The 144,179-nt window shown below is 45.2% G+C and overlaps 1 protein-coding gene across 3 annotated transcripts; it reads left to right on the top strand.

Annotated features, from left to right (window-relative positions):
• The first annotated feature begins 45,779 nt into the window (after positions 1-45,779).
• MFHAS1 (multifunctional ROCO family signaling regulator 1) lies at positions 45,780-140,778 on the top strand. 3 transcript variants are annotated; one of them, XR_008792827.1, is made up of 4 exons: positions 45,781-48,913; positions 127,788-127,914; positions 133,855-133,965; positions 137,740-137,867. XR_008792827.1 is itself a non-coding variant. In XM_056116687.1 (3 exons), exons 1-3 carry the CDS (start codon positions 45,934-45,936, stop codon positions 137,771-137,773), a joined length of 3,141 nt encoding a protein of 1,046 aa, XP_055972662.1. In that variant the 5' UTR covers positions 45,782-45,933; the 3' UTR covers positions 137,774-137,899. The 3 variants fall into 3 exon arrangements, 2 of the variants coding, with proteins under 2 accessions (XP_055972661.1, XP_055972662.1); XM_056116687.1 differs by lacking the exon at positions 133,855-133,965 and having other exon boundaries at positions 45,782-48,913; positions 137,740-137,899; XM_056116686.1 differs by lacking the exons at positions 127,788-127,914; positions 133,855-133,965 and having other exon boundaries at positions 45,780-48,913; positions 137,740-140,778.
• Positions 140,779-144,179: the final 3,401 nt, after the last annotated feature.

The raw sequence follows: 144,179 nt of genomic DNA, 5'->3' as shown, positions 1-144,179 counted from the left end.
TATTTTCCTGTATATAATATATTCGAACCATGGTTACTCATGGGAAAGTAAAACCACAGATATTGTTATTTTGTCCAACAGCAACAGGCACTAAATACTTTCTAGCTGTATCCAATAAGAAATGGAGATCCTCTATCCCCGCATTCTAAGCACACATTTGAGATTTATCTTTATAGGATTGCTTGACTTACAGAACAAATTAAATTGGGGACTGGGATAGGCTGCTGGCTTTCAGCCCACCAGGACCTCTTGAGATGGTGGTGGGTAAGCTTTTTCTGGACCGTATGAGGAAGAGGTTGAAAGATGATGGGAGAGTTATCAAGAAATGAGAACAGAATTGGTTCAGTGAAGTCATAAAGTCTGCAAGAGCCCTGGCTTCAAAAAAAGAGGTATCAGAAAACCAAAGAGAAAAATTACTTGGCACCTAAAACTGGTGATTGACCATGAAGGAAACAAAGCCTGGTCCTGGGAAACATAAATAAAAGTTGAGGAAGCAGAAAAGAACACCTGCAACCCTGGCCTTTGAACTGGCTCTTGGTTTCCTTAAATTTTCTGAGCCCAAGGGAAAAGACAAAGTTCTGAAGGGGCAGGGATGGGGATGGGGTAGGTGATCAGGTTGCACTTAAAAGAGTTTTAGATCACAGATGCTAGAAACGAGAGAAGCTGGGAGACTTTGTAAGGTTTGCTCAGACCCAATGGCAATGACCCAAGTGGCGATCAGCTACTGAGATAGCAACACTCCGGAATCAAAAATCACTTTTGCCTGCCAGCATGGGAGTTACCCACCTGGTGACAGGAAGCCAGCAGACTGCATCCATGCTTCCTCACATCCATTCCCTACAGATAACTGGCCAGACCAAGCACTGGTCTTTGTTCTGTTTTCCCTTTTTCCTGCCAAAGACAACTTAACCCCCCTACTCCCACCCCCACCACCACCACCAGTCTTTCCCGGGGGTGGCTCTACCCCAGTCTTGCCAGGGGCTGGAGGCAGGGGGCAGTGATTTCTGGCTGGAAGCACACCTCTCTATTTCTCCATTTTATAATAAACTCCTGTTCCTTCACTTTTACTCATCCCTTTCCCTGTCTGTGATGAACAGGGTTCTCAAATCTATCAGGCTTAATATTCCACATTTTCATTTTTGTGAATGATCTAGAAATGGAATCTTGGAAATGAGCATAAAATTTGAGAATGAGCATAAAAAATGAGAACACTCATGAATAAGGGGGATGGGGAGATAGTGCAAGTGGTAGAGAACATGCTTGGGGTCCATATCCATGGAGCACTGAAGGGTGTCGCTGGTAGTTCCAGCACCACTGGATGTGGCCCCTATTAGAAAATGAACAAAGGGCACTATTAAAACTATTATTAAAAAATAAAACTATTATTCAGAGATTATTAATTTTGGATCTGTTCTTTCTTGTCCTTGTACTTTCAGTCTGTTCATGATTTCTAGAGATTTTCTCTAATCACAAACAAACTGATTTATGTCTTTAAGCCAGTTTAAGGGGATGCCTTTATCTATTAATCAATTAAGGCTACAAAAAGAACTTCACTTCTAAAGCCTCGAGTCCTTGATCTGGTGACTTTTTTTCCTTTTGTATTAAGTGTTGCATAGCTTCCTAATCACAATGGTTAACTGTCTTTCCTCACATTGCCCCTTCTTTTCAAGCCTCATATTTGAGATTTTGCTATTGTTGAGCTGGGGAAAAGATGTTCAGGGTAATCTCACTATAAATTAAAGAAATGAGCCTTGAAATCTGGAGCACATTCCTGAAACACTCTCAATTTTTGGCCAAACCTGTCCAGTAGGATTTTCTCCCCAGGCTAAGAGCAAGGCAGAGTGTTGACAATCCAGGGGGAAATGTGAGAAGAGAAGAAGAAAAACAGAAGAGGGACAGCCATCCAGGAGCAGAAGACTGGTGCTTTGTTCTCTCTCACTGCTCCAGGCAGGGGCAGCTTCCAAGAAGAGATACTCATCTTGTCCACCCGTGATCCACATAGCTCCTCACAATGCACCAATTCAACAACTGCTTTCTTAGGATGATCGTATTTCAGTTCTGTTATTATGGAGAGCATCCCTCCCTCTGGAAAGGATCAACATGTATAAATACGTTAAGTAGCAATGAATAGGTATGTTGTGTCTACTGGAACAAACACAAAATTTTCTCAAAAGGTGAACTAGAAATCATACAATTGAAAGAAAAGGTATCCAAGATCTTTCACCCACCTCTATGTCTTAGGGAAGGAAAAAGTCAACTGTGTGTTTTCTGTGGTCCTAATTTGACTGTTTCTGTCACTGTCACTGTCACTGTCCTCCCGCTGTTCATCAATTTGCTCGAGCAGGCCCAGTAACGTCTCCATTGTAGACTTTGTTGTTACTGTGTTTGGCATATCGAATATGTCACGGGTAGCTTGCCAGGCTCTGCCGTGCAGGCAAGATACTCTCGGTAGCTTGCCGGGCTCTCTGAGAGGGGTGGAGGAATCAAACTCGGGTCAGCCATGTTGGCTGTGTGCAAGGCAAACATTCTAAATAAAGACCAGAGTTCAGTTGACAGTGGGGTCCTGTCCTGTCACTGTTCTGTCCTCCTGTTGTTCATCGATTTTCTTGAGCGGGCCTAGTAACGTCTCCATCACGAGACTTTGTTGTTACTGTGTTTGGCATATTGAATACGTCACGAAAGCTTGCCAGACTTTGCTGCACGGGTGCGATACTCTCGGTAGCTTCCTGGGCTCTCCAAGAGGGGCGGAGGAATCAAACTTGGGTTGGCCATGTTGGCCGCTTGTAAGGCAAATGCCCTACCTGCTGAGCTATCACTCCAACAATGGGGTAATGAAGTTTAATGTTAGCGGGTGTTCACCTGCCTAGATATCTTCTGTAACTCTGCATCTCTGTATTTTTTTTTTTGTAACAAAGGTCTGTAGGGGTTGGAGACATAGTATAAGGGATTTTTCTTTGCATCCCACTGACCCTGGTTCAACTGTAATACATACAGTCATCCAAGCACTGCTGGGAATCATTTCTGAATGCAGAGCAAGGAACAGTCCTTGACACTGCCAGGGATGACTTTAAACCCAGAATTAAAAAATGGTCTCCAAAATAATATAAATGCCAAGTATGAAACAGGCATCATATATGATCTTATGATGGTCAACCTTGGTAACACTGGGCAGTTGAGATAAGTTGAGCTTTTCTTCTTCTGCCATCCCAAAGTACTATTTCCTGCTCCTTTAGCATTTCCTTCTTCCCCAGTCCCATAATCCCTCATGACTCCCCAATAAGTTTTTAAAAAGCAAATAAAAAGATCACCCAGTGACTCAGGCCACACTGCTGCCTAGCCTGGCCTCATCCATCTGAGAACCCAAGACCCTGATAATTTCACTACACCCACTTGTCCCACCATATGACTTTCTCCATCCTGAGAGTACATCTCTCTCATTCACTGTCAGAAAATTCATTGTTCCTTTTTATATCAGACTCAGTTGCTTTGCAACCACCACAAGTAGGAAAGGAATTCAGGGGCACATAGTGGATTGCCATGCACTCAGACGATTGCATCTCATGCATTCAAGACCTCTGGGAGTGACAGAGGTCAGCAAGAGCTGCGGGCCTGACTCTTGCACAGATCCAGCTATTGATTGTCTTAGAGAGAGGAGGCAGACAGAATTCATGGTGATTGCTAAACAGGGCATATGCTAGGAAGAAGATGAACTGAACGTCATAATAGAAAATAATAACTGACAAAGGGAATGGTCAGAATTCATTCATCTAAAGTGTGAGAGCATCTACTAAGATAGTCATTATTTTTTCCCCATAAACAGAATTTTTCATTCCCCCCCCATGCTCTTTTAAATTCCTCAGAGTAGGGCTGGAGATAAAGTTTGAGGGCATAGACACTTGGCTTCTGCCCCCAGTCAGGAACTACACACCACGGAGTTCTGAAGTCTAGTCTGCTGGAGATAAAACATTCCAGGAGCTCCAGGGCAATCATAGGCCCATATCCTGCCAACGGTGGTGCTGACTGACTTCATACTGAGGCCTACCCTCTCTTCAAGCTGTCGGCCCTTTCTAGTCTCATCCTCTGAACTCCGGCAGATTGCCGTGCTTTATGGAGCTATAAGGCACATGGAGACTTCTATTGGGAGCAATAAATCAGATGCCAGAATCAGTTTGCATCTATAAATGATCAAATTGTCCCATCTCATCTTTGGAACAAAAGCCCAGGAAAGATTATTTCTCAAATTTTTGGGGATTATGAGCAGCTACCCTTGAGCCCCGTCTTGCATGTATGGAACCAAGATCTCCGAGACACGGATGGAGATAGCTCTAGTGCACTTTGCTTTTTGTTTGCTTTTGGTTTGGGGGCCACACTTGGTGGTGCTCAGGACTTACTCCTGGCTTTGTGCTCCTGGTAATGATCAGGGGACCACATATGAAGCTGTCACTCAGATCAACCCTGGTATACTCAAGAATCTTTTTTCTTCAAGTGTGTTCCCCATGGCATCACTTGGGATTATATAAGAAATGTCAAATTGGCTGCATAGAGGACAGAAGTTAAGGCACTTGCCTTGTATCCCACTAATGCTAGTTTGAATCCCTGGCACTGTATACAATCCCCTGAGCACCATTGGGGATCACTCCTAAGCACAGAGCCAGAAATAGCCCCTGCCAGAGATCCCCCCTCCTCCTACTCTGCTCCTTTCCCAAACCCAAACAAACAATAACAACAGAAAGAAATGTTTATGTTCACTTGGTTGGAGAGATGATACAGGGAGGTAAGTCAGTTGCCTCACATGTGGCTGTGAGGGCCCTGATTCTGGTTCGAATCATCAGCACCTCGTATGGTTCCCGAGCATGGCCAGGATTGCTCTGAGCACTGCTAGTTGTGGCCCAACCTCCCTCCTCCGACCTTCCCCCACACCCCAAAAAACTCCCTCCCAGGTCTTATCCTGTACTTTCTGAACCTGAACTTCCAGATAAATAGGGCTTAGAGACACAGAACACACAGTCTGCATTAGGGAAGTGTTTCTAAGTACACAGTAATGTTAAGGGCATTCATGTTGTCGAACAAGCCATCCCCAGACTGTATTCTGTCTTCACAAAACTGAAACTCTATACCTCTAAAAAGAACCTCTCATTCCTTTGCATACCTCCCCAACAGCATCTGACAACCACCACAACTGTGCATTTTAATACGATTCCCAGGTGGCTTTTATGTGCATCAAAGATTGAAAAGCGTAGCCCTAAGTATGAGAAGCATGGGTAGTAAAATCAGGAGCTAAAATCAGAATGCCCTGCCACAGAGACAGGGTGGGATGGGGGGGATGGGGGTGGGAGGGATACTGGGATCCGTGGTGGTGGGAAATGAGCACTGGTGGAGGGATGGGTATTTGATCATTGTATAATTGAAACACAAGCACAAAAATGTGTAAGTCTGCAACTGTACCTCATGATGTCTCACTATTAAAAATTTTTGTAATTAAAAAAAAACTAAAAAAAAAATAAAATCAGGAGTCATAGTGAGTTTGCTGAGGCACCCCATGTTCTTGGCCAAGAACAGTGGCTATCAGTTGACTGAGCAAAGGTAAATCTCTCTGGAATATTCTAATGTGTGCTCAGGTTTGAGAACCTCATTGCACCCTTGCTCTATATAAAGATCGTCTGGGAAGTTTCAAGTTCTTTGGAGTAGGGTGCTTTGAACCACCCCCAGCAGTGCTCAGGGGTTATTCCTGGCTCTTTACTCAGGAACCAGTCTTTTTGGTGCTTGGGAGACCATATGGAATGCCAGGGATTGAACCAGGATTGGCCACATGCAAGACAACTGCGCTACCCATTGTACTACAACTGACCAACCCACTGTATCACCGGCCCCAAGTTTCAATTTCTTGACCGAGCCTCGAAATGAAGCAAGTGACACTAGATCTCAGGAGGTAGGTCCCAGACCCCTGCTACATTTTTCAAAGCTGTCCCAGTGATTCTGAGAGTTTAGCCAGACTTTAAAACCACTCATCTGCGGGGAGAAAGGAGGCTGGTAGAATGGAGAGAATTCTAGGACAGTCCTGGGTATCAGAGGGGAATCAGGTTTCAGGAACGGCCTCAGAAACAGTGTTGTCTTTATATCTGCTCATACCCTGGTATGATTGCCCTGAGAAATTTTATTTATTTATTTATTTAGTTTTGTTTTTCAGGCCACATCTGCAGTGCTCAGTGCTTACTCCTGGCCTGTGGTTCACTCCTTGTGGACTCAGGAGACAATATAGCATGCCAAGGATTAAACCCAGGTCAGCCTGTCCTCAGGTCACCTTAATGCCCACATCTCCCTCCAGTTTAGAGCAAGACCTAACAACCAACCAATTAAAAACTGCTCTGGGGGTTCTATGGAATGGCAGAGTTATGAAAAAATACAGCAGTTACTACTCCATACACCAACTACTTCACAGAACCAGAGCCCCATCCTCTCATTTAATGTTTCTGTAATATATATGAGGCCTGCACTGTGATTATCACCAGTTTCTGGGTGAGAAAAATAGAGGCGCTGCTAAATTAGGTGACTTACTGGAAGTCATTGAGACAGGATTTGAATCTCGCTTTGTCTGGGAAGGATGCCCAGGCTCCTTCTACTCTGGAGATTGGCTTTCGGTAGGCCAGAAATCTGGGCCAAGAGTGAATGCAGGGATGCTTTTAGAATCAGAGCAGTGTCTTTTGTGCTCGGAAGAGTGTTCCCTTCCAACGCTCTCCAGTCTCACCATTCATAGCACACAAGTCTCTGTGGGAGGGTTAGAAAATTAGCCTTGTGAGCGTCAACGAGGCTATACCTTTCTGAAAGTAACAAGGGGTTTGTTGTTGGTGGTAGCCGGTGGTTTTGGAGTCACACCTAGCAGTGTTCAGAGCTTACTGCAGGTTTTGCACTCAGGGGTCACGCCTGGTGGGCCCAGGGAGACCAAATGGGATGCAAGCCGGGTCAGTCTCATGCAAAACAAGATCCTACTCCCTATACTTCAGCCTGTAACAAAGATGTTTGAAAGAGTAACTTGTTAACCCAAATGGATCTGTATAGATAAAAATGCATGAGAGATTCATGGGAGTGTATGTGCTGTTGGTGAGGAGTTGAGAGATTGCCTCTGTGAAAATAATTTTAAAAATTATTTTTGAGCCACACCCAGTGATGCTCAGGAGTCACTCTGGGATATGCACTCAGGAATTATTCCAGGTGGTGCCCTGAGGATCATGAACCCAGGTCAGGTGCATGAAAGGCAAGTGCCCTGTACTATTGCTCCAGACCCTGTGATAAGACTTGAAATTTAGGAACTTTTCCTGAGTCATCAGTCTCCATTCTTATTTGCTTAAAGATGAGCTGCCATAAAGCAAACTGAAGTACAAACATGGTTTAATATACAACTCCCATTTTTTGGTCTCCAAGTTTCCTTTTCCCACTAAATCGCTTCTCTAAGTCAAAAAGACACCTCAGTGGGCTGAGTGCATGATTTGCCTGTGGGAGACTTGGGTTCCATCCCTGGGGAGGGACCCCAAAGCACAGAACTTGGAGTAGCCCCAGAGCACTGCTGGTATTGTCACTTTTGCCCCCCAAATAACTAAATAAACAAATAGACAAAGTCCCCTCACCCCCTTCCCTCTACTTTATGTCAGAGATTGAAAATGAGATTATTAGGCTGGGCATGTAGCTCCACTATAGATCACTTGCTGTATACCCAAAAACATTTTTTTAAAGAAATAAAATAAGGTTATTAGAATTACAGGTAAACGAGCTGGAGCAATAGTACAGAGGGGAGGGCATTTACCTTGTGTGCAACCAACCTATGTTCAATCCCTAATATCCCTTATGGTCCCCTGAGCCTTGCCAGAAGTGATCCCTGAGCTCAGAGCTAGGAGTAAGATCTGAGCATACCTGTGTGGTAAGAGAGGAAGGAAGGAAGGAAGGAAGGAAGGAAGGAAGGAAGGAAGGAAGGAAGGAAGGCAGGAAGGAAGGAAGGAAAGGGAGGCAGGGAGGGAGGAAGGAAGTAGGGAAGGAAGGAGAGAAGCAAGGAAAATATTTCATATTGACTGTGCCCCTATTTGCCAGATGCTGTGCTCAATATGCAAGAAATCAAAATAAAACGTGTGCCTCCAAAAAACCCAGTCTCATTTGTGGCTCTATTTTGGGTGAAGAAAAAATTAACAATAGTTGGAAGAGAAAGTTTTCTGAGTCTTTGTTGTTAGTTCTTTGGGAGGACAGCAACCCCCAGTGATGCTTGAGAGATCATGTGGTACTGGGGATGGGATCAAACTCTGGTCTCCGCATGAAAAGCAAGTTGCTCCAGCACTTTCTCTGTTCCTTTATCTGTATCTTCAAGGATGGCAGGTATTAAGAGTTTAAGGTGCTAACAAGTAGAAACAAACTTCTAGGCAGAGAACCAGAGAGGAGCACTTAAAGACTAACAGCAATTTGTTATGTATCGGGTGGGGGGAATGGTTGTTCATGGAGCGATAGCACAGTGGGTAGGGCATTTGCCTTGCACGCGGCTGACCCGGGTTTGATTCATCCGTCCCTCTCGGAGAGCCTTGCAAGCTACCTAGAGTATTCCATCCTCATGGCAGAGCCTGACAAGCTCCCCATGGCGTATTTGATATGCTTAAAACAATAACAAGTCTCACAATGGGAGATATTACTGATGCCGACTGGAGCAAATCCATGAACAATGGGAGGACAGTGCTACAGTGCTACCTGCAGTGCTTGGGTGGACATGTGATGTTGGGGACCAAAGTGCAAGGTAAGCACCTTAGCTCTATCGGACTATTTCTCTAGCCCTCACAGCGCATTATTTCCCAGGGAGCAAAGGCGTTTGGGAAGAACCAGTAAGAGGCAGGGTGGCCCAATAGGCAGGATCCTGAAAGTATGGTTGTGAGAGGAGTTAGCAGGTATTCCCAGGCCAGGGGTTTCAGGGTGTTCAGAGGAAGGGAGGCTGTGGGAAGGGACGCACAGGGATTCGCTTGTCCAAGCTCCTGTCCCAGCACTTTGCAGAAATCGCCCCTCCACTCTGGGGTTCTTGAAATAACCACATGCAGATATAAACAAACAGCTGCCAGAATTTCAATTTGCAAGGAACATTAATCCCGTAACAAGCGGTAGAAGGATTGCAGTTTATTTTTCCAAAGTAATCATGCATTAAGTTTGAGTACATTAAAGTGTTTTCGCTCTGTAGAGCGCTCGGCTGGCTGTTCTGGAGGCGCTGATAATGCCCACGAAGCCCGCGGTACTGCAGCACTGAGCATGCGCTGCCTTTGCCAAGCCCAGAGCTCATCTCTCCACAGGAGCTAAATCCCAGCTCAGCGTCTTCCAGCAAGCCCAGCTCTGCCAAACATGCTTCCCGGCATCGCTGGATGGATTGTGGAGCTTCCTGGCAGTCTCCCTGGGACCACGAGGTCGGGGTGGCCTGATTTCTATTTCCCAAACACAGTCAAGCACAGGGCTTTGTTTGGTTTTGTTTCCAGTCTTTTGGGAGGAGGTGGAGAGGAGCATACCAAGCGATGCTCATGGGTTCTGGGAGGCAATCCCAGTGATACTCAGCCAACTGGGACAGCAGTTCAAGGCTAGGGCCCAAAGAGGCAGTGCTTAGGGGCTGCTCTTAGCTCTAACTAGACTTGAGGGTTGTCCCCAGTGGTGCTCCGTGCTTGGGGCATCGCTGGTGCTAGGAACTGAACAGGGGCTGCCTGTATACAAAGCATGCACTTACCCTGTCATGTTAGCAATCTGATTCTTAACTGCTGTTATATACAAAGTAGGAATCACCCCTCTCACTCACATTTTCAACACACACACACACACACACACACACACACACACTATGCAAGAGCAATAACATAACACTTGAGAGGTATTTCTAAATTATTTGATCCTCAGAAGATTACCGTGTAACTGGGTATGACCCTTTCTCCCCCTAGAATCGTGGTATATTTTACCTGAGCCAGATCTGAGGTTCATTTTGGAATTTTTGAAGAAAACTACTGTCCAAACAGGATCTGATGAGTGAGAGGCACTGACTGCCAAAGCCGTAAATCAAATCTAACTCCTAGTTAGACTTTCCTGTGATCCCTTCCCTAAATCCCCACCTCAAGCCATTTGTAAAAAGAGATAGCTGGAAAAGCAAAGTGAGCAATGAAGAACTAATTATTTAGTAATCACACTGGTCTTGATTAATGTAAAGTTCTCTGAAACATCTTATAAAGAATCTACGAAGTCACTTTGGTTTGGTCAGACATTTCTTTGACTCCACAGCCATTCCTTCTAAAATGATTCAGAAGAAAACAAAATTTCAAGCCAAAAGAAAAATCTTTCTAAGCAGAGGGAATTCTTGCCAGTCCTTGAGGCATCTAAAAAGGGTATCAAAAATAGATGCTAAGAATATTGACAATTCAGAAGTCTGCATATACCTTATGAATACTAAGATAAATTTCCAGACAGATCTATTTTGGGATTTCATCTATATTTAGCACATAATCTATTTCTGTGTTGTTGTTTATTATTTTTCTCTCAAGCAGTGCACGGGGGCCCAGGGGCTGGTACACTGCTAAGGGCCCAGACATCTGGAGCTGCCCTGGCCACATCTGCTGGTGCCTGGGATCATACTTGGGGTTTCCAAGTGCTGAACATGCACTCCAGTTCTCTAAAATCTCTCTCTGGCTCCCTCCCTGACCTGAACCTAAAATCAGTGAAACCCATTTTACCAAAATTACTTTGATCTGAATGTACACCAACCAGAACAAAAAGTTACCCAGAGCCTCTGAGGGGAAAACTTTCATGCCATAAAAAGCAGTTTTCTTGGGTTTGGAGCAATAGCACAGCGGGTAGGGCGTTTGCCTTGCATGTGGCTGACCTGGGTTCAATTCCCAGCATCCCATATGGTTCCCTGAGCAGTGCCAGGAGTAATCCTGAGTGCATGAGCCAACAGTAACCCCTGAGCATTGCCAGGTGTGACCTAAAAAAGCAAAACAAACAAACAAACCCCCCCCCCCCAAAACCCAGGTCTCTTGTAAGTAGAGGATAGGAAAACTAAAAAGAGTTACCAGAACCTCTGTGTTTCTGTCTTTTTTTTAAATAATAGGAAGCAAATGGATTTTTTTCTATTGTAATAACACCAACTGTTCATACAAAGCCAAAGAAAGTTGGTTTCTCCTCCCCCTCATTGTTGTTAATATCCTGCATGATTTTTTAAAATTTACTTTTTAATTTATTTATTAGTGAAACACCATGAGGTACAGTTGTAGACTTAAAAACTTTCGTGCTTGGATTTCAGTTATACAACGATCAAGAACCATCACCTCACCAATGCCCATTCTCTACCACCAATGATCCTAGTAGCCCTCCCACCCTCATCCCCAACCCCTCCCACCCCACCCACCCCATCTCTGTGGCAGGGCATTCCCTTTTGCTCACTCTGTCCTTCAGGGTCTTGTAGTTTGCAATAGAGGTATTGAGTGGCCATAGTGTTCAGTCTATAGTCTACTTTCAGCACGCATCTCGCATCCCAAGCGAGTCCTTCGAACATACTTTATTTGGTGTTCCCTTCTCTATCTGAGCTGCCTTTCCCCCCCAGCATATACTGTCGGCTTCCAAGCCCTGGAGCAGACATACTGGTACTTATCTCAACTATTCTTGGGTGTTCTACTCCCATTCTGTTACTTTATATTCCCCAGATGAGTGCAGTCTTTCTATGTTTGTCCCTCTCTTTCTGGCTCATTTCATTTAGCATGATACTTTCTGTGTAGAACTGCTTGTATGTAAATTTCATGACTTCATGCATTTCAGTCTTAAGCCTGCCACACTCCCCAGAAAGGACTTTGAGCCACTGATAGACATGTTTTAAGATAAGAGAAAAAGTATCTATTTGCCTTTTGAAAAGTATAATGATATGGCTTTGCACATGCTGACTTGGTACTAGTAGTATTAGTACTAGGATTAGATATTATATTTTTATTCACACACATTGTGGTACATCATCATTAACTAGATAGTTACACCACCAACTGCCCCTGGCACCATGTAATCCCATCAATGGCCAAGGTCCAGAGACTATAAAACCAAGCTCCCAGAAGAGAACAATGCAGAGTCTCCTGTCCCTGCGCCTGGTTGTCTTCACAGGGGCCCCTTGGAGGGGGGTGGGTTGAGTTTTTCTCCCCACCCCAGCAGAGCTCCAATAGCTAAAGACCTCTGGAACCCAGCCACAGCCATGCTCAAGACCACTCTCCACATGTTCTCATGAGCCTCACACATAAAGGAACTGGCAGAGGAACACAGGTGTGCGGGACCCGGGGCTGAGATCTCCAAGCCTGCTCAGATTGGGACTGGGCCTCCTCCACCCAGATCCCCCATCTTCCAGTAACTAGACAGTTACACCCACCAACTGCCCCCCCCACCCCCCGGCTCCATGTAATTCCATCAACGGCCAAAATCCAGAGACTATAAAACCAAGATCCTGGATTGCAGCTGTGTGACCTCTTATTGTCTAGTTCTTGCTCTCGGAGAACCTGGCAAGCTACTGAGAGTATCCTGCCCGCATGACAGAGTCTGGCAAGTTCCCTGTGGCATATTCGATATGCTAAAACCCAGTAATAATGATGGGTCTCATTCCCCTGACCCTGAAAGAGCCTCCAATGTGGCACTTGCTAAAATCTCAGGGCTAGGATGAATGGAGACATTACCAGTGCCTGCTCAAGGAAATCAATGAACAACAGGATGACAGTGATACAGTGATATCTCTCCAATGGACTGGAGCTATAGCACAGCGGGTAGGGCATTTGCCTTGCATGTGGCTGACCTGAGTTTGATTTCTTGGTCCCTCTCGGAGAGCCTGGCAAGCTACCACAAGTATCCTGCCCACACGGAGAGCCTGGCAATCTCCCTGTGGGGTATTTGTTATGCCAAAAACAGTAACAACAAGTCTCACAATGGAGACGTTACTGGTCCCCTCTCGAGCAAATCGATGAACAATGGGAGGACAGATCACAGATCAGATCACAGATCATCCTGTTATTCGTCGATTGTCTCGAGCAGGCCCCAGTAACGTCTCCTTCATCCTAGCCCTGAGATTATATTCAAGGCTCTTTAGGAGAATGAGACCCATCATTGTTACTGGTATTTGGCATATTGGGTACGACACAGGGAGTTTGCCAGACTCTGCCGTGTGGGAAGGTTACATTCGGGAGCCTGCCAGTTTGTCAAAGTAGGAATGAGATGTCATAATAAAATGTCTTTTTTTTTATGGGAGGACAGTGACAGTGAAATCATTAACTAATATTTTGGAGTGTCTTTGCACTAAAAAGAGAAGTATTATCTAAAGAATGTCTTAACTGTGGTCTCTACCGAGTTGCTGCCCTTCTAGAGATTCATCTTAAGGAAACATTTTAGAAGGGTACAATGCTAATCTTGTAAAGGTGTTTATAATACAATTTATGATAGCAAAAAGCAAGAGTAAGCAACAATTAAACCATGGTTAAATAAACTGAGATAACAATTAGAATACTATGTAATCATTAAAATTACACATAGAAAAGCACCTAAGAAATGATTTGATGTATCTCCTTCATAATTATCTATTCTAAGGATGGCAAACTGCTTTTCTATTGTATTCTCTCACCTTCTTTTTACAACTACATGTGAAATAGAAGCAATTTTCTCCATGGGATGAAACAAAACAGACTGGTGGAACTAAAGTGATTTGTCTGGGTCACTCATGAAATATTCAGTACTTTGACCACAATGATTTAAAAACCAAGGCACAAAGATCAGGGATGGAGAGACCACAGCAAATTACAAAAATTGCTCCATAAAAACCTAATGTTTTTTCTCTACGGGCATGTGGGTCTATCTGCTTTTGTGAAAAACTCCTTTACACACTAAGATGATCCTAGTCATCCTACGTTTTCCAACTTTCTTGCTAAACATCAGAATCCTGGAATTACCTCTGATTCAGAGTCTCTGTGCTCTTATACAAATGTACGAATGTACAATGACTGCATGAATGGCCAGGAAGAATCCCCAAGGTGCTCCTGCAATGTCTTCCCAATTTCAGCACAACCCTGTGCAAGAAAGCCCACTCCTCACTCAACCCTGCCTGAGCCTTCACTTATTTGCTAAGTAAAGTCCTTTATCTCCTAAAATCAAGGCCACGAGCCTGTTCTTTGTGCTTGGAGATCCTAGAGTTGGCAAAGGGACCTGAAAGATGTGATAAGATTTGCTCTTCCTCCTGCTCCTCTTTTATTTATTTTTTTGGCCACACCCATCAGTGCCCAGGGATGACTCCTGGCTCTCTATTCAGGGATCACTCCTGGCTCTCTATTTAGGGATCACTCCTGGCAGGGCTCAAGAGATCGTCGGAGGTCCTGGGAATCAAACCCAGTTCAGCCATGTGCATGTGAATGCCCTGCCCTCTGTACTATTTTGCCAGCCCCCCAGATAGTGTTGATGACTCTACTTTGAGAAGCACTGTTCTCACAAGAGTCTTTGGCTTCAGCCCCTTTCCTCTCCTCTGTTCAAGATTAAGCTTTCTGAAAGAAATCACCTTCTATTTTATCTGTCCTTTCTCTGAAGTGTCCTAATCTCAATACCTGACACTCCCCTAGAATTGTCCTTTCAGATGTCCCTTTGTGTGTGTGTGTGTGGGGGGGGGGCAGGTAATACAGCCCTGTGCCTGCAGTTTTGTATGTCTTTGTGTGGCCTATGGACTTATCTACCTTTTCCTTCTGTTTTATCTCTTCATATCCCATGTGTAGTCTTAATCCTAAACACACTTATATTTTCACGCGTGTAATCCCCAGGTCAGTCCTTGCCAAAGACAGATGGGACTTGAGGATAAACTATTAGACAGCCCTTCATCACAGAGTCTTCTCTATTCCCAAGATTTTCCTGAAGAGTTAAGTTCAGTTGCCTATAAGGGGGTTACATGTGTGGTAGTACACCCTCTGTTTTCTTTTTCACCCTATTTCTTGGGCTTACCTTCAAATAAACTGTTGCATCACTTTCTTTTTCTGGTCACAGAAAAAGAAAACAACCAAAGAGAGAGGAAGGAGGTGAATATTTCCGTTTAAAATCAGGAATGACAATAATGAAAAATTACAATTCAAAATTAAGATCATCCTTTTTAAGGGGGCAGTTGACATTGGATCATAACTCTATGGTATTCGGTGGGATCGGAAGCTGAGGAGTTCATATGCATTGCTGGACATTGAACTAGGGTTGGCTGCATGCAAGGTAAGTGCCTTAACCCCTGTGCTATCTCTCTGGTCTAAGATAATGATTTTAAATGGAGTAAGCCATCTTTGTGAAAGTATGTTAAGTTTGTGACTTAGACTAACCTATGAGTTTAATCTGTTCTTGATTTTGGGATCCATCACGATTAACCAGGAGACTACAATTAAACGGCCAGTATCTCTGTACAACACCTAGAATATCATCTCAGCTCAGGCCTCAAATGAGAAAACAGGCAGAGATAATATTATAATTATGTGGCTGAACAGCATCAATTATAAAAGCATGTATGGGTTATGAAACTTCTTTTTAGGGAGAGCAATAGTAAGAGGTAATTTCAAGTCTAGCTTCACTCTTAACATAAGTTTTATTTGATTCTACAGTCCATACCATAAATGTCTGAGAGAACTTGAAAAACACCCACATGAGACAACACAATGGAGATTTGTTAGAATATATGTTGCCAAAGCCTTCTTCCTTTTAAGGGTCATTCTTCCACTTAAAAAATATATGGCTTTCTCTCTCTTTTTCTCTCTCTCACTTTCTCTCTCTCCTCTCTCTCTTGTTCACACACATTTCTCTAAATAAATTTCTTTAAATAATGTTATTTTACTTGTGAGCCAAAGGAAAGTATAGCAGAGAAGGCACTTGTATTGCTTGTGGCCAAACTGAGTTTGATTCCTAGCACCATGTATGGTCCGTTGAACCAGAATTGATCCCTGTGCACAGAGTCAGGAATAAACCCTGAACACTGCTGAATGTGGCCCAAAAGAAAAAAAAAAGGTATAGTTCAACCAATGTGAGGACTCCTAGCAAGCACCAGTCAGTATTTACTCTTGACATACTCATCGTATACTGTAGTTTATTCTTCTGTTTGTGCGTGCATGTCATACAGTATCCACAACACATTTTTGCTTCCTCTAATCGTCTCCCATTAGAACACTGGAACCCCAGAAAATATTCAAGCACTGCTAACACTCTGTGTGCAAATCTATGCAAAATACATTGATGGTAAAATACAAATACAATACTTTTCATTTTCATTTTTCTTAGGTGGACAGTGGCTGGGTGATGACTACATTTATAGTCACCACACACACTCATCACTATTGTCACTTTCCTGAACCCTGTTTCTTTTTTTCCAAATGAAACTGTGTCTATTAAATAATTGTTCCTCATTCCATCCCTACTCCTTGCAACTGCCACACTCCTTTCTGCCTCTGCATTTGAGCCCCTTAGGTAACTCACTTAAGTGCAATCATCTAAGACTTGCCTTGTATTTTGTTGTCTTTAAGCATTGTGTCTTCAAGAGTCATCCATGATTTAGGCTGTATCAGAAGTCTCTTCCTTTTCAGGGTTGGAAGCGATTCAATTTAATGAATAGCTGGCCTACATTTTATCTATCTATTCAGTTGTTGGTGGACACTTGAATTCTATCTTTCCCTTATTGGGAATAAGATTTTTATGAACATTGGTGTTCAAATATTGAGTCCATGCACACTTGTTTTCTAATAGATATATTTTTGAGAGATCAGAACTCAAAAGTCTTTATAAATAAATCAGACTTTAAACTTTTATGATTTTTGAAATATATAAAATAGGGCTAGAGCCATAGCACAGCGGTAGGGCGTTCGCCTTACAAGCGGCCAACATGGCCAACCTGAGTTCGATTCCTCCACCCCTCTCGGAGAGCCCGGCAAGCTACCGAGAGTATTCGATATGCCAAACACAGTAACAACAAAGTCTCCAACGGAGACGTTACTGGGCCTGCTCGAGCAAATTGATGATCAACGGGAGGGCCTTTACCTTTACCTTTACCTTTACCTATAAAATAGGTATTAATCAGCACACAAAGGAGATGAAGGCACATCCAAATGACAGGATATGATTGTCACGATCACTGTAATATATTCTGCTTTTCTCCTCTTATGGATATTTGCCTTTAATTTCCCTAAACTAAATATAAACATGACAGCTTGGGAAACCTAGTTAAAGTGCTCTGAGAATGATATTAAACTGTACTGAAATTTATTTTATTTAATACTGATTTAAACTCTTCAGGCTTATCCTGTATAAATAAGCTCCTTTTTTTTTAAACCTACAAGCAAACAAGAAAATCTATTTATGAATTCACATAGCTGCTACCCTGGCATCTAGAAACTTCAAGACACAGTTTGTGTTTTGTTCCTAACATGAGATATTGTTAGTTTTTTTCACAACCAGAGGTGCTTTTTATGAACAGATCGAGCACTTGCATCCCGTCAGAGGGTGAGATAAGACCAAAAAAAACAAAAACAAAAACAAAAACAAAACAGATGGCCATTTGCACATCAGCCCACAAAATCCCAAAGGTGGCTTTTATTTGAAAACCAACAAATGACATGTTTATTAGAGTAAGTATGTAACTCTGGCAAGCTTTTGAATTGTAAACTGCTGGCACTACAGCTATCAGCTGGGACTGTTGCTAGGTAACCACTTCGAAATGGACACCTAGCAACTATTAACTGTCATCTTCCATTCCTGCTCTATCATCTCTGAACATTATCATTCCTAAACCCAGTGTAATGTCAAAAGTCTAGAGGAGGGGATTGGGGGGGAGGAGTAGTCAGGGTAGAGAAGTAGGTGGAGAGAACAAGAGGGAGATTGTAGACTATTAATGCCCGTTTATGGAAATACTTCACAAAAACACAACAGTGATATCTATGAGTGGTTGTTTTCTTAATGTTCTCTTTGTTTCAGATAATCAGTTACCGTTTCTCAAGAAACATGGCACTGGTTTTATTTTGTGCTGCTTTACACTTTTAAAGTTTACATTTGGGATTGCTCCCAAAGTTTAGTAAATGATATAATTATAATTTTACTATAAAGAAAACAAAAGCTAAATTTATACCGGGGTTTGGTTCATTTGAAAATTCTTTTGTGAAGATGATGAGTTAATAGAAATTACAGTACAGATTAATTACTATTCCATGAACATCATATTCTTTTTGTAAGAGTCCCTTTTATGCACCACTTTCATTTCCTAGAATTAGATGTTTAAGAATAGTTAATGCAAAAATAATTAGGTGGTAAGAAAAATATCTTAGAAACAGAATTTAATCATGAAAAGTTATTTTTTGAGTAATTAAGGGATTAGTGGAGATGGAACAGTCAGAAAGAAAAGATACAAATCAAATTTATTTAGTGGGATTAGAGTAACTTGTGACAAAAAATTCAAAATAGGAGTGCATTCATCAGAGATATTGTCCTGCAATTCTCTTGTTTTGTGATGGCCCTGTCTGCTTTTAGTATTAGGATATTCGCCTCACAGAAACTGTTTGGAAGTGTTTCTGTTTCTTCAATTCCTGGAATTAAATTTCCAGGATTGGGATAAGAACCTCTTTAAAGGTTTGAAAGAAATCACTAGTGAATCCAACTGGGCCAGGGCTTTTTTTTTTTTTAATTACTATTTCTAATAGCAATCGGTCTGTTCAGGTATTCCAAGTCCTCTTGGGCCAGCTTTGGGAGTTTATAGGAGTCCAGGATTTATCCATTTCTTCGAGGTTCTCTTGTTTCGTGGCATAAAGATGATCAAAGTAATCACTGATTATCCTTTGAATTTCTGCGGTTTCTGTTGTGATTTCCTCGTTTTCATTTCTGATTCTGTTTATTAAGGTTCTCTCTCTTTCTTTCTTTGTGAGTCCTGCTAGTAATTTATCAATCTTGTTCATTTTCTCAAAATAAGCTCTTGTTTTCATTGATCTTTTGGATTCCATGTCGTTAATTTCTCCTCTCAGTTTTATTATTTCTTTCCTCCTACCTGATTTGGGCTCCTTTTGTTGGTCATTTTCCAAGATCTTAAGCTGTATTCTTTCTCATTTGTTTTCAGGAATCTTTTGATTTCCTCTCTAATCCACTTGTTGTTCAGTCATAAGTTGTTTAATTCCAGGTGTGTAATTTAAATTTCTGTTTCTGTGTGTGATTCACTTATATTTTCAGTGCATCATGGTCTGAAAAGATCGTTGATACAATTTCTATCCTCTTAATTTTAATGAGGTATGTTTTGTGGCTGAGCATGTGTTCTATCTTGGAGAATGTCCCATGTGCATTTGAGAAGAATGTGTATTCAGATTTTGGGGGATGAAGTGTTCTATATATCTACTAAACTCCTGTCTTCCGTTTCTTCCCTCAGATAAAGTATGATCTTGCTGAGCTTGAGTTTGATCAATCTATGGAGAGGCAAAAAAGTGGTGTTGAAATCTCAAACTAGTATTGTTTTGCTATTGATGCCTTTCATCAAGTCTATGAGCAGTTATTTTAAGTATTTTGCCCTCACTAGGTGCATATACATTTAGGAGTGTGAGTTCTTCCTGATGTACAGATCCTTTGATCATTTAGAAACGACCTTCACTGTCTCTTATAACCTTCTTCAGTCTGAAATCTATGTAGTCTGATACCAGTATGGCCACCCTAGCTTTTTTAAGGTAGTTGTTTCCTTTAGAATTGTTTTCCATCCTTTGACTTTGAGTCTGTGTTTATTCTTCTGACTGTTCAGATGGTTTTTTTTTTTTGGTGCATTTAGCCCATTGACATTGAGAGAGATTATTGTTAAGGGTTTTCCCCCCATGTTTCTGTTACTACTACTGTTTTTTGTGTTTGGGGGCTTGTATCATCTTGAACTAGCCATTTAGTTTTTCCTGCAGTCATGGTGTTAGTCTATGAAATTCCTGAGTTGTTTGTCTGTTCCACAAATTTCTGACATGTTCATGCTACTGCTTCAGGGGATTTAAAATATGTTTTCTGAACAAAACCAGTCAGCTTCTTTTTAAAGCAACTTGAACGTTGAACAAATATGGAGCTGCACTCAGGGAAGGGCTGACATGCAAGCTGACGTTGAAAATGACTCAGTTCTCAGAGAACAGAGATGCCGAGGACTGCCCTATTTGTTACACCACTATACTTGCTCTCAGTGTGATTCAAAAGCCAAACTGTTTTTATGGGCAACACCCAAAAAGCCAGATCAAACAGGACAAATGAAGGGTGTATTTAAGAGTGTTGAATGAAGACACCGGTTTTGTTGCTTACAAGAACCTAACCCAAAGACAAGCCCAACAGTCAGGCAAAAAGTAGGAGGATATCAGCACTTAAGAAGAGCTTCTATAGTCAGGTGATAAGAACACTGGAGGCACCAGTCAAAGAAGGGAGGGGGGAATCGGTGAAAAGGGGTTATAAAAGCCCCAATGAGAACTGTAGGATAAACCATGGATGAGACAAGGTTTCGGGTTCTTGATTTTTAGATAACTGAGTTTATTTGATTTGACAGTTTTGTTTCTGTTTTGAGGCCACACCCAGCAGTGCTCAGGACTCACTCCTGGTGCTGTACTCAGGAATCACTCCTGGCTGACAGGGCAACCAAATGTGGTGCTGGGAATCAAACCAGGATGACTGCATGCAAGGCAAGCGCCTTACCCGCTGTACTAATGGCTATGCCCTCTGCATGTATGTGTTTCATTTTGCTGTTTTTTTTAAAATATTGAATCACTGTGAGATATGGTTATAAAGCTATTGATGATTGAATTTCAGTCATATGATGTTCCAATACCTATCCCTTCACCAGTGTATATTTTCCTCCACCAATGTCCTCAGTTTCCCTCCTGCCCACCGCTATCTCCCAGTCTGGCTCTATGGCAGACAATTTTCTTCTCTTTTTTCCTTCCTTTCTTTTTCTTTAAGGCAAGGTGGATATTGTTATTGAAGGGTTATCATGCATATCACTTATCCAGTTCTTGTACACAGTGATCATTTCCACTGTCCCTTCTTTGTCCTAACTACACTCCCCTTCCCTAAATCCCCCCTGGCAATGTTCCTACCATAAATAGTCCTCCTGATTTTCAATTAACTGATTGGTTAATTTGGGGAAGAGGGGATATTTCTGGGGACTCTCAGCTACTCTGGCTGGAGAGTCAATGATAGGTCCCAAGGATGTGGTGTGGCTTAGGCCTTACCATACCAAGGGTTACCAGGGCCACCCCAGCAGTACCTGGAAGTCTTCAAGACTGCACCCAGTAGTACATGGGAGACCACGTTTTGGTGGGGATTAAACCCAGGTTCAATTCACATCATTCCATGATTTTTTAAAAAGTCGTTTTACTTTGTTGTTGTTGTTCATTCTTTCTTCATTTGTGTCTCTTTCTCTACCTTGTCTTTGTTAATCCCTCACATTTAAACACACAAAGCAAATAGTGAAGGACCAAGTGTTAGACCTTGAGAGAAAACAAATGGAAACCACATAAGAGAATGACTCTGTGGTTTATCAAAAGAGGTTCCTGGGCTGTTCAAAGCAAGGACGAATGTGCAACAATAGGGCTCTGTTTTATGTTAAGGTGTAAATCCTGGAATGAGTACAGCACTCAGGCATGAAAACTATTCATTAATCAGCCCGAGAGAGTGGTAGACGGTGAAAGCACAGCAACAGCAACTTTGAAATAAAAGCAGCCACTTTCTGAGTAACATTTATGTAAGAGGCCCTGGGTCAAATCCCTGAGATCAAGTGGGTGTGGCCCCCAAAGCTTCCAAACACCTCTCGGACCACAACGAACTCTATGGTGGAGCCATTTCCCAAGAGCATTTCCATCTTGGTGCACTTAAGACTTTTACTTTAAAGAACCACAATGCAGGGGCCAGAGCAATAGTATAAGGGATAGGGCTCTTGCCTTACATGTTGCTGATTGGGGTTCTATCCCTGCAGCCTATTTGGTCCACTGAGCACTGCCAGGATTGATCCCTGAATGTGGAGCCAGGAATAAGTCCTGAGCATCACCAGGCATGACCCCAAGAACAAACAAACAAAACCCCAAACAAATCCATCCCAAAACCACAATGCCAAGGTCTTCCCAAATCAAACAAATTACAATCTCTGGGAATGCAACACAGAGATCAGAGTTTGAAAAATTTCTAGATGATTCCAAATGTGGTCAAATATGACAGTGATTATTTCTATATTTAAAATAATTTTCTTGCTGAAATATTGCATTATGGGAACTTTTTAAATATTCTGAATATTGGCATCATATTGTTTTTAGTGATTTTGCAGAATTAAAAACAAAACTAGACTTCAAGAATATCGATTACAGATATAACTTGGAGAGGATCCTCATGTTTGTAATTTGGAGGTTTGTGCATATAATTTATTTTAAAAGTAAAGGAATGGCAAGTATCAACAAAAAGAATTGGTAAATTACTTTTGGGTTATTTTTATGATAGAAATAAACCTCTTGATTTGTGAAGTTTGTTTGTCAATCTCTATTATTGGACATCTATTAGGTAAGTATCTAGCAATAGATAACCAGTAATAGAGATTGAAGAACACATACTTGAAAGAACATTAATAGTAGTAATTGAATCACCTGCTACAACTATTCCATTTGTTTTACCTAAAGGACTTTCAAATTTGGAAATAATAACTTTTAAATGAATTGTTACTGTGTCTGGCATATCGAATACTCTCGGTAGCTTAAGTTTTCCTATCTGTAAAATGGAGTACTAGTATTTCTTTTATGGAGGTCGTAGAAAAATCATTTATTTATGTATTTATTTTTGCCATACTTGTCAGTGTTCAGGGGACCATATGTTGTCCTGGGGATTGAACCTGGGTTAACTGCGACTGTATGCAAAGCAAGCGCCCTACCCACTCTACTATTTCTACTATTTCTCTGACCGTAGTAGAAGAATTAATTTTCATGAGGCACCTTAAAGATGAAAAATATATGTCATTAAATTCAATTAGTGTGCCCATGAAGGTTGCTGAAGATATAACTGAAACTCTTTGTTTTAATTACAAGTTAAATTCTTTAACTATGTGTTTATTTTCTACTCTGTGTCCATTATGCATGTATCTGATGATGTTTTATAAGACAAAGGTTCATAGTTCATCATAGGAATTCCAACAATGGAGTCTTGGACAGTTTTTTCCTGCTGAAATATTCATTAAGACTCATTGTTTTCTAGTTAAGAAGACAAATTTTGTTCTCAAAAACCATAACTTTAGAGATTATATAAATAAATTAACTCTCAGTTTGAATAAAATTGAGTTTGTGTTAGTGTTCTGTCAGACTCTATGGTGATAGAGTCATTTTCTAATTTGGCAAAGTCATGTAATAGAAAATTGTGATGCCTCACACTAATGATCTTGGATTGAAGCACCAAGGGAATAATTTCTATTACCTCTATGACCCCAGACAAGACATTCAATTATTCACTAGACTGAAGGATTACTCAGAAGATAATTTAAATTGCCTTCTAGAAGTTTATATATTGAAGAATATATAATGGCAATGGAAAATTAAAAATTTGTAATCCAAAATAATAAAAATGTTTTTAAAAACACTTATTCTTTAAGGTGAGCAAAATATATACAGGTAATTAAACGGTGGAGTTAGGTATTTTTGGTTAAAAATAGCCTTTAAAGGACCAGATAAATAAAATACTACAGCAGGTAAGGTGTTTTCCTTGCATACGGCTGACAGGAGTTTGATCCTGGCACCTCACATGGCTCCCCCAAGTCTCATTAGAAGTGAACTCTGGGTACAGAGCCATGATCACTTCTGGGTGTGGTTCAAAAAATCTATTATTTATTTGATTTATGAAAAATAAGCAGCAATACATGTTGATAGCCTTGCTTCCATCACCTTTCTTTCTTTTTTGGGGTGGCCACACCTGGTGGAGCTCAGGGGTTATGTTGGATAGCATTGGTTTGTCCTTGCTCCTCCCGCAGGAGCTTAGATTTAGAGTTAGTCCCACCACAGTGCTCCTGAGGCACACCCAATTCCATCAGGCACTCCTAATTCTATGTTGCTTTTCTCTTTCCTTTATGTGCTTTGAATAGACAATGTCCTTTCTGTATAGACACAGGAAGACAATTGATACTATGCTTTTGTAACATGGAAGTTAATTGACTCTGAATAATATTTACTCCTGGGTATCCATCATATTTACTTGACTTAAGCCTCAATTGTCCTAACATCCCCAAAAGGAGGGTCATGGCGAGGGATTGTATGAACCCAGGGCAAGCCATAAGCTACCCTAGCATTGAAAAGGGACAAATTAAGCACCATAAGAAGTATATTAAGTTAAGAGCACGGTCATGGAATAAACTCTGTCATGACCCAAAAAGAAGTAATTGAATAAGGATCCTTCTGGGATTAGGAAAGACTAACCTGAAATGAGTTCTATAGTCTGGGGTATATAGTGAGATGTTCCCAGAAAGAGCCAACCTTTCAGCTTAATATATCTCTTACTATGTTCATACAAAATAACTAGAAATATTAGTAAGAAGTAAATTTAATGTGCTTGTTTAAATGGATTACTAGCTAAGGAAAGAGTAAAAACAATATGTCCTTACATAAAATGCTGCTCTTGAGTGGATCTCCTAGTAATCTAGAGTGCTGAACCTCCAGAGGAAATGTTGTCCTTGGGTTATTCTACTAGAAGAAGTTCCCAGAAGGAAGGGAATTTTACAGTTTATTGTTATGATAATGTTCAACCACACCTATGTGTACTCCCACCCTTCACAAGTTCTATATAACTACACTGTGAAACAAAAATAAATGCTCACTGACTACTAACCAGCCTGTGACCTTGTTCCTTCCTTCATCTATTGTTTGTTGGCAGGCCCTGGGAGGCGATATTTGGGATACTTGGCCACTGATGAGCTCAGAGTGATGAGCTCACAGTGATAAACTCGCACTGATGGCCCTGATGAGCTCCCACACATGAGCTCGCAGGGTTACTCCTGGCTCTGTACTCAGGATTTATTGCTGACCTCATTCTTAAAAAAATAAAAATATAAGCAACTGGCCAAATAAATCTGTTTAATTCATTTTCAAGTGACAGTTATCATATAATTTTAATCTACAAACATTTCATATTATACCTCCAAAATATAGTCTAAAGAAAACCTCACAACTGAACAGTATTTCCTCACTAATCATTAAGATCTAGTCAGTGTTTAAATTTCCCTTGTTTCATAATTTTTCCAATAGATTTTTAAAAGATCATTGTAAAGACTACAATAGCATGCAATTTACCATTTAAGCAATTTTCATTTCTGTGCTTGGAGATCCAGATCCTCCATATTCCAGTAGGCAGGTGTCACACCCACCAACTGGCCCCCTGGTGCCGTGTAATCCCATCAGCGGCCAAGACCCAGAGACTATAAAACCCAGCTCCCAGAAGCGCGTGGCCGCATTCGTGGTCGCACAACATCTTGTTATCTCATTCTTACTTTGGACAAAATGGCAGGCTACCAAATGTAACCTGCCCACATGGCAGAGTCTGGCAAACTCCCCGTGGTGTATCCAATATGCCTAATACCAGTAACAATGATGGGTCTCATTCTCCTAACCCTGAAAGAGCCTTTAATATGGCACTTTTAAAAAAAATCTCAGGGCTAGGACGAAAAAGACGTTACTGGGGCCTGCTCGAGGCAATCGACAAACAAAAGGATGGTTGTGATCGTGCTTGGAGTGGAAGGGGCAAGATACATGACGAACTGGAAACTGAGCTCTGTCCTCTACTGCCACCCCCTGAAACTATTATATGAAGTGGCCATTTTAACAGCTTTCAAACATGCACCTTACTATGCAAACATAATGTCCACTTTCTTTTTACCCCAGAACTTCTTTATCTTCCTGAATTGACATTTCATACCTCCGAAACCAATGAACTCCCAACTCCTGCCTCTACTTCCCTCACTTACACCTTCTATCATCTGACTTCTATAAATTCCACTTGTATTTCTGCAAATGTGGCTGCACTAGACATCTCTTATGAATGGAATTCTGCAATATTTTCCCTTTGCGTCTGATTTCTGTCACTATAAAGTCTTCAAGTTCCACAGATTGCAGTCTATGGCAGAATTTCCTTCCTTTAAAAGCCCAAACAATTATTTCAATGTTAGTATCTACCACATTTTGTTAATCCAATTTTCTTTTACTTCTTTTTAATTGTTTTTATTTTGGTCTTTGTTTGCAAATTCGCTGAACTTTTGCAGGGCAGATTGGGGAGGGAGTTTGTAAATCTGCAAATGAAAGACAGGGTAGTGATATTTTTCTCAGTCTAAATAGAGGAAGTCTCAAATGGTGGAATTAAACCCTTTGTAAGAGCTTTATGGTGCTTTAAGTTTACCAGTTTCAAAATAAAAACTCTGCTCTGTGCCTTGCAGGGCCCAACTGTTCTTTGGTTTGGGGGAATTTGGAGTGAGTCACCTGGTGATGCTACATTGTAGGGAAATATGGAAGTTGGCTTCCATATGTTGGGCTTGTCTGGTCGGGAAAGAGAACAGTGTTCAGGCATGCAGATTCAGGGTCCCCAGCACCACACTGCCGGTGTTCCTTTCCAGGCAGAATTTCCCAACGTTCTGGGTGCAAATGAGAAGAGCATCAAGATGTCTGAACTGCGTCACTTCGAAGTCACTTCCGATGAAGCTTCTTACAAGAGCAAGTATGACAGATGTCGATGTGGATTTCGCATTACTGAGGTCAAGCAGGAAATGAATATGCAAAGATTCTAAATTGATTAGGTAGCCATTTGTCTATTGATGGCGTTAGGGTCTTGGGATTATAGTCTTCTGAATTTTCTCAACTCTTTTCCAATGAACTCTTCAAAAATATTTTTGCTAAGGTGAACAAAAAACCCATATAATTAAGAAGTGAATAATAACATTCTTAATATATTTTCATTCAATATGATTTTGAGGGGACCTCATTTTGCAGTGCTTAGACTCAGGGATCTCTCCTGGAGGTTCTCAGATGTGGTGGTGGGGATTGAACTGGAGTTGACTACATGCAAAAGAAGTGCCTTAACCCTTGTAGTATCTCTCTGGCCTCAAATTCAATAATATTTTAACTAGATTAACTGAAATGGAAAATAGTATCTCATTTCTTATAATTATAAAATTTCCATCATTGACATGTAATCAATATCAGATATAGAATGATTATACAATATCAATATGTATTATATTAATTAATAACACAACATGGTATAATATATACAATAACATACAATAGTTGACTAATTTGCATTTATCTGTATGCATGTAAATTCTTTCCCTAGAAAAATTTCTTATAGATGAGAGAAGGATTCATATATATTCAAATTGGAGCTTGATCCTACCAGTTTGAAGATTGAGTGACCCTAATATGGAAAAAATTAGAAATCTCTAGCCAGACAAGAATGTTATTAAAAATCTGCATAGATGGGGAATTATAGAATTGTTCTTATTATTAATCACTGTCACTGTCCTCCCATTGTTCATCGATTTGCTCAAGTGGGCCCAGTAACGTCTCCATTGTGACAATTGTTACTGTGTTTGGCATATCGAATATGTCACAAGTAGTTTGCCAGGCTTTGCCATGTAGGCGAGATACTCTTGGTAGCTGGCCGGACTCTCTGAGAGGGGCGGGGGAATCGAACTCAGGTCGGCCATGTTGACCACTTGCAAGGCACACGCCCTACCCGCTGTGCTATCGCTCAGCGATATTATTAATATTGAATGGAATTTAAGCATTTTATCATTTAATACACCTGGACTCTGCGATTGTAAATCAAAATCATGAGAGCTGAGGATCTCCTCGAGAAAAATACACGTAAATTTTGCTTATAATTCCTCAAGTTCACCAATGTTCTGATGCCCATAGTTAGACTCCAAGTTAAACATTGATGTATTTTGTCTTCTTTTTATGTTGGTGGAATTGAGAGTCGCAATAACTTTGTGATTCACACACACAGCTACAGAGTTAAGTAGGGTGGAGAATTCACTCTGGTTACTTTTAACTATCACTTGATCATGAAACGTCCAAGTCAGAGTTCATCTTAGATAATGAATGTGAAAGTTCACATTGGCCTCCAGTTTGCCCTGACTGTTCACCTGGCAGCATAGTCATATGAATGTGATTGAGCACATTGAGCACAGCACCCCTTTAAAGGCCAATGGAGGCAAATTCAAGCTTGATACAGGTCTCCTAGCTCAGTCTTCCATTCCCTGTTCTCCTTTGGGAACTTTGATCTCCTTATTTGCTGTTGACTTTGTTGGGTTTGGGGAAGGTAGAAGAGAGGCTACCAAGTGGTGCTCAGGAGGTCTTCTGACAATTCTTAGTCAACTGAGAGAGCTATTCACTACAGGTCCAGAGAATGTGGTTCTACTCAGGTCCTATAGTCCTAGGCATTACCAATCCACACCCAGAGGTGCTTAGGGCCTCTGGGGCTATACCTGGGGATGCCCAGTGGGCCTTATGTGGTGCTGGGGAACAAACCAAACTTGGAAACAGCATAGTGTGTACCTTAACCTCTGTATTCTGCAGTGTCTGCTGTTGACTTTGGCCTTTCACATGTTTGCCAAAGCCTGAAATAACCAGCTCAGCATTTCAAGGAGGACAAGGTAGAGAAATGTGGTGCCAAAAGGGGGAGTAGGCAAAAATTTACCAAGCAGGATTTAAATTAAGAAAAAGCATATTTTTCAGAATTTATTTACTTAGTTTTCTTCAATAATCAGAGCAAGATTTCTGGAACTGTTCTGAATTGTAATACCAAGCAATTGTATTCCTGACGTTGTTGAAATATGTCTAATTCTGTCCCTTCCCCCAATTTTATGAGTCTTGTGTAATTAAGTTGGAGGAAGTACACATGCTGTATTGGGGCTGTGTGAAGGCTAGGAAGAAAAGGAGGATTTACTTGTGAATATATTTGTTCTCAAATCACAAGTTGAAAATAGAGCAAATAGAGCATATGCTTTCTGTGATTGCCTGAATACACTGAATACACTTTTGGGTATGACTTTGCTTTAAAAGGTACTTATTCTTATGGTAAAGATAATGCCTCTTTTAGAAAATTTGTAAATAAAAAGTAAGAAAATTAAGTATTTGTAATTCTGTCAAGGAGAGACACAACTACAGAGAATTTGATGTTTAAGCTTTCTTGTTAGGGTACATAGATGCACACAAACACATAAACTTATGTACACGTTTTCATATATATATACATAAACATATAAGTGTTTATATATTTTTACACAAATGTAATCATGTCCTTTATGTGAAGAATTGTATCTTTACCTCTTCAACTGCTACTTCAACATAGTATTCTTAAGTTATTAACTTTTCTTAGAAAACAATTTGTAACATCAACATTTATTTGTTACTATACTCTTAGAATTAGGGGTGTTGACAATTTCCCCCGTGCATATTCTTGTAAATGAATATTTGAGAACATTGCTATTTCTGTAGAACAGTTTTCTGAACCTCAATATTTCCTTAGGCTCCTACTGCATATTATTTTAAAACTTTACAGAAAGTTATACAATACAGCTGTTTTACTTGAAAGGGTGCTTTCCATTACTCTCTTCAGTGTTTAAACTTGAAAGGGTCCTTTCCCGTACTCTCTTCAGTGTTTAAAATTTGATGCCAAATGAATTGACATACTAATACAGTATATTAGTTCAATTTGCATTATTTTAATTGTTTTTAAATTTAAATTTAATTTAATTTTAATTGATCTTTTGTTCATATATTTATTATCCGTTTGTATTTCTTTTCATGTAAACTGCTTTCTTGGCCTCTTTTTCTATTAGGGAGTCATCATCTGCAATATGATTTGAGCCAATTTCTTACATGTTTTGAATACAAACTCATATGTATTGAAAATATTTCCCCATAATTTTCTTTAGTGACCATTTTTCTTCAAATTTAATTTAACCTGCACTGACAGAAAAAAAAAAGCCTGTGTACTTAAGCTGATTTAATTGGGCCGCTTAGTGTGTATGCGTGTGTGTGTGTGTGTGTGTGTGTGTGTGTGTGTGTGTGTGTGTTGCTGGGACAGGCCATACCGCTTTTATCTTCTGGGGTGATGTAAAAGGGCACACATGGAAGGTTTTCTTCAGAGAGAACAAAGCTGGATTTTGGAGTCAACAGCCTCAGTACCTTTAGTGACTTCTAAATATTCCCATTCAAACTGCCAAAATCATACGTCTTCTCAATAAACACGTTAATTTTAGTTTCAAAAATGACTACAGTTCAGAATCTGGTAGTATTGATTAGTGCCTTTTTGGGTGCTTTTATTTATTAAATTTTTTTCGGCGGGATGTGTGGGACTACACCCAGAGGTGCTGGCTGTAAAGGGGGACTACTCCCCACTTCTTATTTGGGGACATTGTAATGGTGAGGATTGATTTCTTTGCCTTCTGTTTGCAAAGCATGGACCCAAGCCTTTCTGATATTTCCTAAGCTCTAGATGCTTTTATATCAGTGCTCCTTACATTGTGCAACATTATCCTCTTAGACTTCACCACCGACCCCCCGCCCCCAATCCTCACCCCCACAATGGGATTGTAGGCTCAGGTACAATTGGGAGACACTTCCTGCTTTTTCTGTTTGCACACTTAAAGAAGATAGATTTCTGGGTGGGGTCGGGGGATGCTAAGTAATGTTTTTTTTTTTTTCCTGAAAAGGGGGCAATAGGCCAGGTTGTAGGATAACATTGCTTTGTTCTTTCTCCCTTGCCACAAGGAGCTTAGGTTTATTGGGTCACACCCATCCCAGTGCTCCTGGGTCACTCCTTTCTTTTGTTTATTTGTAACCACTTTTCTATGCTCTCTTCCCCAAACAGTTAATCAGCTTATTCCCCTAATCAGTTTCTGTTAATTTGTTAGGTCAGATCTTTCTAGGACACTGAACTTGTAAGTTAATATTGCCTTTCTCCTCTCCTTATGTCTTTTGAATAGTTTACCTTAAAGCAATGTCCTTTTGTATAGACACAAGAAGAAATTAATATTATGCTTTTGTAACATGGGATTTAATTGGCTTCGAATATTATTCATTCTCAGGCATCTGCTTTCTCAACTTAAGCCTCAGTTGCCCTTACTTACTAGCGCCCCCCAAAGCAGGGTCCCAATGAGGGACTGGATGAAACCAGGGCAAGTGGTAAGCTATGTGCTACCCTGGCATCGATATGGGCCTGGTCAAAGTGCCACAATTCTTTTTTTTTTTTTTTTAAGTGCCACAGTTCTTAACTATAAGTTAAGAGCTTGATCATGGACAAATGCTGTCATGATCCAAAAGTAACGACGAGACTAGGACCCTGCTAGGGATAGGAAATACTAATCTGGCCTGAGCACTATAGTCTGAGGTCAAGATGACCCCAGGAGAGCAATTACATAGGCTTAATGCATCTCCTACTGTGTCCATACAAAATGATTAATATTATGAACACTTATATGTCTGTTGGACAAGGAGAGGAGAAACACACCTATGGGATTCTGCCCTTGGGTGGGTCATCCTGCTGAAAGAGAATCTGTCCTAGAAGCAGCATCCCCTGAGGGAAAGAACTTTAACCCTATTGATTGAGACCACACCTATATGTAAGCCCAGCCTCCTCATGGTTTTAGGGTTTAACTAGATTGTTAAGAGTGGGCTGGGGAATCAGGATCCAGAACCAGAAATAGGAGAAAGGGGTTCCAGATTGGGGGCCAGGAGAGAAGGAGAGAGAGAGAGAGAGAGGAGTGAATGGGGATGAGAATGGAATAAACAGCATCTGATCAATCAACTGGCTTCGCCTTCACTTCCTCCACCCTCCCCATGGCCCAGGTCAACCTGCCCCCCACCCCCCAAACCCACGAGGCTAAGGGAAGAGCCGTCGGGGTCACCCCTAGCCACCCTCAGAGATTTTATACACCAGGTGAGTTTGGGAACCTTTGTTTTGGACAGCCTTTGAGCAGCATTGGAGAGCCAGCTATAATTGGAGAGATTTCTATACCTTGCCTGGAGTCTTTGCTTTTTTTTTTTTTTTTTTTTGGCCACATCCAGCAGTGCTTAGAACTTACTCCTGGCTCTGTGCTTAGGGATCACTCCTGGTTGTGCTTGGGGGACCATACAGAGTGCCAGGAATTGACTGAACCTGGATTGGTCTTGTGCAAGGCCCTACCTGCTATACTATCACTCTGGACTCAGATTCTTTGCTCTGTCTGCTATTGGTAAGAACCTTGGCCTGCAGCCTCCTCCTCCCTTTCTCGTGGCCTCCTTGCTTGTCATTTAAGGGTTGCCAGATCAGCACACCCTTAACTTGCTCTCCTTTAAGTCCAGGGCTACTCTTCTCACTCCAGCAGTGTCATCGAGCTCTTTGATCAAGGCCCATAACTGGCAAATGCACTTCCAAATTAGTCTTTCCTTACTATGAATTTCCCTCAGCAATTCAAGGGTGCTCTGGAAAAGATGATGAATTTGGCCAAAGTTTTTAAAGCAGGGGATGTTCTACAGACTCCAGAAGACTAGGCAGAAAACTAAAATGTTGGATATCTCAGACATGCATGCACTGAACCTTCTCTTCTCTCTCTGTCTCTCTCTGTCTCTCTATCTCTCTCTGTCCCTCTGTCTCTCTCTCTGCATTTATTTCATAATTTCATAGATGCTGTTTTCTTTCTTGGGTGACTTTTCTACCCTCCCAACATCCTCTTAAAGCTTGAAGATGGCCCTTTGGTGGCTCCAAGAGCTCCAAAGACTTAAAAATAAACAATCTATCTCCTTTAAAAACATCATTTGCAAGAAAGTGCACACAGTCATTCCTTGGATGACTGTACATTGCTTTCTTGTCTCCTGCAGGCAATGTGCTTTTTATGAATTGAAGATTGTGGGCACCCTGCATCCAAGCGTAGCAGTGCCATCAGTACCTTTTTCTAACCACTCAAGTGAGTGTGAGTAAATTTTATCAATAAAGTTCTTTATAATTAAGGTATGAACACTACCGGGACTCCGAACCAGGCTGTTTTCACTCATGGTGCCTCAGAGTGCGGTGGGTGAGAGACCTCCCCACCCCAAGGGACCCAGCTCCAGCAGTCAACCTCCCAACCGCTGCCAAGCTCCAGGTTGCTTTCCGGACACATCATAAGACACTTCCTACCTATTTTCCATAATTACCACACCATATTTGATGGGGTTCAGACATTAAGTAACTATATATATATATATATATATATATATATATATATATTAGAGAGCCTAGCAAGCTACCAAGAGTATCCCGACTGCATGGGCAGAGCCTGGCAAGCTATCCGTGGTGTATTTGATATGCCAAAAACAGTAATGATAGGTCTCATTCCGATGATCCTGAAAGAGTCTCCAATGCTTGGGAAAGACTAGTAAGGAGAGGCTGCTAAAATCTCAGGGCGGGGACAAATAAAGACGTTACTGGTGCCCACTCGAGTAAATCGATGAACAACGGAATGACAGTGATACAGTGATACAGTGGTGTACACTGCTATTTATAAAGATAACATTATTACAGACTTAACAGAGTACTGTATAGTGTACGCATATCCTTTATATGCACTAGGAAACCAAAAATTCCTCACTTTACTACAATATGTGCCTTACCGCAGTGGTCTAAAGCCAAACCCTTTCTCTGAGATGCATTAACATAGAAGAAAAACGCCTCGGTGTCTAGTCCTAGTTAAATTCAGTTGTTTTGCAAAGACCAAACTTCAACAACAATCATGGTAAGCAGTAGGGTATGAGATTATGTCACATGCAGCCAGGCAGCAAAATATGCCACTCTCGAACACCCTGCAATGGCTGAAGAAGTGTACAAGGGGCCACCTCCAGGTTTACTTTGATTCAACACCACTTGGATTATTTTGTGCTCTAGGCACAGGGAATGCAGCAAATGCTTGGAGAGGCTTTCCTGGATCTCCCCTCATTTGCCTAATGACAGATTCTCCAAAGGGAACTCAGTTCTGGTAGATCCCCTCCTGAGAGTTACATCAGCCAGGAAGGACTGTCCTTGTCGCCAAAGAGGACACAAGAGACACCCTTTGTCACAAATGATCATTTCTCTTATCTATTCCATAGTCCCACTCAACTTTCCTAAAATGATTTCCTCTCCACTCATAGGCCTATTTTCTCCTCCCTTTCTCCATTTAGATGCTGTTCAAGCCACTGAAGGGAACGACTCATTTTTCTTTTCCTTTTCAAAAAAATTTAGGGTGGGGAGGGGTATCAATACCTGCCAGTGCACAGGGACCATGTCTGGCTCAGTGCTCAGTGGACTGTATGGTGCCAGGGATTGGACCCAGGGTTTTTGCATGCAACACATATGTTTGAGCTTTTTGGACCCTCTCCTCCACTGAGTTACTCATTTTCCCTGGGTATCTCCTACATATACATGCGCATACATCTGGTCATGGTCATGGTCCTCCCTTTGTTCATGGATTTGCTCGAGTGGGTCCAGTCACATCTCCATCATGAGACTTGTTGTTACTGTGTTTGGCATATCGAATAAGTCACGGGTAGCTTTCCAGGCTCTGCCGTATGGGCGAGATACTCTCGGTAGCTTGCCGGGCTCTCCGAGAGGGGCGGAGGAATTGAACTCGGGTCAGCCATGTTGGTCGCTTGTAGGGCAAACGCCCTACCGCTGTGCTATCGCTCCAGCCCACGCATACATCAATAAATGTTTATTTGCTTTTCTTTTGTGAATCTTTTATTGCAGAGGTCTCAGAAAGGTAGAGGGAAAATAATTTTTTTCTTTCCTACAAACACAAAATTCTAATATAAAGCTCCAAATATTTTTTTCCATATAACCTTGGGGGTTATTTCCATTTAACTAGTACGGTGTTAAACTTATTTTTAAAAACTTATTTAGTGATTACAGAGAGAGTCTAGGGGTTAAGGTGCTTGTCTTACATTCAGCTGACCTTGTTTCAAATTCTCAGCACCATACGGTACCCCAACCATCACTGGAACAGCCCAGTAAACACCCAAATGCACTGGTGGTCCCCAGCACTACAAGGGCCAGGCCAGAGCTTACCACTGCTAGGGGGTCCCAATAATCAATAAAGAAATAATATTTTTATTTAGAAAGTCAAATTTAAAAAATAAATTTAATATTTTGTACTAGAACAAACCCAAACTCTGCATATAGTCACTTAATACTCTGTTTTAAACATGTAAATTCCAGAGCTGGAGAGGAGTACAGGTGTCAATATGCTTGCCTTGACAGAGCTGACTTGAGTGCCACGGTGGCCAGTCGGGTCAGCCAATTAGGTACCTGGGGAACCATGCCATGCCAGCAATCAAACCCAGGTCTCCAGCATGAATCCTGCCCACTGATCTATCTTTCTTGTTCTGTCAAATTGTTTTAAATACCTGAAGATATTGTATTTATCAAAAAATGGTATCAATAGTGGGGAAATCATTTTAGGAAAGTTGAATGGGACTGTGGAATAGATGGGAGAGAGGATTGTTTGTGACAAAGAGTGTCTGCCATGTCCTCTTTGGTGACAAGGACAGTGCTTCCTGGCTGATGTAACTCAGGAGGGGATTTACTAGAACTGAGTGACTTTTGGAATCTTAAGTAGGGAACAAGAGCACAAAACTAAGGAGTTTGCTCAATTCTCAACAAATCTACACTAAGAATTTTGAAATGACAGTCAATTTTAACTTGATGAGGACAACAGTGTTTACAGATTGTCTTAATCAAGAGTTGGACAACAGCTGTGCCCAGAGAGAGTACGGTAGGTTATGGCTCTTACCCTGGACATGGTCAGTCTGAGTTTGACCCCTCCCAAGGCCTATCACAAGTGGTTCATGAACACAGATCCAACAGTAATTCCTGAGCACTGCTGGACAGTGCCCCCAAACAAACAAACAAACAAACAAACAAACCCCAAAATGACAACACAAAATAGTGGAAAAAAATTTTTTTTTCACTTTTTGATGAATAAGACGGAAATAGGCACCTTCTTGGATTCCCATCCTGATACCCGCAAGCACTCCACACAAGGCCTTACTTAAATATTTGTTATTTAATTTGGATTAGACTCACTTTGAGGCTTATTTTCATGGCATTATTTCAAGGCATCTCATCATTTCATAGGCCAAAGGAGAGTATGTAGGGACTCAGGTTTCACTGTGCTTTTCTACAGAAAATAAAAGAGAAACTTTTATTCTACTTAGTAATAAAGTACCAGGTAAAACCAGAAACAATCCCTTTGGCTTTTTCATCTTTTAATAAATAAATGCAGAACTTCATGATAGCAATTACCTGACGGACATTTAGTTCTTTGGTAGCATTCCACATTTCAATGCTACAAAATGCTGTGGGACCCTGGGCCGTCGCTGTGTCCAACCATTTGAGAAATGCAGTGTTTCAAAAGGAGAATGCAATGGCCTACTGCATTTTTTTGAAAGCTAGCATGTAGTTTGTTTGTTTTTAAACATGGGACATATAGGTTCAAACAATGCAGAGGGAGAAAGATGGAGGGGGGGTCTTAAATAATTGGTCTTGCTGTCACTGAATCTCAGGAACAAATTTTTCATTTCAGACTAAGAGGAATTAAAACTCATCCATCTGGGCTGCAGTCAGCTGGGTACTGCACATGGCACTGGAGGAAGAGGCAGGAGGCTGGATGGCCCTGGGGACTTGGTTAGGTCACAGAGAGGCCAGGTCCCCCAAAGCAGTGCTTAGTCCACCTTTTGCAAAAATGGGCCTGAGGGGAGCTGCCATCCAGCCAGTACCTCAGTGTCCGCTCAAAAGGCAGTCAATGGGTCTTTCTCTTGGTTCCCCTTCCAGCCACTCTCTCCTCCTGGCCAGGCCTCATCCAAAGTGCCAAATGGGCCATAGTTAGCTACATTTGTCATAGCTATTTCACAGATGGTTTCTATTTTTCTTTCATAGGAATGATTTTCTTTTCTTTCTGAGAGGGGCCAATATGAAGAAGGGGATTGAGACTAGTGTGGGACAGAGGGACCCGGGGGGGTTTAGGGCTTCTGCTACTTATGGACCCCCAAGGCAAGTTCTAGTAGATCTAGGTGACATTGCCTCACAGCCTGGATTCTGCAGAATTTCTTCAGCTGCAAGTACTTGCAGCAGATGCTAAAAATACATTGCAGTTTATTTTCCTCAGTAGGGAGCATATGTGTTCCCGCTTGACCTGGAAACACAGCGATATCTGATGTTAAATGTAACGCTGCCCATTCCAAGATAAATCTGTTTTCTGTAGAGCGAGTGGAAGAAGACAGAACAGATATGTTGGCAGAACCTTGCCTTTGTTTGGGAAGAGATTCAAGACTCCATATCTGGAGTACAGTTTTTCTTTTCTTTTTTCTTTTTCAGTGGAGGTGCAGGGGGAGGTCAAGGTTGATGGTCCTGGTGGGGTGCTCCAGGTACTTTGGAGTTGCAGGTACTGAAAGTGGGGCTCCTGCATGCAAAGCATGCACCCCAGCACTTTGGGCCTTCTTCCTGGCCCCCTGAACACATTTTATATGCTCCCTGTAGGCAGTCAAATGGTTAACATCAGTGGTGCTGATGTGAACTGGTTTATGCTCAAATCACATGATCTGTACTTTGCTTTCTGAAGCATCATTACATTGTAGGAAACGGGGATCAGGAAAGTTTAATTTCTTTTATCCAAACAAAAAACTGTCAGATCCTTTGTACCTAATTGCAACTTGATTTCTTATTTCTTCCATTTTCTCATTTTTTTTCCCCCTGTAAAAAGACAGAATCTAAAATGCCCTGTAACTGAAGTACAGATTTTATGGATCTAGCATCAAGTCCCCTTGAAAACAAACATATGAACCAAGTGCAACTTATCTGAAGTTGGCACAGAAATTCTGTTTCCTGCTCTAACATTTAATAACAGATGTTCAGTCCAGTCCTTGTAGCTCGGGGATACTGTTTGCTTAGAGCCCGGGATTGCCTAACTGTGGTAAGGGCAAAGTTTAATTCTACCCTGAGTGTCAGCCCTCCTCGGCTGGCTGTCGGTAGAACTTGCATACAGTTTAAATGATGTAGTTTGCTCAGTGAACCTAGACACGCTCTGCTCTCACCCACCTTTCCCGCCCTCTCCCCCGGAGAAAGATGATGGTGGCTAACTTATGAGTGCGGCCTCTGTCTGGTTTTCAGTCTGGATTCTGCCATTCACTTGTTGCTTCCATATTTTCCCTCCACTTGTAAAAAGACATAAATAAGGGAATCTATGATGCAAGATAAAATAAAATACTGCACAAAGAACCCCTGCTTGGTGCAGAGAAAATTTTCAATGAGTGCTAGCTGTTATCACTGGGGATTATCCTCAGCTAGCTCAGTATGAGACTGCAGATGAGAAGACCTTGAACATGTCCTTTGGCTAAACTGTCTTGTGTCAACTCCTGTGGCTTTATTTCTAAGTTTTGAAACAAGGAGAAACCTTTTTTAGACACACATATCTTCCTTTACTGTTTCCTGTAATTTTCCTGCTTCTCTTTCAACAAAACCATGAAGAGTGTGGCTTGGCCAAAATCATAGAGGTGATATTTTTCTCTTATTTATCTTTATCTTTAGTTATTAGGAGTGTGCATTTTTTGATCTTATCATTTATTGAAAGCAAAATAGCAGCTAGACCTTTGATGATAAGAAAACAGAAATATGAAGAACACTTTTCCTCTTTTCCGAGTCTTCTTTCCTCCCTCCCTCCCTCCCTCCCTCCCTCCCTCCCTCCCTTCCTTCCTTCCTTCCTTCCTTCCTTCCTTCCTTCCTTCCTTCTCCCTCTCCTTCCTTTCCCCCCACACCCCCTCCCACTGTCCCAGACCAGGGCTTATTCAGGATACTTGTTCAGGGATTACTCCTGGCAGTGCTCAGAGACCATATTAGTGCTGGAGATCAAGCCAGGGTTAGTCACATGCATGGCAAATGCTAACCTGTGTACTACCTCTCTGGCTCCCTTTTTGGTGATGAAGGTAACTTCAATCTATATTCCAGACTTACAGGAGAAAATTAAGTGATTTTCTCATGAAATGCAAGCCAGCTCTGAGTCTTATTTGTACAGAAAGCTTAACGGCTCATTTTTCCTTTCAAGACTATATAGTTTTCATACTCCAAAGTTAGTCACAACCTCGAACTCTTGAGTATTCTCTCTGATAAGCTAGAGAAAAATGACTAAGGAAATGAAATCAGAACTATTTAGAAATCTGAAAATGCCCAAGATTGTAAAAGTTATGGCTTTCTGAGGAGCTTTGATTTTTCACCTCCTGAAGAAGAGCAAGACAGTTCTTTAGATTAAAAATACAACAGAAGAAGAAGAAGAAGAAGAAGAAGAAGAAGAAGAAGAAGAAGAAGAAGAAGAAGAAGAGGCAGAAGAGGCAGAAGAAGAGGCGGAGGAGGAGGAGGAGGAGGAGGAGGAGAGTGTCTGTCAGAAGCAGACTAGGGGTGGGGAATGGAAGGAGGAAAATTGGGGACATTGGTAATGGGAAATGCACACTGGTGAAAAGACAGGTATTAAACATTGTTTGATTGAAGTCAAATAAATCATAAACAACTTTGTAACTGTTTATCTCATAGTGATTTAATTTTTAAAAAGTTGTTGTTTTTTGCAGACCACAACACCCAAAAGGAAAGAGAGAACACAAGGGATTGCCCTGCCACAGAGGCAGGGGGGGATGGGGGCATGGGGGTGGGGGGGATATTATCCATGGTGGTGGAAAATGGGCACTGGTGGAGGGATGGGTATCTGATCATTGTATAATCGAAACCCAAGCACAAAAATAAAAAAAAATACAACAGAAGTTCAAGAGGGTGAATAAGTTGTAGTAGCTCTCAGGGATAGCCCTGGTTTGAAAGGCAACTGATTGCCTGAAATAAAAACTTAATTAAGTATTTTTTTTTTTTTTGCTTTTTGGGTCACACCCAGCGATGCTCAGGGGTTACTCCTGGCTCATGCACTCAGGAACTGCTCCTGGCGGTGCTTAGGGGACCATATGGGGTGCTGGGAATCAAACCTGTGTCAGCCATGTTGGCTGCATGCAAGGCAAACACCCTACCCGCTGTGCTATCGTTCCAGCCCCAACTTAATTAAGTTTTGACAAAATAAAACTCAGTGAATGGAAGTTCGAATTTGAATCCTTGGTACCACATATGGTCCCCTGGGCACTGTCAGGTGTGGCTCACCACTATATCCCCCCAACCCCATATAAATAGGTAATTTTTTTTAAATAAAAAAAAACTCAGTGGTAAGGGAACTGACATGAGTTTCCAAACAATGCATCTTTAACAAAAAAGACTGATGTAAATATAAACAAAAAATGCTTGGAAGTATAAATAGAGACAGTGTTAAGCCTAAATATGGTCCTAAGCAATTTCTGTTCAGCTTGCCTATGTCATTTTACTGGTTCTCTTGGTAGCACTTAATATAACTGCAAACAAGTCCTAGAAGGAAATAATTAGCCTTTATAGAATGCTTTCTGAAAACCTTTAGGTGACAGCACCTATTCTGCAGTCCAAGAAAAGAGAATTCCCAAAGAAGCTCCTTTCCATTCTTAGTGATGAGAAGCTGAGGGAGGCAAACACGTGAATGGACCCTTCAGTGAGCAATGCCGAGGGCACGGTGGGAATGGAAACCTGATTCCTGAGTCTAGGAGGGAATGAGTGGAGAGGAACCAGATTTTGCCTTTACCACTAATGCAATATATCTGACAGGGAGAGGAAGTCAAGAAATAAACCAGGAGCCAGGAGGTTAACAAGGTCAAGAGAAACATTTGTCAAGATGGAGGAAAGTCAAGTATGTGGGAGACAGAACAAAAGAAGCCAAAGATCGGGGGTCGGGAGGGTGGGAGATAGCTGACAAGGCTGGAGCACATGCTTTGCATGCAGGGGCACTGCTTTCAATCCCTGGGTATAAGAAATCCAAGTACTGAGACGGGCGTAAGCCTCCCGGGGCAACACCAGGCATGGCCCCAAGCATGGTATGGTAGGGAGCTACCCCCACCCTGAAAGAAAGAAAACAGGGATGGAAGCTTATTTGGAGTTTGTTGTTGGTCTTCATGAGGGGCAGAAGCCCAATCTTTCTGCTGCCTGTGCCTTTTAGACTACATCAATGTCATTTAAAGGAATATACTACTGCCAAGAGCCTAATTAGCCAATTACATCTTTATTATTTTAAATTGTTAAAAAAATTTAAATAACATTTAAAAAATATTAAGGCATTGTAATTTACATAGTTACTCATAGTTGAGTTTCAGGTGTACAATGTTCCCACACCATCCCCACCACCAGTGCCAGCTACCCACTATGTTCCCAGGTTCCCCCCTACCCCCAGCCTGCCCCCTTGACAAATACATTCTTAAGTTTGGTTGCTGGAGTTTGGTTCTCAAGCTTGCACTATTGCTGGTCCTATAGTTTAGATTTATACATATACCACGTCTCTACACTACCAATGTGCCTGAGGTTTTTGTCCCCTGCCTTCATCTTCATTTTTGTGGGGGGTCACACCCGGTGAGGCACAGGGGTTACTCCTGGCTCTGCACTCAGGAATTACCCCTGGAAATGCTCAGGGGTCCATACGGGATGCTGGGAATCAAACCCAGGTCGGCCGCATGCAAGGCAAACACCTTACCAGTTGTGTTATCGCTCCAGCCACTACATCTTCCTTTTTAATGAAAAACCTTTGTGTGTGTGTGTGTGTGTGTGTGTGTGTGTGTGTGTGTGGTATTAGTGATTATACACAGGCCTCCTGCATGCAAGGCATGTGTTCTACCAGTCACAGCCAGTTCCTAGTCACATCTTTACAGGTGCTTACAGGTCCAAACCTGGTGTTATACGTACCTGAGGGCTCTCCCAGGCCCCTGAGAGGATTTGAGCCCTAGCAGAGGTGGCACTCTGGGAGAAAAGTCAATTACACAGCAGCTGCTACAATAGAAACAGTGTACAAGTGAGGAAACCAGGACAAAATGTAAAAGTTTGGGAAAGTACATCAATTAGGTCCTGGGCAATAGCCAAAGAGCCCAGGCAAGAAAACTTGGAATGATCAAAGATTAGGGATTGCTTTCCCTAAGCTATGATGATGGTGTTCTGCTCCTGGGAAAGACCTAACTGCATTGCGCCTGGTGGCAGAATCCATATGGAGGACCATGTCCCCTATACCTACAGAGTTAAATGTGTGACATCAGGCTAACAACTGCGGTGAGCCCACATTTGCTCTCACCTACACTGGGCTTTCTCTAGCAAAGTCTAAAGCTTCTAAAATCAGCTTTGGGTATATATTTTAGCTCCTGAATGGCCAGTAAGACTGCTTTGATAGGGTGGGCATTCAGGGTCCTTCCTTTCAAGCATTCTAGAAGGCCAAAAGAGCATGTATGCATGGCCACCAGGCCCCTCACTCCTTTAGAAACTTTACCACAAGGGTGTGTGTGAGGGAGGGTGCCTGGCCACAATTTCTTTTTCTGGAATTTTATTTGTCCTTTGACATTCTAGTTATTAGCATAACAACTTTCCTTCTTTCTTAAAAACAAAACAAAACAGAAACAACAACAAAAACTTAAGAACGACTTTGGGTCACACTGCTGGAGCACAGGGCTTAGTTCTCTGCTCAGTGTCAGGCAAGTGCTGCACCCACCACGCTATCTTTTTGGCCACCTTAAAAAATTTTACAAACATTTATTGCACACTCATTATAGGTAACTGCCAAATTCTCAGAATCCAAAGCTTAGCAACACAACACTTTTAAGGAGTACAAGGATAAACCAGAGAAAGACAGCACCGAAGTTAAGAACTTGTTTTGCATATAGCTGACCCGAGCTATATTTTGGACACCACATAGGGTTGCTTTGAGCAATGCCAGGAGTGATCCCTGAAACTTTGGTGTGGCCCAAGAGCTGAAAGAAGATGAGAGAGAGAGAGAGAGAGAGAGAGAGAGAGAGAGAGAGAGAGAGAGAGAGAGAGAGAGAAAGGGAGGGAGGGAAGGAGAGAGGGAGAGAGGGAGGGAGAAAGGGAGGGAGGAAAGAAAAAAGGAAGGAGAAAAAATAGAGAAAAAAATTAAAAGGAGACAAAAAGTAGGAGAAACAGTATTTGGGGTAAGAAAAAAGTGAAAAAAAGATGATGCTGGTGAGGGCTTAGGGATAGTTATTTATTGCATAAACAAACTTCAGAAGTTTGGATCTACTTGCAATTTTTTTTTTTACCTCACCTATCCTTCCTGATTCACCACATCTGCCTCTATTTCTATTTTATCCCTTTGTGTTTGTAGCTCTTTTAATTCCCTTGCCTCTATTCCACCCATTTTTTTACCCTCTCTATAACTCAACATTTCTGGGGAGCATTTTAGCAAAACTACCTTTACAACAAGGCAAATGCAAAACTTTCACAAGAACCCTTTGAAAGAACTCAAGTTCAAAGAACCAGGTTTCTGCCTAGGAGACTCAGTGCCACCTCTGAGTGAGAGGCCCTTGGGGGCTATTCTCTGGGTAGCTCTCTCTATCTTTAGATCCATGGATAGAGCAAATTGCAGGTGGCCTCATGGAAAAGAGGTCTTCAAAGACAGTGAAAGTAAAAGCATTATTTTTCTGATGATTCCTAAAGGAGGAGTGGTTTGGCCCAGGTAATTTAGATCCAAAGAGGTTGTCAGCTAAAGGTCAGGACTTCAGGGTAGTTACAAAGGTCAGCAGGGAGAAGGCACCCTTTCTTTCCCTGGGTTAAATCCAGTTTGTGTTATAAGGCCCTGAAGGGTGGAGAATTTGGGGTCTGACTTAAGAACACCAGGAAGGTGACGAGCTCGGGAAATAACACTTCATGAGAAGTTAGTGTACCTAACTGCTCTTACCTGGATGGTTAACTGTGAAGATACTCATCGGTGAGCCTGAATCAGTGATATTCAACACCCTAAGTAAGACACATGTGTCTGGGTTGCTTGAACCAATTGGCTATGAACAGCCACAGTGGTGGGTCAGGGTCTTGGCTTCCCATACTGAGTCTGAGGACTGACATCCTGAGACTAGTGAGTTGGAAGGCCATAGATAGCTTAGCAGAGACAGCTCAGGAGGCTCAGGCAGCTGGAGTGCTTGCTTCGAGGGCAGGAGCCCAGACTCCATCCCTGTACCATGTGTTTCCCTCAGCAGGAGTGGGAACCCTTGAGTCATTTGATCTTCCTTCTGGGAAAACACAAATCAGCTCTCTCTGTGCCCAAATTTCCTTGGAGGTGCATGTCTCTGGCACTCCTCTGGGGGTATGGGAGACCCCATGTTGGAGGTTTTGTTTTCTGGGCCACGCCCAGTGGAGCTTAGGGCTTACTCTTGGCTATATGTTCAGGCATCACTCCAGGCAGGCTCCGGGGACCATATGGGGTGTGGGAGATGGAACCTGGGCCAGCCATATTATTACTCCGGGCTCAGGTTTCTCATTTTGCTAACCATCTCTGTAGATGAGTTACTGAGACTTTCAGTTGCTCTCTTTAAAGAGACAAATTCCTCCCCCTCAAACCACAGCTCCAAAAATGGGTCCCCTGAAGAACAGTCACATCCTGGGTCCAGGGAGAGTCGCACTGAGTTTTGATGTATGTGACCTACGAAGTGCAGTTTGGTGTCTCTGAAACGAACGGCTTCTTTATTGACCAATTTGGAGTCCATGATAGAGGTGGTATCCCTAGACAATTTCTAGGTTTGGACAAAATCTGAAGCATGGCTTTACTTAGTACTTACATGATCTCAAAAGCAAGCAAAACACTTGCCCAGAGAGGAAAAGGAAAACCTTAAAACGGAACACTGGACTGTGGATTGCGCCTGAACAGCCTTCTCCGGCTTCTACAGCATTCAAACGACTAGCAGGAGGGGACATGTAATTTGTTGTGGGGAGAAATGGGATAAGCAGACCTCGCACCTTGCGCTTCCACCATGCACCCTCCCCCCAACACACACACACACACACACACACACACACACACACACACACACACACACACACCCCACTAATCAGGAAGGCTCTGAAGAGCAGGCTCATAGCCTTCCCCAGGGGAGCTGAGAACAGCCACAGCAGGTCTGACACCAAATAAACCTCGATAAATATTTACCATATGAATGAATGGTTGCCCGCTCTCCTCCTCCTTTTGTTTAGCCACACGTAGATTTTCAACTCCTACGAGGAACCCAGGTCCCCGACTCCCGCCAGTTCCATTCTAGTGTGGGTGCGGTGTGAAAGGGATGGAGGGGCGGGATGGGGTCGGGATGGGGTGGGGTGAGCAAGAATGGGGCGGGGGGGAGAAGGACAAGAATGAGTAAGGACGCCAGTGCCGAGAAGAAATAGAAATCCCGCGGGCCGCGGGGCCAACAAAGAGCCAGCGAACCCGGCCGGGAGAGCCCCGGACCCCGCGATCGGCAGCCGGCCGCACGGGCTCCAGGCGCGCCTCGCTCCCCGGGGGCGCCCCCCGACACCCCGCACGGGCGCCGGCCCGCGGCTCCCACCCCGGGGCGGGGCCGGGGACACGCGGCGCCTCCTTCGGTCACGTGGGGGGCGGCTGGCTGGCTCCCAGCTCGCGCCCGAGCCCCGGGGACGCGGAGAGCCGCGGCGGCCGGCCGCGCACCATGCCCAGCGCCCACCCGCGCCCGGAGCTCGCCGGCGCGATCAGGCTGCGGGCCGCGGGGCCGCGGCGGCGGGGCTAGCGGGGCGGAGGCGGCGGCGCGGCGGGCGGAGCCGGAGGAGGAGGCGGCGGCCCCGCGGCCCGCGGCGCGCCCATGGCCCGGGAGGAAGGAGAACGCGCGCGGCGCTGCCCGCCGGCCGCCGCCTGCCCCCGCGCCGCGCGCTCGGCGCCCCCCGGAGCCGCCCGCGTCGCGCCCGGCCCCCGGCTGCGCTAGGCCCCCGGAGCGCGGAGCCCGGCGCGGCATGTAGCTGCGGGCCCGAGCCCGCGTGCGGGTGTCGGCCGGGCGCCCCGCCATGGCGGGGAGGGACCGCGGGGACCTGAAGACCGTGCGGCTGTGGCGGGACGCCGCCCTGCGCGCCAGGAAGCTGCGGGGCAACCTGCGCCAGCTGACGCTCAGCGCGGCCGGGGGCTGCCCGGGCTCCCCCGACGCCGCGCCCCGGCTGGTGCTGCCCGCCAACCTCGGGGACGTGGAGGTGCTCAACCTGGGCAACAACGGCCTGGAAGAGGTGCCCGAGGGGCTGGGGTCGGCGCTGGGCAGCCTGCGCGTCCTGGTCCTGCGCCGCAACCGCTTCGGCCGGCTGCCCCCGCCCGTGGCCGAGCTGGGCCACCACCTCACCGAGCTGGACGTGAGCCACAATCGGCTGAAGGCCCTGGGCGCCGAGGTGGTGAGCGCCCTGCGCGAGCTGCGCAAGCTCAACCTCAGCCACAACCAGCTGCCCGGCCTGCCCTCGCAGCTGGGCGCCCTGGCCCACCTGGAGGAGCTGGACGTCAGCTTCAACCGCCTGGCGCACCTGCCCGACTCGCTGGCCGGCCTCTCCCGGCTGCGCACCCTCGACGTGGACCACAACCAGCTGACGGCTTTCCCCCGGCAGCTGCTGCGGCTCGCCGCCCTGGAGGAGCTGGACGTGTCCAGTAACCGGCTGCGGGGCCTACCTGAGGATATCAGTGCCCTGAGTGCCCTCAAGATCCTCTGGCTCAGTGGGGCTGAGCTTGGCACCCTGCCCAGCGGCTTCTGCGAGCTGGCCAGCCTGGAGAGCCTCATGCTGGACAACAACGGGCTGCAGGCCCTACCCGCGCAGTTCAGCCGTCTGCAGCGGCTCAAGATGCTCAACCTGTCCTCCAACCTTTTCGAGGAGTTCCCCGAGGCCCTGCTGCCGCTGGCCGGCCTGGAGGAGCTCTACCTGAGCCGCAACCAGCTCACCTCCGTGCCGTCCCTCATCTCGGGGCTGGGTCGCCTGCTCACCCTGTGGCTGGATAATAACCGCATCCGCTACCTGCCGGACTCCATCGTGGAGCTGACGGGCCTGGAGGAGCTGGTGCTGCAGGGGAATCAGATCGCCGTGCTGCCAGACAACTTTGGCCAGCTCTCGCGCGTGGGCCTGTGGAAGATCAAGGACAATCCGCTGATCCAGCCCCCCTACGAGGTCTGTATGAAGGGGATCCCCTACATCGCCGCCTACCAGAAGGAGCTGGCTCATTCACAGCCCGCGGTGCAGCCGCGGCTCAAGCTGCTTCTGATGGGCCACAAGGCTGCCGGGAAGACTTTGCTCCGGCACTGTCTCACGGAGGAGCGGGTGGAGAGGAACCCTGGAGTTGAGGACAAGGACAAGAGCTACCCGGCTTCCCTGACCACCGCCAGCAAAGGCATCGAGGTGACCAGCTGGACTGCCGATGCTTCCCGGGGCCTGCGCTTCATCGTGTATGACTTGGCTGGCGATGAGAGTTACGAGGTCATCCAGCCCTTCTTCCTCTCCCCCGGGGCCCTTTATGTCCTGGTGGTGAACTTGGCCACCTATGAACCCCGGCGCTTTCCCACCACCGTGGGGTCTTTCTTACATCGGGTGGGGGCCCGTGTGCCGCACGCTGTGGTGTGCATTGTGGGCACACACGCGGACCTCTGCGGGGAGCGGGAGCTGGAGGAGAAGTGCTTGGACATTCACCGCCAGATCGCCCTGCAGGAGAAGCACGACGCCGAGGGGCTGAGCCGGCTGGCCCAGGTGGTGGACGAGGCTCTGGCTCGGGACTTCGAGCTGCGCTCCGCCAGTCCCCACGCCGCCTACTACGGCGTTTCCGACAAGAACCTGCGGAGGCGCAAGGCCCACTTCCAGTACCTGCTCAACCACCGGCTGCAGATCCTCTCCCCCGTGCTGCCGGTCAGCTGCAGGGACCCCCGTCAGTTGCAGCGCCTCCGCGACAAGTTGCTCTCGGTGGCCGAGCACCGCGAGATCTTCCCCAACCTACACCGGGTGCTGCCTCGCTCCTGGCAGGTGCTGGAGGAACTGCACTTCCAGCCCCCCCAGGCGCAGCGGCTGTGGCTGAGCTGGTGGGACTCGGCGCGCCTGGGCCTGCAGGCGGGTCTGACGGAGGACCGCTTGCAGAGCGCGCTGTCCTACCTCCACGAGAGCGGCAAGCTGCTCTACTTTGAGGACAGCCCCGCCCTCAAGGAGCACGTCTTCCATAACCTCTCCCGCCTCATTGACATCCTCAATGTCTTCTTCCAGAGGGATGCTTCCTTGCTGCTGCACAAGCTGCTCCTGGGGGCCAGCGGCGAGGGCGAGGGTGAGGGCGAGAACTTCCCGCCACTGCCACTGCCTGCCCCCAGCCAGGACCTGCTCCGCACCACCCAGCTCCATCACTACGTGGAAGGCTTTCTGCTTCATGGGCTCTTGCCAGCCCACGTCATCCGAATGCTGCTTAAGCCTCACGTCCAGGCCCAGCAGGACCTGCAGCTGCTGCTGGAGCTGCTGGAGAAGATGGGACTGTGTTACTGCCTCAATAAACCCAAGGGCAAGCCTTTGAATGGCTCCACGGCCTGGTACAAGTTCCCCTGCTATGTCCAGAATGAGGTGCCCCATGCGGAGGCCTGGATTAACGGGACCAATCTTGCTGGGCAGTCTTTTGTGGCTGAGCAGTTACAGATCGAATATAGTTTTCCCTTTACGTTTCCTCCTGGGTTGTTTGCACGCTACAGCGTCCAGATCAACAGCCACGTGGTGCACAGGTCAGACGGTAAACTTCAGATCTTTGCCTACCGCGGCAAAGTTCCAGTGGTGGTGAGCTACAGACCTGCCAAGGGGGTTCTGCAGCCAGACACTCTGTCCATTGCCAGCCATGCCTCGTTACCAAATATATGGACAGCGTGGCAAGCCATCACCCCGCTGGTGGAGGAACTGAATGTGCTGCTTCAGGAGTGGCCTGGACTGCACTATACTGTGCATATTCTCTGTTCTAAGTGCCTTAAGAGAGGGTCGCCCAATCCACACGCTTTCCCAGGTAAGTGGAGGGAGCAAGGTGGTTCTTTTGAGTTGTCTTTAAAGATGCTTTTTCTCTTGGGGAGGCATGCTTGCTGATGTCCCCATATCATGGTCTCCTGATGGAAAGACTCACTTTCAGAGTGGGTTTCACCTCCAAACAGTTGGGATCTTCTTTTCTCTCATCACGAGTTAGCTTGCCTTTTGTGGAAAGGACATTTCACAGGAACAGAGATGGGTGGCGCCTGCCATTCCTTCCATCCTAAACCTTGGGGAATGCTTGTTTGGGCCACTCAGCGGACAGGCGGCTCAGTGTTTGAAATATCTGTGGTCATTTTTTTTTTAAATTTTTGTTTAAACTCAGAGCAGCAGCAGCAGCAGCCTGAGCAGGCTCACTTTTTCTAAGAAACTCCAGAGAAGAGCATTTTTGTCCCTGGGGTGGATGATGGATCTAGGAAACACACACTTTTCAGTCTGACTCAACTCTGCACTGGGATCGGTTTCACCCAGCACACAAGGGTAGGAAAGATAGCTTACTGCCTACTGATGTCTGAGGGGGCTTTCCTGCGGTATTTCCCGGCATTTTTTTTGTGCTTTACAGACATCTTAAGAGTTGGTTTTGGGGAAGCATTAGAGAAAGGGGCTTTTGGAACTACTTGGGAAGAGATGGAAAGGATACAAAGTGACAAGAGTGGCTCTTTGATAAATTGAATTCCAGGACTTGTGGGGGTTTGTTGAGCCTGGTACACTGATTCTTTCTTTTTTTTTCCTTTTGGGTCACACCCAGCCATGCACAGGGGTTACTCCTGGCTCATGCATTCAGGAATTACTCCTGGTAGTGCTCTGGGGACCATATGGGATTTTGGAAATTGGACCTGGGTCGGCCGTGTGCAAGGCAAATGCCCTACCTGCTGTTCTATTGCTCCAGCCTGTACACTGTTTCTTTAGTTGAGAACATGTCTATTCTCTAACCTGACTCTATATTATTTATTTTACTCTCTTTTTCTGACACTTTAGTTGAGAACATGTCTATTTCTCCAACCATGTAGTTCTATCCCAAGTGCTGGCTTTCAGGGCGCCAACCTGGACAACCACATTTCCGGTCCCCTAAGGACAAATCTCTGATGGCATCATTGCCACTTTCTCCCCTGGTGCCCACCCCTTGCCACACAGGGGATAAAGAAATGGAAGATGTCTGCCACTGTAATCTTTGCTAATCTGAATGGGTGTGTTAGAGTATCAGGAAGGAATTGGACACCAATACTTCCGAAAGTAACCTCTTACCATTGCCCTAGATCTCGGCCGAGTTGGTTTCTTTGGCTTGGAAAAAAGCCATCATATTTAGTTACCAGTCACCTGAGCCAACCATTCTGTATTGACTCTCTGGTATTTTGTTGAGTCCCTCACTAGACTCTGCAGTTTGTTTTATTTTTGTTATTGCATTTTAGTCATGAAAGCAAAATGCTTTCTTATTCCCTGAATTGAAACAAGTGGCTGAGGGTTACATGTTCCTAGGGTAGTCAGCGGGGACTACCCAGTGTCAGTTCTTATTCTGAAGATGGAGCATCGACAAAACTGATATTTGTAAAAACAAAGGGGAAAGACACAGGTTATTAACCACGGAGATGTCTGTGCAGAGGAATTCCAAGAAATTTGACCAACAGTGAGACTGGAATTTCCTTCTCTCCCACAACGTTAGCTCTTTATTTATTTATTTTCGCTTTTAACACTCATAAATTTTGCAAGCAAGATCCCAGGAGATGCAGGAGCAAGCCCAGTCTCTCGTTATTGTTTTGCCTGTTTGAAAGGAGGCACACCTGCATGGCAGTCTGGGCCCCAAAGAAGAAAGGATTTCAGCAGAAACAATCCATTGTTTAAAAATGTAAAATTTGTCTATTAAACAGAAAGGACCCGTTTTGTATATTGCTTTTTCATATAGAGTTTCTTAATAAAGTTTTTTCCATAGAGTGTTTCTGATTTCAGGTCAGAGAGATAGGTTGCCTTTCTTGTTTTTGTTGTTTGTTTGTTTTTTTTTGTGGGGGTTGTATTTCTCCCCAAAGCAGCAAAGAGTTGTGCATAAGAGTCCTGGACAAGTCATGATGGTGTATTTATTACACTAAGAGAATAGAAAGAAAAGTCATTCTCCCCGCCCCCAGTTTTCTGATAGCTATCGTTTTTGGTATTTGCCAAAATTCTACCCACTGAATGATTTGGGACGCGATAAATTAATAAAAAATCTAGAGGGTGATGTAGGGATAGTATTATGACGTTGGGTATTCAATTATAGGGTGTACATTTAAAAATGTTTGACGCGTTGGAGAGATAATACTGCACATAGGGTGCTTGCCTTGCTCGTCGCTGACCTGATTTAAACCCCCAGCACCAAATATGATTCCCTGAGCCTACCAGACCAGGAACGATCCTGAGTGCAGATCCAGGAGGGAGCCCTGAACACAGCCACGTGTGGCCTCAAAACAACATTTACAACAGTCCTTTTATTATTAAATAAATTTTAATTCATCAGAAACCATTGAATCTGTTGGTAACCTTTTGTCTTTTTTTAGGTGTTTACTTTGCTTTTTAGGGATATTAAAAAGCTGATTACTTTTTGTTGAAGTCTCAAGCTCCATGAACGATAACAATTTTATGTATAATTGCAAAAAGCTGAATTTTTAATTTTTTCAATATTCAGATGTTCAAATGAGCATAGAAATCAGGACCACGTCTCCCGACTTAACACAGAAGAAACCCAAAGTAACATCATTGGCTTACATTTGTATGTGTATGTGGAAGCCTGTTTGAAACTCTTTTGTGCCAGTAGGGATTTTGGACCTGATCTGCAAGCATGGAGTTGATCCAGGAAAGTGTAATGCTTGATTCTTTTTTATTATTTGGGTTTACAAAGGAACTGGAATGTTTTGTGGAGTCCTTAGCCGATAACTACTTAGTTTCCAAAAGTCCTTGTAAAAAGTGATGTACTCCTACTGCCGACCTGTTGGTCTAATTTCAGATGGATGTGTTGGGTAGGCTTTGAAAACTCAGAGAAGCCTCCATGGCAGGCGGATCATTTGCCTGCATCTTGCAGATACTGACCCACTGATGAGCCCAGGGCTGCTAGCTTTCCCTTCCTTCCCTTCTCCTTTCCTTCTTCCTTGGTTGTCTGTTCTTGTTCTGGAGTTAAGTTTCTGCTTTCAGGGTGTTTATGTAAGCCTCTGTTACTCCCCGCCAATGTAACCATCTAGCCCAGAGAAGCTGACCAAACCTGACCATCTGTGGTGTACTGAGTAAAAGTGGGGTCTGCACCCAGAGTCTAGTGACTCTCCATAGAAGTGACTTGAAGGAGCGTAGCGTGTTTTCAGGTTGGAAGAGTGTGTCCTAGTGAGCAGTACTGGGCTGAAGGCATTTTTACTGTGACCTTCCAAATCATTTATTTTTTTTCCAGAAAAAAAACGAGAAAGCAACCTAAAGCAATAGTCAGGGATTGGCCTGTGGTCTCCTTATATTTGGACTCTCATAATCATGGTGACCTCCCACACCTCCCAAGCCCTGTGCTTTTGCCCAAGTTCAGTTTCTTGCGGATTTTGCCAGGTTTTGATGGTATCTCTTTCACTGTTTTAACTCTTGGACTAGGATTCACACTTTCTTCCTCTGAGTAAGAGACACACCAGAGGCTTTGGAACTTCTTTTAGCATCTCTCAGATGTTTGTTGAACAATTGTTTGGTGTTTCTGAGCAAGCGCTTTCTTCCTTTGTCCTGAAGTGGCTCTGTCAGACTCCCAGGTGGTTCTGTCTTGTCATCTCGCTTTGTTCTCTGTCCCCCGCACATGCTCCTGTCGGGCTCCCATTGTGCATGAGTTCCTGCCCTTTCCCATGAATGAGCCCTTCATCCCGACCACTGAAGCAGAGCAAAATTCTTGCCTTGTTATATCTGTTTTAGAGTTCCTGGAATTTGAGCATGCCCTAGTTATCTAAATTGGTCATTGTTTATTTTTTTTAAAATTTTTACCAATATCCTTTTTAGTTTGCTATGTTAATGTCGATATACCTCTAATATTGGCTCTTGCTTTTTTTTTCTGGACAGTCGCTTTGAACTCTCATGTTTTGTTTCACATAAACATCAAAAACTGACTCATGCTATTTAAGAAAGAAAGACTTTGCTTCATGAAATTCAAGGATGAGAAAAGCCTTTGGAGCTTTCAAATTATTTTAAGTGTTACGTGTCTCTTCTATAAGCTCTACAGTATACTCTGAAGTCCATCCATATGCAGGTTGTTTGGAATTTCTATTTGTGGAAGTGGGGGTATTTCCAAGCCTGGTTCAGAGGATCTGGGGGCCACTCCTGGCTGGGCTCAGCCAATCTGGCCAGATGATTCAATATTCAGGCTCCCCAATGTCGCTCTGCTCATATCCAGTTGTGCTAGGGGCCGCCAGGGATACATCCCGCGATCATTGGGTAGCTGAGCATGCTGGGAATCAAACTTAGGTTCTTATGATGGAAATAGCAGACATCTTTGACCCTCGAGCCAGCTCTCTGCCTCTAGGATTTCTTAGAGAAGTCTTTTTTATTTGTTGACAGATGTTTTCTGCCCTACCTGCTGCCTGCCCTTCTTTCTTACATTACAGCACACCTCATTTGCCAATTCTAGTTCTCACTCATTGACTTCACCTTCACACCTGTAACACGTACAGCCTGTACTTTGCAGGGTTGTGTTGGAGTTCAGAGGGAGAGAATGGGTGGTGGAGAATATTCCCTTGCCTTGAGATGGACAGGATGTGAAAGTTCTGCTCCATTAAGAGGCAGCACAGGAACCTGGGTGCTGGCATGCATTTCAGGGTCCTTTTCCAACCTCAGCCCAGGGACTTGAATTTCTCCAGGGTGATCTGTTGTGACTCAGAACCCCACCATCCACTCCCAGGGGCTTCTTTGATGAACTGACTAAGGGCAGGCACTGGCCTTGTTTCTCACTGTCTCTTCTCCAGCAACTTGGAACTTCAGTATCTGGGAGGGATTGGATGCAAAATACTGCACACCAGTGCGGTGCTAGACCCAACCAGGCCTCCGCTTCCCCGAATTCAGCAGTTCTCACTGTAAAATCAGTTAAGGGGCAGGGCAGATGGCCCAAAAGACTTGAGTACTCACTTTGCATGCTAGAGTGCTGGATTTAGTCCCGGACACTACATGATTTTCCCAAGCTCCACCCTGAGCAATTTTTTTTTCTTTTTGGGTCATACCTGTCGATCAGGGGTTACTCCTGGCTTTGCACTCAGGAATTAGTCCTGGCAGTGCTTGGAATACCATATGGGATGCTGGGAATCAAACCAGGGTCCTCCGTGTGCAAGGCAAACACCCTCCCTGCTGTCCTATTGCTCTAGCCCCAAATACCCTGAGCAACTCATGAGCACTAGCCGGAAGTAGCTCCTTCCCTAGTACCACCAGGTGGAACACTTCCTGCACCCTCCCTCCCCCCGCACCTTCTTTAAAACCAAACAGGGGCTTGCGAGATGGTTCAAAGGGCTGGCATGTGCGCTGTGCATGAAGGAGCTCTGGGTCAATTCCCAGCACTGCATGATTCCCCAGCAACCCTCCGACACCCAGCCAGGAGTATCCCCTGAGCACTGCTGGGTGTGGCCCTCAAACCAAGCCACACAACCGGACAGAGAGAACCATTTACGGGGTGGCTGTCAGGCTGGCCACCTTCCTCCGGGACCTGGTGTGTCCTCCCTGCAGGGCATCGGGGAGCCTGGATCCGTCTGTGGTTTGTACATCTTCTCAGCATGCTGACATCAGTGTTCCTGGGAGAAGGGGCTCAGTGCAGATGTGTTTATTTGGCAGGGAGTAGTGGGGCCAACCGTGCCACACTCAGCTGTGCTCAGAGCTCAGCCGGCTCTGTGCTGAGGCATCACTCCTGGCAGTGCCGAGGATCGGGCAAGGCAAATGCTTTACCTTCTGTAGCTTCTCTCTGTGTTCAGGTCAGCTCTTTTTTTTTTCCCATTTTTGAGATTTTTAATTTCTACTTTTTTGTTAATCACTGTGAGCTACAGTTACAACACTTTCATGTTTGAGTTTTAGTTATACAATGATCGAACACCCATCCCTCCACCAGTGTAGATTTTCCACCACCAATGTCCCTAGTATCCCCTACCCCACCCCTGCCACCCCTTCTTCCCCTTCCCTGCTTCTATGGCAGACAGTATCCCTCTTAGTCTCTCTCTACTTTTGGGCCTTACAGATACCGAGAGGCCATCATGTTTGGTCCTTTATCTACTTTCAGCACACATCTCCAATCCCGAGCGATCCCTCCAACCATCATTGACTTAGTGATTCTTCTTTATCTCAGCTGCTTCTCCCCCAGCTTGTAAGGCAGGCTTCCATCTGTGAAGCAATCTTCCTGACCCTTGTCTCTGCTGTTAGTCTCATATTATGATATGGGTCTTAGTCTCATATTATGATAAAATATGAGATATGTACAATATTAATATAAGATGTACAATATTAATATAAGAAGATGTACATATTAATATAAAATATTTCAGAGCACTGAAAATATAAGATCAGTTTGAGACTGTTCATGTTCCTAGAACGAACAGACGCCATTGGGCTACGCTAGCATGCGACAGGGACAAATGGAGATGTTACTGGTGCCCGCTTGAGCAAATTGATGATTAACGGGAAGTCAAGTGATCAAGTCATATACTTCAGAAATGAGTTCAGTTATTCGATGTCTGTCCCTCTCTTTCTGACTCATTTCACTTAGCATAATACTCTTCATGACCATCCACTTATAAGCAAATTTCACGACTTCATCTTTTCTAACAGATATCAGCTCTTTTTAAAAAATTTACAGTGTCACGATGTTTCTTCATTGATGCCTTGGCAAACAACTTTTGGAGAATTATTTATGATGCCCTCTAAGTTGAAATACCTTCCACCCCCTGATCTCAACAGGCATCCCACACCCCATAATTCCCATAGCTCTTCCTAACTGACCCCAACCCCCATGACATTGGCCTCTAGATGCAGGAAAGAAGAGAAAGATGGTGGGCCTGGGAGTTGACAGGGCTGGGAGCAGATACTGCCCAGCGCAGGAGGGGACCTGCTCGCCTGCTTTCTGTGCCCTTGCTGCAGTAGCTCTGCATGGAGTCTCGTTGCTGGTGTGAGTTCGGAGCAGTGCCCGCTGCCTGCGGAGTGTCCGAGTGATGCCCTGCACACCTTAGGCATGGCAGAACCACTCCCAGACCCCACTACAACAGGACTCACTTTTTTGCAGAGAGGAAGGAGGAAAAAATTCAGTTATTTTTCTTTTGAAACTGAATGCTTGCAAATATTTTCTCAGGTTCCCTACATTAACATCATCTCTGAGCTGAAAATAAAAAAATACAATGATTTGTATTTTGAGTAAGAAAACCATTGGCAAATTCTTTGTTCTTCTGCTGTAGGTTCGCTGAAGGCAAAGAATACTGAAGGAGGAGGCAGCTCAGGAGAAAGGGGCTGCAGGGGGGGCCTGAGGAAGGACAGAGGCGCTGGGGTCCTGTGGTAGTCTTCTGAGCAGGAAGCAACTTCCTGCTCTAGGCAGACGGCCCCAGCAGCCCACTGGCCCAGCTGTTTCCTTGCCTTTGCAAATCTGTGTGCAGGGCACTCGGAAGAGGGGCAGGAGGCAGGATTGCTCCTCCGAGGTTCCTGTTTGGCATGTGTTCTTCTGCTTTTTGGGCCCAGTGATCGCATGAGTCAAGCTGATCCTGTTACTGCTTCTTCCTCCATTTCTTCATTTTAGCAGTTGACGTTCACCTGGTAAAACATGACATCATTTCATGTCACCCCCCCACATCCCCCACTCTTTTTTTTTCCCCCACGCCCGGCTGTGGCTTACCCCTAGCTCTGTGTCAGGGATTGCTCCTGGTGGGGCTCATCAGACTGTATGTGGTACTAGGGATAAAACTGGGGTCCATTGTGTGCAAGGCAACTGTCTCATCCCCTGTACTATCTCTCTGGCCCCAAACAAACCATTATTAAGTGAGCAATTCTGTGGGATTTAGTACATGCAGACTGGTCATTTCGGGTGTCTTTTGATGCAACGGACAGTTGAGATGTGGCTTTCTTTTATTAGGTGAATGAACTGCAGAGGGATGTACATTTTTTTTTAATTATTACTAGGGTTGAGTTCAGGGTGTCATACATACAAGACAAGTGTCTACCAGGGAGGCTTTTGCAGGGCTTTTTTTTGTGGCAGCTTTCTTTCCTTCTGATTTTAGGAAGGGCAGACTAGGCCTGGGGATCTCAATGAACATGGCTTTGATCATCCTTTCAGTGTGGCTGAGAAAACAAAACAGTGGCTTTAGGGCCTTTTGTCTATTTGGTCACATATGTGGTTTGTTTGGTTTTGGCCACACCCACCAGTGCTCAGGTCTTATCTCTGGCTGTGAGCTCATGGATCATTCCTGGCGGTCCTGGGGTACCATATGGGGTGCTGGGGATTGAACCCAGGTCAGCTGCATGGAAGGCAAACACCTTCTTCTCTGTACTTTCTTTCTGACCCTTGACCCCAGCATTGTGATTTTAATGGAGGACTGGCTCATAATAACACAGGAAAAAAATTGCAAATGAGTTCCCTGTAGTTACTACCTCTGCACAGTTCATTTCTGCCCAGATACTTTAAGTAGAGCGTTTAGGAGGTTTGGCAAGGCCATTGGCAGCTGAGGACTAAGAAGAGGGGGTTGCATTGATAGGAAATTAGGTCATTGCTGGATTAGACAGACAAGTGAACCATAAGTCTAGAAGGTGGATTTTGTCACCAGTCACTGCTAGATACAGAAGTCTGTGTTGAAGATATATTGAGTCATCTTAGAGTACAAAAGAGTTTTGGCCATGGGAAGCTGTTGGGATTTTGATATCATTGATTCTTGCACATAAGGAATGTGACCACCTATGAAGAAATGCGTTTGCTTGTTTGAACCATTATTGAAGAACACTGGTTTTTGAGTTGTTTCTCTTTTGTTTGGGGGCCACACCCTAGTTGTATGTGGGAGAGTTTACTCCTGGTGATGCTCAGGGAACTATCAGTTGCCACAGAATCAAACTGGGGTCTCTTGTGTGCAAAATACATGCTTGAGCTTCTCCAACTATTTTCCTGGCCTGGGCTTTCAGGAAAAAAAAATAAAAGGCGTTCTGGGTAAAACTGGCTTTACAACTCTGAATTAGCTTGGTATAGATGGGTAGGTGGAAAGTAATGCCCACGTCTTTACTTTTAGCTGGCTCAGTTTGAATCATTTGTTTGCAAGAAATCTTGAGAGGAGCCTTAAAAAGGAAGGGCATTGTAGCTGAGGATTCCTTCAAGCTTCTAAAACTTTCTTTGATCAGGCAAATGAAATGCTTCCTCTCCAAACATCTTTACGCTTCTCAGAGTCATTTGTGGACTTGCTTCCATTTGAGAGAGATTGAAGTCCCTGGTCAGTTTTGAACACCAAAGATCTTATTAACATAGACTCCAGAAACTGTCATAATGAGAATATATGGCCGCTAATTACAGATTTCCTTACCAAATGAGGGTGGCTTTGTTGCAGCGGTTTTCTGTTGCTGGCATAGTAAATTGGAAGAGGATTAAAGAGTTAAATGTTCTTAGATCCTCCCCACTCCTAAAATGCACCATATGATCTTGTCATTGCGTTAGTGCTGTGTCACAGCAGGAGGGAATGGGAGAAGGGGGAGTAGTAGAATAAGCCTCTTCTCCTTCTTGTCTTTCTTTTCTTTTGAAAAGATGGAGTTAAAATATTGTTGAGAGGAGAAATGTAAAATCAGAAAAATGACATTTGTCCTAGTTGTTGGTGGTTGACTTACCAACATTCTTCTTTCAATAGGTTCTTTTTATCATGCCAAGGTTATGGTATTCAGCATCACTCCAGTCTTCTTAGGGATGTTGAGCTGGGGGCTGGCTAGGAATTAGGAACATGAGACATCGTTCTCAGCATATTGTAGAGATAGTGCTAAATGCTGACCAAGGGGAGTCTTCCTTCTCCTCCCAGCAGACCTCCAGACCACATTGTTGCTGTCGTTTTGCAGGTGGAGAAACAAGGTTTAGAAGGTAGATGAGCTCCCCAGAGTTAGAACTTTCATGTACACACACACACACACACACACACACACACACACACACACCCTCATACGCCCTCATTGCTGGCTCAGGGTCTCCTGGCCCGTGGGTCTTGTCCACCTATAGAATCAGGTTCCGTGTGAAGGCAAGATAGGGTTCTCTGAGGGAGTTCCTGAGGGACCACAATGTGGCTGAGTGTTAGAGGGTGATGTCTAGGTCATAACCCAGTTACCTACTTAAAGGGGAAGTGCAGAGTCCCGCATGCCATGGCCACGCCTGGCGCAGGTGTGGATGGATGCATGGAAGTGTTTCACCTGGAGTAGTTTGAATAAGGCAGTGGCTTCTTTATATACGTTGCTTTTAGAGACTGGTGGGAATTTGTCTCGTGCCGTGGCTGATGACCACTAAAGTTCTAGAAGCAGTTCCAGTCCACAGCTGATGCCTTTTCTCTCAGCAGGGCTCTCTGAGATGCAGGAAGGGATTTTTGACTGGGAGGATGGAAGGGTCTTATCAAATGATTCGATCTTGCTCCTAGTCAAGGACTGTCGGACCTCAGAGCCATCTATGATCTGCCCTGTTGAGCTTCTGTATGTCTGACATCTGGGAGACAAAGTGTGGGCTTGTCCATCAGCAAGATCCCTGTGATATGCCTGGGAATATCCATTTTCTTTGCTCTAAATTGTGCCACACCAGATCCTGCAGTCAGGTAGATTTGGCTGTGACTCAGCGAACCTTTCATGGCAGACCTTCTCTGTGCTCTTTGGGGCCACCCTAGGCTTCCCGAAGACACTGCATTTGTTTCTCTCACGCTCCTGGAAGGCTATCATCTGCTTTTCATTGTGAGGAGACTGCTTCTCACACTAGCAGCATTTTCCTGTGTTCTTATACCATCACCTATCTTCTCTCATCTCTCAGTTTATTGAAGAAATACTTCTTTACATTTTAATTGAAATTCCAGAATGTGCCAGCTGTTTTACATTTTTGCTTGATATGCTGTTTGCCTTTACTTGATAGTGAGTTAAAGCACTTGGGGTTTTGTGTTGCACTTTAAAGTTGAAATTGAAGTTGAAGTGTTATCATACTACCTTTAGTGGCGAGGTCTTAAGGTGCATCTCTTAGTTCTAGCTCCTTTCCTGCCTCTTATGTGATTTGGGAGATCATAACCATTTCTGTTCTCTAGGGAGGACCTTTAGGATTGAGGTCATATATGTCATATCGGTAGAATGTTTGACAAATAGCCTAAGATAATAGATATTTGTATTGTAGCTGCAATTACTTATTCAGGAAAACCCCAAAGTTTAAAAATACATTTATAAATGGATAAAAAGCCTTCTTTTTTAATTGAGGGAGAGTGATGCCATGTAGGGCTGGAGCGATAGCACAGCGGGTAGGGTGTTTGCCTTACAAGCGGCCAACATGGCTGACCTGAGTTTGATTCTTTTGTCCCTCCTCGAGAGCCAGCAAGCTGCCGAGAGTATCTCGCCTGGCAAGCTCCTCATGGTGTATTCGATAATGCCAAACACAGTAACAGTTGTCACAATGGAGACATTACTGGGCCCGCTCGAGAAAATCGATGAACAACTGGAGGAGAGTGACAGTGACAGTGTCTATTTTCAGTAGATCTATTGAAAATGCCCTTTCCCCTCTTTACTGAAGTATATGCAGAAAGGGGAAAAAAAGGAACTCTTGATGATAGGTCATGTTGTAAGTACATCATAACTACACCTGCTCTATTTCTTATCAGCTTCTCTCTTTACATTGGCGTTTATTGAAATCATACTGTGTAAGCAATGTCAATACTGCTTTTCACACTTAAGCCATTATGCCTGTGGGTTCATGTCATTTGTTTCTACAGAATAATTGTCAGTGCTTATGTAACAGTCCATCAAGGGGATCTTACCTTTATTTAACCTTGTATTACCTTTATTTAACCATTGGCACTTAAGTTGCTTGAGTTTTTGTGAGGACTGTTTCTGTCATGATGGTCTATCTTTCCTTTCTTTCTTTCTTTCTTTCTTTCTTTCTTTCTTTCTTTCTTTCTTTCTTTCTTTCATTGAATCACCATGAGATATAGTTACAAAGCTTTCATGTTTGGGTTTCAGTCATACAATGATCAAACACCCATCCCTCCACCAGTGTACGTTTTCCAACACCAGTGTCCCCAGTATTCCTCCTCCCCTCCATTCCACTCCCCCCCAGCCTCGATGGCGGACAATTTCCCTCTTTCTCTCTACTTTTGGAATTATGGTTTGCAATATAGATACCGGGAGGCCATCATGTCTGGTCCTTTATCTACTTGATGATAGTGTTTCTTTATAAAAACTCTTCATTGTTCGGGCAATAAACCTAAAGTGAAATCACTTGAGTCAAAGGCAAAGAATATCCAAGTGCTTGTGTTGCATTCCACTGGGGGCAGGAGGGCAGGAGTCATTCTTCTATCTGCAGGGGGTGCAGAATTGACTTCTGTTTCCCCACTTTGGCATCATGTTGAACACACACACTCATCCTGAAAGCAAGATCTCTTTGTTCAAGTTTTTAGAGAACATAAATACGTTCCTCTCTGAATATTGCCTCATTGTGTTACTTCTTTATTATTATTATTATTGGTTTTTTGATTTTGGTCCACACCCAAAAGTAGTCAGGGTTTACTCCTACTCTTCACTCAGAAATTACTTCTGATGGTGCTCAGGGGACCATATGGGATGCCGGGGATCGAGCCTGGGTCAGTTGTGTGCAAAGCAAGTGCCCTAACCAATGTACAATTGCTCTTGTCCTAGCTTCTTTATTTTTCAATTGTAGTATAATTGTATTACAACATTATGGGCTGGAGCGATAGTACAGCGGTAGGGCGTTTGCCTTACAAACGGCCAACATGGCCGACCCGAGTTCGATTCCTCCGCCCCTCTCGGAGAGCCCGGCAAGCTACTGAGAGTATTCGATATGCCAAACACAGTAACAACAAAGTCTTCAATGGAGACGTTACTGGGCCCGCTCGAGCAAATCGACAATCAACGGGAGGGCCTTTACCTTTACCTTACCTTTACAACATTATATTTGTTTCAGGTATATAACATGCTGATTTGGTATTTATTGTATTGGTAGTTATGATAAGTACCAAATATTTGGTATTTATTGTATTTGATATATTTATATTTATTATATTGGTTCTTTTGTGATTTTTATAATGGTATCTATGGTACTTTAGCTTTATGTGTAATTATAGTAATTTCTTAATTTAGTAATTTATAGTAATTTCTTATAGTAATTTCTTGTAATCACAGTATATATTATATTTTCAGGATAATAGCCTTTTCTTCTTGGTTTGGTGGGGGTGGGTGGACCACATCCATCAATGCTCAGGACTTACTCCTGGCTCTGTTCTCAGGGAACTATATGTGGTACTGGGATCAAACCTGGTTTGGCTACATGCAACGCAAGTGCTTTATCTGTTGTACTATTCTCTCCAGCCCTGACACTGGCCTTTTTACAATTATTATTATAGTTTACACGGCGCCAGGGGGCCAGGTGGTGGGTGTGACCCCCGCCTACTGGAATTTGGAGGATCTGGGTGGAAGATGCTCGACTCCAATTCGAGTAGGCTTGGAGGTCTCGGCCCCGGAACCCGCGTGGCTTTGTCCCTCTGCCAGTACCTTCAGGTGTGCGGAGAGTGGTCTCAGCATGGTGGTGGCTGGTCCTGGAGGTCTCCGGCTGCCGTAGCCCTGGCCGGGGCGGGGAGGAAAGCTCAACCCGCTCCCCTCCAAGGGACTCCGGGAAGGAACACCGAGGCGCGGGGGCAGAGACTTGGCCGTGTAATCCCATCAGCGGCCAAGACTCAGAGACTATAAAATCCAGATCCCGGAACCGCGCGGCCGCATTCGCGGCCGCGCGACATCTTATTATCTCATTCCTAATTTGGACAAACTTGCAGGCTGTCGAATGTAGCCTGCCCACAGGGCAGAGTCTGGCAAACTCCCCGTGGCCTACCAAATATGCCAAATACCAGTAACAATGATGGGTCTCATTCTCCTAAAGAGCCCTGAATATAATCTCAGGGCTAGGATGAATGAGACGTTACTGGGGCCTGCTCGAGGCAATCGACGATTAACAGGATGATGAAATGAAAAAAAATGAAAATTATAGTTAAACATTTGTTTTCTTTTTTGATATTAAAAAAAGCCTTAGTTTTGAAATTTTCAATTTTATTTGATATGTTATTGATGACTTCCTTTGTGATCAATAAAATACTGTTATTTTAAATACAGAGATGTACAGAAGGAATTTCCAAGTGAGTCTATGCTGGTAATAAAAAGTGTTAGCAGCATATGGATAGTATTCAAAGGAAACTCCCACCCATTTGATTGTCTCCTTCCTAAGACCTGTCTCCCCTGTGAAACGTATCTTGTGATTTCATTCAAAGAAAAGAAAACGCATATCCACACATTTAAATATTTTTACCTGAAAGAGATCATGCTATACTCATGTTTTTATCTTCCTTGAAGTCACTTAAAATATATTTTGAAAATGTTTACATATGCGTAGTTATTAAAACCTATTGTATGCATATACATATGCATATTCATACAACATATGATCTCACACACATAGAGCAGGAACATGATATACCAATGGGTGTACTGTTTAGTCTTATGTAAACATAGCTTTGATTATTTTCTTTGTTTTGTTTTGGTTTTGGACCACACCCAGCGGTGCTCAGGGGTTACTTCTGGCTCTGCACTCAGGAATTACCCTGGGCAGTGCACAGGGAACCATATGAGATGCTGGGAATTGAACCCAGGTAAGCCACATGCAAGGCAAGCACCCTATCCACTCTACTATGTCTCTAGCCCCTCTTTAATTTTCTTTTTTGGGGCTAGGAGGACACATCCAGTGATGCTTAGGGGTTACTGTCAGCTCAGTGTTCTGGGTCACTCCTGGCAGTGTTCAGGGCACGCTGTGGCACTGAGAATCAAACCCAGGCCTCCCGCATATAAAACGTGCACTCTGGCCCTTGGAGCTCTCTCTCTAGCCCCATTTTGAGTCTTTATATAGATTCTTAGGCTCAGCTCTTCTCTCCCTTTTAGAAGCACTCCCTATAATTTCTTCTTTGAGTGCTGATAATCCCTCTTGGTACTCTGAACACGTGGAGGTACAATTAGGAGACAAATCTTTGAGTCAAAATGGTGGTACTTAGAAAGGGACTTGGGAATTATAAAAGCTTAACTTTGTGATTTAAACTAAGGATAATCTTCTTGACGGGCTTTTGTGATGCATATTGGAACCATTGTTTTCAATGTAATTATGCATTTCAGAGCTTCATTCACTCATGATAATGTGCTGTAATGTTTAGACATAGCAATAATTGCAAATCTTACATGCCTACAAATAAATATCCCACTGATCATAATAATACAGTGGCAGCAGAGTAATGCTATGGTCATGTGAGAAATTAATGAAATACAATTGATAATGAACTGTATCATGGATTCAGGGCATTGAGTCTGCCTTCTGACATTGGAAGGAAATCTCACCCGTGAGTGCCCTTTTCCTTTTTGTCCTGTAACCAACCCCCAGACTTCCACACTGTTGTATTTTCTACACCTGAGCCTGGTTTAGCCAGAGGAAATGGACCTGTGACATTTTTTTTATCATATTTTTTATTAGTGAAACACAATGAAGTACACTTATAGACTTATAAATTTTTGTGCTTGGGTTTCAGTTATACAATGATCAAGTACCCATCCCTCCACCTGTGACATTTTGCTTCAAGAGTTCCTGCTGGTAAGGTAGCAGCTCTCGAAGCAAAAGGGGTAACCCTACACTGTTTGCGTGTGTCTACACTAGCTGACTAATGCGTTTGATCTGTAGAAACAATAACCAGTTAGTATAGTTGTTTTATAGTTGTTGCAGTTAAGTTCTTGCATTCAAGCAGTACTTAATTGTACATCTTGGTTCAAGCTAATGAAATCTCTGGTTAGTGTCTGACCTTTTGGTCTTCCGAATCCTCTCATCTACCACCCGTCTGCAGTTGTGGGAACCTTGGAGAAGAGAGCCTGCCACATCGTCCCAGCAAGTTGTTCACCATGAATATCTTCCAGGATCTCATGTTTTTGTCTTAGTTTTGGAGCCGCATTTGGCTTTGTGCTCAGGAATCATTCCTGGTGGAGCTCAGGGGACCCTGTGTAATGCCAGGGATTGAGCTCTAATTGGCCACATGCAAGACAAAGGCATTATCTTCTATCTTATTGCTCTGGCTCCAATGACAGGTGTTCTTTTGAATTTATTTCTATTGTTTACTTCCCTGACTCAACTGTGTTTGCCTGTCTCTTTTCCCAAGAAAAACTCTCATGTACTTGTTCGGTTCCAACACCAAACAACTTGCTTCATAACAGGTCAGGGCTTTTGTTTTCTGCAGGGGGGAGGATGAAGTGTCTTAGTCTGTTCTCTCTGATCACCTCAGGAATATGCCTTCAGGGCTGCTGTGTGTGGCTTTTCTGTATCCGCTGAGCACATCACATCTGTGCCCATCGAATGGGTGGCTGTGTGTGATGGGTGCCGGCAGCATTCAAAGCTCAGCCAAGTAGCAGGATTGATTGCATCTGCTTAATACCAGACTGAAAATTCTTTTTTTTTTCTTTTTGGGTCACACCCGGCAATGCACAGGGGTTACTCCTGGCTCTGCACTCAGGAATTATTCCTGGCAGTGCTCAGGGAAGGCTGGAAATTTAACCTGGGTTGGCTGCGTGCAAGGCAAACGCCCTACCTGCTGTGCTATTGCTCTAGCCCACAGACTGAAAGTTCTTTTGCTGCACCTCCCACCTTCCCCCAAACGATAAACAACAACCACCAAAAAAAAAAAAAATAGGTGACTTTCCTGCCTGGAGTTAAAAAGCTGCTTCCCTCCCACCAGGCCCAGATGTGCTGCGGGAAAGCTGGGCAGTCAAGTTACTGATTTATTGATTTATTGGGCCATTTGTGATGCCACCAGTGGGGGGGCGCGGGGTGGGGGGGTGGATTTCCACTGAAACCAAGCCTGCTGTCAACCAGGAGGAAGAAGGAGGTGTGAGAAGGTTGTGCATTGCTCTTTGTTAGGAAAGATTTCTGGTTCTGTCGCAGAGGGCAAATATTGGCTTTTGGAAAAGCTGGTGTGTGGAGACTTTGCTGACATCCAAGCCAAAAACACACGTGCGCTCACCTCGGAGGATAAGGACACACGTGCCTCGCGGAGAATTTTCTGATGCTTCACGTTAGGAAGCTGAGCTGTTTGGAGGATGATTGACTTGCCACGACCTCCTCCTCCTCTAACTGAGCTTGTTCCTGCCAGGGAATGGATCTTCCCCAAAAGGATCCTGCCTAGCTCTAGACAGTGTCCTATAGAGCTGGCCCTCAGACAAGTGTCCCCTTGGTGCCGGCTAAAGGTGAAGCTGTCTCGGGCTCTCTTGCTATCCACTAAACTGCTGTCAAAGAAAGAAGTCTTACACTCGGGCATGGGGACACTTTTTTCTGCCATGTGACATTAGGCTATTTATAATGTTACAGGGGTGTGGTGGGGGTGGGGGGTGGTGGTTATTGCATACAATACCCAGACAGGCTCTGGTAGCCAATGAGAAATATCTTTGTCCCATCGTGTACCAGGGCCAGACTCTGTGGTTCTGTGGCTTTATACTGTCCACAGGACTAGATAATCCCTACCCCCCTGATCTTTCAAAGTCAGTGAATTAGGGAGGAAAGAAATCGTAAGTCGCTGGGAAGCCTCCCCTGCCCCAGCCTCCATTTCTTCCTCAGTAAATAAGATGATGTTATTTCATAGTTCCTGAGTGCCTGCTTCCATCCTCATAGCCTCCTTCAAGGATGCTTTGTGAGAATTCAGTGAATTGGTGGATATCGCCTACCCAGAGTAGGTCTTGCCATCTACTTAGTGCCCAGAAAAGTCAACTGGGAAGTCTTTGATCTCTGCTGAGTACATGAGCAACTGACTGGAAGACAAAGGAAGTTGGAGTGTGTTCCCTGGCTGGTCCCCAGCTGTGTGTGACAGCACTGAGACTGTCTGCCTTCAGAATCACTGTTCTCAGCCACACTGCACCCCTGTCTCTCAGTAAGACAGCTTTCTGCCTGCCTAGCAGGGTGCTTGCATGAAAAACAGTCATGGACGTGAAAGATCTGGGTGATCAGCCTGGTTGTTACAGACTCAGGTTCACAGATATCTGCGGTCTGTGGCATCAGGCAGGTGGTGGAGAGGCAGCAAGACAAGGCCCTGGTTCAAGAGTTTTGTGAGAAATCTCGGTCAGTCAGAGGTTCAGAGACTAGTCAGGTAGGAGGAATGTAGAAACACGGAGGATCCTGGCTCTCTCTTGGTACAGTGGCAAAGAAGACCTTTTCATGGTGTTTTTTTGTTGGGTTAATGATCAAAACATCTAGCATACCTCAGAGTGAATAAGATCAAAATACATAAGATCAAAACACCTTAAAGTACATATTATTTTGTAGCCTAATAACGCACAAAGTTCCTGATGAAGTAAATGAGACCACCTTATAAATTTTTACATCCCACTTCCCATAAGTTCCACATCAAAATCTATGAAAGCTTACACAATAGCCCAATAAGGTATTGGTTTAACTTTCATCCAAGCATGGTACAGTTAATCTATAACAGAGAGAAGCTGCATTGGGACATGCTGACCCCAGCCCAGTTCACTCAGAGTTCTTAGCTGTTTGCAGCTATGACCGGCCTTGTTTGCAAGGCAGCATCCCCGGGACTTCCTCATGACTCTGGTCAGGCTCCAACAAGAGAATATTTCTAGGAAGGTGTGCTTTAGTGCCCCTCTGGTGAGGTCCTGTGGGGTGGGAGAAGCTGCAGCAGGGCACCCTCTGGGGCCAGGGGATGAGGTGGGATGGATGGAGTCTAGTTTGGGACGTAAAGCTCTGGCACATTCAGCAAACCTTAGAACGATTGAAAGTGGGGGATAAGGGTAATACAAACTGCCAGGGGCAGCAGTTCTATTAACCAATGAGCACATCATGTAAGTTTATTTTCACCTACCCGATCAGTTAATGATTTTTCATGGACTAGGGAGCAGATAGTATAGGGGTTAGTTAAGACGTTCTCCTCACATGTGGCTGACTCTGGTTCAGTACATATGATCCCTAGAAAATCCACAGCACCATATACAATCCCTAGAAAATTGCCAGGAGTAATCCCTGAGCCAGGAGTAAGTCCTAAGCATCACCAATATGGCCCAACTTCTCCCCCCCTCCAAAAAATAAAAGTAAAATAATTGTTTTTGATACAACAGAACTCTTGGAAGCTTATATAAAATTAAGATCTCTTGATCTGATAACCCCCTACCTCCCTCCCATTGGAGGGCAGTAGCAAAGGGTCACATCGGGAATACCAATTTCACATTTCTCCTTCATGATTCTTTCTGAGTTTTGGCCTTAATTTTGGTTTGGGGGAGATCCTAATGGCATTGGGGGCTAGTTTTGGCCCAGCAGAACTCAGGGGACTGCGCTGTGCTGGGGACTGAACTCAGGTAGGCCTCCTGCATGCAAAGCATCCTCTCTCCAGCCGTCAAGTCCACCTTTTGTAGAAACACTCAGGGCAGCATCATGGAAGATGGATCTGACTGGGGAGATTGGTCTCAGGGGGCCCACTCGGAGGAGCCTGACGGTGAATGAATGAGGCAGGTGCGCATCAGTTCCTGAGGGAGAAAGGTGAGGTTCCTGCTTGTCAGGGAGAGGGGCTCAGTTCTGGAAGCAGGCCCTAGAGTAGCTCCTCCTGGCCTGTCATGCACCCGCCATGGGTTCTACTCCTTTGATGTGGAAAGTCTTTGATTCAGGTATACGGGGTAGGACAAGTCTTAACCCCAATGTGAAGAAAACCCCTGTGTTGGTGTTTGAAACACACACACACACACACACACACACACACACACAAAATAAGCAGTGATTGGAGAAGATGAATACCAACTGGAATGATGTATATTGTCTATAGCTAAATTGGCTTGTAGGGTCAGTTAGCTCCCCTCCTATGATAGATACCAGATGGACCCTAGGAGAGGAGTAGACTTACCTTGTTTGTGAGTAAATGAGTTTGCAGAAGAATCAAGTTCCCTATCTGTTCTTAAATTTGGAAGGGTCTCATGGAAATAAGAGACTATAAAATATCTAATAGCCTTCCACCACTTTAAAATATTGAAAGGATAGAAGATGCTGCTGGCGGCGCTTGATTTGCATCATGAGTTATATATGCCGAATGCCCTGAAGTTCTGTATGACTGCGCATAACTAATCTGCATTTGTTCCTGCTTATTATCAGGAGTGGTGGTGCTTGTAAAAGAAGAGGTCAGAGCACAGGCATTAAAGCAGCGATCTCTTGGGTGTGGGATGAGCTCTCCCCTCCCCTTCTTCCTTCTTATCCAGCTACTTGCTTTTGTTCACACTTTGTTGATTCATTATCAAATTGGTCGACATGAGGGTAGGATTGGGGGGACAGTGGGAAACCAAAGCCCCTGCGGTATTAACAGTGGTGGGTCAGGCTAATGCTGGAGCACAGGCTGCCACGCCCCTGCCTCTTCTGAGATCCTTAGTCCAAAGCGTTATTCCCCTTGTCCCTTTCTTCTTCCAGCACCTGCTTTAACTTCCAAGAGTTTTAGAGTCTGTGGATCAGGCCTCACTGCTCTTTAACCTAATAATAATCGAGTAAAATGCTTTGGAATATATTGTTAAGAACAGGTCTACCGGGGATGGAGTGATAGTACAGCAGGTAGGGCGTTTGCCTTGCACGTGGCCGACCCGGGTTCAATTCCCAGCATTCCATATGGCCCCCTCAGCACTGCCAGGAGTAATTCCTGAGTGCATGAAACCAGGAGTAACCCCTGTGCAACGCTGGGTGTGACCCAAAAAGAAAAAAAAAACCAACAAAAAACCAAAAAAACAAAAATACCGAAACAGGCCTACCGTGTTTTCTTTTTCTTTTTTTTTTGGTGGGGGGAGGTCACACCCAGCGATATTCAGGGGTTAATCCTGGCTCTGCACTCAGGAATTACTCCTGGTAGTGCTTGGAGGACCATATGGGATTCCGGGGATCAAACCTGGGTCAACCTCATGCAATGCAAACAACCTATCTGCTGTACTATAGCTCTGGGCCCTACTATCTTTTTTCACATGAATTTTGCTCCAGTTTCTCAGTGTAAATTGAGAGAATTAAAAAATATGAAAAACAGCCAAGCATGAGTTTACACATTTCCTCCCCTTACTCACCTCTCCAGCCACAGATTCTTGAAGGCTCTGGGTAAGATGGTATCAAAGGTTCTGTACAAATCAGTGATTTTTTTTTCAATGACTGCTTCATGGACCAGTGCCAGATCCCAGAAATTTCCTGCTGTTCAAGAAAAATAACACATGACATGCCTGGGTAAAGATTTCGGTTTAAAATATTAGACTCAGGGGTTGGAGTGATAGCACAACAGGTAGGGAGTTTGCCTTGCATGCATTCGATTCCCAGCATCCCATATGGCTCCCTGAGCACTGCCAGGAGTAATTCCTGAGTGCAGAGCCAGGGGTAACCCCTGTGCATCGCTGGGTGTGACCCAAAATGCAAAATAAATAAATAAATAAAATATTAGATTCAGAAGTATTACTCAGGGGCCATAGAGATAAGTACAGGGGTTGGGTTGTTGCCTGGCAACCCCGACCCTTGTTGTATCTCTGGCACTACTGGGGGTCACTTCTGAGCACAGAGCCAGGAATGGTCCCTGAGAACCACTGGATGTGGCCCAGATCTTCTACCCCAATTGAACACACAAAACAGTGCTATAAAATTTATATGTGTGTGTGTGTGTGTGTGTGTGTCTTTCAATTTCTGTCTTAGTAATCCACAGATATATAAAAAGGTTGATAGCCACTGGTTAAATTTCCCAAGATTCGGTGGCTGTCCGTGGGAGCCAAGGCCAGCATAGCTGAGTCGCTCATTGTTGCTTTCTAGAATGGAAGCACCCACCTCCTCCGAGGGTGGCATCTTCCAACTCACCTGGCTCCCGGGGATTTCAGGAGAGAGTCCCACGCTCCCTGAGAGCATCCTCTGGTGGGATGAACTGAGAAAACTCGGCAGTGGTTCTGTCCTGGCAAGCCCACAGCCACCTCTGCCTAAAAGTCCCAGGCAGGGTTCTCATTTATGGACCTGCAGAGAGGAGGGATGGCTTTAATGAAAAGACACAGCACAGTGCTCACCCATTGTGGAGAGTCAGAATCAAATCTAGATAGATATTTGTCAGAATATTATTTACGGAATACAGTGTTCACTTAGCAAGAATGTACCAATTCCTTGCAGCAATGTGTGGATACTGCGGAGGGCTAACATGGGCCCCCTTCCCCCTCCCCACCACCACCTTGGAACCTCTCTAATGACCTTGATTCATAAAGAGAGATAATGTTTGTGCTCATTGTAAAAGCAAATCTGGACCAAGTGGTACAAAAATTCAGAGGAAAAAGAGATTCCTTCCAACTGAGTGGGTCTGAAATTCCATTTACTGTGATGAGAAAGGCTTGAAGTGAATAAAGCTTATAAATTGTCTCCCCCCAGCCCCCCAAATGCCTGAGGGAGATGGTTGATTCCCTGGGCTTTTAACTTGTTACCAACTACTCTTCCCCCCGCCCCAAAAGGGCAAAAATATTGTAATTAGTAAATGGGGGTGGGGGAGACACAGCCAGTGGTGCTCTGTGTTCAGGGATCACTCCTGGCGGTGCTTGGAGGACCATAGGGGTTCCAGGGATCACACCGGGACCAGCCACTTTCATGGCAAGTGCCTAAACCCTGTGCTGTCTCTCTGGTTCTGATGCATGAATTCTTGGTTTAATTTGACGATTCCTTAGGATTGTTGCTCTGTGAACAAAGCAGGACTATGAGCATTTTTCTGTTTATTCACACAGCTTGTTCCTCTGCAGAAAGACTGAAACTGTAAGACTACATGGGAAGAGAGTCAGTAGTCTCTCACTCCATATCTCTTATGAGCTCTGACAGGGATGCTGGCTACTCAGAGGTTCCTCTTGTTCCCATTTAAATGGCTGGGACTTTGTCCCTTCAAAATGATGATCCCTAAGGAGAGCTTTGGTGCATGGACAGTGTCTGCCCAGTGGTCAATCTGGCCATTGTGGCTTCCCCAGCTCTCTTTTCCTATCTTCTTCCTGCATAGAGAAAGAACAACTAAGGCCACATCAATAAGGAATGGTGTTTCCCAACTGCCCAGGCCAGTGCAGGCTGGGAGCAGCATCGAAGCCCCGTCCGCATCTTTCTGGTCAGTGATGGGTTTTGTACTTTTCCAGCCTGCTGCAAATATATCTCTAAGGAGGGGCGAAAAGATGTCTGTTTTGCAGTGGGAATGATCCCTGTCCCTATTGTTCTGTCTTCCTGAATAAAATAATAGGGCACCCATTGTTTTGTAGGAACCAGGCTTCTGGACTTTTTAGATGGAAAATTAAGTCTCTTTTAAGAGACTGAATGTCCAGTTAGGAATACAGAGCAATTGTAGATGTATGGTTTAACTACAATTTAATTTGTTTTTAATAATCACTACTAATTTCAGAGATATTGTAGGCTAATCACCTTTTTTAAAAAAATGAACAAACCTTTGAATGATCCAAAAGAAAGTTCTGTGACACAGAGTTGCTCTAAAACCAAACTAACAATTTCATCTAAACCACTTTCTAAAACTAGTAGTTGCCAACATTTGTGAGTTTTGCTACTTAAACTGAGTCGAAGGAGATTTGTGTTTGAGAAAACAGCATCTAAATTTCCATTTTGCGGATAAACTGGAGCGATAGCACAGCAGGTAGGGCGTTCGCCTTACAAACGGCCAACATGGCCGACCCGAGTTCGATTCCTCCGCCCCTCTCGGAGAGCCCGGCAAGCTACCGAGAGTATTCGATATGCCAGACACAGTAACAACAAAGTCCCCAATGGAGACGTTACTGGGCCCGCTCGACGATCAACGGGAGGGCCTTTACCTTTACCTTTACCTTTGCGGATGAACTTATTTATTTATTTATTTATAAACCTAGGTGAACTCCTGATGGGTTTATTTAGAAACCAGATTTTTTTTTTTTAAAGTGGCTAATATGCTCTGCATACTCAAGTAATCTCAAGTAAACTTTTGGATGAGAAAATTTCACTGATGTATAATTTTATTATGTATCCCTCCCTCCCTCCCTTTTTCCTTCTCTCCCTCTCTCCCTCTCCCTCCCTCCTCCCCTTGTTTGTTCCTTTCTTCCTGAAGATAATAACTGCCAAGCGCCACTTTGAAGGCTTTTATCCTGAAATACTGCTGGGAATTTTTTTAACTCTATGTCATAAAGTGAATTTCAGAACTATCTAGGAGATCACTGGGTACAAAATCTAGGAACAGAATTGTTAAATTTATACTATTATGGTTGAAGATGTTAAAACGTGTTTGAGTATTTTAAGAGAAAGAAACTCAAAGGGATTTAACCCCAACAGAAATTTGTCTTCTTCTGTCTGAAATACCTCAAGATCGATACAGGAGTACTGAGAGTATGAATTTGGTCCAGGAAGCATTAGAAATATTTGTACTTGGACATTTTTAATGAGAGGTCTTCTAATGTGCAGTGAGGGACAAGAGAAGAGATAGAAAAGTGGAACCACAAATAAGACATTATGGTGTAAAAAGAGGCAGATGGATCATGGAGCAGAGCACACTCACATATGCCTCCCGAGAGGTGCTCAGAAGGTCTGGGACCACTCCCTCCAATTCTCAACCAATCATATTGGAATTCAGTGCTGGAGCCCTGAGGATGTGGTGCTGTGGGGTCTGAGATTCTTGGGTCATCTCTGTGGGCTGGTGGGGTCAGAGCCCTCCAGAGCTGTACCTGGCCTGCTCAGGGGTACCATGTGATACCTAGGACCTAACTGGTGTAAGTGAATGCAAAATGCAGAGCTTGTGCCCTAATCCCCGTATTACCTTTCACTGGCTCTATGAAGGAGCAGAAGTAATTCATTGAATAAAGGATAATATTTCAATGAGTGGGGCTGAAACAATGACATCTACAGTCATAAGAATCAACCTTTCCCCATACTTTATACACAAATTAATTTGGAATGAATCATAGATCTAAGGGTTAAGAAAGAACTTTAAGAAAGCTTAAGAGAAACTAAGTTTGTATACACAAAGATTTTTTTATAGCATAGAAAACACTTTACATTTTTTATTTATAGGGTAATCAAAATGAAAATCTCCAACTCTTTAAAGACTAGTTATGAAAGTGAAGAGGCTGGCTGGGCTGGAGAGATAGATAGTACGGCATATAAAGTGCTTGCCTAGCATACAGCCAACCCAGGTTTGGTTTGCTGCTCCCATCAGAAGTGTCATCTGAATGCCCAGGCATAAGCCCTGAACAAAGCCAGGTGTGGTGTGGCCCAAAAAACAAAACAAAAACAAAAAAGAAAATGAAGAGGCATTTCATAGTCTAGGAGGGAATATTTGTAAAACATATATCTGACTGGGGGTGGGATTAGAGAATACACAAAAACAGTAAGAAGAAGATCTTACTGAGTAAGATCTTGAAATCTTGAAATAGCTTTGAAAGAATCACTTCTCAAATTATAACACAAGAATAGCTAATAATTTATGAAAAGACAGTAGCATCATAGAGAGATGATGATCTCTATGATGATTTCCTATGTCTAGGAGATACTGTTGGCACTCCTTAGTAGGGCTAAGATGAAAAAAATCTCACCATACCAAGTGTTGGTGAGGTTGCACAGCATCTGGGACTCTCCTGGTCAGCAGGAAAATAAAATGATATCACAACTTTAGGAAACTGTTTAGAAGTTTCTTACATGGCTTTATTAGATATGCAGCCTCAGAATTTTTGTCTGTTTGAAGTTGTGCATTTTCTTTTCCTTCATTTTGCTTTCATTTGATGCAGTTGATGTTTTATTGATCACTACTGTTTTCCAGGGGTCTTACCTAGAATAACAATGGATTGATATTATGATGCATTTGGTGATGTCCCTGCAGGAAGAATTTAGATGATGGAATTCAGACATGCACATAGATTGTCATAATCTTGAGACTGTGAAACATGTCATGATCTTGAGACTGTGAAATAGAACTCTTGGTCATTATCGTCTCCTATCAATTATAAAAAGTTTTTTGTTTTCGTATTAAAGAAATGAATGTGGATTTGTATGCAGAACAATGAGAGCACATAGCATATGACCATATGATGAATTTATTTTGCTTATGAGTTACAGCAGTCTTCCAAGATGAAGCCTTTCAACTTGTTTTCAAGAGAAGCCTGTGTAGTTCCCTTTACATAGTGGATGAACTCACGCTGACGCTCATACAATCAGTGGATTGTATGGAGCCATTAGTTGGGAAGAACTGATCCGTATGGGTGTGTTCATGGTGCTAGAAATGTGGCTGTCACTTCATTTTAAGATATATTTTGTTATTTGTTGAGAATCATGACAAGGGCCACATTGAGAACATTGAGAGCCCTTTAAAGATCTATTCTAGGACTTTAAGTGGCAGAGTACATGCCTAGCTCATGTGAATCTCTGGGTTGCACCCCTGAGCAGTCGCCAGCAACCCTGAGTAGTGCAGTAGTGGCCCCATGGCCCTGAACATAGCCAGGTGTGGCAGTTAATAAAATAAATACATATTACAGAGAATTGAATGCTGCAGTAGGTCCAGGCTGGCCAGTTTGTCACCATGTTTTCTCAGGTGTCTGAGTAAAGAACAGTTGAAAAAAAAGGGAAAGCAGGGCTCAGGTTTGCTTCCTCAATAGCATATTTTCTTTGTCCCTCCTTCTTTCAAGTAAGGGGGGCTTAGAGGGCAGGTGGTCATTACTGTTTTTCCAGTGGGGCCTGACACTGCCCTCACAGTCGGCGATGAGACAGTTGACACATAGCACGCAGTCTATTGTCCCTGGCTGTGTGCCACAGCAGAGAGTGTACCCAAGAAGTGAGGTTATATAAGTGGGATGGGTTTCCCTGTTTTGTTCTTTGCTCCTTTTATGGAATTTTGGGTCTCTGTGTGTTCTCTTGACAATAGCCTTTCCTCTTGATCAAGGGTTTGCGGAGCTTCAAGGGAACAGACATGCCCAAATTACTTATTTCAGTAGTTATTATGATGGCATTCCGGGGCAGTAGAGTTGAGCCCAGGCTTTGTCTTTCTTGGGGGGTGAGGGAGAGGGTTGGGTCACACGTAGCAGAACTCAAGGCTTGTTGCTTGTGTGCTCAAGGGTCACTCCTGGCCGTCCTTGGAGGATCCTCTGCAGTGTCTGGGATAGAACCAGAGTCAGCCTTATGCAAAGCAAGTGCCTTAATCCCCTGCGCTATCTCTTTAGCCCTGAGTCCAGATTGTGGATCAAGTGGAATGTGGATTCAAATCCACGTACAAGGCAATAAGCATCCTATCTCTCTGGCCTCATGTTCAGATTTTTAGAGGAAGGTGGATTCACAACTTAGAACTGAAGGAATGTGATCCTGGGAAAGTTATTTCCTTGAGAGTTGCCCCTTTCCTCATCTGAAAATCAGATGAATACCAGATGTCACTTGAAATTGTTGAAAAATAGGTACCAACTAATCGCTGATTTTTTTTTTTTATCTCTCATTCAGTAAGACAGACATTTTGGGATGTGAGACTGTTTGGCTTTTAAGTCTTGTGCAGGTTTGTGTACTCACTAGCACAATCTGGGATACAGAAGATCTCTATGATGCCAAAAATGACACCTTTCTGCTGTGCATGTATAATCACTCTGTCCATCACAAACACTTGTGTTGTAAAGGGATTGGGGTCTGAATGTGGAAATAATTACACATCCCTGCATTTCAGAAAAGCTTGACTCCAGAAAATCTAATCCTGAAACCACTTCCTTAGCTTTGAGATTCTTTCTTTTGAAAGTGTACCCTGATGTGAAGCTTAATGAAACTGTTTCGTACCACTTGTAACAGTAGCTCCAATCAAGGTTGCAGGATGTGCAATTTGTCTATAAAACTCCTTCACCTTTAAGGAAAAAACAAAACAGTATCTGTCCATGGGTTGGTTTCTTATATTCTAATTTAAAACCAGACTAAGATTTAACTGCAAGAAAGGACAAAAGCTTGCCATTTGCTAAAAGTTGCATGGCTCTAGAGGGAGGTCATGTAAAGTCAGCAGAACAGATAGTCATATGTGGCACATAAAGAACTAAAGCAGGGGAATGGGCACTGTCTAGTGAAAACAAACTCTTGGGCTTTGACAACAGAACTAAGGTTAGCAAGAGCTGAGGAAAAAAGAAGTGGCCTAAAAGCGATCAGAGGTCAGTAGTGGAGGGTCTTGGTGTTGTGGCACTTTGGTGGTGGTGAAGGTGCAGCCACTATGTATACCAAAAGCTTAAACTATTGTAACCAGGCTACCTCAACAACTTAAATAAGAAGAAAGAAGAAAAACCTAAGACAGACCTTTCTGCGACCCCTCCCCCCAAAATCCACAGATGTAGGGTGCCTGATAATATGATTCAGTGGGTCATCACAAACACCTCCGTACAGAGTTTCTGTGCCTGTAGGTATCAGTGAAAGGGGACATGGTTTTGGTCTATTAACAGAGTAAGCCTTACCAAGCCAGGGTATTATTCACTGAGATTGACCACAAATTCTGTCAGGTTCTAGCTCCCTTAGGAGGGTAGATCTATTAACTGTCTTCCTGGTGGATCTTTTTCTAGTTGAGTACAGTTGGGGGTAGAAAGGAATATGAGGGGTTAACTTGTGTCCCTCAGCAGATTTCCATGTTAAAACCTTATATTTTGGTACCTCACTTCAGGATGTGACTTTATCTAAAGACACAGTTGACAGAGGGAATTCAGATGAACTCATTAGAAGAGCCTCCCTCAGGTCTGGAGAAATAATACGGCGGGTAGGGAGCTTGCTTGCACACAGCCACCCTGAGTTCCATTCCCAATACCCATATGGTGTCCTGGGCACCACCAGGAGTAATTCCTAAGTGCGGAACTAGGCATAACCCCTGAACATCGCCGGGTGTAGTCCAACCCCCAACCCCCATCCCCTGCCAAAAAAAAAAAAAGATGGGCATCTTCCAATATGAGTGGGATTATAAGAAGGGGACAGTTGGATTTAGAGAACCCATGGAGACTGTGTGCTCTGGAGAAAGGTTAGACACAGATTCTCCTGTAGAAGGAGTCAGCCCCACTCACCGCAGGGTCTGGGGCTCAGGAGCTCCTGAGGGGTGTGAGACGGTGTGTGCTTGTGGTTGAGGTTCTCACTGTCTGGAGAAAGGAGGACAAACGCAAGGGCAGGGACAAACACAAGGGCCTGACCTGTGGGGCACGACCAAGTCCCCTCATTTGAATTGTGGTCGCTGACTCATGCTCATGCCGCAGTCCTTGGGTTTAGCACTGGGTCAAGTTCTCCCTGATCTCGACCTTCCTGGCCATGTAGACCCCGGAGACTGAACTTGAGCAGCAGCTCCCTGAGTGTTTTGTCCTGAAGCTCAGGCACACGAGGAACTCTGAAACGGCATTTCTGGTCAAAGTACTTTCAGAAACACTGTTTTTCTAGAGCCATTTGTGAAAATTACCAAAGTATCTTGGTACACGACAAAAACTCTGAGTGGTTGCGGTTCAAAATCGTGGAGCCGGGCTGGAAACATAGTACAGGGGTTAAGACGCTTGCCGTGCACCTAGTCAACATGGTTTGGTCACCAGCATCACATACGGTCCTCTGAGCACCTTCAGGAATGACCCTTGAGCATCACGAAGTGAGGCCCCAAACAAAACAATAAAAGAAACACATAATCCTATTTAACCAAGCACTTCTCAGTTGTGTGTGTGTTGTCCGTGTCCCTCAGAACTGATGATACATAGAATATACTATGAGATCTGCTGATAGAAAAATCTTGTTTACCTCCATTTTATAGGTAAAGGTAAAAGGTAAAAGGCCCTCCCGTTGATCATCAAGTTCAGTCTCAAGCGGGCCCAGTAACATCTCCGTTGGAGACTTTGTTGTTACTGTGTCTGGCATATCGAATACGTCACGGGGAGCTTGCCAGGCTCTGCCGTGCGGGCGAGATACTCTCGGTAGCTTGCCGGGCTCTCCGAGAGGGGCGGAGGAATCGAACTCGGGCCGGCGATGTTGGCTGCATGCAGGGCAAACGCCCTACCGCTGTGCTATCGCTCCAAAATATGCTGTCAATTCTTAATATTTTTCCTTATTTTATTTTAGTTTTGTTGGTTAATGATGTGAAGCATATCATTAATTGTATACATTTTAACACAATTAAAAAAATTGTGGGCTATGGAATCACCACCACAATCAAGATAAAGAATGTTATCTGGCACTCTGAAGGGCATGACATTTTTAATAGAGCTGTAATTATTGTATCATTTAATCCTTTTAAGTAAAATGGGACCTCTGTATAGCTGTAGGTCCTAGTAAAAGAAAGTTAATATGGAACTTTTTTGGCCTTTAAAACTGGAAGGGTCATTTGGTAGAATTTTCATATATACCAAGTCCAATTTTTTTTAAAGTATGAAGAAAAATTCTTTGATATATTTTTAGGGCTATTTGAATCTGTTTGCTAGGGGAGTGAAAGGAAGAGCCAAGTATTGCATAGAAATATTGTCATGATTTAAAAAGCTCATGTCAAAAAAATTCAAAAATTAAAAGCTGATATGTGTAAAAGTACCTCATAGTGCCTGGCAAGTGGCAGGCACTCCCTAAGCCAGCCGTGCCTTTCCCTTCCGGGTTCTGCCAGCTCTGCTCCCTTCCAGCGTGTTCAGCTCCGGGACTGACGCTGTTGCCGAGATGCGTCAGAGGTTGTCTGGCTGGAAGGTAGGGAAGTGACCCAGTTCGATGCATACTGGTCGTTTTATTGGAGCGTTTTGTTTAGTGCAGCTTAGGTGTTTAAAGTATCCTGGTTTTTGCAATCTGTTTAATAAAAGTGGTGATAGAATATTGATAGCAGTTTATAGAGTGTGTTGTTATAATGGGGTAGATGATAGATAAGCCAGTGGGACTTGCTTAACACCTAAGGATAACATCTTTTAGACGTTAGTTACTTTTTTTGGAGGGGTGAGGGGGAAGTTGTTGGGCTTTTACTCAGCAGTGCTTGGGGTTTATGCCTGGCTCTGTGCTCAGGGATCACTTCCGGTGGTGCTTGGGGAACCCATATGTGGTAAAAATGTGTTGGCTGTGTATCTCTGCAGCTCTAGGCTTTAGGCACTACTGTTTATTTAGTTGTTTTTTTTTCTACACTTGAAGATGCTCAGTTGTTACTCCTGGCTCTGTATTGAGGAATTACTCCTGGCAGTGATTGGGGGACCTTAAGGGATGCTGGGAATGGAACCTGGGTCAGCAGGGGCATGGCAAATACCCTACTTCTGTACTATCGCTCTGGCCCAAGACTTTAACATTAATTAATAAAGCCATCTTTTAAAAGATTTTGGTCAACAGTTCAAAGCCATATTTATCTCCTGGATTCTCAAAACAGAGGGTATATTCACTTTGAACTTATTTATTATTAGTACTTAGAATTGCATTTTCTTAAATTCATTTCACTTGTCAGTTTCCTGTACTCATTTTTGTTTTACTATTTTATATACACACATCATAGTCACACTACTTATGCATATATGTAAAATATAAACCAGCAGAATAGCACAGAGGTAGGGCGTTTGCCTTGCATGCAGCCAACATGGCGACCCGAGTTTGATTCCTCCACCCCTCTCGGAGAGCCCGGGAAGCTACCGAGAGTATCTCGCCCGCACGGCAGAACCTGGCAAGCTACCCGTGATGTATTCGATACGCCAAACACAGTAACAACAAAGTCTCCAATGGAGACGTTACTGGGCCTGCTTGAGCAAACGGGAGGACAGTGACAGTGACAGATAAACCAGCGGTGGGGTATATATATATATATATATATATATGTACATATATATGTATTTATATATATTTTTTTAATTTTCTGCCAAGGGTCATTTGGACATTTGTAGTGTCACTGGTGAGTCACACAGTACAGGCTGACTGGCTGTGGGAAATTGTAGGGAAGCATCTGCCTCTGTCCTGACTAGGGCCATCCCAGCTTACTGTGGCTGGGTAAGAGGAAGAGAAAGCACCTGAGCACAGAGTATTCAGGTCTTTATGTCAAGGTAAAGAAGTTGCTGTATTTTGGCTTAAAAGAGACCTCCCTATGGAGTCAGATCTGGAGGGCTCTTAAATTAGCCGCAGCCTAGTTCTCTATTGGCTGAAAAATGAGAGTTAGACTGACTGCTTAACGGTTAAACAATGAGGTCACATCTGGAATTTTTTAATTTTCCATAAACTTTCTGTTTTAATGCCTTCATTGCCTCACGTTAAAAGGCTTTTTCATCCTCAGTGTTTAATGGACTGATTTTGCCTTTTTTGCTTTTTAAGATTTTGTTGTTGTTAGAATTTGGCAGTACTACAAAATGTTTTTTTCTGCCCTCGCCTCCCAAGTTATAAATAGGTTGGCTTTTTTTTTGTTTGGTTTTTTGTTGTTGAGTGGGGGGGGGTATGTTTTGAAATAGTGTTCTTGCTTTTCTGACTTGCAAAAATGTCTGATTTTGAGTCAGTTTTCATGTTGGGCCTTGGAAGATGAGAACTCTAGCATACTTCACATCTTATCACCTAACGAATCTTGCTGGCTTGTAGGAAAGGTATAAATAGAACCATTTGCCGCAAAGTTTCCCGCCTCTCGTAAGAAGCCAGTGAAGAGTGAGTGCCCTTAGGAGGGAGTCCAGCTTGTCGGGTAGGGTCGGAGGTACATGGACATTATCCTCGACCTTATCAGTTTATCAGAACTCCTTGGGGTTTAGGGGAGTGCCATGCTGGAGCACAGTGCTGGGCATGCAAAGATGAACAGAGTAAAAGGCAATATAAACAGCTGTGGGCACCAGGGACATACTGAAAGGGCATGCAGGAGGCCTGCTTTCCATCCCCAGTACCTCAGGGTCCCTGATCTCTGCCAGGAATGACCCTTGCCAGGACCTCAAAACATAAAAAATTAAAAGCCAGTTTTTAAAAGTATTCCTATTTGGGAGGGCGGGGCCTCCTCCCAGGCAGTGCTCAAGAGGTGCAGGGACCTCACCAGGGATTCCTGGCTACCCAGGCTGCGATGCTCAGCCTCCTCAGGGACACTGGGCTATCCCAGCACTGCAGGGGGTCCTACCCCTGGCAATGCCTCAGGGATCCCTTAGTGCTGCGAATTGATCCCCAGTCAGGCGCTGTCTTGGCATGGACTCAAACTGTTGAACTATCTCCTGGCCCCAGTATATTTAGTATTTTTAGTACTGAAATATAAGACCTTGTCAGCTATCCAATTTTATATCTGAATTATTGTTTTTGCCATAAAACATGGCTGGGCTGTGGACACAGCTCCTAGGGTTGCGGCACATGCTGTGAAGGTGAGCACGCTGGATTTCCTTCCTCAGCACTGCACAATTCCCTCAGCGTGGGTGTGGGAGTGGCCCCCAAGCTTTGCTCACTGTGGTCCCCAAACCAGAGTCAATAAATGAAATAAAACCTGGCCTGGGTTTTCCATCAGTACCGTAGACTGACTGTCCATCCTCATGCCCGCTGTGCTCTGGTCTCAGGTCAGGTTAGCAGGAAGTGAATGCCTAGTCGCGTCTGGCCCTTTCTCCCGACCATCCTGTGCTCATTCTCCTGTGGTGTCGTAATCCAGGGGAAGTGAAGTTGCTCCTCCCTAGAAGGGCCAGTGACTTCGAGGCTCCAGCTGCTGTTTCTGTGGCTGCTGCAGCAAAGCACGTTGCTGGGCACCAAGCAAGAGACCATGGCTGACCTGGACTGGTCTGCTTGGCACTGTCCCCAAATGACCCCACCTCACTGGCCCACCAGCCTCTGATGTTCCCTGTGTCACATTCTTGGCAGCTGGAGGAAAAAAGTAAAAAAGGCTGACAACTTCAAAAGAAAATGTTTTCTTCTTTTGTTATTTGTTTGATTTGGGGGCCACACCCAGTGGTTGCCAGAGTTTACTCCAAGCTCTGCACTCAGGCATTACTTGGACTCAGGGGACCAGGTGGGGTACTGGGGAATGGTTTAGATCAGCCAAGGGTGAGGCAAGTGCCCTGACTATTGTAGTCTCTGGTCCTAAGAAAGTTTCCTCAGTGCACCCATGACCCATTTTTCCAAGCTGCGACCCCAGCATCTTTTAGAGCTGCAAGCTGGGCCATTGAGGAACGCTGTAGTCTCAGCAGTGACCGAGGAGCTGTCCTTTAAGGCCACCTCTAGCTACGCCGACTCTCAGCATGGAAGGGAAGGAGAGTATTGGGCTTTTAGGACAGCCCTGCTCATTCCTCACCGGCCTTTCAGAGGTTCAGATGGGCTCTGTGGCTATTGCTCTGTTGTTGTCTAGCTGCCCTTGAGTGACCACGTTTGCTTTTGCTTCCCCTGCAAACAGGGCAGAGAGTGGAATGTGTATTCCTTGCCGTCATGCTGGGCAGGGGCTGAGCACACAAGATGCTGTGGCTTTCACCGGCTTCAACCCAGTTGTTTCTCTCTGGGCCCCCGATGCCGCCAGACTACTTGCTTCCTTGCTCCTCAGTGGGTTTTTGTGAGGTTAATACAGGTTCTGTGTTCAGGCACCTCCTGGCAGCATGGAAAACATCAGTCTAGCTCAAGGGGGTGAGACCTGTGCAGGTGTGAACACCAGGAACACTCAGCAGAATCAGGAAAGAGAATCTGGGAATACTGAGCATTCTAGGAGATAAACAGTTCCGTAATGTCCACTTCGACTGTGGAGGGGAGAGACAGTAGTGGCCAGCATTAAGGTTTCATTTCCCCTTTGCACTTGCTACGCTTACCCCCTCTTCCCCCTCCACCGCCCCCATGCTCTGCTGCTCTCTGTTCAGGTCCAGGCCTGCTTCCCTCTGGACTCTGAGCCCTGGGGCCTTGGATGCTATGCCTCATTTGACCTTGTTCTCCCAGGTTCTATCACCCTGTTTGTTGGAGGAGCCCAGTAAAATACAGGATGTCCCATTGTGTTTGAATTTTACATAATGATAAGAAACTTTAAAAAAAGTTTGAATTTTTGTTGTTGTGGGAGCCTGTAATGAGGGCCAAATCTGGTATTCCAGGTGTGCCAGATGGGGGGCCAGGTAGTGCTCAGGTCATACCCAGGGCGCACTCAAGACCTCTGCTCTGTCACTTGAGCTGCATCTCTTGTTGGGCCTGAACAATACATTTTTATTCTAAGTATGCCCCATATATTCCTATATTTTTGAATTTGTTTTTATTTGGGGCCACACCTGGCGTTGCTCAAGGGCTACTCTTGGCTCAGTGCTTGGGACTTAGTTTCATCAGAGCTCCAGGAGCCATGCGCTGCTGGAAACTGAAGCCCGTCCTCAATCCTGCAAAGCAGGGGGCGGGGCCCAGCCTTTTGCTCTGTTTCTCCAGTCCCCCGAGATTTGAATTTTTGATGAGCAGGGAATCCTTGTTTGTTTGTTTTGGGGTCACACCTGGAGAAAATACTTCTTAATGTAAAAATATGTGCCCTCCTGCAGTATTTGATTTTACTGAACATCCTGGGTTGTTGTTGTTTTGTTTTTGTATTTTTTTTCTAATTTGGGTACTCTGTAATGTTCATTACTTCAAAATAGGTTTTTCATCAAAATAGGTATTATTCTGCAAGGGATGGCAACTAAGGCACCCCAAGATGTGCCTGGGAATTGTAGCAATTCCAGCAATCCAGAAGGGCTTATAGGAATAATTTTGGTCCTTTACAATATTCTCAGTGAACATGGACCACCTACATACAACAGCTGCACTGTGGGGGGCGAGGGGCGCAGTGACAAGCTGTGGTTCAGCCCCAAGTGATTATTTCCACTCATGTTTCTTAGGCACCCCTCCTGCCAGCTTGTGATGTGAGGGAGGAGCAGACTCTGTGGATAGGAACCCACTGGCTGAGTGGTCGCCTCCCGCCTTCCTCTCTGGGGCCGCTCCCCCTCCTCCCTGGAAGGAGGGCAGAGGTGGACAGGCAGAAGTGCCGTTCTGAGAGCTAGAGGAAGATGGCCTCAGAGCAAGCGAAGATGGCTTGGGACCCTTTCTCATTGGGTAGCATGAATGTGTGTGTGTGTGTGTGTGTGCGTGTGTGTGTGTGTGTGTGTGTGTGTGTGTGTGTGTGTGTGTGTGTGATTGGTGTTCGTGCAGGATGGAACTCAGTGGAGCCCAGAGGCTGGGAAAGGACAATGTTTCACAGTAGGAGGAAGTGGACCAAGTGGGGGGTGAGCCAGGGCCTTCAGGGTAGAGACAAGGAAAGAGCCAGGCTGGTACTGCTCCTCCTGCCTCCTGTGGGTTACATCAGGTTATTGGTGCTTGTTTTATTATCTTTTTTTTGTTTTGTTTTCTTTTTTCCCAGACTCTTCCTAACTGCAAAGTAACCCTCTAAAAATAGTGGGCCCTGGGTATAAATGGTTTTGTGGAAATGTAAATAGTTCTGACCTAAACTATTTGGACGTGTGTTCTCCTAGAATGTAAATTTTACTCATTTGGGTTAACAGCAATTAAAGCCTAATAAAAGAAGCCTTTTAACAGACTTTGTTCGGATGTCAGCCAAATTAGAGCTTAGCAATGGTGGGGTGTGCTCTGTTGGTTGTACCCTATTAGGAAAACAAAAATAGAAAGCTTTTTCTCTAGACTTGAGAACCAAATCAATGTATGGTTATTAAAAGCATCAGTGGCAACTAGCCACGGAAGTTGGGTTCTCGGCCTTAATGAAGGGCGGTGGCGTCCCAGGAACACAGAATCTGCAAAGAAGCAAAACGCTCCCTTGGTTTGAACCCATTGAAGCAAACCAGCAGATTTTGGATATAAAGCCTTGTGTGAGTCATGCTGGGGTGTGTGTGTGTGTGTGTGTGTGTGTGTGTGTGTGTGTGTGTGTGTGTGTGTGTTTGCATGCTGGGACCACACTCCATCCTCATAAAGGCATGTTCTTTACTATTATGTCCCCATCTCCACTATGTGATATACTTTTATTTGATTATTTTGTTTTGTTTTGTTTTGTGTTTGGGTCATACCCTGCTCTGCTCAGGCTTACTCCTGACTCTGAGCTCAGGGGTCACTCCTGATAATTCTCAGGGGACCCTTTGTGGTGCCAGGGATCAAACCTGAGTTGGCCGTGTGCAAGACCAGTGCCTCAGTGCCTGTCTATCTCTCTTACCCCATTTATCTACTTTCATTTGGGGGGCCCCCGAGTATGTTCAGGAGGCCTGGAAGTCCCTCCTGGAGATTCTTGGCCACCCTAGCCAGTGGTTCACTGCACGGGTCTGAGAATGCAGAGCTGCTCAGGCCCTGTGTGCCTGGGGGTTCCCCAGGCCAGTCCTGACGAGTTTGTGCACCTCTGAAGCCACACCTGACAATGTTAAGGGGCCACGTGGTGCTGGCCTTCGCATGGGGGCTGGCTGCTTGCCTGGCCTGCACCTTTGCCCCTTCCTCTCTCTCTCACCCCCAGTGTGGTATGTGGAAGTAGTTGTGCTGCATTCAGTTCTTGGTAGGAATTTACTCAGTGACCTGAAATTGACCCTTATACTTTAACTATGCCTAGAGAAAATATTTTCCCTCCACATTAACTTCTTTGCATTTCATTGAATGAAACAGAATTTAAAGTGATTGCTAGTGGTAGGTGCCACCAGATTTAAATATTTGCAATGGGTCTGTTTATGTTTTGGTATTCTCAGACTTAATCTGGAATTGGTGATACCCATAAAAACAATCTTCAGTGTTAGCTAGCAGGGTTACTCAGGGGAAGATCTCAAACTCTCTCTAGATTACGGTCCTTTAATACTCTTTCCTTTTCGATAAGTCTTTACCATCTTGAGAGTCGCATGGTTTGTTCTGAGACCTGGTTGCTTGCTGTCTCAGAGTATTTAAGGAAAGAACATTTTCTCAAAATGGAATTTTCCCTGGCTCACACCAGGCTGTTGTGGCTTTCAGCCAAAAACTGCCTCCCAGGGTCCAGTTCCCTTTGAGAGGAAAGGAAAGGGGATAACTTTTGCCTAGACTAGAAAGTAAAGCCTCTCTCCACTACTTATTTGCAGTCTGAAGAATGGAATGATTCACTTATGAGAAAGCTTCGTTCCCTCGGCGTCGGAGTGATAGTACAGCAGTTAGGGCCTTGCACAAGGCCGACCCGGGTTCGATTCCTGACATCCCATATGACCCCCCCCCCCCCCCCCAAGCACCGCCAGAAGTAATTCCTAAGTGCAGAGCCAGGAGTAACCCCTAAGCATTGTTGGGTGTGGCCCCAAAACAAAAAAAAAAACAAAAAAAGAGGTCTCATTGCCTCCCCAGCTTGTTTTCAGGAGATACTGAGGACATTTCCAGCCCCTGATAAATCTGTGGGTGGGAATCCTGAAGTTATGACTGCGTGAGTGCACAAACCCCATTCTGTCGGAGCTGATGAGCCGTGAGGTGAGCATAGTCAGCAGAAGTTGGCGGATTGACGTTTATGAAATGTCAGATTACATTATTGTAATAGATACCTATTAATTAGCAAGGGAAGAGGTGACCATTTTATGGAGAATTCTGGCCAGAACCCCCTTAGCCACCTCCAGGAACAGGACATGCATTCTTCCTCCTTTTGTGGAATTCCTGCTAAAAAGACAGGGCCTGCGTCCAGTGGGACTGTCCCCCACCCCTCTATGCCTTCCCATGGTCCTTCACCCACATGGCTGTGCTTCTCAGGGAGGCTTGCAGCCACATCCTTCTAGAATGAAGAAGGTAAAAAGACTTGGCACTCGAGGGTAGAACCTGAATACGGTTTGTGGTCGATTAGGTGGGGTTGTGTCTGAGTTCATTTTCCTTGCCCTGAGTGTGTGGCCATGGAAGGGGATGACCTTGTTCAGGGGAAAGTGTACAACTGTTCACAGACCCGGTGGCCTCCTCTCTGCCAAGTACAATTGTTCAGTGGCCCAGGGTAGAGGAAGAGAGCCGAAGAACAGAAGGAATAAAGCAAATGGGGCAAAATGCTGCGATTTGGGGGACCTGGGGAGGTGGGTCGTGGGGTTAGTTTGATACGATTTTGTAAATCTAAATTTGCCCCCAAATGTTAAGAGACTGTTCTTACTGACATAGACTATGTATGCGTGTGTATGTACAAACCTGCTTTCTGTGTTCCTGTGTGGTAACAGTAGGAAGTACAGTCACTGAAGTAGAACTGATATATGCTCCTGCATGAACACGCATACTTGTGTGGGAGGGCTGGGAGGGGGCTGGGAGGGAGTGTCACTGCCAGGCTTGGCGTTCAGAGTGCTGTGCGCTCAGCCACATGCCTTTCCGGAAATGGTACGTTTAATCAGTTAATGGCTTAAGAGGAAAGTAAGCTTGGTGGTTTGGAATCTGAAGTAAATCCTCACCTGTGGGAACAAAAGGTTGTTGCCTTGATCCCTCCCTCCCAGGCCAGAGTGTGAGCGGAAGGAAGCCCAGCCTTGTGTGCCCTTGCCTGGGTAAAGGAGGCCTTTCAGCTCCCAGGGCCTTCCAACAAGCCAACAGTTATCATTCGTTTTTCTTCCTCATTAAAAAAGATCCCTAATTTCAGGACAAAAGCTCAGTTAGCTCCCTCTTGAATATTGTATTTTTTAAAGTTTATTTAAAAATGATGTCCCGGGGATTGGAGCAGTAACTTGAGGGGCCGAGTGCAGGTTTTGTAAACAAGCTGGGTCAATCCCTGACCCAGCACTGGGTACCCCAGGGCTGCAGGGCAAAATGGAAACAGTCTTATCAGCAGACAAACAGAATTACCCAATTCTTCTCAGAGGCTCGCCGGCATCTCACCCAGAATTCTCTTTATGATGGGGAGCATGGGGTGGTACCCAAGTAAAACTCAGGAGACCTGGAGCCCCTCTGGGCTGTGCTTGGTAAACCAAGCCAGGGATTTAACAAGAGGCCCTAAGGATACAGGGTAGCTTGGACCCTGTGGTGCTGGGACCCCCAGGGCTGCATCCAGTGCCATGGGACCCAACTGGGGTCGCTACATGCAACACAAGCACCCTAACCCCTGTACTGTCTCTAGCATCTCATCAAATATTCCCGTTTCTCTTTTTTAGAGTTAGCAGTGAGGGGTTTTGAGTACCCCTTAGTCCTGGTTGCTGGAATATTTGTGTCTGTTTCTCTGGCTCTGTCCCTGTCCCTGTCTCTGTCTCTCTTTCTGTGACTCTCTTTTCTCTTTCCTTTTTGGTAATGTCCAGTGGTAATCAAGGATCACTCCTGGCTCTGTGCACAGGGATCATTTCTGGAGGGCTTGGGGAACCATGTGTGGTACCAGGGATTGAGTGCTTTACCCACTGTACTCTCTTTCGGGCCCCATCTTGAATCTCTTTATATCAATTACTTCCCCATTTCTCCCTTCGCTGGGAACTGGACATGACGCTGGATGCCTTTGTGGATGCTGCTCATTGTTAAGCCTGCCTACACCTTAGAAAGTCTCAGTGTCCCGCAGAACTACTCTCTCAGAGGGCTAGTGCTCATCTGGGTATCTTCACTGCCATTCTTTGAGGATGAGGAGGAGAGCTGCTGTGGCCACTGTGCTGGAGAGGATTGGTGGTAGGATTACAGTGGAATACGGGGGCCATTCAAGGTGCTGGGTGTTGGGTGGGGTGCCCTTGAGAGCCATGGAAGCCCAGGGATGGGCAGGTGCCATCCATGCCAGCAGTGTGGAAAAGCGTAGCCTGGTGTCTGTCTCAGTAGTTTGTCATACTGGTTTCTAGGCTGCATTGGGGTTTCTCTCCTCTGGGAGCATGGGGAACAGTATCTCCAAACAGAGACACATCACTGTACCTGGCTCTCTGTGTCACCTGTTTGTACCAGCCTGGAGATACTCCCCATTCCATGCCTGCAGGTTGGTTTCTCATGCCCACATATAACGGGGACATGACGTTCATTGATTCTCTGGGAAAATACCAGCCATGCCAAGAAGCATCTGCTATGAAAGAATGATTTGATTTTTGAGACTGACTCTTTGAAATTAATAGGTTGGAATTTCCCTTTACCATTTATCATAAGGCAGAGTTTCAGTTAACGTGACTTTTTCCAAAGCTCTCATGTGTGTAAGGAATTTATCGCACGATTGTTTACCCATGCATGGTGAGATGTCTTGCTTTAAGAATCTATGGCTTGTTAAATACAGGTTGCTTTTCTTTCTTAGTATAGAACTGCTGGTCTTATCAATAATGAATTTCTACTTCAGTTAACATTTTCTGTTTATACGTTAACTTGACGCTGCTACTTCTGAGAATCAATATCTCTTAAGATGTTTCTCACTAGTTGATTGGAAACAGGACCCCAAAACCCAGTGACTGTCCAGGGAAAACAAAATGTTTATTGTTAAGACATGAAAGTAAAAGGGAAAAAGAAAGTTCTTGTGGTCTCACCATGCAGAATAAACACTTCGTTGAAATCTAGTCTTAAATCTTTTCCATGTGTACATGCCTTATACAGAACAAGATTAGATCTTACTGTGCTTTTCTTCCCCTTTTAAAAAAATTCTGGCTCTTGTACACTCTTAGAAAAAACTCCCTTATAACCTATTCTAAACATTATTTACTTATCTTTTGCGGGACCGTACTCAGAGTTTATTTCCTGCTCTGTGCCCAGGGATTACTCCTATCAGTGTTCAGGGAACTATATGGGACGCATCAAACTCGGTGAGTCACATGCAAGGCAAGTGTCCTACCTACTGTACTATCTCTCTGGCCCCTATCATATCTTCTTTTAAAAAGAATTTATCTAAAAATATTATTTTTTTTGCATCAGATCTTCTTTAATCTTTTCCATATATACATAGCTATGTATATCAAACAAGACCAGTTTCTTACTCAACATTTTGTTTAATTTTTACACTAAAAATTTGTAACTCCCTTATTACCTATTCTAAAGAGTTTCTTGTAATCACTCCTTTGCTTCCATTGCAGGGCCACTCCTTAATTTAACCAGACCTTAACCAGACCTAAATTGCTGGCTCTGTTCACTCTACCTTGTTTCACACTTGAACAGCCCTGAGTCTTGAGACTAAATCTTTTGTAATGGGCAGTAAGCCAGCCCACTCAGGCTCTGCAGTAAATCATTTTCCTTGTGAGCAGTAAGCCTCTGCTCTGGAAGAGACCCTGCTTGCCTCTTTCAGGATTGCTTACTAGTTTTTATAGGAAATTCTCGCAGTCTGGAATAAAATATAATCTGGAATAAAAACTGTGGTGGGGCTGGAGCGATAGCACAGCGGGTAGGGCATTTCCCTTGCATGCAGCTGACCTGGGTTCGATTACCAGCATCCCATATGGTCCCCCGAGCACTGCCAGGAGTAATTCCTGAGTGCAGAGCCAGGAGTAACCCCTGTGCATCGCTTGGTGTGACCCAAAAAGCAAAACAAGAACAAGAACAACAACAAGAACAACAACAAAAAACCTGTGGTGGCCAGTGCTCACAAGATGTGTGGAAAGGGAAGGGCCCTAGAGAATGCCTCCTCACATTGTGTTTTTGAAATTCTTAATATCGTCATGTTTCCTCTCAAGAAAAGTGAGTTGTTGGTGTCTTCTCACTATCAGTATACTAGAGTTCCAAGTTCTCTTCCTTTTCTCCAGCAACTTAAAAATAAAACCAATGACCTTAGCAATTGCTAAGAAATCCAAGATTTCCTGAGAAGTTTCCTGGATTTCCTGAAAATCCAAGCTACTTTGGGAATGAAAGGCCATCTTAGGCTCAATGCGGCTGGAGGGATGGCAGGATTCATTTCTCCCTTCTTGTATTCAGGCACCATTCAACAGCTACTTGTTGTGCTTTATGCACCAGTGGTGTCTAAAAAAGATCATTCATACAGTCACAAAAATTTGAGTGTTTCTGTGTTTTAATTTAATTTAATTTAATCACCATGAGATACAGTTACAAAGCTTTCACGATTGAGTTTCAGTCATATAATGATTGAACACCCATCCCTCCACCAGTGTACCTTGCCCACCACCAATGTCCCCAGTATTTCTCCCGCCACCCCCAACTCACCCCCTGCCTCTATGGCAGGCAATTTCCTTTTTACTCTCTACTTTTGGGTATCTCATGGTTTGCAATACAGATACTGAGAGGCCATCATGTTTGGTCCTTTTTCTACTTTCAGCACACATCTCCCATCCTGAGCTATCCCTCCCACCGTCATTGACCTAGTGGTCCCTTCTCTATCCCAACTGCCCTCTCCCCCAACACTTGAGGCAGGCTTCCAACCATGAACCAATCCTCCTGGCCCTTGTCTCTACTGTCCTTGAGTTTTAGTCTCATACTATGTTATTTTATGTTCCACAAATGAGAGCAGTCGTTCTATGTCTGTCCCTTTAAAGGTGACCCTAGGCACTAATCAAAGTTGTTGCCTTTAGGGTCTTTACAGACTAGTGGTGAGAGTAATAGAAGGGAAGATGCTATTTTAGATAAAGCAACTGAGGGAAACCTATTTGGCAAGTGATAATGGAGTCCAGCCAGGCATAAAGCCAGGGGCTGAGGGGTTCTGGGGGAGAGGCAGACAGGCAGAGAGGGAGGGATGAAGATGAAGATTTACATACATCTTACTATATGGAAATCTTATGTCAAGGAAATAAAAATGGGCTAAGACCCGGAAAGGACAATTAGGAAAAAGCAGCCCCCAGAGCATGAGATGGACTTCAGTGGGAGGATTTGTAGAAGGCAGTTTAGTTAGACGATGGGTGGAGGACTCCTAATGTGGCACTTTTCTGCATCGAGCCTCACTGATGCAGCGTCTCTTGCATCTGAGTCAGCTGTGGGGGTCTACACCAGCCATGGACTCTGCTGCTCCATGCCATGAAGATGAGGTTAGCATCACTCAGGAAGAGACTCGATATTATGCTGCTTCATAGATGGGCAGCTGTAGTCTGGTCATGTGGAATTTTCTGTGAAAGTAGATGTTTGGGCTTATGGGCTTCCCAAGTGTTGCTCAGGGTTCCTCCTGATGATTTTCGGCCAGCTGGGTTTTTGGGTCCAAGTAAGACCCAAAGATGCTGTGCTGCTCAGACCCTTTGTTGCTGGGGATTATCTGGGTCACCGAGTTGGAGCTTGCAGGTCTCCAGAGCTATATTCTGCAGTCCTTGGGGACCTCTCTATCTGCATACAGTGATGCTGGGGTTGGAGGGGCATATGTACTAGGGCGAGTTATGCAAGGTGCACTGCTTAATTTGTATACTATGTTTCTGGCCTTGCTTGCTTCTTTTATTTATTTATTTATGGAACGAATTCTGATTCGCCAACTAACCAAGAAAAATCCATTATTTATTCTTCTGATAGCATCTCACAATGGTAATTGAAGCAGAATTTAAAAAAAAAAACCCAAACCCTGTTTTCTTAGCTTACAGATGGAAGTTGACCAGTGTAAATTTCTGATTTCCCTTTAACCAGCAAATCTTTATCAAAGTTCATTTGAATTTTAATATATTCCTAAGAATGTTTTACAATTTTACTCTTTATCTGACTTTGGTTTATAAGGCAGTGTATTTGTCAAGGGTACTGTTTCACCTCTCTTAAAAATATGTTACTATTCCACACATTCCACCTGAGCGCCAGCATCCCACCCCCACAGTGAATCGGATCCTGGCCCCCATCCACCACGGTTCATCAGGCCTTGCTCCCCTGCCCCTCACAGTAGTCCATCGGACCCTGGAACCCCTAACCTTGCTCCCTTTTTTTTCTCTAGGCAGAGTCTCAAGGGTTCATTTTCCTTTGATTTTGTCTGGTCCTTTTTCCCCTTGAATAACATGTAAAGGTGAAATCATCAGGCATTTATCTTTCTCCTGATTTGTTTCACTTAGCATGACCCTCTGCATTTGCAGGCATGTTGGAACAAAAGGAATGATGTCTTATTTTCTTATAACTGAGTAATATCATATATCATTATTCATATATATATTTATATCTTACTCTCTATAGATTCATTGTTGGGCTCTTGGATTGTGTTTTCCTAGTCTTGGCTACTGTCAGTGGTGTTGCAATGAACAGAGGGTGTGTGGACATCTTTCTGAATTAGTATTTTAGAGTTAGATACCTAAGGAGTGGAATGACAGGATTGCTAGATAGATCTATTACTAATGTTTTGAAACTCTCCACGTGGGTATTCACTGAGGCTGAACCAGTTTGCTTTCCCACCAGCAGTTAATGAAGAAGGTGCCTTTCCTCCACCCCTCACCAACTCTTGCCTTTTTGATAGTCTATTCTCAGCCTTGCAGTGCCATTTTGATTTGCATTGCCCTGGTAATCAGTGATGACAAACGATCACGATCACGATCACGACCATCCTGTTGTTCGTCGATTGCCTCGAGCAGGCCTCAGTAACGTCTCCTTCGTCCTAGCCCTGAGATTTTTTTTAAAAGTGCCATATTCAAGGTTCTTTCAGGGTTAGGAGAATGAGACCCATCATTGTTACTGGTATTTGGCATATTGGGTATACCACGGGGAGTTTGCCACACTCTGCCGTGTGGGCAGGTTACATTCGGTAGCCTGCCAGTTTGTCCAAAGTAGGAATGAGATGATAAGCGGCCGCGTGCTTCAAGGAGCTGAGTGTGATAATCTCTGGATCCTGGCCGTTGTTGGGGTTACACGGCAGTTGGTGGGTGTAACTGTCTAGCTACTGGCAGGTCCAGTCCCAAACCGTGCAGGCTTGGAGATCTCAGCCCCGGGTCCCACACACCTGGGTTCCTCTACCAGTTCTTTTATGCATGAGGCTCATCCAAGTGTGTGGAGCATGGTCCCAGCATGGCCTTGGCTGGGACCCGGAGGTCTTCAGCTGTTAGGCCCTGGTGGAGACAGTCAGGCACAGGGTAGAAGACCCTGCCTTGTTCTCTCCCGGGAGCTGAGTGTGATAATCTCTGGATCCTGGCCATTGTTGGGGTTACACGGCAGTTGGTGGGTGTAACTGTCTAGCTACTGGCAGGTCCAGTCCCAAACCGTGCAGGCTTGGAGATCTCAAACACTTTCTCAAATACGATCTGTATGCCTTGTTCAGTGAAGTGTCTATGCCTGTTTTAGATTTGTTGTTGAATTTTGTGAGTTTTTAAAAAATATATCTTGAATATTCACCCTGTGCTAGGTGTGCAAATATAGTGGGATGTCCTTTCATTTTAATACATGTCTTTTGCTGTGCAGAAGACTTTTACTTTGAAGTAAGAAAATTACAGTGTTTAAACTTACCATTTTCAGACAAGGAACTGCTGCAAGATTTAATTTTAAAAGTGCTGAATTTAAATGCTAAATTTAAACAATGACAGAAGTGATATATGTGCCCATGCATATTTTATTTGTATTTTCATATTGGGGATTGAACCTAGGGCCTTATACTTTATATGCATTTTAATTTTTTAAAATGCATTTAAAAATAATATGACTTTATTTGCACTTAAAAAACTCATTAAATGTGAGTAGAATCATATTTTGAATAATGCTGCACTGCTTCCTAAAATTAACAAATAACAAAAAGTTTTGGGAGCCTGGTCTGGTGAAAACGTCTCTGGGTTATTCCCTTCCACCCTTCCTGGCTTTTTTTTTTTTTTTTTTTAAGTGAAAGCAATGGCAGTTTATTAAAGAGAAAAAATGCAATGGGCTGACAGACTGGAGGCCTCTGGAAGAGAGGGTCTCTCATGCATTCTTTTTTTTTAATTATTATTTTTAGTGAAACACCATGAGGTACAGTTGTAGATTTACAATTTTTTGTGCTTGGGTTTCGATTATACAATGATCAAATACCCATCCCTCCACCAGTGCCCATTTTCTACCACCATGGATAATATCCCTCCCACCCCCATCCCTCCCATCTCACCCTGCCTCTGTGGCAGGGCAATCTCTGGAACGTCAGGCAGGGATGCTCAGGGACTGAGTGGCTCCAGGGATCAAACCTGCATGAAAGCACACACTCAGCCTGTCTAGCTCTCTCCCCCATTCATTTTTTTCCAGAAGTAGTTATTTTGTCACAACATCCAGATGACTTAGCGTCAGAACATTTTGGAGCACTAACTGGAGATTCTTTGCACAGCACCCAGTCTAGTTTCTCCCATGTCTTTGGATGACAAAGCTGAGACCAGCTCTGCCCAAGTTTCCCTGGTTGCTAGTGGAAGGACTGATAGGCCATCCAGGGCTCTTTCCCACCATCCATCCCCTTTTTCAAGTCACTGGACTCTGTCCCCGCATCATTCAGCATCTAGAGAGCCGGAGAAAAGCAGATTTTGGTGGTTATTTCTTTTTTAATTGAATCACCGTGAGATACAGTTACAAAGCTTTCATATTTTTCACTCATACAATGATCGAAGACCCATTCCTCCACCAGTGTACATTTTCTACCACCAGTGTCCCCAGTATTTCCCCACCACCACCAGCCCACATCCAACCCTCCCCCTGCTTCTGTCACAGATAATTTCCTTTTTTCACTCCACCTTGGGGCATTATGGTTTGTAATACATATACTTAGAGGCCATCATGTTTGGTCCTTTCTACTTTCAGCACATATCTCCCATCCCGAGTGATCCCTCCAACCACCATGGAATTAGTGATTCCTTCTCTATTCCAGCTGCCGAGAAGAGCAGATTTTGAACTTCATTCAGTTGACCAATGATTGATAAGGCAGTGAATGTGCCTACTCAGAGCTTCTTCTCTGCCAGGCCTTGTGTACTCAGGTCTGTCTACTTGGCTCTTTTCCTTCCCTGCTCTTTCTCTCCCACAGATTCCCTCTTCTCTTTCTTCCTTTTTCTTTTCTTTTTGGGTCACACCCAGTGAGGCACAGGGGTTACTCCTAGCTCAAAGACTTGGGAATTACTCTTGGCATGCTTGGAGGACCATATGGGATGCTGGGAATTGAACCTGGGTCGGTCGCATGCAAGGCAAACGCCCTACCCGCTGTACTATTGCTCCAGTCCCCCTCTTCTCCTTCTTACCTCTGTTCACTGTTACATCAAGCTAATTGCAGATGCAAATTGCCTAAGCTGAGTGGGGGTGGGGAGAGGTGGAAAGGGGGTCAGATGGGGTGTCCCAGGCAGCCAATGCTGAAGAACATGTGGAATCCTGGAATTTTCTTGGAAACACTGTAAGTAGATTCTAGGACTTATGCCTTGCACCTGGCAAATGGGAACGAACAAAGGAATCCTGGGGTACCGTGTTCCAAAGGATGATGCTGGTATGGCCAGGGACAGCCTGTTGGTCTGCATCCCCTTAGGTAAGATCTGAGCTTCCAACAAGATCTTCAAGTCCTTTTGAAGGTGAATAATTTACTGTGGTCTGAAGAAGTACCTGAAATTATAGACTCAAAAATTACTCCTGGGGGTGGAATAGTGTTTCCCTTTAAAACCCATGTGAGATGCACCTTATTTTAGAGGCTTCTCCTTGTCTTACTCTTTCCTCCTGTCTCTCTTTTCTTGTCCTTTCCTCTCCCTTTTCCTCTCCCTGCCCTGCTTCTTCATTTCCTTAATAAGTTTACTTCATTAGAAAACAGAGACAGCAAATCAGATCAGGTGGTAGAAAAGGAAAAGCACGTTTGCCCTCAACCTCTCCCAGCTCTGCCCCCCCATGTCCTCATGTCACAGTAGAATTGAGCTCTGATTATTTTTAACTATGTGCCTCGGGTAGACCGAGGAGGGGAGGTGTTTACTTCGGGTACTGGGGCAGATTCAGAAGACCTGACATGGATTGGCCCAGGCAGAATAGCGTCTTTCTCAGAATCACTGAACTGTTGGAGGGGGTGTATTCTGGGAGCAGAGCAGAAAGGTCCTGGCTTTTATATTGTACCACACAGGGAGCAGGGGTGGGATGGGGTGTCACTGAGGCCCAGAGCAGCAGGAAGACCCAGAGGGAAGGCCTTAGAAAACCCTTTTGGGTCTTTCCACGGTCAGTTCTTTAAGCTTCCTCCTCTTGACTGCTGGCTCATCCTGTTCCAGTATTTGAGCTTGCTAGAGGAGAGTTAATATCCTGCAGTGCTCTATGACATCACAATTCTCTGACTCAACATATCACCCGGCTTCTGCAGGTAACTCACTCCTGTTCCTGACTGCTGATGCCGTGTTCAGGGGCTCCTCTGTTTTGAATATGTAGTGTTTTATGTAAGAGTGAGCCCATAGAAGATGGCCAAAGGCTGGAGAACTGGTTTACAGAACTGAGCTTACTGTGTTGGGGAGATGAGGAGGGTAAGTCCCAGAGAAGTGGGTGGGAAATGGGGGATGAAGACAGTGGTGGAGGGAAACTCTGGTAGAGGGTAGGAGTTGGAGCGTTGTATACGAGTGTCTTATCATATAAGACCCTATTTTGAACAGTATTATAAATCATGGTGACTAAAATAAAATGTAAAAAAAAGTTATGTATATCCCTTCATGTACTTCAACCTTTTAGTATCTCTATTGCAAACCATAATGCCCAAAAGGAAAGAGGCGGGGGGAGAGAGAGGGGGAAGGGAGAAAGAGAAGAAAAGTGTCTGCCATAGAGTTGGCTGGGGAGGCAGGAGCGAAATTGGGGACATTGGTGGTGAGAAATGTAACTGGTGAAGGGACAGGTGTTGGAACATTACACGACTGAAAACCAATAATGAGCAGCCTTGTAACTGTATTTCACTGTGATTGAATTAAACAAATAAATAATAAAATATAAAATGAAATAAAATGTAAAAATTGTATGTAGCATTTTGTAGTTAGGGCTTTATCATAGCACATTTTCTTGACTATTTGAGTCATGTTATCTTTAAATTTTTGTTGAATCAGAGAAATGATAGATTAATTTCTTTCTTTTTCAGTCAGTTTTGCAACACATCTTGCAAGCTTAAAAATCCTTATATCTCATTCTGTTTCTTTTTCTCAGGTCTGTCTGATTTTATGGTTTTGAGGGGGTTTTTTTGTTGTTGTTGTTGTTGGTTTGATTTAGTTTGGTTTTTTGAAGGGAGAAAACTGAGAGTAATTAGTTTCAGTATCCAGAATAGATAGTTCCTGTAGGAAATGGGCTTATTGATCTCAAGTTTAGTGCTCTGGTTTGTCAATATTATTCTCATTTCTTAATAGCATTCATCTCTCTAAAGTAGCAATTTGTAATTGAGTTAAAGTCTCTCACATGTAGAGAGTTAAGCATCAGCCAAATCCTTTGTGTCTCATAATACATTTCTTTATTTGCATTGTGTGAGCTCAGAGAAATGGTACTCAGGAAGGAAAAAAGAGAAAACAAGTTATTATGAAATAAATTTGGTGTGGGAGAGTTATTAGAAAGGGAGGAAGAGGCACAGATCCTTGCTCTGCTTTTTTTTTTTAATGTTTGTTTTTGTAGGGGGCATTGCTGGGGCCTGGGATTTTACCCAGGGCTTTGCACACTTGAGCCACAACTCCAGTTCATTTATTTATTTTTCAATTTTTTAAAAATTGAATCACAGTGATGCACACATTTACAAAGTTGTTCATGACTTGATTTCAGTCATATAATGTTCCAACACCCATCCCTTCACCAGTGTACTTTCCCTGCCACCGATGGTCCAAGTTTCCCTCCTCCCTGCCCTCACGCCCTCCTCCCCCCGCCCCACCCATCCCACCACCTGCCAATATAGCAAGCACTTCATTTTTTTTAAAGCCCACTTAAAACAAATGTTGCTTAAGGATCAGAGCGATTCTACAGCTGGTAGGATGCTTGCCTTGTACATGGCTGACCAGGCATGACCCTCTGCACCCCATATGGTTTCCCTCGTTCTACTAGGTTCAGAGCCAGGAGTGAGCCCTGAGCACTGCTGGATGTGGCCCCCAAATAAAAAAAATAAATTCTTTTTCCAGGACTGTAGTCGGGAGCAGGGCTCTCCAGTGATTTCTAGCCAAATTGGGCTGTGGGTTCAGTGTGAGGTTTGTAGATTCAGTGCTAGCCCTTGGTGGCCTGCTTGGTGGTGCTTGGGGCCCTCCTAGTAGCTCAGATGGATTCTGGGGATCCAACCTGATTTGATGCATGCGACGGATGTGCCTTAACCCCCTATACTGTCTCCAACTCCCAGCAAGGTACATTTTTTTAAATTAAAAAATTAATATCTGATTTATAATAAATGTAATCACGGTCCTCCTGTTGTTCATCGATTTGCTCGAGCGGGCCCAGTAACATCTCCATCGTGAGACTTGTTGTTACTGTGTTTGGCATATTGAATACGTCACGGTGAGCTTGCCAGGCTTTGCCGTGTGGGCGAGATATTCTCAGTAGCTTGCCAGCCTCTCTGAGAGGGGTGAAAGAATCAAACTCGGGTCAGCCATGTTGGCTGCATGCAAGGCAAATGCCCTATCTGCTGTACTATCACTCCAGCCCATAATAAATGTACCATTTAAAAATACTCTCTAATGAGGGACTGGAGCAATAGCACAGCAGGTAGGGCATTTGCCTTGCACGTGGCCAAGCCGGATTTGATTCCCAGCATCCCGTATGGTCCCCTGACCATTGCAAGGGTAATTCCTGAGTGCAGAGCCAGGAGTAACTCCTGTGCATCACCGGGTGTGACCCCAAAAGCAAAAAAATAAAAATAAAATTACTCTCTAATGAGTTATGGCTGCCTTTTACACATGAGTAATCCCAACTGCGAGCCAAATTATAGATCCTTACCCTGACCTCTGCTGGTTCCTCTTCTGCCCCCTCTCACTGATTTCTTTCTCACTTGAGTTTCAGTAACCGCCAGAGTGTTTTCTGTCCTTAAAAATTTGATTCGCTTTCTTTGGAGTTTTAGGCAAGTGAATCCTGGAGGGTCATCTTTTGTCTGGCATTTTTGATCACTGTAATGTCTTTGCACTCCAGCCACACTCCTGCCCACATCAGTAATCCTTTCTGATGCTGAACATTGTCTGTCTGCGCTGTGGTCTGTCTACACTGTGGTCTGTATATCCGGTCTCTGCTGAGACCCTCAGAGGAGCTCGTTAGTTCCTGATGGCCATAGAAGTGTGATGACCGTTTGTGCACATGTCTTTGCATGTCAGATGCAGCTCTTCATTTCTCTTGAGTCCATGTATTAGGTGTGGATTTGCTGGGTCATGGAGTAAGTGTATGAGGACTCCCAGACTGCCATGTCAAACTGTTTTTGCAAAGTGGCTGCACCGTTTTATAGTCTCAATAGCAATATATGAGAGTTCAGCTACTTCGTGGTCTTATCTTTGTATTTGATTTATTTTATATTTCGCCCTCCTGCCCCTTTTTCCCCCATTGTTGTGGTTGATGTCCTCATTGTGGTGACCAAGGATTGCATGTGTGCCTGGCTGATACTCGCATGGTTTCAGGTGTGGTGCTCTCGGGGTAGCCCATGAGCATGCTGCTTGCTTGGAGATTCGCTCTCCTTAGTCGTGGTGCTTATGTGCACTTGGCGGTAGGGTCACTGGTTTTCACTTTTGGCAGCAGGGATCCCAGACAGCAGAGCTCCAGTACCATGCTTGTACATGTGCAACACCAGGATTTTAACTCACGTCTGTACACATCCAGGCATCTTCTCTTATGCTATTCCATTCTTCTAGGTCCTCAATTTTAAAATAATTTTTTTAATGTTCTCTTAGATACGTGGTTTTAATTTTCACCTTCTTCATGACCAGTGATGTATTGAGTATTTTTCATATGTTTATTGGTAGTTTCTTGGGTGATGTGTCCATTTAAATTTTGGCACATTTTTATTTAGTTGCATGTTTCTTTTTTTTTTTTTTTGACTCCTGAAACTTATGTTTATAGTTAGGATGGCAAGTCCTTCATTTCATTTTTGAAAATTTATTTTGTGTGTATGGGAGGAAGATTGGGCCACACTCATCATTTTTCCCTCCATTTTTAAAACTGGTAAAGTACACATAATATTTATCATTTTAACCATTCTAGGTGTGCAGTGAAGCAGTATAGAGAACACTCAGATCATTGTTCAATCACTGGCCGTGTCTGTTTCCAGAACTTTCCGCAAACCTGAAACTTATCCCATCCTTCCACTGCCTACTTCTGGAACCCCATTTGGTCTCAAAATTTGACTGCTGTACATACCTCATGAACTGTGCTGGTTTCTTTCACTTATTTCACTTAGCATAGTCTTTATGGTCTGTTCCAGTTTTTCCATATGCCAGAATTGCCTTATGGCACCTTTTTAAGATTGAGTGATATCCCAGTGTGTACTACTTCTCAGTTCCTCTGACAATAGATGGTAGGTTACTTCCATGTTTTAATTTTGAGGATTATACTGCTATGAACCCAGGTGTAGAAATAATCTATTTAAGGCCCACCTTTCCATTCTTTTGTGTGTCAGAAGTGGAATTGCTAGAATGGTGTTTTTAATTTCAGGGGGCCATGCAAAGTTTACTCTCAGTACACAGATAATGGGAGCTGTTTCAGGATGTCTGTTCTTCTCCATGGTAGTATTAAGGTTCCCAAATACTGTTAAGGGCTTTAATGACCTTTTGAAATTTTAATTCGAAATCTTCAGACAGGAAAACCCTGAGGAAAACAGGAGAGAAAAGCTTTCTAAATATTGGAAAACAGTAGGAATTGCTAAAATGTTTGTTTCATAAGATGATCGTATAGAAATTTTGGCATTCAGTTGTAGTTTTTATTTCCTCATGGAAACATCTTCATAGTGAAGAAAATTCAAGATTTGGTGAGTAAGAAAATGTTAAGCCTGCTTAAGTGTTTTCCAATTGCAGCCTGTTTTCACCCAAGAAGTGCAACCAAGTACTCCCAGAAACACATTGATTCATACACATTTTAATTTGAATTAGTTTTCGGTCTTGTGTGCTCCGAAAACTTTTACTGTTTCCAAAATTTTCATGCCCCACATTCAGTTATGCCACCTGTTAAAAGGAACTTGACCCTTAGTCTCATGTACTGGCCCCCCATACTTGATTTTCACTGTGACCCCTGCTTGACTTATCCCTTACGGCTCTCCATTGAGAAACACTGATCTGAAGCATCATAAGCTGTTCAGCTGGTTGTCACCAGGTTCATGCTGTGAGGTTCTTAGTATCCTGATACTAAAGGCCCAAGAGAGGGCATGTGTGTTTTTAACTTATTGGGGCCAGGGGTGGTGTTGAGCTATAGCTCAATGGTGCTTGGCAAATACTCCCAACTCTGTACTCAGAGACCATGCAACCACCTTAACCCCTGTACTCTCTCTTCATCCAAACATTTGAGTGGAAAAGAATATTATGAGGTATAATTTGCCTGCTGTAAAAAATACCTATTTGAAGTGTATGATGAATTTCATGAGTTTTGACATGCTACCACCATCTCAATCAAAGTATAGAACAGGGACCAGAAAAATAACACAGTGTAAAGCATTTGTCTTGCAGTTTTGAATGCAGCTTACTCTAGTTCAATCCATGGCATCACATAATTCTCCCTGGCATCACATAAATCACTGTTGAATTTTGCCCCAAAACAAAACAAAGTTGAGAAGTATTGGATCTTTGATAAAGCACCAGAAACTGCCAATCTTCCATTCTACCATTGTATTACTACCAACTATATGGGACAATCCTAGCTGTTCTAGTAATTGATATCATCAGTTTTTAAAATTTTAGTTATGCTAATGGATATGGTATATTTTAGTTGGTTTCAGCTTGCATTTCTCTGATGACTAATTTCTCTGATGAACAGTGTTATTGTAATATGCAGAGTGTGGTACTCGAAGTGCCTTTTAAATTGTTGGTCCATTTTTCAATTGGGTACTTGTCTTAATTGAATTACAAAAGCTTTTCTTTTACCAGATGTATATATTATTGATGGTTTTTTCCCAGTTGGTGGTTTGCTTTTGAATTTTCTTAACTGCCTTTAGTTGCAAGAGCAATAGTTGAAAGTTTTAATTTGTCATTTCCCTCTTCGATTAATGTCATCTCCTCCTCTTCCTTCCTTATGTTACGATTTACATTTAGATCAAGCAGTATGTCCATATTCCATGAAATAAATTGAGGCGTTTTGTTGTTTTTTTACACCGGTATCTAAATTATTTCTCCCTCTTTGGTTAAAAAAATATTGAATTACTGAACTCTTTTCAAAAATCAGTTGACATGGTGCTGTTTGTTATTTTCTGAACTCAGTTCTGTCCCACTGGTCTTCGCATTATCCACACAACCTTGATTAGTATAGCTTTATGATGGATCTTGAAATCAGGCCAGCATTACGGAGAGGATATCTTTTTAATTTTAATTCCCTTTATCAAACTCATTTCTCAAACGCATTATTCAAATTACTTCTGAAATGAAATAAGTGTATATCTATTGCGATTTAGACAGAAATTAGTTGATTTTGGGCCTCAGATTCCTTGGCTGTGAAATGAGAATATTGCTCTAGAAAACCTTGGAATAATACTCCACCCCAACCCTTGTATCAGCCCCCGCATGCTTCTAAGTGAAACCCACACATCAGAGACAGGCTGGTCATGCTGCTGTTTTATACCCATCTGAAATATGTTCTTTCCCTGTACTTTCACTCTTTAGTACTGCCAGGCACTGAGAATACAGAGGTCAGAAAGACAAATTCATACTTTTCAAGTCACTTTGCCATAAGAGGGAACTGTTGGCACAGACTGGGGTCCAGTGTAATAACTCAGTGAAAACCGAGGAGGCAGCCCCAAGGGAGGAAGGGTTAATTTCATCAGAGTCAGGGTGCTGAGGAGGCCCTGACTGGTGGCTAGTTATCTGGTTGTGTGGTGTCAGCTGGACACACAGGGCCTGGTACCAACAGAGAGATGAGAGTGAGGTGAGAGGGCATCTCAGACAGATGGGAGCTTGGCAGTGACCATGGAGAGATGGCACACGTAGGGGCACTGTGAAGTGTAGCAGCATTGTTGGTGTTAAAGTAGCAGGAGGCAGGAGATCACAGTGGCTCTGCTGCAGTGTCCACAGCCTTGTGAGAGGTGATGGTGTGTCGAAGGAAGGTGGGTGCAGAGCAGTGGATGCTACAGAGAGCTCTTTGAGCAATAGTGTTTGGTCAGGAGAAATGATGAGAACCACTGTGTGAGCTCTGCCCCCCAGGGCCACCCCTTGAGGCTCTCCCTCAGAAGCAAAAGGGGACACTACCTCCTACCCTTATTCTTCACTTTCTACTCATGAGTGGCTAGTTACTGCCAGGTACTGCTCAACTTTGGGGATGTACAGAAGGTCTTGCTCTCCCATCCCCAAGAATTTCCACACTGGAGAGGATGAAGGACACCTCTTCTTTCCTTTGCCATTTTTTTTCATTGTTTTCAGTGCCTTCATCTTCTGCCCCTTTCCTTGAGGAAATATGCTGGCCATCCCTCTCCCCCCCTCACCACCGATTTTCTAAAGGGACCAAAGGTGAAAGTAGTATTAATCTCTTGGGCCATGGCACAAGACTAGGGGGCCAGCTGGTAGGACGGGCAGAAGCAGGTCGGGCAAAGCTTTTTCTGTCTCCTTAAAAGGCAGTGCCTGGGTTAGAATCGAGCACTTCTGATAATCCCCAGCCACTGGAGAATAGCCTAGACTTTTGCCTTTTTACCATAGGGCCTGAGATAGGGATCAACTTCTTTTTATTTTCGTTTATTTTTTATATTTTATGTTTTAAAGTAGTTCACAATATTTGATTACATGTATTATTTGAACACCAATCCCACCACCATTATACCTTCCCACCATCATATTTCAGATATTTCCAACCCGAATCCCAACCCCGCCCCAAAGCAAAACCGAATAATTTATTTTGTATTTTCTGTTATGAATAAGTCACTGAAAATACTTCAAAAGTTTCCTTAGGGGAAAGTGTATGAAGATTGTTGTAAATCTTCTCAGTTCATTCCATTTTTGAGAACCACCAATCAGATGCTGCCCAGATGCCACAGGATTTTCATTCCTGTCTCTCAGCATCTGTCTGCATCTGGGATCTCTGTTTCCAGCTCCCATCCTCTCAGACACCATCCTGTCACATGTCTCCACACAAATACAGCCCATGAGGATGTACTCTTAGTCTCAGATTTCCTCAGTTCATTCTCTTGGGTGGAAGTCACTTAGTCCTCCAGCTGTACGTACATTTTCTTCCACATCACTGGCTGGGATGCCGCGAGGACTGGCCCTCAAACAGGGCCCCAGATGGTGGACGTGACTCTGCGTTGATTCTCCAGATGAGAGAAGGTGACACTTCTGGTCAGCAGCGAGATAAACTCACCACTAACAGGCAAATAAGACTGCTGGGTACCTGTTGTCCAAAGAAAAGCAGACACATTTAGATAGCATAGGTAAAAGTAAACTACAGGTGGCTCAAAGGTTTATACTTAATATATAATGTAATATGGGGCTGAAATGATGGTATGGTGGATAGGGCATTTGTCTGACCTGGGTTTTACCCTGGACACCCTATGTAGTTCCCCAAGCCTACTAGGAGTGATCTCCCAGTGCAGAACCAGGAGTAAATCCTGAGCACAGCTGGGTGTAACTCGGTAACAAAACAAGAAAAGGTAATTTAATAGAAACAATTCAGTATGGTTCTAACTTAATAGAATCTCGGAGATTATCAGAAGAATCCCAAGTAAAGTTTAAATGTATGTGTTGGAATAGAGTGAGAAGACTTAAAAAATAAGTAGGCATGCATATTGCAAAAAACAGATGTTATAAAGTGGAAGACTTTCCAAAAGGGAAAGTTTCATATGAAAATTAAGAGGTTCTGATTGGCAAAAACACTCTAAGTGAAATCAGATGACAAATACTTTTCTGGGAAAATATTTGTAGCGTGCCTATTCGAGAGCTAATTTCTCATATGAAAAATTTCCTAGAAGTCATGAGAAAAAGATTAACAACTAAGTCAAATCAATATTCATTGATCGAAATAAGTATATTAAAGCACACGACACTGGGTTTGAAACTGAAATCATGAGCTCGCATTTTCCCCTGATGAGACCAGCTGACGAGGAATGGTGATGCCTGTCACTAGCTAGATAATGGTCCATTTGATGATCCCCATCACTAGCAAGAGTATGAGGAAGGAAGGCTGCATGTGTGTCTGGCGAGTGAGTGTTTGGGAAGGAATTGAGACAGTGTCAGAATTGAAAAGGTACATCTCCTTGAACTCAGACATTTTATTTCTGACCCTGTATGTACTTTCTAGCACCTGCACAAACAGCCACACAGTTACTTGCTCTGATGGTGCCTGTATAGGAGGAAAGTTCAACAGGACTCAGCGTGGCCACCCAGCCCAGTGTTCTTGTTGCGAGAGTCAGGATATTGACTGAAAATCTGTATTGCAAACCACAGTGCCCAAAAGGGGGGGCAGAGAGAGAGAGAGAGAGACGACAGACAGACAGACAGACAGAAGCACCTGCTATAGGGGCAGGCAGGAAGGGGGATAGGGATGATGGGAGGGAACCTGGGGTTACTGTGCTGGGAAATGTACACTGGTGGAGGGATGGGTGTTGGGACATTGTATGACTGAAACCTAATCATGAACAGCTTTGTAAGGATCTATCTAACAGTGATTCAATAAAAATAAAAATTTTAAAAAAGCAGATATGGACTGAAAACCCAAGTTGGTAGGTGGAGTTGGATAGCATAGGTGTTATTATAAAAATATTTTATCGTGGTGGCCAGAGTGATCTTACAGTAGGTAGGGTGCTTACCTTCACACGGTGACCCAGGCTCAATCCCCAGGCACCCCATATAGTTTCCCCAAGTCTGCCAGGAGGGGTCCCTGAGCACAGAGCCGGGAGTAAACCCAGAGCAGCAGCAGCTGTGGCTCAACATGTCCCCAGAATAATCTGTGATACATCAGTCAGGAAGGTGCTAGCCATGAATGACCCGAAACCCAAACAATCATGTTGGCCATAGGTGACCAGATGTCTGTGTGTGGCAGTGCAGGATTGACCCGTTTATCACCAGGGTCTCCCTTGCTTTTAAACTGCTCTTTGTAGCTCCCAGTTCATAATTCTGGGCACCCTTTCTTCCTAATTTTCCCTTTGTCCCAGTACCATGACTGCCAAGCTTCACAACTTGGCATTTCCAGGTTTAAAAAAAAAAGAAGAGCAAGAAGGACAAGCAAGAATGACATCTTATTATCTCATTCCTACTTTGGACAAACTTGCAGGCTATCGAATGTAGCCTGCCCACAGGGCAGAGTCTGGCAAACTCCCCGTGGCATACCAAATATGCCAAATATCAGTAACAATGATGGGTCTCATTCTCCTAAAGAGCCTTGAATATAATCTCAGGGCTAGGATGAAAGAGACGTTACTGGGGCCTGCTCGAGGCAATCGACGAATAACAGGATGATGAAGTGAAAATGAAATGAAAAGAAGGAATGGCTTCTGTCATTCCACAAGGCCAAAATGGTCCTTAAGTCTCAGAAGACTTCGGCTTTCATTTCGGTTGCTCTAACACTCGTAGACCTTGATGTGAATCTGGAGGCAAGACTTTTCATCAATCTCGCCCACAAACCCTCACACATTAGGGGGGCTCAGTGAGTGAGGAGGGGGAGGGGGAATTGGCTAGACAGGCCAAGTGACAGGTGGCACATCACACACACACACACACACACACACACACATCTGTGCTCACATACAGCTTTTCTGGGAGGGGACCTGAGGAGAGGCTAGCAAAATTAACCATTGGAGTTATTTATAAAGTTATCAACTGTGTCAACAACCATTAACTCGACTGGTAGATTGGTAGTCAGACAGACGAGGGATATTTATTTTTCACTTTATATTGTTCCTTCCTCTGGCTCCGGGCACATCTCTTTGATTCCACTGTTCTTCCTGCATTAACATATGCCTCAGAGACCTGGGCCCTACGCAAACAAGATGAGAACGCTATTCAGGTCTCCCAAAGAAGAATAGAAAGAGCTGTGCTTGGAATATCACGTTTCACTCAAATGAGAGAACGAATCCGGAGTTCTGATATCCGTCGAAGATCAAGGATCAGGGACGCTGTCTCATTTGTCGAAAATCAGATGGGCTGGTCACGTAATGAGATTTAAAGACGACCGTTGGACTAGAGCTGTTACTGATTGGATTCCACGGGATGTCAAGAGACCGCGTGGCCGCCCACCTACCAGATGGTCAGACTTCTTTGTCAAGGTCATGAACGATCAGTTTGAGGCCCTCCATGTTCCCGGAGCGAAGAGATGCCATTGGGCTACACTAGCACGCGACAGGGACAAATGGAGACGTTACTGGCGCCCGCTCGAGCAAATCGACGACTAACGGGAAGTTAAGTGATTAAGTGATTGTTCCTTCCCATTGAGTGTTTTTTTTTTTAACAATGAATGTTTGTTCATGTTAAAGGAAGGAAGCTGATGGGAAGTTGACATCAATCCATTATCTGAAGCCCTGGGGTAGAGCTGTGCAGCCAGTCATTCAGTCATTCAGAATCAGTGGGTTTGAGCCTCCGAGTGAGAGGAAAGCTGAAGTGCTATCTCGGGCTCCTCCCATCACTGACACAATCTCTAGGAACCAAAGACTGACTGATCCAGCCTTACACACTGAGTCACAAATGAAACTCTGAAGAGGTTCTTGAGTCTGTAGCTGGGGCTCGGTTGAGGTCCTCATCCCCTCAGAACAGGACTCCACTTGGAGAATGCATGTTTGAAGAAGTGAATATGGTTGAATGAGACAGTTGGGTAACCCTGAGTCCCATGGCTGGGGGCCCGATGAGAAGACAATACAGTCAGTGTCACACACAGAGAGAAGGGGGAGCAAGAACCGGCCAGAAGACGGCTTTCCCCACCCTTAGGAGAGGCCTCTGGAGAAACTGCCCTCATGGTATCCAGTCTTCCCCAGCAAACTAATCAGGTCTCCTTCCCACCCCCATTTTTGGCTTTTTGGGCCATACCTGGTGATGCTCAGGGGTTGCTTCTGCTCTGCACTAAGGAATTACCCCTGGAGGTGCTCAGAGAGACCATATGGGATGCTGGGGATCGAACCCGGTCGGCAGTGTGTAAGGCAAGCACCCTCCCGGCTGTATTATCACTACCTCTCCTCCCCCCTTAATTGTCTGTGGTGACAATTTTATTTTGCTGTGTCTCCCAGTGGAGTTGCCACTGAACTAAGCTACTCCCTCTAGTTCCTTGCCAGGGGAGGCTGCCTCCCAGGGGCACTCACCTTGGATCCTGGACTTCCTGGGTATGGCTGTGGTTCTCCACAGACAGCAGGAGGAAGCACTGGGCATTGGGGTCTGGTGCAGCCCTTCTCAGAGCCTCGTGGAGGCTGGGAGCCCGTTTCTAGCAGTGTGTGGAGTCTCCGCTTCATTTCTTTCTTTGGGCTTAAGAACATCGGCACTCTTCCTTACTCTCTGCTCCCAGCCTGGAATTATATTCCACTTTTTTCCCCCCCAAAGAAATCGGTTTCTGCCAAGTGGTGGTAAGGTAGCTTGGTGATTCTCAGCTGACGAGGCCAGCGTTTCAATGCAAGGGTCATAGGATGTGATGCTGCTTGTGCCCTGTGGTGCAGGAAGGGTGGAGAGACAACCTGTCTTGTGAGCCACAGAGAGAGAGAAACAGAGAGAGAGTGGGGCGGAGAAAGAGAGGAAGAGGGAGAAAGAGGAGGAAAAAGGAAGGAAGGAAGGAAGGAAGGAAGGAAGGAAGGAAGGAAGGAAGGAAGGAAGGGAGGGAGGGAGGGAGGGAGGGAGGGAGGGAGGGAAAGAGGGAGGGAAAGAGGGAGACTGGGGAGGGCGGGGAGAGAGAGAATGTGTTTGTCACACAGACACGGAAGCAGGCAGACAGCTTTGGAGTTGGCACACCGTGTTTAGCTCTGCTTTGACCTCAGCCTTCACCCAGGCCAGCGGGTCCAGTGTTCCAGCTGAATGGAGATTATGTCTTTTCTGGAGCCAACAGGGGCCCATTCTCCGTAATAAGTAGCCAAGTGACCTCAGGGACCCCTCTGCACTGGGTGGGCCCCTGGCCTCTGAGCGAGAGGGTGATCTCATTTGGGAGGTCTTTGCCTCTCTGCTTACCAGCAAAGCTTAGCGTCTGAGTGGGCCACGGAGCCCTTGCTGGTCAGCATGTCCTCCCATCCTGTCTGAGCCTGGGCTCCGAGCGGAGTTGCACAGATGGGTCTTTAGGTCTGGCTAAATGCAGCTGCTATGGGCTCCAGCCAGGGCTGTTTGGCCAAGTGGGGAGTGATAGAGCACTTGGATTGTTTCAGAGAGCACAACCTTGCCTCTTCCTTGGCCGCTTGGCTTCAATGGGCGCCGTTTCCCCTGGGTTCATTGTGTGACTTTGTTCTGTGCTATGTTCTGTGTGTTGTGCAGCCATGTTTTCTGAGTTGTGTGGCTGTATACTGTGTGGCTGTGTTTTATGTGTTGTGTGGTTGTGTTCTGTGCGTTGTGCGGCTGTGTTCGGTGTGTTGTGCTGTGTGAATATTTATGCATTGGGTGACTGTGTTCTGTGAGTTATGGGGCTGTGTATTGTGTGGCTGTGTTCTGTGTGTTGTGCTGCTGTGTTGTATGGCTGTGTTGTATGCATTGTGCATCTGTGTTCTGTGTGTTGTGTGTCTTGTGTTCTGTGGCTGTGTTCTGTGCATTCTGCAGCTATGTTCTGAGTATTGTATGGCTGCGTTGTATGCCTGTGTTCTGTGTTGTGCCTCTGTGTTCTCTGTGTTGTGTGCTTGTGTTGTGTGCTTTGTGTGGTTGTGTTCTATGCATTGTGCAGCTATGTTCTGTGTATTGTATGGCTGCGTTGTGTGCCTGTGTTCTTTGTATTGTGCACCTGTGGTCTGTGCGTTGTATGTCTGTTCTGTGTGTTGTGCGGCTGTGTTCTGTTTATTGTGCGGCTGTGTTCTGTGCGTTGTGTGGCTGTGGTATATGCCTGTGTCCTTTGTGCTGTGTGGCTATGTTCTGTGCGTTTTATTGTGCAGCTGTGTTCTGTGTGTTGTGTGGCTGCGTTCTCCTGAAGTCCAGGGACAGGCGTGGCCCCGAGAGCCTGCTCAGACTAGAATTTCCTTTTTTGGATGCTCGCTGCTCTCCGAGTCAAGTTTGAGGCTGAGCACAGCCGCCCAGGGGCTGTTGTACCATCCCAGACAGCACCTTGTTCTCCGTGCCTGCTCACGTGTCCCTGAGGTGCCAGGTGGGGTCAGTGAATAGGGTGGAGGTGGAGGGGGGAGCCGGAACCTCATCTCTGTGGCCTCTTTAACGCGGTATGCTATTTCATGCTAAATTTGCAAGGAGTTTAACTGCAGAAGCTAGAAAATTAAGTAGAAAATACATTTTCAGGGTATTTTAAGCTGGAACAGACTATTTTCAGCCAAACAGACCCTGGAGATAAAGCTGTCGGCTTCCTTCGTTTGCAGCTGAAGAATTGAGGCCCGTGGAGTGTGTGGGACAGCGGGCAGCTGGAGCCATGCGGGGAGCAGACCCTGGCTCGGGTCTGCTTCTCACTCCCTCCCCTCATCGGAACCCTCCCCCAGCTCTGCCGGGCATCTCTCTGGCTCTGAGCGTGAGTCTCAAAGCCAAGGCGTCTGAGTCATTTGTTCTATGTCATCGTTGCTGTCCATGAGAGCTCCACAGTAGGCTCCAAAGCAGTAACTTAGAGTTCATAAAGCAATGAGTCCAGTCCATAAAAGCCTTGTAAATTAATCATTATGTTTGCAGCTCATTTACGGGGGAGTGGAGGGAGCAGGAGGATGATGGCAAAGGGAGGGCGTGGACCCCACGCCCCAAAGGATGGCAGTGAGCCAGGTCTTTGGGAGGCGAATGGGATGCAGGTGCAGTTTGTGCCCCCTGACTGGTGGCTCTGCCATCCCCAGCCTTCCTCTTCTCCTGAGCTTCATGGGGACACGTTGGTTCTTAGTACCCCGTCTCTGACACCCAGACTTGGCCCCTGTCCCCATTTTAGTCCTCTCACATCTTGTTGCCACTCCTGATTCTCAGCCTTCGGGGTGCTCACCTCTCCCCGAGATCCATCTGATGGGTTCCTGTTCTTCCTCAGCACCACACACTAATTCTTCCTGTTACCCCCTCTCCAGCTCCCCAGGGTACCTCTTGGTGTGCCCAAATTAGTTTTTCTCACAAGACTGGGTCTGTGTTGTGGGGTCCCCTGATCTTCTGGACCGGGGGTGTGGGTCTGAGGTGCGGCCTGGGTCAGGTTCCGAGGCTGAGGTCCGGGGTCCGGGGGAGCTCAGGGCAAGGCACCCGCCTGTGTTGAAGGCCTGAGCTTGTGTTGCCATCCACAGAAGGATGGCGCAGCCCCCTCTGCAGAAGCCAGGGAGACACAGGCCGTGCTGGCCCTGGGCACCTGCTGCTAAGAAGAGGCCCTGAGAGCCGGTAGGTCAGTGCTGAACCTGCCAGCCCCTCCTCAGCTGCTGGGCTCCGTAGACGCTAATCCCTGAATTTCTGTCACATGCTCCCATGCCAAGACACCCTGGCTCTCTCTGTGCGGTGTTTTAGAGGCTGCCCTTACCCTCATGGAGGCCTCTGACCAGACTCTCGGTGTGGACCTAGAACTGTTTTTTAATTCAGTGATACTCCTTTTTTTTTTTTTTTTTTTTTTGCGGTGGAGGGGGGTCACACCCAGCAACACCACTCAGGTATTACTCCTGGCTTTGCACTCAGGAATCACTCTTGGTGGTGCTTGGGGGACCATATGGGATGCCGGGAATTGAACCTGGGTCGACCACATGCAAGGCAAATGTCCTACCCATTCGCTGTGCTATTGCTCCAGCCCCCAGTGATACTTTTCACGTAATGACAGTCCTCGCCCAGAACCTGTCTGCTCACATCTCTTCATACCTGGAGGCTGGGGCGGAGTCCCTTGAGCTAGGTCAGGTCCTGTGGGAAGGTGTAGGCTGCAGGATCTAACCATCAGTGACTGGGGGTGCGTGTGAAAGCCCCTCCCCTCTTAAAGGAAATGTGAAGCCCTGCTGTATCGTGCCACAGCTGACTAAGGCAAGAGGTTCACTCCTGAGTCAGTCAAGGAGCCATGCGGTTCTTCCAACCCGGCATCAGCAGAGTCTTGCATGGCTCTGATTATGGTGGGGGAGGTGGGGCTCAGCTTTTATTTGTTTTTTATATTTTTTTAATTTTTTTTAATGAATCACGGTGAGATACAGTTACAGACTTACTAACTTTCATGATTACGTTTCAGTCATACAATGATCGAATACCCATCCCTCCACTAGTGCCCATTCTCCACCACCAATGTTTCCAGTATCCCTCCTGCCCTTCCCCCAATTCCCCCCACCCCCTGCCTCTATGGTAGGCACATTCCCTTTTACTCTCTCTCTCCTTTTGGGTGTTATGGTTCGTAATACGGATACTAAATGGCCATCGTGTTCAGTCCGTAGTCTACTTTCAACACGCACCTCCCATCCCGAGTGAGGGCTCAGCTTTTAGGCCATGCCCAGCAGACTGTAAGGACTTACTGAAACGGGCTGGGACAAAGTCTGAGCACCAAGAAGTTAGGGATGGAAGGAGGCCTCATGGGGATCGACCTCCCATTTCCACTCCCTGCTTGTCCCTCTGCCCTCCTGCCCCCCAGGGCTGCAGAGGCATCCGGGAGCTTTGCTCAGAAGCTGCTAATCCCCCGAAGTGCAGCCGTCTAACTTGCGGCAGAGGCCCACGGGGTGTGGCCCAGGATCCCCGTGGGCAGGCGGCCAGCGGTACTGTATGACTCAGACTCAGAACCCAGACAGCTCGTCTGACACAGGTGCAGGCTCACCCATGCACTGTGTGTCTGTGTTTGTTTCTGGCTTACACCCAGGGGTGCTGGGTGGTGACTACTGGCAGTGCTTGGGGGATCTGTGGTCCCGGGGATGGACGGAACTGTACCTGCCCCCACCCCCCTGCAGCAAAGTGTGAGCTTCAGCCCTTGCAGCCTTTACCCTGGTCTGGTCCTCCAATCTCGTCCCCGTTGAGGTGGGTTGTTTGGTGGTAGTGTTGGGTCACACCCTACAGTGTTCAGGGCACTATTCCTAGCTCTCTGCTCAGCCATGACCCCAGAGGTTCTGTGCCAGGGAGGGAAGTACGTGCAAAGCAAGAATGGAACAACATGTGAGGCAAGCACTTGAACCCCCACACTCCCACACTATCCTTCAGGCCTCACCCTAGTGACTCAGTGTGAGGTATGGGGAAGAATAATACTGCTAGGCTTTCCTTGCTTGAGGGTGTTTCTCATACCAAGGTGCTCTTCTTTCTTAGACTCTCTGGGGCTGGGGCTGGACTACTTCCCCAGTGGTCTCAGCTCCAGTTCTCACTGCTGGACTGCAGGTGACCTCAGGGTGCCCAGACTTTTGAATCAGTCTGCACCCTCAGAACCATGACGAGTGTATAAGCACCACAGTGGGATGTGCAGCCCCCAGCAGGCACTACAACTAAGCACGCGTAAAAGCCACTATCACCCATCCTCATCCTTGTCCTCAGCATCAATAGAGGCAGCGGGCAATATTTGGGGGGCACAGTCACCTAACTTTAATGCCAGCGTTGTTCTGTTATAGCACTGACTTCCTCTGCTTACAGATGGTGATGCCTCTGGCAGTACAGAGTCCTGTTCACAAACCAACTCCGCAATGGGGAGAAGACTGGAGAGACAGTTCAGGGATTAAGGTGCTTACCTGGAATGTGGTCAACCCTGATTCAATCCGGGATGCCACAGGCACCATTGGAAGCTATCCCCAACATAACGGTCCATAGCTCCAATTCCCTCAAAAATAATTATAGAAAAACTTAAAAAATAAAAACAAATGGGGAGAGTGACCAAGGGGTGCCTGGTTAACATTGTGTGTATAGCTCAGTGCTTGGATGAGCCTTATAAAAACTCAAGTGTTTCAAAGGCCTTACGTTTCACAGGTCTTGGGGGAATGGAACTTGGGTTAGGGTTGGTTTGTGTACATGGAAAATGGTGTTCATGTGCCATAAGAACTGGAACTTTGTCAGGGTTGGCAAGCCCCTCCTCCAGCTCAGTGTTACTGGGATCCCAGCATTCCACTCTTCCTCTTTAGAGAGAAAGAAGCTTGCAGAAATTCTTTTATTTTTATTGAATCACCATGAGATGCAGACTTTCATGTTTGAGTTTCACTCATACAATGAACAAACACCCATCCCACCACCAGTACACATTCCCCACCACCAATATCCCCAGTATACCCCCCCTTTCCCATCCTCCCCCTGCCTCCATGGCAGACAGTTTCCCCCATATTCTCTCTACTTTTGGGCATTTAAATGGTTTGCAATGCATATACTGAGAGGCTATCATGTTTGGTCCTTTATCTAGTTTCAGCACACATCTCCCATCCCAAACGATCCCTCCAACCATCATTGTCTTAGTGATCCCTTCTCTGCCTTCTCCCCCAGCTCATGAGGCAGGCTTCCAACTATGGAGCAAAATTCCTGGATTTTGTCTACTGTCCATGGGTGTCAGTCTCATGTTATGTTATTTTGTATTCCACAAATGAGTGCAGTCCTTCTATGTCTGTTCCTCTCTTTCTGACTCATTTCACTTAGCATGATACTCTCCATGTACATCCACTTACAAGCAAATTTCATGACTTCTTCTCTCCTAATAGCTGCATAGTATTCCATTGTGTAGATGTACCAAAGTTTCTTTAACCAGTTATCTGTTCTTGGGCACTCAGGCTGTTTCAAAATTTTGGCTATTGTGAACAGTGCCTTTCAGAAATTCTTGCCATCTTTCTTGTCAAGAGAGCAGGAATACTGTGCTTTCTAGTCACAGGCCCCACTGTTATGGAGATCTGGTACCTTCTAGTGCTGTTAATGATATTGTCGTGGTTACATCCTTCCAATATTGCACCCACCACCAGAGAACTCACTTCCCTACACCTGTGTCCCTAGGCTGCCTCCCATCCAGGTCTCCCCATAAAGCCCTTGACTTGGTTCTGTAAAGCACCAAGTTTTCCATATTTTAGGACTGCCAACTCGAGTTGCCCCTCGAGTCCCATAAAATCTGGTCCATTTTGAAAAAGGTCACAAGGGCCAGGATTCCAGATTTGTGTGCCGCTCCCAAAGGGCCCTCCCATTTTCAGCTGGAAGGAAAGGAGAGAGGAGAAAATTGCAGGTTGGAGGCACTGGGTTCCCTCCCCTAAGCCTCGACCCTTTGCAGTGAGAAGTAGGTGACAGCTATCCAAATAAAGGGTAACCTTTTGAAATCACTTCAGCCCAGCAGCGAGGGCTTTTTATAATCTTGACTTGCGTTTGGAGCGGGGGAAGGCCGTGTTGGATTTGGGTTCTGCTCTCTCCACCTCAGTCCCCCAAACACACTTTGATCTGTGAAGCATGTCTAATCCTCAGCCAAGTCGGCTCGAACTTTATCCAGAGCAGGAAAAGAGGAAATAGTTTTCCTTTCTTGGGTGGATTTGTATTTATATAAACTCCTAGTGATAAAAATGGCCAAGTGGCAGTGTAAGCCTGCAGGAGAGGGAAGTTGGGAGGGTGAGTGATGGTGGGGTGAGACTGGGCCCTGGTCCCCAACTAATGGGGGGCTCCATTAATTGGGGATGGGAACCCAACTGTGCAGACCTTGGCAAAGTTGTTTCCTCAATGATCTGCTTCTAGGCGAGGAGCTTGTGTGGAGTCAGTGCATACACGAACTCATCTGTTAACTCCAGATTGTAGGAAGCACCACAGAGATGTGTGTAGGCATGTGAATGATCCCTTTGCTTTCTTCCTTTTTGAAAAGGGTGATAGTTTTCCATTTCTGCAATAGTGTTCATGCAGCCTGCCCCACTCTCTGCCGCCTGCCCCACCCTTCTCCACTTTGTGGTCAGAGCTCAAGACTTTATTTTCACTTACTATTGTCCTGTTCCTTTCTTTGCTTCCTCATACACCCCATTTGACTGAGATCCGGCTATTGGGCATTTGGATTGGCTTATTGGAGACATGCTGCCATGAACATAGGTGTGCATATGAGGTCTTTTTATGGGGGGAAGCCACACCCAACGATGCTGAGGGATTGCTCCTGGTGCTGCACTCAGGAATTACTCCTGGCAGTGCTTGGGAGACCATATGGGATACCAGGAATCAAATCTGAGTTGATCATGTGCAAGGCAAACGCCCTACCTGCTGTGCTATCTCTCCAGCCCCTGCATATGAGATCTTTCTGAATTAATGTTTTTGCATTCTTGGGGCCAAGGAATGGGATTTCTGGGTCAGAGGAAAACTCTAGTTTTAAGTTTTTGAGATGTCTGTGTACTGTTGTCCACAGAGGCTGAGTCAGACACTTCCCTTCAGCAGTAAGGGAGAGCTTCTTTCTCAGCACATCTCCTCCAACATTAGTTTGCTTTACTTTCCCCCCCGCCCTTCTAAGAGAATCATGGTGTAAAAGGCACTATTTGTCTTCTGCAACTTCACCCTTGGTATTTTGCCCCCTCTTGGGAGGCATGAGTTTCATCCTTTTCATGCCCAGCAGTTTCCAGGACTTACTCCTGGCTCTGTGCTCAGGGCTCCCTCCTGACAGTGATCAGGGGAACATATACTGAACCAGGTTTGCCCGCGTGCAAGGCAAGAGCCTGCACCCCTGTGTTACCTTTCTAGTTGCAGGACAGCGAGTTTTTAAATGGGTGTTTGCCATTAACACAAATACTTTTATTTATCAGAAACACTACTTTGGAGAGATACCACAGCTGAGCCATCCCAGGTAGGCCTGGTCTTCAGACCGATATCTCTGGAGTATTCTTGGGATGGAGATGGGTTGAGTCCCCATCCTGCCAGAAGGCTCAGCACCCCACCCTCCAGCGTACTCTGAAACTTTAATGTCCCAGCTCCACGACTCATCTCAGAGATACACCAAGCTGCCGAACCTTCCCAGTTCCAAAGCTCCTGGAGCTCTCAGCGACATAAGCAGCCACATAGCATCTCCAAATTTCACAGTAATACAGCCCAGCATGAGCACAGCAGATTAGGTGGGAAAGTTGCATAGAGGTCCACTAAGCTAGTGAGCAAAAACAGTAGCACAGAAGGCTCAGCTCCCACCTAACAGCCCTGTAAATCCTCAATGACTTTAGTAACACCATTGTGAAATGTATGTTGTAACGGTCAATATAAAATAAATGATTTTGTGTCTGCTGAGGAAACAGTCCTGGGAGTTGGGTGGAAACTGGGAACACTGGTGGAGGGAAGGTCCCACTGGTGTTGGAACATTGACTACCTAAAACAACTGTATTATGAGTTTGTAAATCACAGTAGCATAAAATCATAAAGTTTGTAAATCAACTTTGTAAATCATGGTGTTTAAATAAGGTTTCCAACATTAAAATAACCACCTCACTTAAGATTTAGGGGTGCATGGTTCTACATTTCTGATTCGTTTTTTTTTTACTTTCTAGAGAATTTGATAATATTTTTTTCCCTTTATTTTATTTTATTTTTTTTTAAAGTTGTAGATTTACAATTTTTTGTGCTTTGGTTTCAATTATACAATGATCAGATACCCATCCCTCCACCAGTGCCCATTTTCCACCACCATGGATAATATCCCTCCCACCCCCATCCCCCCATCCCCCCCGTCTCTGTGGCAGGGCAATCCCCTGTGTTCTCTCTCTCCTTTTGGGTGTTGTGGTCTGCAAAAGAGGCACTGAGTGGCAAACATGTTCAGTCCATAGTCTACTTTCGACATGCATCTCCCCTCCTGGGAGGATCCTCCAAACATCCTTTATTTGGTGCTCCCTTCTCTGAGAATTTGATAATATTTTAAAGATACGTTCTCCTATTATGTTCTTCAATCTGTATGTTGTCTGGATAATCTAGGGCTGGTGGAGATGCTGAAAGAAGCATGTTGCAAAAAAAAAATGAGATAGATGCAATCCTAGTTTTGACTTTATTTGCTATCTTAGAGCCCTAAGTTTACCCTTCCTAGCCGGCGCTCCAGCTTCCTGTAAATCCCCAGAGTCATTTCTCCTCCACATTAATACGCACCACGTGAACCCAGTTCACCTGCTGTCCTGGAATGTTTATGCTGGGCATCAGGAATATTTATGTTTCGTCTATCAGAGTCTCATGCTTCAAAGTGGAATCTTCCAGAAGTTTCTGCCGTGTATCTTGTCTCCACACAGAGAGAGATACTTGGGGGAAGGAAATTCCTCAAGGACTCAGGCAGCTTCCAGACTCCTGGGCTTTTTCAGCATGTGGAGAGAGTCTAGGCAAAAGGAGGAGGGAGGGAACCTTTGTTCCACAGCAGGTGATGGAAGTAGCAGGATGTAGGACAGGAAGTTGCTAAATGCCAGATGGGAGGAAGAGGATGATGTGTGATTTCTTTCTTTCTTTCTTTCTTTCTTTCTTTCTTTCTTTCTTTCTTTCTTTCTTTCTTTCTTTTTTTCTTTCTTTCTTTCTTTCTTTCCTCCCTCCCTCCCTCTTTTCTTTTCCCTTCCTTCCTTCCTTCCTTCCTTCCTTCCTTCCTTCCTTCCTTCCTTCCTTCCTTCCTTCCTTTCTTTCCTCCCTCCCTCCCTCTTTTCTTTTCTTTTCCTTCCTTTCTTTCTTTCTTTCTTTCTTTCTTTCTTTCTTTCTTTCTTTCTTTCTCTCCTTTCTTACAAAAAATGTGTGCGGCAATGACCTTAAGAAAAGGAACTTAAACACTGAGTGGGAAGTGACGAAGCTCAGGCGGAGAGCTGAGAAGAAATCCCAGCAGCCCTTTCCCCTTGCTGATTTTCAGCCTTGGAAAGGACATGGTGATCTGAGCAAACCCTCCTTTGACTGAGAAGGAGCTTGAGAGGCCCCGGGCCGCGCTGAGCTAAGTGGCCACACTCTGTGGCTCAAACAAAACGTCCTGCCTGATTCTCAGCAGACATCGCCACGGGGCTGACCATCTTCTGTCAGGAAGTTGGAGGTTATAGGAAGTAACATCCAGAGCAGTACATCAGTTTTGTTTTCTTTTGTTTAGGTGTGTGACCACACCCAGCAGTTCTTAGGGCTTACTCCTGGCTCTGCACTCAGGGATCATACCTCGCTAAACTCAGGGGACCACATAGGGTGCTGGGGATCTAAGTCAGGTCAGCTGAGTGCAAGGCAAGCTCCTTGCCCTCTGTAATGTCCAGCTCTAGTAAGTCTTCCTCAGGATTGGCGTGGAGGCACCCTGACTCCAGGGAGTGTTTTACTTGTGTATCTAAAGTGCCCGTTCTCAACAGAGCTGGGGGCAGGCTGCAGTGTGGGCTCAGCTGTTCTGTGCTCCAGCTGGCATTGCTCAGGTGGCTTTCCAGTTGCAGCGCTCAGAATCCCATGCATGCAATTTGTATGCATGCTTCCCTCTCTCCCGGCCCCCGAGTCAAACTCAGTTCCATTACTACTCGGAGTGTGATTTGAATGTTTTAAACAGCTTTTACACAGTAGTTTTAAAACGCTAGTTTGAGCAGCAGACACGTTATGTTGCCTTTTCTTTTTTGTTTTGTTTTCACGGATGGAGATATCTGGCAGATACACAGATTTCTTGGCCCCCTCCTTGGAAGAGAGACTTCTACTCGTTGCTTGTCTTTTCCGAATAGCAGGCCACTGTGTTTCCTTCTGGGATTTGTCCCAGGTTCCCTGCTTTGCTTTCGCCTCGAAGCATTTCATTCATCCTTTCACTCATTCACTCACAACGCGCTCTCCCCACACCCTGTTGCCCACAGTTATGTGCTTTGTGCAAATAGGGCGGAACACAGAGGCGTTTGTTAAACTGACTGAAACATAAACGGGAGCCCTTTGTGGGGGCTGGGGCTCGCTCACGTAGCTGTGTTGTTGCTGGGGGCACACATTTAGTTGTGTTACAACAGAGGCACCAGGATCCCAAGCAGCTGTGCTTGGAGGCTGGGGCTGGGGTCCAATTTGAGGTCTCCTGCCTGACACCAGGAGCTCCACCACCACTCCTGACTACAATTTACTATGCAGGAGTACAAGTTGCTGTGTTTGTTTTACTTTTCTGAGCAGTGGCCCAGCAGGAGCCTCCCAGGAGCTGCAAGGGTCCTGAGGTACTGGACAGCGCTGGTCCCTGCTGGGCATCAATTCCACAGTCTGCCAGCACCGTCACTGGGTTGCTTGGAAGGGACAGGGATGGAGAGCTGCTGTCCACTTTCCTCCCACTCTTCAAGTATGTGCATTTAAGAACGTGTTAATATTCACTGTTGATGTCTGCAACTGTTTTCTGGGAGTGGTTCCTTTAAGACAAGGTATCCTTTTCTCTCCATCTGGCTTTTCTCTTCTGAGGATCACTGGCCACATTACTATTCTGTCTGTATCTCACTGTGGTCCTTACAGTTAGGAAAAGCTGCTCTGAAAGACCTGTGTTGGGGCCGGAGCGATAGTATGGTGGGTAGGGCATTTGCCTCGCACATGGCCAACCCGGTTTAATCTCCGGCATCCCATATGGTCCCCCGAGCACCGCCAGGAGTAATTCCTGAGTGCAGAGCCAGGAGTAGCCCCTGTGTACTGCCGGGTGTGACCCCAAAAGCAAATAAATAAATAAATAAGAAAATAAGAAAATGTGTTATAATTCAGAGGCAGTGGTGGTCTTGGAGAGGGGGGCATGGGGTGAATTTTAGAAAATTAGACTTAAAATTGACCTTGAAAATAGCCCAATATTTCCTTCTTTGATAGATAGCATGCACTTGTTTATTCTAAAAATGATTTTATTCTCAGACAATTTCTGCTGCTTTGAGGAGTATCTGTCATAGCACAGATCTTTATAGCGCCTCAGGAAGGCTTTCTTTGTCATATGTGACAGAAAAAAATAGGGGCTTTACATACTGCACAGGCTGTCAGTCTGATCTGCTTTAGCATTTGGTGGACACGCCCAGGCTCTGGGAAGTAGGATGGTTGGTGGGAGCAGATGAGCTCATTGCACTGACGTTCAGTTGAGGAACAAAATCCAGAGAGCTGGCTTCTGTTCCTGCACAGGAGGGACAGCCGTGAAGTCTGCTAGTGGATTTCAGACCGGAGCTCTTGAACCCTGCCTTTGAGAGCGGTTCACACTATTGGAAGGGCACACGGGGACCATGGCGACTGTTCCAGCTTCTGCACATTCAGCACCTATTCCCCAGGCTAGACCCCCTTACCTCCTGCAGGTGGTCGTTGTGTAGCCAGCGATGGGCTAGGAGATGAACCAGAGAAGAGTGACCACGTTCACACTGGCAGCAGCCACCACCAAAAACACACACGTTTATCTCTATTTTTTTGACCAAATTCAGCATGAATATAAATTACTGTAGGACCATTTCATCTTGAATGACCCACTCACACTAAATTCATTTGTGTTGTCAGCGTCTGTTTCAAAGGGGAATGTAGTTACTTACACTGGAGTGTGGCATTTCTAGGTGGGATTGTAAACCTTAAAGCCCAGAGTATGCCATCTTGATTCATAATATGAAATCATTAAAAAAAAATTGTTTATTTGGGGAAGGCAGTTTGGACATGCTGACAGTGCTCAGGGGCTCTTCCCAGCTCTGTCCTCAGGTGTGACCCCTGGCAGTGCTTGGGCGACTATATGGTGCCAGGGATTTAAACTAAGGTTGGTGGGATGCACAGCAAGAGCCTTAACTTCAGCAACCAATGTGTCATTTGGGCCAGGGGAAAGAACTGCTACTTCCTTGGAATAACTTCCTGAAAACGAAAGTCTACTAGGTCAAGCATTTATTTTTTCTTATCCTATCACTAACATATTTTATGTAAATAAAGCTTTTCACAAATACAATTTTGTTTATTATTGAACCATACTCAGTAGTGCTCCGGGGCAGGGTTGGCATGGGGATCACTCTTGGCAGTGCTCAGGGTACAGCGCAGTACTGAGGATCTAATCTGGTCCTCTTGCATGCAAACTCAGCTCGCTGAGCTCTCTCCCTCCCTCGCTCCTTCCCTCCCTCTCTCCCTCCCTCCCTCCCTCCTTCCCTCCCTTCCTTTCTTCCTTCCTTCCTTCCTGTGTTTTCATGGGGGAGGGGGTGGAGGTTAGGCCACCCCTGTCTCTTCACTCAGGGATCACTCATGGTAGTTCCAAAAACTTTGGGACTTAACTTTTTAAAATTATGGCTTTATTAGTAAAGGCATATTTGTCAGATGTTTAATCTAAATACTTTGCATTTATTGTTTTCACATTGCCTATAGAGGATTTGCGGTCCACGCCTGTGCGTTGCCTTATCAGTACAGTCGGGGTGCCGTGTAGACATTTGCACAGCCTCTGGATGTTGGGAGAGCAAATGTTTGGAAAGTCTTATCAGCATCATCATCAGTCAGGAGTTTCTAGGTGTGGAGATAGTGATTATCACTTTTCATGTTTCTAGCATTGGGCAGTGGATACGGGGGCCAAGAGAGTCACACTCCGAGGCCCGGTGCAGATCCTTGCACCGCACCCTCCTCTTTGGGACTGTTATAAATTACTTCACACTCTGCTTCTCCGTCATCTCCAACATATATCGCGGCTTGTGGTAAAGTTGAACTTGTGCGACTAGTCGGAAGGAACGTTACTGGGTGCTTGGAGTCGATTTCTGCACGCTTGAGCCTGAGATATTGTGGAGCATGTAAAGCACACACCTGGCATGCACCAAACCCAGGTCCAGTTCCTGGCACCTCATGGTTCACTGAGCACCACTGAGGTAACCCAGGTAATCCCCAGCATCCTTGATCCTTTCAGTGGACCCAGAAAACTGGGCCAAGAACTGCTACAGGGGCCCCCTGGGCATTTTGAGGACTTCCAGGAGGCCCCCACCAAAAGTATTCTGTTTTTTTGTTTTGTTTTTTTTGCTTTTTGTGGGGAATCATACCCAGCAATGCTGAGGGGTTACTCCTGGCTCTGCGCTCAGGAATTATTCCTGACATTGCTGGGGGGACCATATGGGATGCTGGGGATCAAACTCAGGTCAGCCGTGTGCAAGGCAAATGCCCTACCTGCTGTACTATTGCTCCAGCCCCAAAATTATTCTGTACTCTGAAATTTTTCCCTGTCCTGCAAATTAACATTCATCTGTCCTTCACTTCTCTAGCACCTCATGTAACTCTGTTTAGGGGCATCCGACCTGCAACCCTGCAGGTCTTTGCACCCTTGTCATCTTCTTGGCTGTGATACCCTCCACCCTAGACCATGCCCCCATTCCCCCCTTTCCCCACCTCTCCCACACAGTTCTTCGCACACAAGTGCCACTACCACAATTAGATGCCTAACCAGGGCTTATGCTATATTCCGGAGATCAGATTTGTGTTAAAGGGGTTTAAGATGGCTTTCTTCTATTTTAGCAAATAATCTGTTTTCTGGGCTGGAGCGATAGCACAGCGGGTAGGGCGGTCGCCTTACACGCGGCCAACATGGCCGACCCGAGTTCGATTCCTCCGCCCCTCTCAGAGAGCCCGGCAAGCTACCGAGAGTATTCGATATGCCAAACACAGTAACAACAAAGTCTCCAATGGAGACGTTACTGGGCCCACTCGAGCAAATCGATGATCAACGGGAGGGCCTTTACCTTTACCTTTTAATCTGTTTTCTCAACCATTCTCCCTACTTGTGCCGAGAGGATGTTTTAAGAGGGAAGTGTCACTTATTTTCCTCATTCAGCAGTTGGGCTTGTTTCCTAACTCTGGGAACACTGGCTCTCTGCAGTAGGTTGCTGTAGTTGGTACTAGAGACCGTTCTGTTGGTTGCTCAAATTTCTGAAGCACCATGTGAATCTCTCCTGTGTCTGAAACTTGTCAGTGCTTCAACCTTTGTCTGTTTATCTGATTGTCAACAAAGGAGCCAAATGATAATGTATAACAAATGATAATGTCTGGTAATGTTCCTCCTGGATGGTACTGGGAAGACCCAGCAGAGATTCCATAGACATCAGCGATGCTTCCTTGTCAGCAGCCTGCTATTTCTCTCCAGCCTGCCACAGACCCAACACGTAAACCAGCTGTGCCAGGCTGGGGCCAGGGCTCAGCTCGGCAGAGGTCATTATAGACACCCAGACTGCTGTCGGCAGATGCAGCCACGCTTGGAAGTTCTTACTAGGGCTTATTTCTCTGGGAAACCAGAGAAGGGGAGTGTGCTTGGGCCTTTAAGTTAATCTTGGGACAGATCTTAGAAATAGGAAAGATCCAGAGAGGCAACAGGCAGGGTGGTCCAGGACCAGGTGTGTGTGTGTGCCAGGAGGTGCAGAGGACTCGCTGCTGGCACTCACTCCAGAATGTGGCAGGTACATGGGTTTAGGGATGCTCGGGTCTCAGTGGGGCGGGAGCTGGGCTATTAAAATCAGAGCTTCCAACCTGTGGCATCTGTAATGCCTAGCTTCCAAGTCCCCCACACTCTCTCACACTCACTTGGGTTTGTTTTATGCCTTTGGTAACATTTCATGTTTACGTTTCTAACTCCTGTTCTCATTTTTTGGGCTCTTTTCCTAATTGGTGTCAGAATATAGCTCTGATGCCCACCTATCCATGATCCTGGCTAATGATGCTAATGAACTTACACAGTGGTTCAATGTTTACAAGTGTTGCAGGAACTCAAATGATGTTTAGTTCCTGTCAGCAAAGCCCAATGAACATGACCAAAGCCAGACATAAATGTCTTCCATAAAAGCTCAAATAGGTCAGTGCTCGGCTCTGTAATTTCAATGCTGTTTGTTCAGCTGGTTCCGCGGAGAGCACATCTTGTGGTCCAGTGCAGCAGTCTAGCTGGGGGATTTACTCGAGGCTGGTGGTGAAGGTGCCACAAGATGTGTAACCTAAAGGTCACATCTGAGTATGTCACTTGTTGGCTCTTGCCTCGCCCTTTCTCCCCCCTGAGCTTGTTCATTTATAAATAGGAATAATCCTCCACAGGCCATTGTCCAGACTGAGATACACCTGGAAAGCTCAATGCTGGCACATGGCCATTTCCAGTGACAACCCCTGCAGGAAGGAGGCATTTAGAAGTGCTGTTTTGAGGTGCTTCGTCCTGTTGTGTTTGGTGCGTGGTTTTGGTTTTGGTATCATCATAGGTTGGCACATACTTTGGGGTCTGGAGAATTTTAGGTGCATCAAACAAGTGGCAGCTTCCCCAGAGCACGTCCTCATTTCTGTGGGTTTTTTCCCCGCATTGACGTATATGTGGCACCCTTGGCTTTGGTTTATTTTAATTCCAGATAGAAGTTGAGGGAACTGGGGAATCCTGTGCCCTCATTAGCCACTGTTAGCCGGAGCCATTGATTGAATGCTCTCTGACAGCTGCGAGAACAGAAGGGCTGGACGCAGTGGTCAGCAGATCAGGGATGGAGACTCAGGCATGGAAGTCACCTCGCTCCTAGGGGCTTCATGGTCTACTTGGAGGGGGTGATATCCGGGGTGTGCTGAGTAGTAAGACTTCCTGTAGGTATTGCGGTCATGCATTAAGCATCTGGTTTTCCTTGTGCCTGACCCCCTCATGCCCACCCCCACCCCCGCTCTTGCTCATAAGGTAATATTACTTTGTTCACTTCAAATCCATGGATCCAGCAACCCAGGAAATCTTGTCAGCAAGAACTGGACCATTTACCTTGATGCCACCTTCAGTCTGCAACATATCCAGATCATTTGCACAGGGCTTTGTTGAAAGGCTGCAGTGTTCCGCCCTGAATGCTAATTATGAACATCTCCCAGCAGCCCTTGCTTCCCTGGGCTCTGGGGACCTGGCTCCATTTGCATGACGTCTAGATAAAGATCTTGGAGCCTGTCTGCCTGCGGGAAGGAAGGACGGTGCAGGAACCAGTGGCAGATGTCGTCTTTGTCTGGAGCCGTGGTGGTGGTGGCCTTCCTGTCACAGCCAGGATACATTCTCTGTCCCCACAGCCACGCAGGTGGGGCTGCAGGCGGGTGCGGTGCCTGCAGACCCCATTGTCTGTTCCCGCTTTGCTGTCTGACTGCTGCCAGCCCTCCCTGCTCCCCATCCCCACAGATGCATTTCTCTGTCTAAAAAAAAAAAAGTGGTTTTGAAGGCCGATCTCACCAATGCACTTTTCTCTCTCCTTCAGGGGAGTTGCTGAGCCAGCCCAGACCAGAAGGAGTGGCCGAGATCATCTGCCCCAAGAATGGCAGCGAGCGAGTGAATGTGGCCTTGGTTTACCCACCAACACCGACTGTGATCAGCCCATGTTCCAAGTGAGTTCTGGATGTGGCACTGGCCTCATCACTTATTTGGGGTCCCACCGCCATCTTTGGGGTGACTAAACGCCTAGTGAAAGGGTCCCTCAGCAAAACTTGAGCTGTCTCCCATCCCCCAGGACAGACCCCTGGTTATTGTAGTAATACCATACCTCAGGAGCTTACTCACACAGCAAACTAGAAACATTTCTCTTTTCTTTTTCTTTCTTTCCTTCTTTCCTTCTTTCTTTCTTTCTTTCTTTCTTTCTTTCTTTCTTTCTTTCTTTCTTATATTTGCCACAAAAAAGAGCATTTTTAAGCCACTTTGATGAGATAAAATAAATATTCCATGTCATTCCTTCCTATAAAGTGTATCATTTACAAGCCTGCATATCCACTAGGAACATTCTGAATGGTGAATTTTCATTCTGCCTCTGTGGAAGTGCTATTAGGACAGGCTAGAGCCCATTAAAGAAAAAGAACCCACAGGAAATCTGTAACAGATTGACCGGTTTCTCCATCAGTGCCTGGTAACTGAGCTCCCCATCCTTCCACCAAAGGGTCTCAGACACAGAATGTGAACTGACTTTTGAATCAAATGTTTAGATTTCTAGATAAAGCACATCCTGGTGTTTTGTAGTGCTTTGTGGTAGTAAGAGCCAAACAGGCCACTTTTCAGCCGAGGCAGATGGTTTTTATCCCCCAGTTTTGGCAGGGGCAACCAAAAATCTTGGTTATAGGTCTTGTAATAGGGCTCAGGTCACCACACAGCCCAGGCATCTGAGGGGTCAGGCAGGCAGAGAGATTGGAGGTCTCTTTGGTATGTAAGCTCACATGGGGGCGGGGAGGCTTTTATGCATTTGGTCTCTAGCAAGCCATCACCTCCTCTGGAGAGACTTGCACCCAGCCTCCTTGCTGGGCAGCTTCGGCAGCTGCCCTCCATGCGCTTTCCACAGAGGAGGTTCGAGGGGACCTTCCGGTTCCTTAGCAAGCTTGGCAGAAGAGTTTCCTTCCAGTCCTGTGACTCATTAGGACATCCCTAATCTGCCAGTGCTGGAAAATATCACTGCACACCCAAGGGACACTCTTATCTCTAGCGCTTTGGCTCTGCAGGCTGTTCTAGTGCAAATGCACGTTGTTCTGTCCCTCGCTGATAGAACCCTCTTGCCTCTTAAATATTAACGGTGGCTTCTCTCGTAATTTCTTGTCACCCAGCAGACCCCCATCTTAAATGCATCAAATAACATAAATGGAGTTCCTTTTTGGATTGGGGTGTGTGGATGCTTTCCTTTCAGATTCATGTAAAGTAAGGACAAGGGGGTGTTGCAGACACAGCAACAGGGCAAGGAATGGAGGGACATGATTGTTCAGACCCTCTTTCTGTATCGGCATAGAGTTTCCTGATCCAGGAGACATTAAGCCATTGTTTTGCCACAACCGTGTGCCATTTAAAAGGTGAGCTAAAGGTAGAAAGGAGAATCTCTGTTTCCACAGGAAGCCACGTGGCACCAGGCCAGCTTGATCAATGTGTTCTCAGCAGTTTCTTCTTGTACCCGGAGGAAAGACCTCTGTACCAGCCTGAAAAAAAAAAATGCGATAGCACCCACCCTCATCTCACAGTCCTTAATTATCCCTACAGAAACAAGCAGCTTTGAAAGTCTTGTGTAATCAGAACTTCCATGGCCTCAGACACAAAGATGCTAAAGGGGAAACTTCTAGGGATTAAACTTTTTTTTTGGGCAGGTGGTGGAAGAGAATCTGTTGGGGATTGAACTCAGGGCCTCCCACATGCAAGGCAAGTGCTCTACCACAAAGCTGCAGCCTGGTCTGGTATTCAGTTGCTTTGACCTGTCCATGTGAATAGTTTTATTTTGAAATGGAGAAAAAAAAAAGCATAGAAACCTTTCTTCAGGTGGGGGTCAGGTTTGGATTTTCAATATCAGCTTGAAGGATGACTCTCTGAAGAGGAGACTTTTGCATTTCAGTCAAGGCTTTTCTTGGAAATTGTCCTCTTTAAAAATATATATATGCAGGGAAAATATATATATATATATATATATATATATACACACACATATATATATATATGCAGGGAAAGATTTGTCTCTCTTGTGTTGAAGTCCACATGGACTTGAAGTCTCTCTTTCTGCCATCCAGTGTGACACACTCAGCATATCTGTCCCGAGCACACATGGCTCATGTCCGTGGAAACTGCTGAAAATCTGCATGCAGCACTGAGCTGGCCAGGGGCCAGGCCTGAGTGAGTCCAGGTGGATCCGGGAGAATGAAAGTGGGGCCCTTGGGGGACTGGGAGGAACTCTGTCACAGGGAGTGTTTGCTGGCCCAGTCCAGCTTGGATATGTGTCAGCGTTAGACTTGGAGGTTCCCAGTAGTCAAGATTGAGAGATAGAGCGCTCCCCAGCTTTGCAACTCCAGCCCACTCAGACGGTCTCTGCAGGTTCCGTTTACCTTTCTTAACCCATAAGCCACAGACAGGTGGCTGTATATAGCAGAATTCCCAGGGGCAGGAAGATCATGGGCCGTCCAGAAAACACAAGCAGCCTAGATGATTCTCAGATGTGTCCATTAGTTCCCCCATCAGGTTCCAAGGTTCCTCTTGTCTTGGGCTCGAGGGCCTTTCACTGGTCATTAACTTATTGGTAGCACCTAGCAAGGCTTATTAATGTTTCACAGATCAGCATAATCCATTCCACCCTCAGCTTATCCTTGTGACTGTATACTTAATTTCTTTAAAGTTTTTTTTTAAATTTTATAAAGTTGTTCGCGATGATTTATTGCATTCAGTGTCCCAGCCCAATTCCACATCATTATACCTTTCCGCCACCCTTATTTTCAGTTTTCCCAACCACCACCCAAGCCTGCCCCAGTAACAGGCCCTAAATAATTTATTGTATATTATATTTGTTATGAATCATGTGCTAAGAATGATCAAAACCGGTTTCCTTAAGAGAAAGTGTGTGAAAATTGTTGTATCTCACTCTGCCATTAAGCCCTTGTTTGAGAGATTACTAACATGTTGTTTCTGGTTGAGCCTTGTATGAACACAGAATTTCTTAACTTCTCTTAGGAAATGACTTAAGGTGACAGGAAGACAGTACGGCCAGATCCACAGTCATCAGCCACACCTATTCAGGCATGTGAGAATAAACATCTCTATTCCTAGGGCATTGATCTTGTGCTGGTTTTAAAGAAGATACTCCAAACTCTTCCTGGATCACTTTGGCCACTCCTGTGTAGGTCTCATCCTGTATTGGTCTGTGTAGGCATTTGACTCCCTGGTTTGGTTCCCCCTGTATAAAAATAACCCTGGCTGCAGTGTCTCCCACCAAAGGGAGTTGCTCTCTGGTCAGCCCATCCTTCTGAATTCTGCACTTTTTTCTCGTTCTCACTGGAAACGTTTCCGAGTGTAGTGTTGCCCTCCAGAGAAATAGGATCAAGATCAGTGTTAGTTTCCACCCCCACCCCCATTATTTGTCCAGCAGTTGGTGGTCGTCAGGGTCTCCCCTCTTGGGAGAACTCCAGAACTAGACAGTTTGATTATCAGATAGACATTTGAGGTGTTTTCACACACTGGCTATCCTGGAGTAATTTCAACAACATTTTCAGCTGGGATGAAAATTCACCCAAATAGCACATTTTCTGGACTGCCCTGACAAATTCAGGCCTCCTTAAGGATATAATAGTCTGCTTCATTTTCTAAAGCATCATGGAGGTATTTGTTCACATATAGACACTGCCATCACAGTCTCATTTAGAACATCATCCATGAGATCATGCTGTTTCATTCTGTGCCCCACCCCCGAAAGACATCTGGGACCCATTTACAGCTACTTGTGTCCCAATCCAATGCCCAGTTCCATGCAACCAATGAATATTTTCCCTGTCACGTTCAGGAATTGTTTTGTTGCCCAGTCTGTTGGTATTAAACATACTGCTGAGTTTTATGAAATTCTTCCAGACGCTTGTTATCACTAGCATAGGGCAGACAAAGGTAAAGAATCCATTTCTCCCTCACTCCCTCCTTACTGGAAAGCAGATGGTGGCAATGCTTGGGGAGAAAAGAGCCTCATTCCTCGACCCCCCCCAAAAAATTTTTTTAAGCATAGGTAGTGATTTAAAGAAAACAAACAGACCATAGGCTTTATGCTTTATAGTTTACACAATAGAAAGATTTCCCACCTACACCCTCATGCATCAACCACCCCCCCCCCCCCGAACCCCGAACCCTCTCCCCTACTGCTGCTCCCCAGACTACACATTTGTTACTCTCTGAAGTTACATAGATAAAGCATTAGCGCCAAAAGTCCATAGTTCACATTCGAGTTCATTCCTGGTGTTGTGTATTCTGTAGGTCTGGGTGAATGGTTAATGTATGAAATTCCATCATCCCAGATATCATGCACAATGTTCTCATTGTCCTCAAAATCCTCTCTCTCATTTCCCACTTACCCTCCCTCATTTCCTTCCCTCCTTGCGTCTGGCAGCAGCGCCTACTGGTCTTTCCTCCTATTGGCTGTATTGAGGTTTGCAATAGGCAAGATCATGGGGTATTTGAAGTATTTTTGGTGGTGATATAACCTGGGCTTATTACCACTTCCGTCCCCTGCCATCTTTACCCTTTGGGATTCTAGTGGGTTCCCTAAGGAGGTGGTGCCTTAGACATTAGGAATCCTGAAGGGAACTATACCTTCAGTGGGAAAAGGAGAGAGTAGAAAGATAACTCTTAAAATGTACTTAAGGGACTGGAGCAATAGCACAGCGAGTAGGGCATTTGCCTTGCATGCATCCAACCTGGGTTCGATTCACAGCATCCCATATGGTCCCCTGAGCACCACCAGGAGTAATTCCTGGGTGCATGAGCCAGGTGTAACCCCTGTGCATCACCGAGTATGACCCAAAAAGCAAAAAAAAAAAAATGTACTTAAAAATCTGTGGATTTCTGATTCATCCTGTTGCCCGGCAGGTAGAAATTCTTAAATATTCTAAATCAAAAGGAAAGTGTGAATATCTTTGGGCAAATAGCCATTTTATTTTGTCAGTGTCCTGGAAAACATTTCTTCTTGTTTCCAAATTGGTTTAGACCACTTCCTTCCCTGCTAACTAAAGTATATACTCTGGCCAGCTGCCAGATAATCTAATGTATTTACTGATTTTCCCCCAAAAGAGAGATCTCAACATGTTAGCATATAAAAATGTGTTCTGTACAACCTGGAATGCAACCCACATTTTTCCCTGTGGTTTTTATAATGGACTGACCCGGGAACAACAGGAAATGGGAATAGATCATGTTTATCTCCTGACAGTTGCCATTTCTCACATCCATGTGGGACTGAAAAAGGAAGTTAATTCTAACAGCTCATGTGATAGATGATTAGAAAATAGGGCGGTCGTGCTCAGTGGTGGACCACGCTCTCCATTTCCAGAAACCGCAACAACCAGTAAAAGGCCATGCTGAGACCCTGGGATTCAAAATCGCCTTTCAGACTTGGAATATCACCTTGATTCTTTAGTCTTCCCATTCAAGCCAGATCCCAGGGAATTTTCAGTGACTTTGTGCTTGACTGTCTTCTCAAAAGTCTAGTGATTCTCTTACCTAGGAATCTTGGCAGTGACATTGTGATGACTGAAGCTATTCAGGCCATTCTGAATTTGTTTCACTCCTCTCAGATTAGTATAGATGTGTGTGGGGGGGGTGGGAGATGGGGGCGTGAGGGGGCATAGTTTGGGGTGTGGAGGCTCAGCATGGAGCTCGCCTGGGGGATGGAGCCTTTAAGAGCACTGATTGGTTCTTTGTAAGGATGACTCACTATCCCCCTCCTGCCCCCCTGCTCTCCCCGCGCCCCCCCCCCCCAAAAGGCTGGGAGGAAGAGTGTTTCTTTGATGACCCAGTCTCCCATCAGCCACATTGACACTGGAATTTGTTCCCTCTCTGCTTAGGTCTCTCCATACTTTCTTGGAAAATTAAGTGGAAAAGATAGTGCTTCTTTCCCTAATGCCATCATTTTTACTGTACTCAGTCTGTGACTTTAGGAGCACCAAGTTTTAAGGGTAAGTCTCTGGGAAGGAGGAGAGTTCTTCTCATAGTTAGGGTGCTCTGGAGGATGGGAGAGAAAGGAAGAGGGGTGCGGGCAGGGTTAGAGAAGCCACTCTGAAGAGCTGAATAGAGAAAGATTATGAGTGTTTTTTTCTTATCCAGAAATCAAGACACACTTGGGGATTAAGAATAGCGGAATTGGAGCCAAAGAGAAAGTAGAGTGGGTAGGGAGCTTCCTTGCCTGTGGCTGACCCTGGTTCTCTTCCCAATTCCACCAAGAGTGATCCCTCAGCACCCAAACAAACAACAAATAAAATAAGGAAACGGCATGATTCTTTTGCTAATTGACTAATTTCACATGTACTGAATGGCTGTGGACCTTGTTGGAATAAAAGTAGTTTTTCTTTTTCTTTTTTGTTTTTTTGTTTTTTGCTTTTTGGAGCGAAAGCACAGCAGTAGGGCATTTGCCTTGCTTGGGGCCGGCCCAACCAACCCTGGTATGATTCGTCCGCCCCTCTCAGAGAGCCCAGCAAGCTACCGAGAGAATCTCGCCTGCGTGACAAAGTCTGGCAACCTACCAGTGATGTATTCGATATGCCAAACACAGTAACAACAAGTCTCACAATGGAAACATTACTGGGACTGCTCAAGCAAATCAACGAACAACAGGAAGACAGTGCTACATTGCTTTTTGGGTCACACCTGGCAATGCACAGGGGTTACTCCTGGCTCATGCACTCAGGCAGTGCTCAGGGTACTATATGGGATGTTGGGAATGGAACCCGGGTCGGCCGCATGCAATGCAAACACCCTACCCACTGTGCTATCACTCCAGCCCCTCACAGTATAATCTGGTGAGCGTCTCTCACCCTGACAGAGGAAGCTTGCCCCCGAGTGCCAGGAGGAGGTGATGTGTATCTCAGCCTTCCCCGTGTCCTGGGAACCCACGGGGGAGTGAGAGAACAGGCCACTCCCCTCTCGAGCCCCGACTTCCTTGGCCACGTGAAGGTTTTCAGAGACTGTCAGAACTCCCAGGGGGATTCCTCGGGAGGACGCAGCATGCATGACCCTTGGGGAGGTCATTTTTATATTCCTCCTTGATCATGGGACTGAGGAAAAGGCACTAGTACCTTTCTCCCCTCCCCTCTGCTGCATGCCCTCGTAGCTGAGTGGCTACTGCCGGCATCAAATAAAAGTGTGACCTGGAAACAAACAAAAGTGCCCACCTGCATGCATTTCCCAGGGATGGTGGCATCAGTGAGCTGCGGCGACACCAATTCCAGCGTCACCCCCTGACCACACACTGACCTGCCACGTGTCTCGGGCCGCCCTGCATTGCAGTCAGGTTGAGTTGGAGAGCCTGTGAATTGGAACTCACTTCCTAAGATGTTTCCTGTGTGACTGGGCCTTCAGAAAAGTGTCCTGGCTAAGTGCCATGTAAATGTGACACCGACCTCCACCTGAAATATTCCAACCTCGTTTTTCTCCAGTAAGCCTTCCTCAGAGTCTGGTGACCCTGTTTCCAGCGAGGCTGGCTCCATGCATTAGAATGCCCTCAGGGAAATCATTTTCTTGGAATCTTTGATTCCTTCTTGGTCAAATGCTCAGGTAGGATTAATCCACTGATATCTTAGGAGAGGTGTCATTCTGCTAGTAGAAAGTTGGCAGCTAGGAAGTAGAACGTGCATCTTCTTGACCGAGTCGTTCTTGATAGGATACACCAGTAGTTCTTGTGTGTACGAATTTGGAGAAATGTCATAGGTGGAATCTAAGCTGCCCTTTTGTGTAAAATCAAGTAGCCTTAGAAATGGGAAGGCTGGAGGTCAGGTAGAAAGTCAGGACTCCTAGGAGTAGGAACGATAGTACAGCAGGTCAGGTGTCTGATTCACATGGCCAACCTGAGTTCAGTCTCTGCCATCTCATATGGTTCCTTAAGCCCACCAGGAGTAAGCCCTGAGCACTGCAAAAATAAATGGAAAGAAGGAAGGAATGAAGGGTGGGAGGGAGGGAGGAAGGAAGGAAGGAAGGAAGGAAGGAAGGAAGGAAGGAAGGAGATAACAATTCCTTATGAAGAGTTAGGAGAAAATGTTCAAACCCAGGCCCCTCTGTGTCTGAGCTGTGGTGTTATGTAAGAATTGACAAGGGTCGGACAGTTTTAAGCTAGAGCAAGCAAGTTTATTGAAAGGACTGTAGGGACAGAGATTGAAGGCCTCCAAGGAGGGAGGTCTGTCTGGCATTCTAAGGGAATACATTCTGTAGCATATTTTTTGCATGCTTTCAGTGAAAGGGAAACTTCTGCTTCCTATAGATTGTTTAGTCCTGAGAGGGAACAAGCAGGAGATATGTACCCAATTCAGGAGCGAAAATAACTTATACATAAAATATTTTAAGTCAGTTGCATAAAAAAATGACAAGAAATACCTATCTAATAATTTGGATCAGCTATATAATGTTCTAAGTAAGTTATAAAGATAATAAAATGTACATAAAATAATAAAACTACTCCTAGGAAGGGAGCAGTAAGGCCAATTCTAGGGATGTGGGTGGCAGGAGCATAGAATGTGTCTCGCTGGCAAGCTGATAAGGCAGGGGTGCCTCGGCATGTTCTGGGAGCCATGGGCAGGGTGGAGCAAAGGTGGGGCTTCTGGAACCTCCTGGGAAAACTGATTATCTTCTTATGCCCTGTCTCAGCCTGCCAGGCCTTTGGAATGGGGACTTAAGTCAGACATATTTTTAGGGGACTTTACTAGACCAGTTCACCCTTGTATTGTTTTCTTTTCTTTTTCTCATCATGGGATCCAACCTGGGGCCTTACAGGTGTGAAGCACATGCCCTCCTGCCAGGCCCCGTCCCTGGCCCCATGTCTTTAATACATAAATGCTAAAACAACTTGAAAATCAGCACAGGGTATAGTATTATCAGAAAGTTGAAATAAGGGCTGGAGTATACTTTTTATTTCTCTGCTCTATTTTGTCTGAGTTGATCTTTATCACTTGGTTTAAGTAGCTTAAGATGCAATGGTTCCTTATTTTCCTCCATCCAGTGCCAGAAGTTAGCATGTTTCTAACCCAGAGACCTGCCTGCCCCTCCTAGCATACACTTTAAGTCAGTTGCATAAAAGAAACTGACAAGAAATACCTATCTAATAATTTGGATCAGCTATATAATGTTCTAAGTAAGTTATAAAGATAATAAAATGTACATAAAAATAATAAAACTCCAATTCAGTTGCTTAATGCAGTGTTTCCCAGCCGGCCTCAAGGGGGCCCCAAGGATGTGCCAACGGGGCCACAGGTGGAAAAGCACATAAGTAGGGGGTCTTGGTACCACTGGTGGGACATGGTGTGGCGGACACACGAAAGAAGCAGGCACCTTAGGGACAGGCTGAGAAACCCTGGCATTATGTGTATCTGTGTGCAGCTTCTAACGGCTGTGCTGAGAGCACTGAGCCAGGAGTAAGCCCCGAACACAGCCAGGTGTGACTCAAGAACAAACAAGCAAATGAGTTTGGGTTTCTTACTTAGAAGTGGAGTTAATCCATGAGATAACAGCAGGACCAGGGAGATAGAACTCACTAGCCTGAGTCCGCTCTTCAAGTCTGGCGAAGATTCTTTCCTTTGCAAGAAACGTTAGTGATATCCACCGGCCCCTTTAGGAGTTCTAGAGGTAGAAATGAAAACCTGTGAGCAAAAACCTTGAGTGGTTACTGTTGCCCCTCTCAATCTTGGAGACTCCCCTTCCCTGGTGACCTTTGTCATGTCTGTGTCTTTTTTCTCTCTGCCCTCTAGGAAGAACGTGGGTGAAAAGCACAGGAACCAGTGACTGGCGCACAGGGCCATCTCCACGGAGAAGAGAGAGCCACCTGAACCGCTCTGCGTGGCACTGCCCCCTCCACACGCCCCAGCATGATCTGCAGCTGGCAGGGACCCAGAGGGAAGAAGCATTCATTTTTTCAGTGCTGTTCGTGGAGGGAGCACAGAGCGGGCTGGGGGGTGGGGAATGAGGCGGGCAGGCAGGACTTGGGGCAAGAAGATGGAGCAAATGTTTCACAACCTGAACCTCAGAACTGTGATCCTCCAAGGAGAGCGCTACTTGAAGACAAGAAAAACACAAGTCGAACGGCTTCTCAGGGATTTTGTTTTCTGTGCACATATAGCCATAGCTCCAGTCCAGGCGGCAGTACTGAGCACTCAGATTTCAGTTCTGTTCAATGTGAAAGAGGGATTGACTGACCGTCCATCGCTGTTCCGTCATGAGTGTAAAATATGTATATGTTTATCTTTATTTTTATAATATGCAAATACATTTAAATTTATACCGTTGGAAGCTTCTAGCATTAGTGAACACTGGGTGCAATATTCTGCATGAGAACTGTGCCAAGGTGGGGCCGATTTCTTGTTTTAGCAGAAGACCTGTTGGTTCTTTCTTCTTTGATTCTTTTCAGATGAAAACAAAAACAAAAAAGGCTCTCCTTCCAGTGCGCTCTCAGCCAGTGGATTAAGTGTTGGTTCAGAGGTTGCTAATAAAAATTAACTTGCTCTCTAGTTCAGTGCTGAAGGCACTTGCCTGGCTTGTGGCTGGCTGCAGCACCACATCCGGTCCCTCAGGCTCTGCTAGTTTGATCTCTGAGCACAGAACCAGGAGTAAGCCCTGAATACCACTAGGTGTGGCCCCCAAGCCAAAGCAAACCTGCATTTTGGGCACCGTCCCCCTGCTTGTGGATACCAGTCCCTACCTGCGAGATTGGGGGTCAGGGGCAGGGCAGGACACAGATGGCCACTGCTGGCCATAATGTTCTGCCTCCAGCATTACACAGACTGTGGGGTGTCAGGGGGACACACGGGTGCAGAGCCTGAGCTGGGATTCTCCCCAGGAGGGGCACAGTGAGGACTTGAATCCTTGAAGCAATCAAGTCTCGGTAGCTGAGAACATGCAGGGTCAGGCCGAGGTGCCCAGGATCCACCAGAAAGGCCTTTTACTTTGCCCAGAAATGCCCGTGAAATACAGCAAAGCACTTTGAAGGCTCCGTACACCGGCCCGTCAGAAGCTAAGGGATCGAGTAGCCTCCTTGGAGAGCACGGGTCATTTATAATGCCAACCCTCCGATGGGGCTGTCCCCTGCCAACGCCAGTCAAGCCCCGGCTTTAGCTTCTCCGTGAAGTGAAACCTCTCCGGTCTCCTCTTAATTGGGGCCAAACAGCAGTACGTGCTGCAGTAGTAACACATTCTCCAGAGAGTGGCAGGCCCTGTTTACACCTGCCTTCTCCATGAGCATGGATGGAAAATGTCTAAAGCTGTTCCCCACCCATGTAACAAGGACTTTGAGTCAGCTGGTGTTATTCTCATTCGTCTCTTGCAAAGTATTAACTCTTGCAATGCCACAGGGACAGAGTTGCAACCTGTTCCGTAAGAAAAGGCCAACCAGGAGGGTTTGGAGAGATAGTCATGGAGGTTTGGGCACTTGCCTTGTACTCGGCAGATTCCAGTTCAGTCTCTGGCACCGCATAGGGTTCCCCTGAGCTTTTCCAGAAGTGATCCCTGAGCACAGAGCCAGGAGTAAGCTCTGAGTACTGCTGGATGTGATTCCCCTAACAACCACCCACCCCCCTCCAATAAAAGAAAGATCCAACCAGCTTATTGCAAAAACTCACAGAGAGTTTTGGGGAGAGTGTGCCCTGGAAATCCCCTCACCAGGCCCCCCAGAACCTCCACTGAAACAAGTTTCATTTCTCTTCTCCTAAATTCACAAGGGAAGAGATGAGTTTTGCCTTTTGGGGTACTTGGCTATGGCACCTCAACTTCGAGATTTCATTTCCTTAAGAGCACGTTCACAGGATAGAATCTGGTCCCTTTTGTCACAGTTCTCATGGGTGTGCGTGCGTGTGCATGCGTGTGTGTACGTATAAATAGAATGGTAACATTTGATTACGTTATGGACCACTGAATTGTTGGGCATAAATGTGTTTCAATTGGCATAAAACAGTTCCTAAACTCTCCACTGACTTGGCCCCATCATTTGTAAAGACCCAGCCCGGCCAAGTATCACTTCAGGCATAGGGGACCCTATTCAATGAGAGCAAAAATGCTCTTTGGGGTGAAATGCCTGCAGAACTTTGCCCTTACTATGGATAGACATGCCCATGTTCTTGATATCTACTCTTTTGTTTTGACAAGTGACATTTTGTGCTGTCATCTGAACCCGAGAGAAGCAGCAGAAGAACTGGTGGTGTGGCACATGCTTTAGCAGAAAGGTTGTTGAAGCAGAGGGTTCTGGGACCCAGCAAGCTCCAGAAAAGCCTCAGAATTTGCTTCCTGTGGGAGGAGGGGGGGTGCATTGGAGACGCAGAAAGCACCCTGCTCTGGAGGAATTCTGCCCTGGATGCAGGAAATGCCATTTTTCTCTTTGAATACCCGAGAAGACACAGCCCGCTGAGGCTAGCAAGCGATTCACTAAGCACAAAAGGAGTCTTTTCCAATCAAATAGTCCCTTGCCTCACAAACAAATGCCCTCCAAGTTTGTTATGGTTTCTATACTTGCAGCTTATCAAAACCACTTCCGGAATGGTCCAAGTGCAGCCAGAATGAACGTTTTTCCCCTTCTATGAAAAAAAAAATGACAGTGCTCATATTTGACATGGTGTCTTGGACTCTTGAATGAATAAAAAGGAAAGGGTTTGGTGTGCATCCTGATGGGGTATGTGTTATTTTCCATGCCACTGTTTGTGAATTGTAATTGTGGTTTCCCATTTAACTGTCAGAACCAGGCAGAATTTTTTTTAAAGGAAATTCAAAAATTGAATAAAAATACAAAGAAGTGTTAAGCAGCTGTATGCCTTGAGTTTGGTTATTTCTGTTTTGTTTTGTTGTTATTTCTGTTGTTGAAATTTTAGCAGTTAAAACGGGCCATGTATCCTCCTTTAAATTTGGAGATTGATAACATCCAAACTCCAAAGAGTCTCCTGCCCCCGCACCTGGCTGTCCTCGCTGAGGCCCCTTGGAGTGGGGCGGGTTGAGTTTCCCTCCCCGCCCTGACCAGAGCCCCGGCAGCCGAAGACCTCCAGAACCAGCCATGACCATGCTTAGACCACTCTCCACACGCATGAAGGTACCGACAGAGGAACAAAGGCATGCGGGTCCCAGGACTGAGATCTCCAAGCCTGCTTGGATCGGGGCTGAACATCCTCCACCCAGATCCTCCATCTTCCAGTAGGCAGGGGTCACACGCACCAACTGCCCCCCAGCGCTATGTAATCCCATCAACAGCCAAGACCCAGAGACTATAAAACCCAGCTCCCGGAAGAATGCGGCTGCAAATGCGGCCACACGACATCTTATTATCTTGTTCTTGCTTTCGACAAGCTGGCAGGCTACCGAATGTAACCTGCCCACACGGCAGAGTCTGGCAAACTCCCCATGGCGTACCCAATATGCCAAATACCAGTAACATGGGTCTCATTCTCCTAACCCTGAAAGTGCCTTGAATGTGGCACTTTTCTGAATCTCAGGGCTAGGATGAAGGAGACGTTACTGATGCCTGCTCGAGGCAATCGACGAACAACAGGATGATTGTGATTGTGATCGATAACATCATTTATAGACCACACAATAGAGGTAGACAGTGGCTGACCACATGTGGCCCATAGGGAGCATATGTCTGTTCCATCCTGGACCATCCATGATTTCACAGGCTTTCTCTGGCCAGAGCTGCCCACTCCTGCCTTTAAAATCACCAGTTTACCTTTTCAGTTCTTCAGTCACTTTTGAGCAATGGAAGGTGAAAGGTGGCAGCTCTGTTTGGGGATGAGTCCCCAGGTGGAAAGCTGGAGTGCCCCAGTTTAAAATCCTGCAGCTGGGAGCTCCACTCTTGAATAGCATCTCTGGGGGGGCCAAAGCGATAGTAGAGTGAGGAAGGCGTTTGCCTTGCACATGGTCAACCCGGGGTAGATCCCCTGCACCCCAATATGGTCCCCCAGAACTGCTAGGAGTAATTCCGGAGTACAGAGACAGGAGCAACCCCTAAACATTGCAGGCCCCAAAACAAACTGAGACAAGTGAATAGCATCTCTGTTTCTGAAAACAGAACTCCCCCTCCCCCCCGCCCCGTAACTGCTGTACTTCTAAGTAAAAAACGAATTTTATGTTAGGTTTGAAGTCACCATCTCCCCAACCCCTGACAAAGGCTCTTGGCAGGAGTTCTTGCTAACCACATGTAAAAACAGAGCTTCCTCCATTCATGAAGGAATCCCCTTCCTGCTAAGCCCATTGTAAATGAAAACTAGAGTAGCTGGAACACACTGACTGGAACCTTGGGCTTGTGCCACTGCCCATCTTCCCTGGAGGTGGGGGTGGGTGTCCAGATGGCTGAAAAGTCCTCAGTCAGACTATCAGAAGTCCAGAGGGGGGAACTGTCTGTGATTCATATCCTACACTGAAAGCGCTGAAAGCAATGCCAGATCTCAGCCTTCAATCCTGGCATCTTAAAAGGATCACTCTGGGGGTTGGAGTGACAGGGAGGACAGTTACCTTGCATGCAGCTCACCTGGGTTCAGTCCCCAGCATCCCATATGGTCCCCAAGAAGCTCCAGGAGTGATTTCCGAGTGCAGGACCAGGAGTAACCCCTGAGCATTGCTGGGTGTGACCCAAAAAGCCAAAATAATAATAATAATATTACTATTATTATTGTTTAAGGATCACTACGAGATAAAAAGAACATGATTGTTTTGTGCAGAAATTACAACTCTTCAGGGAGGATAGAAAATACAAGTCATGTTCCTCGCACCCCAAGTATTGGGGGAAAGAAGAGACCCCCAGGAAGGGATAGTACAATGGTTAGGGCACCTGCCTTGCATCTGGCTGATCTGGGTATATGGTTCCTAGAGCCTGCAAGGAGCGACCCGTCAGTGTAGAACCAGGAGTAAGCCCTGAGCACTCCTGGATGTGCTCCCCCTCCCCCTCCAAAAAAATACCCTTAATCCAAGCACAGTAAGACTGTTGAGTTGGTGGGCAGGAACAGCAGGTGACTGGAACAAACATCTCGAACGGCAGCGGCCACACCACAGGCTACGAGGGTACTTCAGAAGAGGCACCCGTGGGAGCTCCCTCAGCGCAGGGCCAGGTAAGGCAGGATGCAGGATGTGGTGTCTCGAGAAACCAAGTCACCCCATGGGCAGAGTTCCTTACCAAGAAAGTGCTGCAGTTTTTATAACATGCTGAGCAAGCCACAGCCAAGCTGTGGTCGTCGACAGAGCAGGGTGTTACTGAGTGAGGTTTCATTCCCTCCCAAGCTCTGCCTCCACATCCTTGTCAGCGTGGTGGGGGACAGTCAGGTTGGTGGGTTACACAGTGCCCGGTCTCAGGGTGGCCACTCACATGCTCAGCTCAGAAGCCCAGGATTTCCCTGGCCCTGGGGCCCTTCCATCACCCAGGGGACCCCGGAATCAGGAAGGACTTATCTGGTGAGATGCTGGTGCCTGGCCTCCTGGGTAGGGAGGGGATATGGGGTTCTTGGAAGGGGTTGATGACGGAACTCTTTGAAGTGACTGGGTTTGACAAGCATGACAAAGACCAGCTGGTATCAGAAAGGATCTGAAGCTTTAGGCTCAAGTAAGAAATATCTCCTATCTTTGTTTAGATTTCATCTTTGAAAGGAATTTAGTTCAAACACAGACTAGAGGGCTGAGAGACCGGCCAGGGGCATAGGCACTTACTTAGTACATGGCAAACCTGGGTTCCATCCCTGACACCATCCAGGAGGGACCCTTTGAGCACAATCGTAAGTGATCCCCAAGCACAGCCAGGTGGGATCCACCACCTGCCCCACTAAATGCAGTCAGTGTTCTCAGATTCTACCTGAAACAGGGATCCCCCAACACACTAATACAGGTAAAACTCTTTCAAAGGGTGCCAAGTTTGGGTGTTTTTTTGCCAATTTAAGAAATATTATGATAATTCAAGCCTAAAAGAGATTTTGTTGAGGGACCCTAAGAACTTTTGAGATACAAAGAGTGACTGTCCAGGGGACGAAAGGGATGGGGAGCATTTCTGGGGTGGCCTAATCACCCTCTAGATGCCCCTTCTCCAGCCTGCCAGGTTGTGGGAGGGGGTGGACCCATAATCTGATGAAGTCACTTCTCCCTGGAGGGGTCTTTGGTGCCAAGAGGAGGCAGGGCCCATGGGGACCAGCTCCAAGCTCAGCTCCACCTCTGTGACTCCTGGCAACTCCATCCG

The sequence above is a fragment of the Sorex fumeus genome, unplaced genomic scaffold, assembly GCF_029834395.1.
Source record: "Sorex fumeus unplaced genomic scaffold, SorFum_2.1 ptg000033l, whole genome shotgun sequence".
In the NCBI taxonomy this organism is placed as follows: domain Eukaryota; kingdom Metazoa; phylum Chordata; class Mammalia; order Eulipotyphla; family Soricidae; genus Sorex; species Sorex fumeus.
This window is presented reverse-complemented; position numbering and strand designations above follow the sequence as displayed.

Coding starts and splice junctions, on each gene's coding strand:
- MFHAS1 (XM_056116686.1), top strand. CDS start 45,934: ATGGCGGGGAGGGACCGCGGGGACCTGAAGACCGTGCGGCTGTGGCGG. Junction 48,914..137,739: donor CAATCCACACGCTTTCCCAG/GTAAGTGGAGGG, acceptor TCTGCCCTCTAG/GAAGAACGTGGGTGAAAAGC.